Source organism: Polyergus mexicanus, unplaced genomic scaffold (assembly GCF_030449975.1).
Source record: "Polyergus mexicanus isolate NDT 795.1 unplaced genomic scaffold, iyPolMexi1.0 SCAF_16, whole genome shotgun sequence".
Classification (NCBI taxonomy): domain Eukaryota; kingdom Metazoa; phylum Arthropoda; class Insecta; order Hymenoptera; family Formicidae; genus Polyergus; species Polyergus mexicanus.
The window spans coordinates 4,074,655-4,218,833 of record NW_027223336.1 but is presented as its reverse complement, the minus strand read 5'-3'; the positions used below and the strand labels follow the sequence as shown (position 1 = coordinate 4,218,833).

Sequence of the window (144,179 nt, the reverse complement as noted above, 5' to 3'; positions counted from 1 at the left end):
TTGCCGAAAGAAATCATCAAAGTGACGGAAAGAAATATTTTTCTATTTATTCTATTCTTAAAAGTAAACAAAATATATTTTCGCTTCTATATCCGGAACTAATCGTAAAATATTTAACGCGTTTTTATATCGACAAGTCTTAGCTTATCGAGTCAATTATTTATCATGCATGAGATTATTCTGCTCAGCAGAAAGTAAAAGTTGTATTTGCATCTGCATTCCGATTTAGCTTGATGCGGCAATTCCTTCAAAAAAAAAAAAAAAAAAGAAAGCTTAAGAAATTGCAACTTTCCATTTCTATTTCTCATATATTGTAGTTTCCATATCCTGTTCCTTCTTCTTTAAACCGAATCTTTAAATTAGCGGAAAAAATCAATGATTATAGAAGTCGTCGATTCTCTCTTTCAAAATCGCGTGTGTAGCAAAACGGAAAATTTTGGATCTATTTACCTAAATACCGTATGTCAAAATATTATAAAGAAAATGCTATGTCAATCTCTCTATTTTGTGACATTGAACCTTTCGATGGGGTGTCGAGGCGTAAAAAGAAAAATGCAAACAAGCTTAAACCTGCTCGAAAGCGGCAAGCGTGTCGGACAAAGCTGACCCAAGCAAACAGGATTTAGCGATTAACTTCTACAAAATATACGAAATATCACGACACAGTTTCATTCTTACTTGCGCCGTGTTGAATCGCCTCTTCGATTTTCTAACATTTAAGTTTTATGATAGACAGATAGCAAAAAATTTTTCAACGAATGTTCAAAAAAGTATTCTTTTTTTCTTTACACACACAGTTCAATTTTGTTCGATTTTACACACTCGTATTATTTTGTTATTATTTATTAAGTATTTATTAAATTTTATTAGCACTAGTGATAAGAAAATTTTCCTTTATTGCCAAGTTATTCTCTCATAATTGTCAAGATTTTTTGACGACATGGAAGCCTCACATTAATAAAGTTGAAATGAAATATTTTATAAACAAGACCAGAAATTAACTGTATCCTTTTTAATTAATTATTAAGATTTGCTATACATTTTCATGTACATACCTATATAGGACAAAGATCGAGTATAACGAGAATCGAAACTACCGGTTTCTCGAGGCACAAAAAAATTTGTAGGGTTTGACATTATCGCTTTATGCCAGACGAAGCTCCGGATTTCCATTTTCGCCGGCACCATAAAAGCGTGTCGAATCCACTGGAAACGACACGCTCAAAAACACGCTCATGGAACATGCCCGTAAAGTGTTCTTGCTGTTAACGTGGAATGCGTTGGCGTGCTGCGTGCTTCTTATCAGGAAACGAATTAAAAAAAGAAATCGAAAAGAGCGGGAAAAACTGAGAGGGAAAAATCGGAAGGACAGAGCGAAAAGTCCTTGTAACGGAAAAAAAGAGAATGAAAGAAAAAGATTGTTGCACCATTATATACAGATATAGTGAGATAGATGTGCAGTCTAATTGAAATTGCGATGTCTTATAAACAAGCGTCGTTGCCGGCACAACGGAGAATCGGCGATAAAAAATCTGTAAAAAAATTAGGCCGATAAACTTTGAAGGGAAATAGAGGAGTCGAAAATAAATATTCTTTGTTAAATTTCTCCCCGCGAGAGAAAATAATGTCCTTCTTGTATATTCAAACTCACAATACGGCAGAAGTCTTTAATGTCTTGACAAGTTACATTTGTTTATCATTATGGAATATTAATTAATAATTAATAATAATAATTATTTTTGATTATTATTAATTATTATTATTATTATTATTATTATTAATTAATTATTATTAATTTTTTACCATAAAGAGTAAATCACTTTTATGTATTTGTTCCGTTCTTTTGTTCAAGATTAATACAATATAATTTGATTTTTCCATTTATATATTGGTTTATTGTTTAAGTGGCAAAGTTCGGTTTTATATCATGTGATATTAAAACTAAACGTCGCGTCGGGGAGAAAGATTATTAGTATTAACGAAAAATGTTTATTGCATAAAAGTCACCTCTTTCCCTTCAAAAAGTTTGTCGGTCTAATCTTTTTACACTCTGTATATATAATAGAATGTTTGGGCAAAAAAGTGTAAAGATGCAGAATATGGAAGTAGAAAGATATATTTTATTGTTTGCTCATATCCGTAATTGTGATCAGGCTCGGCTTGTATAATTCAAGTGAACGTCATAAATTACGCTCCGCATGGCATCCGTATCCGTATCGAGTTTTCATCCCGAATCGAAATCAGCTTCCTTTATTACATCGACGATCAAATATTTGAGAACGTTTGCCGCTCGATGGCGATTTGCATGTGAATGTGACAGCCAGCGCGTCGTCCAAATATTCTCAGCCTCCTGGGATGGCTTGCGGTTGTGAAAGGGTCGAAGAAGTCAACACGGGCATTCGCTCGAAATTCGTAATACGAATAAAAGAAATTGTTCGATACAAGAATCGCTCCGATTGGCGAGGAATGAAAAGGTATAAAAGATCGATCGCGATTCATAAATCAACGGTCATTTCGACGCTTGCAGTTAAAGTGTCAGCGCTCTTAATGCGCGGCATATTTTTTTTTAATAATTATCTCGCTCAGAAACAATCGATATATCAGATCAGAGGACTCGAGATGCGCGTTAATTAACGCGAAGAAAGCCTTTAATTAATGCACGTTAATTGACTTGACGTAATGCGCAAAGTAAAATCGGCGAAGGCCTCTCGATCTTGACATTTTAAGATCCCGTGGATCACACGGTGTGTACGCCCGAGAAAGATAAGAGATATCCGAAGAGAAGGACGATTAATTCTCGACGACGTCTGTTCAATTGACCGAGATCGATGGTCATTGACACAATTGTTCACGTCCGGTGCGCACATCGACGGTATATAATTGCCGGGAGGATGACATCTCTCCTCGATTTTTAATCAACCGGAGAAACTTTTTGTATCATTGTATGCTGTCGACGGTGCAACGTCATCCACGGTACGAGATGCACGGCGAATCGGCCGCTCGTTGAGATTTCACCCGTCATATCACGCTTTAACGTCGTTATTCCTAGGGTTGCACGAGACCCAAGACAAAGCAATATTCGCAAAAATATTGTATTGGTCTTGAAAATTTTAATCTTGTCTTGGTCTCGAGAGGATTTTTGTATCAAAGATCTTGCCTTGTCTTGTCTAGCCTTGATTTTTATTAACAGTTTTTATTTAACGCTAAATTATTTGTCAGCTTGATAAAAAACGGAAAATAGTAAGTATATCCGATTTCTTCTGTCATCCGAAGCGCCGAGCACGATTTTCGTTTGTTCTTTACTGCGCACGCTCACGTCTCGATTGTGCAGACGCAGTCTAAAAACTAAACCAAGTTCTTCCGCTGAACATGCAAACATTTCCGAAAGTGATAATGAAAGTTCGGAATTAAGTGCAGTTAAACAATGCACATAGAAAACTTATTTGAAGTATGAAACAAGAAACAATGAAAAAATCGGCGTGTGTTTATTATGTCAAAAAGAAAATGTGACTAAAGAAATAAAAATGTAAAATAGTAACACTACTGAATTGAAAAAAAACATTTGGAGAAAGATCATAAAAAAGCATATGAAGATTTATTTCGATGAAAAGCAATGAAAAATAAAATATTGTCAGAAAAAGCGATAGATATATTTTTAAATGTAAGTATTGAAATTAAACTTTATAAATTAAGTAATATAAAGTAATTAATTTGCGCTATTTTTATGTCACATTAAAGTGTGTAATGATAATGATGCGCAGACTCTTTAAATTTAAAGTTTTTAAAGTTTTTAAATTTATAAATGTTTTTATTTACTAACAATAAATAAAATTTTTTGTCTTTCTCGCCTATTTCCATATTAATTAAAATCTCCGTTCAGAGATCGGGAAGAATTAGATAACTTTTTTTTAAAAACCAAGACTTCTCGATAAGAACAAGAATCTTGATAATTTGTTTTGATATTGTCTTGATAATTAATTTAAAATTTTGTCTTGATCTTGTCTTGAAATTCAAGACAAGATCAAGACAAGACCAAAACTAGTCTTGGTATCTCGTGCAACCCTAGTTATTCCTCGGCTGCGTAGTTATAATTCGCAGGCATGCCATCCATATATACGTTGTAACGTGTCTCGTGTAACATAGAATTTTACGAGATACAATATATAAAATAATGTTTCGCCGTTTCGTAGCTATAAACGCATTTAGTTGAAAATTTTAACGCGCGTTTACACATATTTAACGTACGAACGACGATAGAAATTTGCTCGTACGTTAACCGACAATCGAGTCGATTAATATCAACGATCGCGATTCTGCGTTCTTGACAAAACGTCGCCGAACCATCGAGAAATAATTTCGTTCGATTTCTGCGGACGTTACCCAGTTTCGAATGCAGACGAGGGCTATCATTATCTATGCAACTTTGTAATTACGTCCGCGAGCGGTTTCGAGGAGGGAGGGGAAGGTCCGCGAAATTGCCGTGCCAAAAATCGACGCTGAATATATTCCTGCGCGGACGAAGTAGAACGAGAGCCGCACGTTGCGATTTCACCTGTCACGCCATCGAGATATCATTTTTTTTTTTTCTCGCAACAAGGACCGCGTATAAGGAGCATCCTACGTATAAAGTTACGTATCATCCGTGATACGATGACGCGAGAGCGATGTCACGCTCGGGGTTCTCGCGATTTTCCATGGATTCGCGCCATCGGATTAACCGAAAGATTTTTAGAATTTTTTAAACAATATTCTGCTTTATATTATACGAGCAATTTAATTGCTCTTTATATTATATTAGATTCACATTATATTTTAATGATGAAATATATATTATTTGATATATGTATAGATAACTTTATATTATCGGCTGTGTATCTCGTGTTGCAGTTTGTGGATGATGTCCAGTCATAGAACGTAACGACATAAAGAAATGTTTCCCTTCATTAAAACCGAAGAGAAATATCCGCCGCAATATAATAATTAAATCCCTTTAAATTAAATTAATTTTTAATAATGTAAAGGAAATTCTACTTTTAATATTGTCACAATGAATTTTACAAATCTATCAATGTAATCATTTTCTTTATTGAATTTATAAAAAGATAGAAATATAAAAATAGAAATAGTGACAGATAAAGGAATAATTTCAAATTCGTGTCACAATGAAAAAATCATAAATTCGAAGATCCTTTCTTAGGCCGCAATTCGAGACCAGGGATCCTCAAGTTGAGAGCCCCTCGTCGACGTGTGTGGTCCGTTCTGGCGGCGAGGTGCCGACACTCGAAGCTTCTCCCTCCTCTTTAGTCGTCGTCGTCGTCGTCTTCTTCTTCTTCTTCTTCTTCTTCTTCTTCTTCTTCTTCTTCCTCTTCTTCTTTCTTCCTCTCTCGTCGCGTTTTTTCTCGTTTTCTCTCCCTCATTGTTAGCCTCTTTCTCTTTCCGTTCCTTTCTAACCTCGTCGCGTTTCGCTTCACCCGGCGGTGCGAACAACGAGTGAGTCGGTCCTTTTTCCTCCTTTATATGCCTTGCCTTTCTTTTTTTTTTCCTCCTCGTCCCTTTGCCAGGCATCTTCGTCTCGCGTGCGCGTCATTATACACCGGCGTTCGGCACGAATCTACTTTAGGAGGCCTCGCCGTGTCCTCCTCCGACTCCTCGCGGAGGACATGATGCTCTCTCTGGCCCTCCCATTGGCTCGGCTTATTTACTGGCCCCGTCCTCTTTCCTCTCGTTAGCCTCGGTTTGTTTGTACGCTCAGGTGCTCTCGCCGTTGCCTCGTATCTGGCCGCTGCGCTCCGGACTTCTCTGGCTTCTGTGGATCGCTAATCCAACGGTGCAGGCTAGAGAGCGTTTTCTGGATACTGAAATGGTGCGGAAGAAAATAATTAACTGCCCGAGCGGAGCGATCGTAGCCGGCGGTGTCTTGTGTAGATACCTCTTGTTTCGCCTTCTCGGAACGTTCGTCGTAATCGCACGCTCCTCAACTAACATCGCTCCGATTTCTCGTCGACTCTGATTGTTATATAAATTGTATGATCCTGTTAAAAATGAGGATGTACGAGGGAAAAGTTAATATTAGAATATATTGCGATATTGCAGCAGTTTTAGAAGTATTAGAGAATATCGAAACACGAGCAAGAGTAAAACGTTAAGTTTATATATAACATATTATATTTAGTTTTTGAGAAAAAAAATCGAACATTAAAATAGCGATTGAAACGGCGATTTTTTTTTTTTAAAAAAGCTCGTTTTTCGAAATTATACATATTGCGAATAGGCTCCATTTTTTTTTTTTTTTTTTTTTTTTTTTATCGATTTGAGCTTCTGTATTTGAGTTATTACTACAAAACTTATTTAAAAATCCTTTTCGATCAGTCATCTACAGCGCCATATACAATGCATATTTCCAACTAAAAAAAATTTTTTTTTATAGTTTATGATCGTAATAAATATTTTATTAAAAGACAATTCTCGATTTTAATTCATTTTTTTTTTGTAATAAATTCCCCTAAAAAGACTTCATTTTCGTCAAATGTCTAGTCCCCTTAAACAGAATGCATTTTATTATACGTATCTAAAAATTAGAAAAATTATAATTCAAAATTATAATTCTTACACAAAATATATATCGTAAGGGGCGAAATTTTTCACGTTTCCTTCATGTTTTTCTCTTTCTTTTCCACATAAGATTGACACGGAGTACAATTTTGATACATCACAAAGAACAAAGTCAAATAAATCGAATGACCGGAATGGCGAAAAAGTAACAAATAATGTAAATTGGCAGGAACGTCGATACGGGGACGTGGAATCGTAGAGTCGGAGTATTCGCGATCACCAGCACGAGACGCGGAATCGAGTTAATATTTTCCCGGACAGTTGTGCAGCGCGAGGGGGACCGATCGCGTTGTGGAAAGGGAAAACAAATCACGGCGCGTGTCTGGCATACCAGACCCTTGGTAGGTCGCACCCTTATGTAAAGCGCCTAAGTGGCTCTCTCTCTCGTAGTGCGCCGACGACGAAAATATTTGTCATCGCATCACCCCAGGATCAAATTGAATTTGTGTCTCGGCTCTCAAATGTTCCCGTCGTGTTAAAGTCATAATTAAATGTTTTATCTCTCCCGAGATAAATAAAGATGCGAAATCTAAGCTGCGCATATATCTTAATCAGTACGACAATTCGCAAGATTTACTTGTTTCTTTTATCCGAGATAAGGATTATTAATATTTAATATTAATATTAAATGATTATTAATATGAGATTACTTAATATTTTTTCAATTTTATTAATTGGAATGTAATATTAAACAAAATTCAACACACGTAACAATTCCAGTATTATGGGTTGAGTAAAAAGTCATTGCGTATTTTTTGTATGTTTTTCAAAGTCATTTATTTATATAGAGAACAAAGATCAATCAATGATATATTTTCCGTTTTGTTCGATGACCTTTTGCCATCTTTCGGTGAGCTTCATAATTCCCCGTTCGTAGAAGAACCTGTCTTTATTGGCGAAAAACTGAACAAAGTGTTGATTTACCGCCTCATCTGAATTTAACGTTATTCCACGCAAGGAGTTTTGAAGAGAGCGAAACAAGTGGAAGTCTGACGGCGCAAGGTCAGGCGAGTATGTTGGGTGGGGCAACACATCCCATCCAAGCTCCGATAATTTTTGACGGGTCGCCAAAGATGTGTGTGGTCTCGCGTTGTCGTGATGGAACACAACTCCTTTACGATTGACGAGCTCCGGACGTTTCTGGATGACAGATTCGTTCAAACTGTCCAATTGCCGACAGTACACATCCGAATTGATTGTTCGGTTCCTTGGTAGGAGTTCAAAAAATACCACACCCTTCTAATCCCACCACACTGAGAGCATAACCTTCCTCTGATGAAGTTCTGCTTTTGAAGTCGTTTGAGGCGAATCATCACGTCGGGACCAAGACCGTTTGCGTTCCACATTGTTGTAAACAATCCACTTCTCATCACCAGTTATCATTCGTTTCAAAAAAGGATCGTTTTCTTCACGTTTCATGAGCATATCGCAGATGTTTATACGCGCCGTCAAATGAACTTCTTTGAGTTCATGAGGAATCCAAATATCGAGCTTGCTTACGTATCCCAGCTTCTTTAGGTGGACGTGAACACTTTTTTGACTGATCTTCAATGTTTCTACAATCTCTCGTGTAACGTGGGTTTGACTTGATCAATGCCTTTATTTTGTCGTCATCAACCTCGGTGGGCCTTTCTGACCGAGGAGCATCTTTGAGATCAAAATCATCAGCGCGGAATTTCTTGAACCAGTTTTGGCACTGACGTTCTTGTAGAGCATCGTCACCGTAAACTTTACGCAATTTTTCACAAGCTTGACGCGCGTTCTTCCCTTTACGGAAGTAAAACAGTAAAATATGGCGAAAATGCACAGTTTGGTCTTCCATCTTCAACTTGTTGTAAAATCTCCAAAACTCAACCAAATCGCTCAATTTTTTTTTAGAATGAAGCTTAAACCGTCAGCTGTTAAATATATGACAATGTGTGAATGATTCTAGTACTGCCAAAAGTGAACTAATGCCATTTGTTGCAAAAATACGCAATGACTTTTTACTTAACCCAATATTTTATAATTCTAACGAAATTCTATGGAAATATCTATGTTCGCTGATATAAATGTGCGTGTTAAGCTTTGCGAAATTTAACATAATGCTCGTTAATCGTCAGACTCATTCGCATCCATAAGTTCATCTCAAAATGAAAAATTCGGGGCCTAATCTGGAAGCGCGAAAAAATGATACCTGTCAAAAGTAGGTTTTTTTTCGAGACTTCAGGTGGTCCCGACTTACCCCCTCAAGGAACGAGCTCAGGTGCTTCGCGGCTCATCATATACGTAATAAACGCGCGGCAGGCGGCAGTGCCCGCAGCAACAGCAATTATCCGGATTGCCGTAATGTTAGTGATTAAAAGAACCTAATGAGATACCATTAGAATAGACGGTTGGTCTTAGCTCGCGTCTTCTTGCGCGCTTTGAAATTCCGGTAGCGACGCCGCGCCGCTTAAGACAGAATATGCGAACGAGTTTTCGCCCGCATAATTATAGCGGATCCGCGATGGGGCAGGGCCGTGCAGTTATATCCAACACTGAGACATCGCGGAATATTTTAGAACGCGAAAGCAACGGCATCCGGTATTCCTGAACGGAACGAGACGAGCACGCGACTTGAATTAACTCGAATTTTCAACTCCCTTTTCCTTTGCCGTCTTTAGGCGCTTTCGGCTCTGGTAAGGGGATATAATATTACACATTATATTTTCATACTTTACATATATGTGATACGCGATGAAAACTTTCTGACAAAAATGGATTTATCGGATAAATATTCCAACGATGATGATATATATTTCTGTTTTATTTTCAATACAAAGGTATTAAGCTTCCGCAAGATTTGCTGTACGGGATACACAAACAATTAGAAATATGTATAAACAGATCTCTTATTACGGTTCGAACAAGCAATTCTTATAGTTTCTTTGTGCCTCCAAATAATAATACGATCCCGATTCGCGGTAGTTGTCTATTTATGTAAGAGGGGTTGAAGGAAAATTTGTTAGGGTGTCGCGTGACATAAGCCAGGAGACAGCTTACCGAGATAAGCCATGTCGCCGGGCCGATTATGGTTTTCACAGGACGACCCCTTGTCGACGGTATCGCCTTAGATTGGTAGTTCCTTAAGTACGCCTGTCACATCGGGCATCTAACGTACGATACAGTTATATATGATTAATATACAAGTGAATATAGACAGACCCATTGATGCTTCGCAAACTGTATACGCGTCATATAAATAACCTGTCATTGAGTATATCTATTCTATCTATTTCAAAAATTTTTTAAAAATACGACTGCATAATTAATTTTAGAGAATATTTCTTCAATAATTCCATTTTTAGGATTTTTTTTTTTTTTTTTTTTTTTTTTAGAATCTTTCTTCTGTACAAACTTCAACGATAATTTTGAGATAATGCACAAAGTGTCTAATTTTGGCATTTTGATTATTGAAAACTACAATTTTATTTTTGATAACTAATATTTTAATTATTAATTTATTAAATTGTTTTATTAAATTAATTTATCAATCAGTTTGTTTATGCTTTGTTAAAATTTAAACTAATTTAATGACTAAGATTTTTAATACATTATTAATTATTATTTTATAAATTTTGCGTTCGCCTTTTTATATATTATAAAATTTAATATATTTATAATATTTTTCTGCTATCGAGGCTTATTTCATATTTATCAATCATCATATTTTTTTTTTGAATCTCTTTTAATACAAATCACAAACTAATCAGAATAGATACATTCGTTTCGGCTCATAAAACATTTTTATTCACGTACGGTTTTTCGATTCCTATGACGCACACACACACACACACACACACACACACATTGAAATATCTTTCTTGAAGCAAATAGAGGAAATGGCGGATTTATCGCAGTCGGAAATACCATGAAATTATACTGAAGGTTCTTATGCGAAACGTGACTGTGTTATCGCGGCTTTGATGACTCGTCGGACATGTATGTGTTTGTTGACAATGCGAATTTTACAAGCGTTGAAATAGGTTGTAACGGAAAGCATTGAAAATTTAATGGGGAGCCTTTAACGGGGCTTATTTTTTTTCAGAACAATCGCAAACAATTTCGCAGAATCGCAGATCCGTAATAAGTATCGAGAAATTTCGATGTACGCATATAACTGTACAGAGAGAGATAAGGGTCGTGATAAAAGATATTTGAGTTGTAGAATTTTTTTTCGATCCGTCCCTTCGTTCGTCTGGATTAACGATTTCGACCGTCGTGCGATGATGGGAAACTTGTCGCAAAGGGAAGTTTTCGCACAACCTACACGCATGCTCGCACCGTATACAAGGCCACGGGGGCGCCCCTAGAATTCAATTTTCAGCTTGATTTGTCAGGCCGTCACTGCCAAGAGGAACTCTCGGAGCCTATTTCGCCCCGCATCAGCAGCCTCTCGCCAACCAAGCAGATTCTTTCGTTTCGCTTTTTACGACTAATCTCCGTATAGAAGCCTGCAAGAAATATAAGGAAACAAGAAACCACACCGTGTCAAGCATAAGAAAAAATGATGGACTCGTGTCGACTATCGCGATACGATTGTACGATATATTGTAGAATTAAAGATTTATGAAACGTATATATTTTATCATAATATAAAGATTTTTCATTACAAACTATACACAATAACTAGCTATTAAAATCAACTTCAAAAGGCAGTATTCAATGTGCTACAATTTTTTTTTTTTTTCGAAAAATATTAAAAATAAATTGCTAATGTTTATTATATTATATTAAAAAGAAAATTGAAATTATTTATCCTAAAATTAAAATTGAAATTATTTATCCTAGATCTCACAAACTTTCTCATAATTAATCGAACATTCTTTCATTTCTTTTTGCAGATCATCTTTCCCAAATAACATCAGGTAAAATATCAGGTATATAAAATTATTTCCTTTTAAACGCTTTCCTTTCATTCGATAATTCGTTCAATGTTATACAATTTTTATTATTGACATATTGAATCGAAGTATATAGAGACATAACATAATTTGTTATGCATAAGCATAACAATAAATTAAAGTGAAAATATTGCGCGGAAGCGAAAGAGAAATATCATTATATTTTTCGCGATTATAAAATAAAGAGCGCTGTAAGAAAGTGTAATAGTGGTTTTTTTTACACACACACACAGATAAGAAATAATTTAGCATATAAAATATAGCTATTTAATACGTACGTTGATCGGTTTCTCATAATGTTCTTTTTATTACGACTATAATCGAAAGCGGCATTCCATATTTATATTTATGGATTTCCGTTATTTCTTTGGACACGGGTTAATTCGCAATTGCACGCGAAAGCACGCTATATAAATAATATCAATTATAAGTGTAATAGCGCGTATATCCGTTTGTGAACCTGCGTGATGATAATAGATTTAATCAGTTTGTTAGATCCGTGTAAATTCCTCATAATTGAACAATTCCTGTCAACACGTTATTTAAATGCCGCTTTCGTAACGATAGAAAAATATAAAAAATAAATCTTTTGCTTACATTTTGATAACTAATTGATTATATATACAGGATGTCTCGAAATTAAATGTCAAAACTTCGAGAACATGTGGGGGATCGATAAACTAAGAAAAAAAAGTCCTTTAGAAGATTGATCGTTTTTGCCTTGTTTTGAAAAAAAATCGCGAAAAAAGAAATAAAAAATTTATACCAAAAAACTTAGAACAACACTTATTAGGTTATTACCTTTGATAAGCCTACTCTCTAAATTTCTTAGAGCGAAAATGCACTCGAAAAATTGAGCGACCGGTCGAATCACTCGAGTTAGAGTGACTTTTCACTCATAGGAATGAATTCTCCCACTTTTTATCGTAGAATGAAAAGATCACTCTGCAAAATGGAGTAAATATCTATACTCTATTTTAGAGAGTGAATATTGTCACTCTATGTATTATAGAGTGAATATTTTTATTCGCGAAGAGTGAGCGAAGCGCACGTGAAGCATGTATGAGTCCGCCATTAGCGAAAAAAGAAGAAACGCTATCGTCTAGCTGTCTCTCGACGATATCATTTTCGTTGCGCGTGTACTTGGTACGAGACAAGCAAAAAGGAGACTCAGCCGGCTTTCACACTGAGATAATACGCTATGTGCGATATGCAGTTTCGATTATTTGAAGCGAGAAGCAATGACACTGCTTTTCATTTCAACTTATCGAAGCTCGCGTTGCGCGCAGCATGCTATCTCAGTGCGAAAGCCTGGTTTAGAATTAAGACTTATACTTCCAAAGAGTGAATCTGTTCACTCGTAACAATCGAATGAAAAGTTCTCTTGACAAAACAGTGATGACTCGATTCTCCGATCGAGTGAATTATTCACTTCGAAACGAGTAACACATTCACTTTACTTGAGAGTCAAACAGTTCACTTTTGTGAAAAGTGAATTTTCACTAATTACCAGTGGCAGTATTTCCACAATCGCTCGAAGCGAATATTCACTCGTTTGGAGGTAAATTTCACTCTAAGAAATTTAGAGAGTAAAATTATTAGGTTTAACAAAAAGTACCATGAGATAAAAGTTACAGAATATGGAATTAAGAATAGAAATGAATTAAAATCCTCCTGAAGTAAAATTAGAGGATTGTAAATAAATATGCGACAACACAAAATTATTGTATCCTGTTTATTTCAGTTTATGTTTATATTCCTGCTGTCGTTAAGAAAATGACGACATGGACAAATGAGTATAAATAAATAAATAAACTGAAACGAAAAGGTTCTCATTTTTCTCACTTATTTATTACTTATTTAAGTAAACAGAATATAATAATATGTCGCGTATTTATTTACAATTCTTTAATTCTATCTCAGAAGGATTTTAATTCACTCTTTTCTTAATTCCATGCTCTAAAACTTTTATCTTATTTTTGATAAACCTATAATATTGTTTTAACCTTTTCGGTGAAAAATTTGTCTCTTTTTTTTTGCAATTTTCTTCAAAATGAAGCAAAAACCAGCAAATCTCTAAAGAACTTTTTTTCTTAGTTTATCAATCGTCCTGCTTCTGAAGTTTTGATATTTAATTTTGGGATACCCCGCACATCAGAATAGTTTAACTGATTGATTCGTATAACTATCTTCATCGTACACTTTAATAATATTTTCAATAAAATAAATAAAATTATATTAATATATCCACAATCAAGAATAATGCAGCATATATCAAAATGTATACGTCGCGCTGTCTGATTTCCTAAATCCGTTCATTTCTCCCGATGAATCTTCAGGTAAGAACGCAACGTCTTCTCTGGCCGACGATGTAGCAGATAAGAGAGAGAGAGAGAGAGAGCGCGGAATTTTCCGTCATAAAGACGTGTATTCTCGTCGTTTAATACAGTTCGCCGGACGCGAGCGTCTAGATAGAGCGTTGGATTTATCGTAAGTGCAGGTTCGCGCAAAGGCCGGTCGTAATACGCAATTAATTCCGCCATGTTTCCTCGCCGGCGCATTTTCGTGACGCCGTTTCCACAGACACGGCTACGAAGATCGGACGCGTTTATACCGCACACTTGACTGCGGGGTTACGATCGGTTCGCGCCGGTCGTTCGCTCGTTATTTCGATCGGTGCGCGGTCGAACGACGGAGGCAGAGGGCAATAATGAACGTGGTGCGAGGGTCAGGCGGGGGAGAGGGGGAGACTGGGTGAGCGTGTGAGGAAGACGGAGGAGGGAGTCACGCGAGAGCGATCGCGCACGTGAGGGCGTGTAGGAAACACGCCGCGGAGACGATCATCTGTGAGAGGAAATCGTAAAGCGATCGCATCATCGCAACGCGACGATTTCCATTCGACTCGGCACGGCAAAATAAAATATCCCGCGAGATTTATTCGCGATAATCGTAACGTATACATATGAACGTTTTACCGCGATATTTATATATTTATATCCCGCCCCGAGAGACACGTTTCCCTAAAGCCGTCGATGATATTTCGCGAATCGGCGAACATAATTTCACGATTCCGGAGACGTATAAAATTCGAGATTAGTTTCGTATTACTTGTATACTGGGTGACCAATCCATCCAGTCGAATATCTCAAAAACCAAGCCCGGAAGAGAAAAATGTTTCAGACAAAAGTTGTTTGGTTTCGAGGGGGCCATAAGATGGTACCATTGGTTTGACCTTGAAGAGTCATTTGAAGGTCACGTGAAGGTCACCTCAATTTTTTTAAACGGCACCCCCTATTTTTTATTACATATTCTTGTAGCTGACCTCGAGAGCTTTCCAAAACACTACAATCAAATGTTTTTTCATTGAGTACTTTTCGAGTTATAAAGCTCCAAATTTGCAATTTGAAAAAATTCAAAAAATCTCGTAAAATATTCACTTTTCGATAGTCTTACCTTACATGATCCAGCCAGTCAAGGCGAGATCCGAGCATGATCCAGCCAGTCAAGATCTAGGCATGATGCACACACACACACACACACACACACACACACACAGTTAGTGAAGATAAGATTCGAGTATAATCCAGCCAGTGAAGGCAAGATTTGGACATGATCCAACCAGTGAAGGTAAGATCCGAGTATGTTCCAGCCAGTCAAGGCAAGATCTCTATGGAAGGAACTGTTCAAAATTATCTCCATTGGCTTGAATACATAATTCCAACCTATTTTCGAAGTGCCTGACCGTTTTGAATAAGACAGCTCGCGGTATATTTGCGCAAGCTACTCTTATCCTCTCTATCATGTCTTCTCTAGTTGTAGGCGCATGCTCATAAACCACATTTTTAATATACCCCCATAAATAAAAATCAAGTGAAGTCAGATCAGGTCGTGGAGGCCATGCGATGGCTCCTCGTCGCCCAATCCATCTGCCATTGAATTTTTTCAAATTGCAACTTTGGAGCTTTATAACTCGAAAAGTACTCAATGAAAAAACATTTGATTATAGTGTTTTGGAAAGCTCTCGAGATCGGCTACAAGAATATGTAATAAAAAATAGGGGGTGCCGTTTAAAAAAATTGAGGTGACCTTCACGTGACTTTCAAATGACTCTTCAAGGTCAAACCAATGGTATCATCTTATGGCCCCCTCGAAACCAAACAACTTTTGTCTGAAACATTTTTCTCTTCTGGGCTTGGTTTTTGAGATATTCGACTGGATGGATTAAAATGGGCCACCCAGTATATATCGTACTGTTGGCGGCATAAATCAAATCTTTAGATGGTTCGTTTTTAGATGTTGATATGTAGTCTTTCAACTCTCTTAAACTGAATCAGTAAAAATGTCATTAAGGTAGTGACATGGGAAAAATCAAAATATATTGCTATACAATATTTATTTCATATATGTATATGTAATGTTACAAGACGCATTTTTTTTAATTTAAAATATTACTGATTCAAAAACAATATCATTAATTGAACCTTTTAATGAGATTTTATTGATTTGCACATTTATCTATATTTATAGATATATATAATTAATCAATAATTATAAATCTATATTTATATAAGACGTATTTTTAAAAATTAAAATATTATTGATTGAAACCAAGTACCATTGATTGAATTTTTTAGTAAAATTTTATTGATTTGCACATTTATCTATATTTATAACTTAAGAGATTTTCAATGACTGTTCATTGCTTTTGAATGATAATACATGATAATTTCATTTAAGAATATTCTTATTGGATTTTCCTACTCGTCAAATATAATACACAATTGTTAAATTCAAGAAAATTATTCCTATATTTCACGCAATATTATTCGATAATGTCGTCGACAATACGAAATGACGAAGAATATTATCCGATAATGAAAAACGAAAATACTAACTTGCCCGTGCGACAAAAATCGCGGCGAGTGTGTAATGGCGTGCGCGAAATCGTGCATCTGGTAGAGAGATCTCGCCCGCGACGCGAGGATTAAGAGGCGCTTGATTCTAACCTGCAAATTTCCTCGAGATTTCGCACCGCGCGAATGTCACGCGTTTCCTTTTTTTTCCGCGCGTCTCACCTGGCGCCACGCCAATGCCATTTAATTAACTTATTCATTCTGCCGCGTTGCTCCTAATTAAACGCGAACCGTAACACCTCGGCGCGGCCGGAGCGTAAGCGCCTTCGTCGCGGCAAGAAAGATCCGATAAGCCCCGGATGGGGAAACGCGCCTTAATGAATGGAGAGCGCGACTCTGGGCCTGAAGGAATCGAACCGAACGAAAATACATTCCGCCGTATCGGTTCGTCCGATCGCTTCGCGTCGGTGAACGTACTTTTAGTTCGCTTTTTCGACGGGGCTTCCCCGCGCTTTCGCGAAGATTGAACGATCTTCTCGCAACGCGCGCTCGCCTCATTATGAGGGAGAGATAAACGATAATTCGCATCGCGTCCATCTCGCCGAGTTCCACCGGAACTTTACTTTTATTCGATGGAATCTCTGCGCTTTGCTTTTCTGCCAACTAAACTTTCATATGCTTCCGCAAATATTGTACATTCGAACGTTTAATGTTCTGATGCTGGTCTCCGGGGTCTTTTTCCTCCTATTTTCGACCTCGATGTTCAATCTAACATCTACTTTGATATTTTAACAAAACACCCTATTTTTTTTTAAATTATTTAATCTGCAGTTTTGCCGGAAGCTTCTCTTTTACTCTCTAAATTTCTTAAGGCGAAAAAGCACTCGAAAAATTGAGTGACTGGTCGAATCACTCGAGTTAGAGTGACTTTTCACTCATGGGAGTGAATTCTCCCACTTTTTATTGTAGAATGAAAAAATCACTCTGCAAAATGGAGTAAATATGTATACTCTATTTTATAGAGTGAATATTGTCACTCTATGTATTATAGAGTTAACATTTTTATTCGCGAAGAGTGAGCGAAGCGCACGTGAAGCATGCATGAGTCCGCCATTAGCGAAAAAAGAAGAAACGCTATCGTCTCGCTGTCTCTCGACGGTATCATTTTCGTTGCGCGTGTACTTGATACGAGACAAGAAAAAAGGAGACTCAGCCGGCTTTCACACTGAGATAATATGCTATGTGCGATATGCAGTTTCGATTATTTGAAGCGAGAAGCAATGACACTGCTTTTCATTTCAACTTATCGAAGCTTCGCGTTGCACGCAGCATGCTATCTCAGTGCGAAAGCCGGTTTAGAATTAAGACTTATACTTCCAAAGAGTGAATCTGTTCATTAGTAACAATTGAATGAAAAATTCTCTTGACAAAACAGTGATGACTCCATTCTGTGATCGAGTGAATTATTCACTTCAAAACGAGTAACACATTCACTTTACTTGAGAGTTAAACAGTTCACTTTTGTGAAAAGTGAATTTTCACTAATTACGAGTGGCAGTATTTCCACAATCGCTCGAAGCGAATATTCACTCGTTTGGAATTAAATTTCACTCTAAGAAATTTAGAGAGTAAGCCTTTAAATGGAAAACTGTTCGTTTACTGCTTATTTGAGATACAAAAACAAGAATTCCATGAAATATAATTTTTATACATATAAATAAAATCTTAAAAATCTCCTCTCGAATTCATAAATGCGAAAAAAATAAAGATTAAAAATAGAAATTTCGACTCGGGCTAGTTCGATAAAATTTAAATCATTGAGTAAAAAATATGTAAAATAAGTATCATATATCTCTTTCTCTGAATTACAAAAAATTTTATCACATAGCTTAAAAGTCGATAGAATCAAATTCAAAATGCTTTTGAAATATATTTTTACGTACATTAAGATTTTTAAGATAATTTAAAAAATCAAAAAATTCGATGAATTTCAAAAATTCGGTGGTACTTGATCGAATCGCGTATTTTGATAGCGGTGCGGAATTTCTCAGAAATCGTTTTCACGCAGATACACGTTCCCCTCCTGAAAAGTATCCGGAAAGCCGCCGTCAGCCATGAAAGTGTCGAAGGGTCGCGACGCGGACTCGTGAGAGGACGAGGAGGGACGGAAGGGCGAAGAAACTGATTCGATCGTGGAAGCGACGGAGTGGAAAAGGACGGCCACGAGGAAAGAGGAAACGACTTGGTTTGAAAAGGCGCGGAGAGGCGCAGAAAGATGGGACGCGGCCGGTGGAAGAGTACGGGGGAGACTAAGAGGGGTTAAGGGAGGGTCAAACGAGAAGAGAGAACCGCGAAGGGTCGGAGGGAGAATGCGAGAGGAGCATAGGCTTATTGATTCCGGAGGGCTAGCATGGCCATGCTTACAACACACAGGTTCTTCCGGTGATCCGCGCGCGCGCGCGCGCGCACGCGCCTACACAAACAAACATGAGTGCTGCGTCGACGAACGTGTCAGAGGTTACGTAAACAGAATGATTGATACATTAGCCCGGTGCCTGCCCTCTCGCCTTATCTTTTATTCCGAGCGTTGAATTGATTTCCTGAGAGCGCGAGGTGAGGGTGCCTTACATGGAAACGTAATGAATCGGCTTTTCCACCCCATTTTATAACGATGAAATTCAAGCGTCGCGATGGATGAACGCCATCGTTATCGAGAATCTGCTATTCGATTCGATGATCGCAAAATTAAGGAGTACACCCCGTAATTGGTCCGCTACGCGGCGCGAGCAACATCGTGCCTCTCGCTCTTCACTTTCCTCGATTTGAATACGCAATTGCAGGAGAGTAAACGATAAAGAGCGCAAACGTAAATACTGCTCGACGATTACCCAAAATACGTATCCTTTAATTCTATATAATTGATATATGAACGTGTATATTGATGAAAAAAAATTATAATATTAGGTGTACAACTTTGCTTCCGCCGTTTTTTTTCCGAAATTCGAGGCTTTATTGTAAAATATTGGTTATTGCTTGTTAAGTCACTCCCAATGATCGTGCCAATTCTTTTTGCCTTTGACTCGAGTCTTCATTAAGTAATGCCTCCAATTCCGCATCTTCGAAAACCTTCTCTCTTCCACCGCTATGTCGGTCTTCGACGTGAAAATCACCGTTCTTGAAGCGTTGAAACCACTCACGACACGTTCTTTCACTAATAGCGGCTTCACCGTAAGTATTTGAGAGCATTCGATGAGCCTCAGCCGCAGATTTCTTCATATTGAAGCAGAAAATTAAAACCTCCCGCAAATGACGAGAATTTGGCTCGTAAACTGACATTTTCAATCGAGAATAACTTTATGATGCAGACACAAATCGACTAACGTTTCTATGGGGTTATGTTGACAGATGCCCAAGTTTATTGCATGACGTCTATGATCTATTCATTTCGACCACTACTTATCGCTAAAGCCATCTATAGGAAAACGGCGGAAGCAAAGTTGTACACCTAATGATGTATATTTTACTTCACGATTCGCATAACTGTAGACGATTAATCAAATATTAAATGAACATTCGTCGATCGCGAATTACAAACAAATAGTAAGATCAAAGGCGATCGATTTCATGGTAGAAGTTTCTGCTCGAGAATCTGCTTTATCTCGGTTCGGGGGGGGGGAAAAAAAAAACGTTTAGTACGAGCACGTGTCAATGCGTAATTGGATCGGAGTGACGCTCAGCGGATTGGATTACTTGATATTGCTTTTTTAAAGAGAGATTGAAAAAAATGAAAAAAGCGCCATTTCCGCACCCGACATTTATCGGCGCCGTTTGCCTCTCTCTCTCTCTCTCTCTCTCTCTCTCTCTCTCTCTCGACAATCGATATCGGTTCCCATAGTGATGCCCCGCACATGTACTCGTTACCCACATTCATCTTAAATCACTTCCAACCACTTTATATCGTTCGACTTCTACTTACAATGCACGTTTAAGAATAAATGTGCGTTATTTATATATAGATCCAGATAAATTGATAATCTATCGTAAATTAAAATTAAAATGCAATGCATATTGGTAACTAAGGGGGAAAAAAATAAGTATGATACAGCGAAACAGTAAAAATTAAAAATATTGTATTAGAACCAGCTATATGAAATTATTATATATTAAAGTCAATTATTAATTTGTGCAAATATAATAAATATTTTGAAAGATTTAGATTCTCAAATCTGAATCCTAATAATACTTAATAATAATAATTAATGCAATAAAATTTACTTTTATTTCTAATTATATTTTCTAGAGCGATTGTCAAACTTTTGATATGAAATATTATTTAAGTCATGCTTACTCCAAGTATATTTTGACTGCAATTACTTTATGGATATAATTTATAATTATTATAATTAGAATACAAATGTATAATTATTATAAATCGCAAATGGAAATATTTCAAAATTATATTATAATAACAGTAGAATTGTAATACACATAATTTGTCATATTTGTAAAATATAAAAATGTCCAAATTATATATAAAACAGAAAGCCAAAAATAATTCTCATATTTTAATAATCAATGTGGGCGATGATTATTGTGTTTTCGCGAGTGAATATGTATAATGAGTGTCAGAGGGAAAGTAGCCAAGGACGAGTAAATAAGAGGAGAAGAAAGTCCGGCGAAGCATCTGCGGAACAATCGTAAAATAAGTGATTTGTAAGCTATAATATTTATAATATAATAATGTAATATTTTTATAATCTGTATTATTTGTTACTTAGTTTATATTATTAAGAAATGTAATGAAGATAATAAATTATATTATTGAAGATGTATATTATAAAAATTTTATAACAATAACCTTCATTATTTTTCACATTCTGAACAAAAATTGTATATAAGATTTTTTTCTATAATAAAAATATATATAAACACTTTTTGTTTAATATTTGCAATTATTTATGTAAATTTTAATTTTATTTGCATATATTTTACAAAAATTTATACATATAAAAAAATTTTTTTTCAAAGATTAATATACAGATTATAAAATATTTATATAATATTATATAATATTTATTTAAATATTTGCTTAAAAAATAAAAATTAAAACGAATAAAAATTTTTTTCCACGCGATAGATATTTTTTTAAATATTAATTACTTTCGACGTTTCCTACTTTATAATAACATATTTTCATGAATGTAATAAAATAATAAATGTAAAAATGCTCGATGTGCACATTGTATATAAGTGCGCTGTCTTTATGTAATAATAAGATCCTAGAAAGAGAGAAAAAGAGAGAGGGCTCCATTTTTTTAGAGAGGGCTCGATTTTTCTCATACATATGTACAATTGAAATGTTTTAGCAATTATCTCTGTGGCTTGCAAAATACAAGTGTTATTATAACATTTTTCAAGTGATTAGATACTCTTGATAAAAAAATTATTTATCAAAAAAATTAAAAATTTTATTTACGGTTCCCTTTTCGTGTAAATAAAGTATTTGATAATAAATATTATTTTACATTTATAAAAAGAACGAGACTGCAAACTTAATATTAGTAAATTTTAAATTTTCGCCTCGAGATTACTCTAAATTTTAATAAGATCGCATACTTCCCTTCCGAGATATACGATTACCGGACAGACGCGTAACGTTTTGTTATTCAAATCAGACCGAGACGATCCGCGCGTGATATCTTTTCCGATATCGGTTCGACCCATCTCACGCGACTATTTTTGCCATGACGCGATGTTATATCAGGTAGAAGCAAACCGCCGATCTAAATGGGCATTATACTTTGTGCTCGATCGATAGATCCTATCGATGTGAGATGGAAAGGAAGCCGTAAGGAAGGGACAACCGGTCATTTGTTGTACATTCACACTCGATATTCTATAATGATTACTCTGGAAATGGAGTAAACTATGTATTTCTTATATATCGTTTCTTTCACAGTTATGGGAAAAAAAAAAAAAAACATTATTATGATATCGTCATAATTGATAAAACTCGAAATATTATACAGGGTGTCCTAGACCCCTTTTCTTTCAAAAACTAAGAATTTTAAAGAAAAACGTTTTCAAGAAAAATTGTATGGTTTTGAGGGGAACATAAGACGGTGTCATTGGTTTGACCTTGGATGGCATCGTTAAGGTCAAGTCAAGGACGCCTTTAATTTCTTAAACGGAACTCCCTATTTTTTATTGCACATTCTTATAGCTTACCACGAGAGCTTTCCAAAACACTGTAATAAAGTATTTTTTCATTGAGTACTTTTTGAGTTATTTTAATCTGACATATTTTGATATAAAAAATTAAATAATTCGAAAAGTACTTAATGAAAAAAATACTTTATTATAGTGTTTTGGAAAGCTCTCGACATAAGCTATAAGAATATGCAATAAAAAAATAGGGGGTTCCGCTTAAGAAATTGAAGGTGTCCTTGACTTGACCTTAACGATCCCATCCAAGGTCAAACCAATGACACCGTCTTATGTTCCCCTCAAAACCATACAATTTTTGTTCAAAACGTTTTTCTCCAAAATGCTTAATTTTTGAAAGAAAAGAGGTGTACGGGTGGTCTAGGACACCCTGTATAATTCGAAATTAATCGAATTTATAGATTTTTTTAATTTATGCTCTTACTTTTTTTTTTTTTTTTTTTTTTTTAAGAAATTTGAATTATTTTGGCAAATGCTGTCGATCTTTTTTTAAATCGAGATAGCTTTTAAACTCATCTGATGTTGTAAAAAAAAAAAAAAAAAGAAAGAAAGTTTTCCTCATTGCATGAAATCTTTTAATCGTTGACATATTCATTCCATCGACTATTCCAACATTATTGTTTCGCACGAAAGTGCCAATTATATTGCGTCCGTCCAAGTTAAAACTCTTTCGCGAACCGCATGTCGCGATATTCGATTCATGTCGATGCGTACGTGTGCTCGCATTTACCTCTGTAAACATCAGGCGGAACAAGATCGCGGAATGCGAGGCACATATCTCGCCGGATCGCCGCCCTTCTCCTTCATTTCTTCCTCCCCGTCGCAGTTCCCCCTCACATCCTTTCCTTTCCTTTCCTTCCTTCGCGTCGGATTTTTCTCGTTGGTGCGGACCACGTGTTGTCGCCCCGGTCGTAGCCGACGACAGTGATGGACGCCCTTGCGGTTTGCTTCTCTATCACCGGAGAGACGATGCGATGGCGGCCAACGACGACGACGACGACGACGACAACGACGACGACGACGACGACAAGGGCGACGTACGACGGACGGGTAGGACGGGAACGAGGTACCACGGAAAGCAGATTGTGTCCGCGAGACGTATACATGTCCGACGTACTAACGACGGGCCCCTCGCGGCGAGAAGCGGGACGAGAAGATCGCGGAAGAAGAGGGGGAGGGATAAACCGAGCATCGCCGAGTGATGTTTTATTTAGTACTCGAATTCTCAAAAATGCCAACGCGTCTTTTTCCCTCCCCTATCGAGGAGGAGGAACTTCCTCGACGAGAGATTCGATCCCCTGGCTCGATTCCTTTCCTTTAACCGAGAGCTTCGTCGAACAACAACACGTTTGTCGAGCTTCTCCTGTGCGCTTCTTGCGCGGTACCGCTCGTAGTGACATGCCGTTTAATTAAGTTGAATGTTGACGAATGAAAGTTCCTTAGTCTGTGCCTGCGACGATCGCACGAAATTTATCGTTCCCGCGACGACGTGTTCTTCGTCGAAGAACGCGGCTTGCTTGTGCACTTGGCTATTTACAAGTCATTAAGTTGAATTAAACGATAATCAAGCTCCTCTTTGTGGCTCCTAGTATCATCTTAATATCATATAGTAAGATAACGCAAATTACTCTCTGAAGCTTAATCATACGGCCAGTTGATATAGTTACTCGTTGCAATCGCGTTAGATGAATGTAGGTGGCACGTGTCTCCCAGCTTGTGGGGCGAAACGCCTAACTTTCTGTAGCGGTCTTTAGCATTATTCGATAATAGAGCTCGGTTATCATCTCTGGAAATGCAAATTTTGCGGCAAAGTCGCCGGTCGAGTCGCACCGAGGTCGGTTGATCGAACGTGCCACGGCATTTGTTACCCTCGCTTAAAGGTGGGATAAAATCTCTCTACGCCAATCCTACCGCACGCCGCGGTGTCCCATAATCTCCCAAACTAAACGATTCTCCGCACCGTAACAGGCACCCTTCGCCCTCGCCCTCCGTCTACCCCCTTCGTCGTCTCGCGCCCGGCATAAAATTGTAATAAACGCGCGCGAGAAGGAGAAACCGCCGTTCCCCTCGCGCACACCATCACGACGCGGTAGACAAGGAGCCTTCAAAGAACCCCGCGGCGATAGCCGGGGGGGCGGGGGGGGGTGGGACCACCCACGGTAGTCCCATCGGCAAGAAAAAAATGTCACTGCCGATGAAAACGCCGATCGATGTCTATTTGTTAGGCGTGGAAAGTCGTATACGTGTCGCCGCGTAAAATCGCGCTTGCCCAAAAAGGATTCGAAGGATTATCTCGCGATTTTATACGCGAGCATGGCGTCATTCGGGGCCCAGCGCGAGAATAGATTTATAGATCACGGCGACGAGCGAGCCGGAAACGGGACACGTTGGCGATGCTCTCAAGAATTTTTTAAGAAGCTATCAGAACAATTTCGTGATACATTCTGTTGATTTAATTTTAACGGATATATTGGCAAGAAAACAATCTAATTAACGACGATATTAAATTACATCGATTAAGTGATTTATATTTTAGTCTTTATATGGTCGAATGAGAAGAATCGTTGAAACAGCATTGTCCACTTTATTAGAAAGAATAATAATATATTTCAAGTCTTCAATTATATTTTTTTATAATGGATACTTGTCTTAATTCCCGAGTAAAATAAGGAGTAATTAAACTAATAATACTACAGCTATTTAAATGCAATATATCTGAAAGTTTATATTCACACGGCATTAAAATCCGCAATAATTTAAATATCATTGCAAAGGAAATTTGACCAAAAATCCGTAATATTGAAAATTGAAAAAAAAAGAAAAGGGGCTACCAGTATATAAAACTTTAATTAATTTCAAGATAATTTGGCAATTTTACGCTTCAATTATTAAAAGGTGCACAATCCTGAAATATGTTTCTCAAGATCTTTATCGCAACAATGGTATCCGTGGCGAAAAGAACTTCCAATTAACAACTCGCGTTTTACAACTTTTCATCATGATTCTCATCTTCTGAAATGTAATATTTATGACTTCGCGCGAACAAGTTTTCGTTATCTCGCGCGTATCCATTTTATCTCCCTTTTTAGCACGATTATTTAATCGCGAATGATTTCGTTCGTCGTCACGCGCGCATAAATTATCTCGTTAAAATCAACTCAGCCTTCTTCCGATTGTCGTCAATTTTAATTAATTACATAATCGTTATTGTCGGTACCGTTACTGAAAAAGCATCTCTGTCGAGTCGATTTTTTTTTCCTCCCCCGTGCCGTTTTTTCGGCCGGCCGTTCTTTGACGTTAATGGAATTAAACTCAAGACGCGGCGAGAGAGATATACTATATATACCAGGGTTGGGAAGTAACTTGTTACTTGTAACGCCGTTACCGTTACAGTTACTTTTTTTCGGTAACTGTAACGGTAATGGCGTTACATATTTTATTTGTAACGGAAAAAGTAACTTCGTTACATTTTTCGGTAACGAGTAACGAATTTAACAGTTACTTTTATCGTTACTTTTTTCAAATTTTTTGATTTATTTAAGATATTATTCTTGCTATTGTGCGTGATAAAATTTTTATCTTAACCGTAAAGCCGTAAGCAAATCGACCAATTAGCATTCTTATTATGTTGTAAAAATGCTTGAATGTGATTGATCAACTTATGGCTCTTGTAGACCAGTGCGATGACCCGACGCGCGATATCCAATGAGAGCTTTATCTTTTCGGAAAAGCAGAGCTCTCATTTACTACCAGTTCTAAGTACCTTGCAACGAAAATTAGAAAATCTCAATAAATCTGACCTTATAGATTGCCATTCATTAGTTGAAGCTATTCAGCAAGGTTTAAATAAAAGATAACTTATTAATTTGATTAATACATATGTTATTTAATTTTAAATAAGGATTTAATTGAAAAATATTATTTTATTTTAAACTATTGATTCAAAAGTATTAATTTCAATAAAACAAACAATGTCGCTTAATTTACTATATTTGATTTTAGATTTCTTACAATATTTGAAACAAAAGAATTAATAATAGCAGCATGTTTACATCCAAAATTTAAGTTAAACTGGTTAACCGGAGAAAAAAGAAAACGTGCTGAAAATTATTTGGAGGATTTATTGGGAATCCGATCGACTGAAAATTCTTCAAAAGCTGGAAAATCTGACGATCACGATGATTTTTTCATTTTTGAGCAAAAAACGGTGCAAAATGAATCTGAACAAGAAGAATTGCAACGGTTTTTAAAATCAAATAATTGTAATATAGAAATGTTAAACGACTATCCAAAACTTAAAAAACTTTTTAATAAATATAATACAGCTCTACCAAGCAGTGCATCTGTAGAAAAAATGTTTAGCATCGGTGGCTCTGTATTAACACCACAAAGAGGGCATTTAAATGATGATACTATGGAGCAACAAATTTTATTAAAAATTAATAAAGAATTTCGATAAAATTTAATCATTTATTTTATAATAAACCTTGAATGAAATCTTGCTTACAATTTTTTAAAAGTTTTTCTTATGCAAAATAATTTATTAGTTTGTATTGTAAAAAAGTAACGGAAATCGTAACGACTCGTTACTTTTTAGTAACTGTAACGGTAACGAGTTACTTTTTAAAATTGGTAACGAGTAACGGTAACGAGTTACTTTTTAGAAAAAATAACGGTAGCGGTAACGAGTTACTTTTATAAAGTAACTTTCCCAACCCTGATATATACCAATAAGGATCTACATTATATGTACGTCCGCAATTCCCGAGCGTCGTCTCGCGGATCCTGAGAACCCGGTAGACAGATCCCGAAAAAAGTTAAGGGGTCAGCGATCCTGGATGACAGCGATCGACGACGATGTACACCTGCCACGTTAGATTTAATCGCGCCGCGCTTAATGAGATTTTTCTTCGCCAGTCTGTCAGATAAAGGAGTCTCGTTGGCTATAAATTAAAATTAAAAAAAAAAAAAATGACACGCGCAAAAATTACATTCTTATCTCTATGGAATAACGGCGTGTTGAAATATTTTTGTCACGTTTATTACGATGTTATGTGCTGCGTATTTCAAACGCGGACCGGATCGTTCCCCCGCAAAGAGGACCGGTCGTCGAGGAGTAACGTCGAGGCGAATGCTACCGGCAATGAAGTCGAATTAATTAATACGCTCGTATATTAATGTCCGAATGAATGATTACGACCGGATGAATCTCGCGTGCACATCGGACCGATCCTGTCGTAGATGAGATAGCAACTCGGACGGATAGCGCGACCCGGGCTTACGTCTTTATTAATAACTCACGACGACGTTGACCGATTCGAAGAGCTCGGGTAATTACCATATACACATTCGTATACTCGATGGATCAAATGCATCAAATGCGTGAGCGATTTCTTTCGACGTTATATTCTTCCTGATTCTTCGCCGAACAAGAATCTTAAATGGAGCGCGTTGGCATATTTTCCTTTCACCTCGTGATAAAAAATAAATATATAAGTATTATAAAAATTAAAATTGTTAAAATTAATAAATATACATTATAAAAGTTTAGGATTCGGATAGAAGAATGTCTTGACTTTTCGATATATTTTAAGATAATGAAAAATAATTTTGTAGATTTCGTTTTTCTTTTTTTTTAGAGATAATTTATTTGATCTATGAAAGAAGAAACTATTTATGTGGTAACATGATGATTATATACGCATAGGGTAGCGCCGCGAGGGGAAACGTCAATGTAATTCTCAACCGTTAGTAAATTATTATTTTCCAGGATGATTGTCATCGAGAACACGCCCACGCTACAACAAAGGGGGATGTTACATCTAGAAATTTCAGAGATACTGAAGAGAACGATAATTTACTCTCTAAATTTCTTAGAGCGAAAATGCACTCGAAAAATTGAGCGACCGGTCGAATCACTCGAGTTAGAGTGACTTTTCACTCATAGGAGTGAATTCTCCCACTTTTTATCGTAGAATGAAAAGATCACTCTGCAAAATGGAGTAAATATCTATACTCTATTTTAGAGAGTGAATATTATCACTCTATGTATTATAGAGTGAATATTTTTATTCGCGAAGAGTGAGCGAAGCGCACGTGAAGCATGCATGAGTCCGCCATTAGCGAAAAAAGAAGAAACGCTATCGTCTAGCTGTCTCTCGACGATATCATTTTCGTTGCGCGTGTACTTGGTACGAGACAAGCAAAAAGGAGACTCAGCCGGCTTTCACACTGAGATAATACGCTATGTGCGATATGCAGTTTCGATTATTTGAAGCGAGAAGCAATGACACTGCTTTTCATTTCAACTTATCGAAGCTTCGCGTTGCACGCAGCATGCTATCTCAGTGCGAAAGCCGGTTTAGAATTAAGACTTATACTTCCAAAGAGTGAATCTGTTCACTCGTAACAATCGAATGAAAAGTTCTCTTGACAAAACAGTGATGACTTCATTCTCCGATCGAGTGAATTATTCACTTCCAAACGAGTAACACATTCACTTTACTTGAGAGTTAAACAGTTCATTTTTGTGAAAAGTGAATTTTCACTAATTACGAGTGGCAGTATTTCCACTATCGCTCGAAGTGAATATTCACTCGTTTGGAATTAAATTCCACTCTAAGAAATTTAGAGAGTGCCATTGAATCATCTTGGATCATATTAAAAAGTACATAAATCAATAATATGATGATAAAATTAATATCTAAATAGTCACATATTGTTACACATCAATAGTGAAAAGATAATTAAAATATGAATAAAATGTTTGTATAAATGATCAATAAGTATATAAATAGTTTTTTACGTTAAATTTTCACGTGACGTAATGGGACGCGCGTGCGAAAATACACGCGGTAGGTAAAAGAGGATTCAATATTGAAAAATCCACGCGAGACAGCCGTGTAGAACAACGCGTGTCGATTATACGCCTCGTCGAGAATTCAAAATTCATAACCACGAGCCGTGACGGCCGACAATAATTATGCGGCCGATGGGGAGAGTTGCGTACGATTTGGGATGAGCTGCGCAAATACTGCGTGGGAGATAACAGGCGCGCCGGGATACTCGCTTAAATTAACCCTCTATTAATCCGACAAGAGCGGGGATCGCGCAGGACATCGTAAATTATCACCTACGACCCCTCGTTTCTGACGCGTACACTGGCGCGTGTGACTGGCCGACTTCCATTTTTACGCCGTTTAATTGAATCCTATTGTTTGTAGGCCTGGGTAATATAATTTCCCCGCGACGACGCGCGCTTTATTACTGTGAATCGTTTAACTAGCGCGAATAAATCTTAACTGTTCTTTTGGGGTGCAACAAGTGTGAATTAAAATATCTTACATTTTTTATGGGGAAAAAGAAGAATTTAGATTTTATGTCTATATCAATAATTTGAAGATATTATGACACATATTCAAGTTTTATTAATAAAATTTATTACTATCATGTAACATTTTCATAAATAATTGAACATGCCTTTTTCCATTTATTAGTATATTATTTTTATTAGGATATTTTTAGACTACTAAAATCGTAAATTTAATGCATGTAAGCTTTTGGCATATTTAATAAATTGAACTTTTGATACAAAAAAAAATGATAGTATTTCGTATGTAGTTGTTTGTAATACTAATAATTCTGTTTATAATCATAGCCATAAAGAATATGGTATTTAAAAAAAAATATATAATTGTCACCTGAATTTAAGATCGATCCAACTTAGGAACTAAAGAAAAATCATTATAATAGTGATAAAATTATGAATGAAAAACAGTGCAAGCGAATTTAAGATATCTTTAAAAATTAACAATATTGCACTTTTTGTTACAATTGCAAATAATATCGTACTTTTATAACAATAATACAATATAATATACAATAATACTTTTAAGCAGTGCAATATTACAAATGAAAGAAAAAATCCCCATAAACAATTATGAAAGACAATTTACGTTAAAGACATAAACAGTCATATTTTTCGGAGAAATGCACTTTTTATCATTCTCATCATTTTTGAACAGGCACGAAATAAATATCATTAATTATTATAATTTTGAAGCAAGGACGATACATTATTTAGTGAATTTTTCTTCATCTTAGATAATGTAATGTTAAAAGTAAAAAATTATTCCATTTATTACGTGGATAAGCTAAAATTAACAGTCGTAGTTATAATTATTCTCGCACGTAAACAGACTGAATATAATAAGTAAACTCGACGGATGATTATTATATGTAATTTTCATTAGTAAGAAACGCGCTTTATATCCCGCGAGGAGAATGCACAACGTACATTTAACTCATTCGTCATTCAAATTGGTAGTTATTAGCATTTGGCGTTTGTACTGCCACGGAACATCTCATGTAGGTTAATTGTACAATTTATTCGAAATTACTATCAACTTAAATTTTCGCCGATGCAAATATGGTTAGCGCGTCGACCTTCCTTATATCGTAAAATGTAAAACACATTTATCATAAACTTTGCACGAAATATCGAGTGCCAAGAGTATATACAAACGAACGATCCTTGGAAAATAGAACCAACGTAATAAATCTAATATTTTATTAAAATAAAGCATTGAAGAGCGTTTATACGTACTCTCTAAATTTCTTAGAGCGAAAATGCACTCGAAAAATTGAGCGACCGGTCGAATCATTCGAGTTAGAGTGACTTTTCACTCGTAGGAATGAATTTTCCCACTTTTTATCGTAGAATGAAACAATCACTCTGCAAAATGGAGTAAATATGTATACTCTATTTTATAGAGTGAATATTGTCACTCTATGTATTATAGAGTGAATATTTTTATTCGCGAAGAGTGAGCGAAGTGCACGTGAAGCATGCATGAGTCCGCCATTAGCGAAAATAGAAGAAACGCTATCGTCTAGCTGTCTCTCGACGATATCATTTTCGTTGCGCGTGTACTTGGTACGAGACAAGAAAAAAGGAGACTCAGCCGGCTTTCACACTGAGATAATATGCTATGTGCGATATGCAGTTTCGATTATTTGAAGCGAGAAGCAATGACACTGCTTTTCATTTCAACTTATCGAAGCTTCGCGTTGCGCGCAGCATGCTACCTCAGTGCGAAAGCCTGGTTTAGAATTAAGACTTATACTTCCAAAGAGTGAATCTGTTCACTCGTAACAATCGAATGAAAAGTTCTCTTGACAAAACAGTGATGACTCGATTCTCCAATCGAGTGAATTATTCACTTCGAAACGAGTAACACATTCACTTTACTTGAGAGTCAAACAGTTCACTTTTGTGAAAAGTGAATTTTCACTAATTACGAGTGGCAGTATTTCCACTATCGCTCGAAGCGAATATTCACTCGTTTGGAATTAAATTTCACTCTAAGAAATTTCGAGAGTATGATCACTAAATTTTAAGCGCGCTTAAATGTGATAAAAAAAAAGATATTAGTAAAAAAAGATACAAATATTCAAAATTATTAGTTTAAGTAAAAAAAGTTTTTTTCTTTTCTTTCGTCATTTACGTATACATCCTGGCATCGCGATGAAGAAACAATCATGCTCGACGGGATGATTTCTCTCGAGTCTCGTGTCAGAATAATCGACGCCGAAAAGTTTCGGAGTTCTCGACTCGCACATTCCTCCGTGACGGGGACCAGCCGGCGTCCTTCGTAGCTGGAAATAATAACACTCACGCGGTGATCGTATTAGGGGGTGGCTATCTAATTACAGACATACAAATGAGCACGGCGGGCCGTCTCGTCCCGTGCGTTCCATTCGCGGCTGGTAGCGGCTGCGATGTGGCATCAGGAAAATGGGCCTCTCTCTCTCTCTCTCTCTCTCCCTCTTTCTCTCTCGCTGCCGTCGTTATAGTGGGACAAGGGGCAAGGAAGGAGGGGCCCATCGTTCGCGTCGATGGCAGAGGGGTCCGAGGGGGAAACCCCCTTGTCCGACGAGATGGTTCGCGCGGGGCGGGGAAGGCGACAGGGCCCGCTGCCGATCCGGGACCACCCAAGACGAAATTCACTATAGTTTCTTCGCCGCGCTGACGATACTCATTTCAGACTCCCTCTCTCACTCCCGTCTCTCTCTCTCTCTCTCTCTCTCTCTCTCTCTCTCTCTCTCTCTCTCTCTCTCCGTCTCTATTTATCTCCTCTTCCTCTGCACGGTTCTTTCGTTCGAGACAGCTCCCGCTATCTCTGTTTCTCCCCTGTATTTCTCCGGTCCTACAGTCGCGAAATTGAACGCGTAACGTAATTTGGAAGTCGATCGATCAATTTAACCGCAGTGATTGTTTATATAAACGTATCTCTGCGGCATGCAAGGCATTTAAAATCTTAAAACGGTGTTTCTTTTGAAATCTTTTTTTCTCAATTATATCGTCATTATCCTTTATCGAAAATATGGATGATGATGATTCGGGAAAATTTACAATGATTTTTAACTAAACTACTGGAATACATATTTTAATGTGAAACATCGATTGGGGAATAAAATCTAAGCTCATTATGATGAATTTTGTGCGAAATCTAAGCCAGATCTCTCTTGAACAAAGACACACTGGAGCCTACTTCCTTTTCTATTTTATAAATGATCGTCTGAAGAAGCGATAAGACCAAAGATCTGTCTTGATTATACGACAAACGATGTTTGTCGCGGGAGTTAATTATCTCAAGCAATGCTACTCGCGCGATGGAAACCAGCCGTAAGTAAACAGGTAGCGAGGGGAATATACATTAGAATATACGACATATATATATATGGGAGACGACAATTTGGCAAAAATCCGCGCGCGGAAGTAATCGTTGAAAGAGAAATTCCTCGAAAGAAAAAAAAAAAAAAAAAAAAAGGAAAGAGGAAGAACCGGCAGGCGTGCACGAAACGCGACTAAAGTCGAGCCGGGCGAGCGAACGAGCTGAAATACGATTATGGACGAATCGCGTGATTAATACGTACGGCTGGCCGCGAACACAGCCGCGGACACGCGTGTGTCACGCATGCCGGCGCGCGCGCGCGCGTGTGTAACCCGATGAAAATGAGAATCTTCCTCTCCTACCGGTGGGCAGCGCGTTCGCAAGAGAGATATTTCATTCCGCGCGATGTCTCCCATTCCGCCACCCGTTAGCGAACCCGCTTATCCGGCCGTCGCCACCCGAGGGTTGTCAGCCATCGAACGGCGTTCGAGGGGAAAGAGGGAGAAAGAGGAGAGAGAAAGACTGACAGCGGAAAAGAATGAGCGCCGCGACGATCACGCCAACAGCTCTCGCGCCAACCGTATACGACCGGAGGCCCGGCACGATCTGCGAATCTATGATTAAAATTTACGGACCGAAGTTTCGTCGCAATTGGAGAATCGGTCAGTTACCTCTGTACCGGCGAAGAAGCCGGCAACTTGGATAAATTCGTTCGACCTTTATCTCGAATACCAGCATGTATACCGCAATGTATAAATGAATATTTTTATGGGATAAAAATTGAAGGAAATTCATTCAACAACACGAGTGACAAAATTGAATTTTCCGAGCTTCTGATAAAGATAGTTCGATGTAACGTATATGCAATACAATGATTTTCATAAAATCTTGCAACTATACAATTGGCAAATTTAGTTTAAATTTAACGTATGTATATCGCATTGTCTCAAACGGTTCACACAATTTGTCGTGTTAATTTAACACAATATAAATATGTTAAACGTTGACGCTCGTACTATGTTAAAATTTCGACACGAAATAAATGTAAACTTCATAGTAATTTGAAATTAATTTTCTGTAAAATCAATATATTTTTAACGATAAAATTAACTTGGAAAAATATTATTGACAGTCTGTAATCGTTCTCGCTCTTATTGTATTAGAGAATAAAATTCTTTTCTATAAATTTTGACAGATAAATCCTATATCGGACCTAATAATACGGAACATATCTATTGTGTAAAATTAAAAATATGTGCACGTTCTGTTATCTTCAGACTTTTTTTCAGTTGTTTTAATAATTTAACATACGAATTCAATAACACAATGCAATATATACAGGGTGTCCCATTTTAAAGGACCCACTCAAATATCTCAGAAACACTGCGTTAAATCGAAAAATATTTCAAACAAAAGTTGTGTGGCTTCAAGGGGGCCATAAGATGGTACCATTGGTTTGACCTTGGAAAATCATTTGAAGATCATGTGAAGGTCAACTTTAAAATCTTAAATGGAAATCCCCATTTTTTATTTAGTATTCTTATAGCTGACATCGAGAGCTTTCCAAAACACTATAATAAAGTATCTTTTTATTAAGTTTTTGAGTTATATTATATTTTAATCTGACATATTTTGATATAAAAAATAAAATATTTCGTAAAATATTCAGTTTTCGATCATTTTACCGTAATACTTCTATGTGCAGAATAATAAGACAAATTAATTAGTGCCAAAAAAAAACAAATAATTGTTTAAAAAAATACATTGTAAATAATTTTCTTAAAAACAATTTTTTTTTTATACTAATTGATTTGTCTCATTATTCTGTACATAGAAGTATTACGGTAAAATTATCAAAAACTAAATATTTTACAAGATATTTATTTTTTTATATCAAAATATGTCAGATTAAAATATAAAATAACTCACAAAGTACTTAATGAAAAAATACTTTATTATAGTGTTTTGGAAAGCTCTCGATGTCAGCTACAAGAATACTAAATAAAAAATGGGGATTTCCTTTTAAGATTTTAAAGTTGACCTTCACATGATCTTCAAATGATTTTCCAAGGTCAAATCATTGTCACCATCTTATGGCCCCCTTGGAGCCACGCAACTTTTGTTTGAAACATTTTTCGATTTAACGCAGTGTTTCTGAGATATTTGAGTGGGTCCTTTAAAATGGGACACCCTGTATAAATTAACGCGTGAATGTGTTGAATATTTAACGCAAAAATTTTAACCGGCATATCTTTTAACAAGAAAACATAAATTTTCCAATAACTGTGTATAATTGAAAAGTATATCGATTATGGGTTAAGTCTAATCACCGTGCGCAAAATGATCAGAGATATTGAGATTGATTCTCTTTCGTCCGTCTCTTACTTTTGAACGCCATCTCTCTCCGATCGAGCCTCATTACCAGTAATCGCAATATCGGGACGCGCATCTCCCGCCGAAGGATCGATACTCCGATTCGATTCAGCCTCCGGCTCGATCCTCTCAGCTTAACAAGGACAAACGGGCGCGAGCGAGGCCCATAACTTTATCCGACGACCGTTGAAGACGATGTCGACAACAACGCCAACAACAACAACAACAACAACAACAACAACAACAGCTTGCCTTTGTCCGGATCCGTATAGCAGAATCTCTTGACATTCCCGTCGTGAGTCGCCGCGCAGGCTGCCGATGGTCGGGCCGTTTTCATCCACTTGCCCCTTGTCGGCCTTACCATCTCCCCCTCCCCTGCCCTCTTTTTAGCCGGCGCGATGGACGGCGAGGGGTTGGGATGCGCGAAGGGAAGAAGGGGGTGGGGGAGAAGGGGGGGGGGGGGGGAAGTGGTCTCGAACGAACGGGAGGGAGAAGAAGGGGACCGACGTCCGGATCTAAGGTCCGGCCTCGCTCGCCTCGTCTCGGGCTTAGATCGGGTCCCCGGAACATCCAAGAGGCGCCCCGCCCATTTTTTTATTCCACCCATCAAAGGAGACCCGGAGTTCCAGTTTGCTGCGTCGAACAGGGTCGATCGCGGAATTCGCGGGATCTCAGATGCGAGGACGACGTCTTCTGTCCCGTCGAGATTCTGTCTCGTCGATGCTAACTCGCGCAGGAATTGTCAAGGAAGGTACCTCCTCGCGACACGAAATTCTTCATCTCGTGCTTGAAATCCTAGAATCTAAACGAGATGTCCGGTGGCCGAACGCGTATAAAGAAATCGATCGTCGCGAATCTTTTTTTTTTTTTTTTTTTTCTATACATGTTCCTCTCTCCTCCCCCTCTTCTTCCATGATAATGCAATAGTCATTGTTGAAACTAAGATTGGCGAAAGAAATTAAGAGTTACTCATGCGTTGCTCGATTAATATAGGAAATTTTAGTTTGATCATGTTTTTTTTTTTTTTGCGAATTATTAATTTTGACATTTCTCGAATCTTCTTTAATATAGATTAGATACTAACCATTTGTCGAACATAAATATTGTATATGTAATAGTAATGATGCAACGATATTGGATTTATGATTTGGTGATTGTCTAGATTTATTATTATTAAAATATCGTTTCTTTTTTATTGACAAAAGATTGATAGATAGTATTAAAATGCACGATTGTATTTCTCAAACGTTTAATCATTAATATAGATTAATATGACAAAATTCGCTTATATTTATAATCAAATTATGATAAATACAATGTATTATTTGAATCTTCGTTAAATTATACAATATATATTTTGCATATATTTAATATATATCTATTATAATATATTTATAATGCATTTATTTTTTTTTTATTTCTATGAAATCTAATAAAATTATTAAAATTAATTTGAAAAAAAAAATCAATTTTATTAGATTTCATAGAAGTAAAAGAAATGAATGTAAACAAATAAATCGTAACGTAATCGTCTATATTAAAAAGTTCAAAACGACTGAGATCTGAGGGGGATGACGGTTGAACCCTATAAGATTGTTTCATCAAGCTGGACAATGGATCGATTAGCATTCTTTTTATATACCTGGACGTACCGGATGCGCCTGCTGGCTAGTAATAATCTTTACCTACGAAAACGCGTCTATGAATGTACACCCGCCTATCTGTTCGCATCGGCGAAAGATAATTATTTTCCTTTGTGCCTGCTTTACGATGGGAGGATACCTACGTAAGATGGTGCGGAGAGGGGCCGAAACCAGTGTATCCTGAATTAAATTGATCGAAATAATATCCGACGCCGATGGAAATTTTTTCTAAATTTTAATCGAGTCTCTTATATATATTCGAAGAAAAAAATATTTAATTAAAATATTAAATCAAATAATAATTAGCTTATCTATATTTTTAGATACGGGCAAAGAAGTCGCGCGCGATCTGACGCTTTGTGTTACTAGAATAACATGTTTCGAATTGAAAATATATTTACTTTCCAAGCCCATTATACAAATAGGCTTCATAAAGATTGATTTGTATCTTATATTCTCGTGTCACGCTGTATTAATTATCAATGCTCGTTTCTGCCAATGCTGGGAGGGATGTCGCATATTTCCTGTCGATTCTTCCGTCTTTGTTTAATAAATCGGCGTGGCTGAGTATTCAAGAATGATTTATGCGATTTTACACGCTCCTTTATTATTGGCGACCGCTTCGCGTATTTATCGTCGGTAAAGTTTTCGAATAATAATATTGGTGATTGCATAAGTTCGTGCCCGATTTAAATATAAACTTCAATAGATTATATTCTAGAGATAACACTTTTATTAATCAATTATATAGTCTCCATTCTTTTCTACAATGGTTTTCCAACGATCTATAAGCTTGTCGATTCCATTTTTGAAGAAAGAACTTGGTTTTTCTTGAAAAAAGTTTGTAAGGTGGTTTTCGACAGCTTCCTCGGAATTGAGATTCTTGCCATTTAAACTATTCTGCAAAGACCGGAACGGATAAAAATCTGAAGGCGCAATATCTGGAGAATATGGCGGGTGCTGCAGAATTTCCCATTGCAACTCCTGCAGTTTTCCTGCAGCTTATTCCTTTCAGTCGGGAGATGCGGCACCCACGTATCAAGCTTGGAAATGTATCCAAGCTTTTTTAAATGACGAAAAGCGGTTGAATTATCGATGTTCAGCCTCTCAGCAATATCCTCAGTTGTAATCCTTGGATTTTTTTCCACTAAGGCATGCACAATGTCATCATCGATGCCGGAAGGCCGTCCAGAGCGGGGTTGATCCTCCATGTTGAAATCACCATTTCGAAATCTGCCAAACCACTTTTTGACTGTTCGGAGAGCAGGAGCGCGGTCCAAATAAACGCTTTGAATATTTTTTTTGTGCAATCCCAACACTCACGCCTTTCCGAAATTCATATAGCATTACATGCCGCAAATGCACCTTTTCGTTCTCCATTTTTAATGATTTCTCTTATGCACAAATGAACTTATCTGAACAATATCTGACGCTAAATTGACATAAGACAACGTCATCTATTCGGTGTAAGCAACAATTACCACACGAAAACAATAGAACTCCGCCATGCAATAACTTAATGCCATCTATGAAAATCGGGCACGAACTTATGCAATCATCCATAGCATTAGAAAGCCGTGGCGCGCGTATACCTAAACGTCGCTTAGGTATTCGTCAATACTTGCCTTATGGCAAATATACGAGGCTCGAGATCTCGGCGACGATGAGTCCATAAAGTAGAAAAGAGAGAGAGAGAGAGAGAGAGAGAGAGAGAGAGAGAGAGAGAGAGTATGCACTGAACATAGAAAAGGGGCAACGAGAGGAGGGTGAGAGGGGAAGGACAGAAAAGGGAGGAGATAGGGAGCCCGGGTGCACATCTGCCGCTTGCTATAAGGTGATACCAGAAAACCGCTCTTGGCTCTCCTCCTCGTCTACTCAATGGTGGCCCGTAGATCGATCCTGCCCTATACAAAACGAGAACGCCTTCCACGGCATGCGGTGCGCCGCAATTCGTGCCAAGGAACGACCCATTGACGCGGAAAGGATTTTGTCCCCGCGAAAAATAATATAATACCTCTTTCCTCTAATTTATTTTCTACGCATTATTACAGATGTATTTGACAAGTTTGTATCGGACGCGTGCCATAAAAATTCATTTCTTTTCTCTACCTTTGATATGCGTTAACAAATTATTAAAAAAAAAAAAAAAAAAAAAAAAAATACAAAGTAACGAGAAAATATATTCCAATCGGAATGATAATCCTGGATATTTCAGTGCGATAACGCCAGTCGAGATACTCCAACATATTTTGCACGTTCTCTTCGACGATCTCTCTCTCTCTCTCTCTCTCTCTCTCTCGAAGGATTCAACGCGTCGTTAAGTCTCGATGTATAGTCGTGAGCGTGTCCATCGACCGATAAAAAGGATACCGGTCCGCGAACGATCGTTTTTAAGCGCATCGGCGCCGTTGCACTTTGTAAACGTGTTCCTTCGATGATAATCGGTGAAGTTCGAAAATTCCATGCCGCTCGCCTCTCATCTCGTAAACAAACGGTTAAACGACTAACCAGGCAATTAGGAAAACTACCTGTCGGCAGTACGTGCGCGGAAACTCGAACTCGTCTCGATTACGCAGGTGAATAAATTACCTGTCAACGTTTCAAGCTTGACACATCCCGCTTTCGCTGTCGCAGATCGCGCCGAGAAGTCGCGAGCTCTACTCGTATATATTGTACATCCGCGATCTCCCAGAAATCAACATTTTTCTAAGCCGCAAATATTAGTCAAGCATAAGGAAAATGCTAATCTTTTTCCCTCTTCGACGAATTATAAGATTAAAAAGTAAATGAATTTGACGAATGAGCTTTAAAAAAAAAAAAAAGGCTGAATAAATAAATATACATATAAGTATTATTCTCAATTAATTACATAGAAATGAAGTTTACCCTGGCAAAATTTTAATCGGAGAAGATGAATTATCAGAAATGTAACATTAAAAACTAAGAAAAACATTCTGCTAAATATAAAATAAAATAAAAATGAAAGGCATTCTGCTAAATGAAATAAAAATATTTATCGAGGAAAAATCGATCTTGAAAAAAAAAAAATTTGTTCCGTACTTTATAGGAGAAAATTGACGATTCCTCGGGACACGCTGTACTTGCACGCGTGCGCATAGGCGCCCATCCGTCGTCAAGATTGCGCAAGCCGAAGAGTGTCAGCGGGGTTCGTCGAGGTTCGTTAACTCTCAATTTTGCGGCAGGCCGCACGAGTCGATACGATCGTTTCGTTCGACTTCTCTCGTCGTTATACGTGCGTACGAGCGACGATATTCGCAAACGTCTTTCAGACCTCGGACAAAAATTTACTCCGCAGACGCGCACTTAATGTCCCGGCGATAAATTATAGCCGCGGTTTACCCCAGCGATATTCACCGAATGAAAATTAATATTAGCTCTATTGTTGGACTTGCTATATATATATATATATATATATATATATATATATATATATATATATATATATAACAAAAGTGAAAGATTGATATGGATTCAGAGATAAAATTATTTACAATCTTAATTTTCAAAAAATTTGAAACTTAAAAATTTTTTAGATATAATACAGGTATAGATTTATGATTTGTAATTGTTAGTGGAAATATGTTTTCCATGCTTTCTGAAACTTATACCGTAAATTACGTTAGAAAAAAATTATACTGAATATTTATAAAGGGTGTAAAAAGTATAGATATATATATTTGTATATATTGTAGCATGATAGAGCATGATTATATAATAATTTACATATTTTATACATCTGTCTTTTATAAATCTAATCTTATCCGTGTAATTGTAATTCATGGAAATCTAATACAGAAAATTAATTTTCTGTATTAGATTTCCATGAATTACAATTACAGATAATTTGCATTCCTTCAGTTATATTGCAGTGATTACCGATATTATGATCTTTCCAAAAGTGAAACTATTGTTTTTATAATTATTTATAAATATTTTATTTATAAATATTTTTTATTATTCTATAAATATTTTCTATTTGTGTGCGAAACGATATTCTTTCAAGCATCAAAAATGTGCAATAAATATCCTACAATTTTATTAACAGTCTGATTTAAAATTTATGAGATTGTGTGAAAGCTTCTAACTAGTTTATACATATATAAGGGGATACGCACGATATTAATTGATAGGATGTACGATTTTAAAACAGAACAATAAATGCAATTTCTTTTTGTCTAGTATAAATTATTTTTGGACATTTCGCTTTTATTTATTTTTAAAAATTCAAAAACGACCTCTTCCTCACATTTTTCTCTCTCACAAATTTTCTCGCAGAAGGGATCTTTTAGAAATTATCAAAATTAATTCCATTATATATCATCTGCTTATTATTGTATGCATACAATTCGGTGCGTATAATAATAATTTTTTTAAATATTAATTGCTTTGGACGGTGTTATATAATTTGAATCTTTTATTTATATGTTATAGATATAGATCAACGTAGCTTCAATGCCGTCAACTCCGCTGTTGCGTGTCGGACGATGAGTGACAAACTTATTTTATTTAGAGATAATGCATTTGTGTAGAAATTCCAGATGTGGACGATAGATAGTTCCGTTATCTCAAAATGGATGGGTTAAAACAGATTAAGCTAAATATTTCATTCTCGATATAAATACGATCATTTATCGATTTATCGCGCGAATAATGCACTCTACAATTGTACAATATATTGTAATACGAACGTATAGAGTTCATGAAAGAGAGAGAGAGAGAGAGCTGGTTATTTCAATATCATTTACATATATCGCATTATTTATTGGTTCCAGTGTTTTGTCTTATACATTAGTTATAAAATATACCAATTGCCCAAAATTTATCAAGCAATTTCGTAAATATTAAAGATTAATAAAAAATAAAATGTGTCACAAAAGAAGAGAGAGATAGAGAAAGAGGGAGGGGGGTTGAAAACAAGCTCGGCAACCAGTTATAAGACACACACATATATATACAATATATAAATATATATGTAAGGGGTATTGTATTTAAAATTGGATAAAGATATTATAATTTCTTATTCTTTTGGCTAACAATAAATATAGAGGCAATTTAATAAAATTTAATAAAATTGAAAAGAAACATATTATATGACACATTAACAATGTCTTTATTTAAGCAATATTAACGGCAAATACAAATTATACTTGTAATTGAATTTTCGAATTTGAATAAATTAAAATTTATATGATAAAATAATATTGTGTGCAAAATAAAGAAAAGTATAGAGATGTAAAAAAAATCATCACAAATTTCACAAACGTTGGCTTTTTTTTAAAAGCATATATCTCAATCTTTATATACAATATATATATATATATATATATATATATATATATATATATGCATACATGCAATATAAATTAAATAAATAAAACCAATATCTAATTAATAAAACAGTTTGATTTCTTCCTCTTTATATCCGTTTAGGATTAAACCTGAAGTAAGATTATGTATAGCAATGGCTACGAGCAATAAAAGATACGGGCTTTAGGGATAAAAATATATTAATTAACAATATTAATATGAATTTTCGATTTCTCTAATAAAGTTTATTCGTTTCTTAAATGAAGTTTATGTTTAGCTTCATATTCATATCATATATTTTAATTCCGGACATTCGCGAGACATATAATCAAAGTTATTTTTATTAAAATACTTAATTGTCAGAGAACAAAATTTAATTATTTATAAATTTTTGCATACAACTTTGAATCAAAAAATTACGCAAATGTATAAATTAAAAAAAAAAAAACATTTTTTAATTAATAATTTAATAAATATTATTGTTGGATCAACAGCACGTCTCTAAATCAGTCATCCCAATCAATCATCAATTGTATGCGAATATAAAAATATATCAATAAAATACGCAGATAGATAGAATAATAAATATTTATATTGGTATAAAAACATGCCAATAAAATTATATTGATATCTAAAAATAGTGATTAATTAATGACGATATCAGCAATTTTAATTAAAATCCCGGATTTATAGAAATAATATCACAGAAAACACACACACACACACGTATTCCCAAGCTATTAGAATTTCTCGTAAAATATATTATAAATGGGAGCTGAAAAAAATTTGTTGATACACAAAATACATTATCTTCCATTACCGTAGATGTTTTTTCTCGACGTGACATAAAAAAATCTGTCGCTTTGCAATACATATTTCGCGCGATATGTATATGTTGTCCATGAATACTATAAATTCAACAGATAATGATGTTGCGTATCGCTCTGTGATAATTATACGTCGCAAACGAATTCAACAGTGTAACGTTTGTACTTTGTAGAGTGTCAACGAACATAAAAAGCGTTTGCATTTTAATCGAACGACAGAAATAAAAACGCAGTGGCAAAACTGAAAAATCTCGATCGTACGTCGGGCAAACGCGACAAAATAAATCGCCGCGTATTCGCGACGAGCAAAAGAGAGAGAGAGAGAGAGAGAAAGAGAGGGAAAGAAACGAGAGGCAAACGATTAAGAGTAAAGGCAAAAAAAACCAAAAAAAAACACGACTCGCGTGCCGGAATCGACCATATTTCGACGAACGTCCGCTACTGATAAAATTAACCGTGCGCGTTCATTCGCGAGGATAAAAACTAATGACTTTCACGCTAACCACTTAGAATTAATTAATGAAATAACCGAAAATGGCGCGCTACGGCGTGCGCAATTATTTAGAACGAAATTCTGCGCGTTCTTTCTCCTGACCGTATTAGCATAAAATTTGAATGAGAAATAAGGAGCGTGTGTCTTAAACATAAAATATAATTACATGAATATATAAGTAATTATATTGGGTTGAGTAAAAAGTCATTGCGTATTTTTGCAACAGATGGCATTAGTTCAGTTTTGGTAGTACTAGAGTTATTAGCACATATGTTTGTCATATATCGTTTAACAGCTGACGGTTTAAGCTTCATTCCAAAAAAAAAATTGAGCAATTTGGTTGAGTTTTGGAGATTTTACAACAAGTTGAAGATGAAAGACCAAACTGTGCATTTTCGCCATATCTTACTGTTTTACTTCCGTAAAGGGAAGAACGCGCGTCAAGCTTGTGAAAAATTGCGTAAAGTTTACGGTGACGATGCTCTACAAGAATGTCAGTGCCAAAACTGGTTCAAGAAATTCCGCGCTGGTGATTTTGATCTCAAAGACGCTCCTCGATCAGAAAGGCCCACCGAGGTTGATGACGACAAAATAAAGACATTGATCAAGTCAAACCCACGTTACACGACACGAGAGATTGCAGAAACATTGAAGATCAGTCAAAAAAGTGTTCACGTCCACCTAAAGAAGCTGGGATACGTAAGCAAGCTCGATATTTGGATTCCTCATGAACTCAAAGAAGTTCATTTGACGGCGCGTATAAACATCTGCGATATGCTCATGAAACGTGAAGAAAACGATCCTTTTTTGAAACGAATGATAACTGGTGATGAGAAGTGGATTGTTTACAACAATGTGGAACGCAAACGGTCTTGGTCCCGACGTGATGATTCGCCTCAAACGACTTCAAAAGCAGAACTTCATCAGAGGAAGGTTATGCTCTCAGTGTGGTGGGATTAGAAGGGTGTGGTGTTTTCTGAGCTCCTACCAAGGAACCGAACAATCAATTCGGATGTGTACTGTCGGCAATTGGACAGTTTGAACGAATCTGTCATCCAGAAACGTCCGGAGCTCGTCAATCGTAAAGAAGTTGTGTTCCATCGCGACAACGCGAGACCACACACATCTTTGGCGACCCGTCAAAAATTATCGGAGCTTGGATGGGATGTATTGCTCCACCCAGCATACTCGCCTGACCTTGCGCCCTCAGACTTCCACTTGTTTCGCTCTCTTCAAAACTCCTTGCGTGGAATAACGTTAAATTCAGATGAGGCGATAAATCAGCACCTTGTTCAGTTTTTCGCCAATAAAGACAGGTCCTTCTACGAACGGGGAATTATGAAGCTCACCGAAAGATGGCAAAAGATCATCGAACAAAACGGAAAATATATCATTGATTGATCTTTGTTCTTTATATAAATGATTTTGAAAAACATACAAAAAATACGCAATGGCTTCTTACTCAACCCAATATGATACAAACAGCCGAGTAAAAATAGCAGAAATATTATCAAAATAGCTTCATTTTGTATGGTGCGATTATTATTTAACACTTTTATCTCGTGCATTTTTTACACGAAAAGTACAAGGATGAAAAGATATCCAAAGCCTTGAAATTCGATTTTGTAGTAAAGGGAAAAGGTGCGAACATGAGAGTATTGCAGAATTTAAGGATGTAATATCAAATAAAGATCGAAAATTATTTGACATCACGATTCCTCAATTCTGAAACAATCAATATGAAATGGCTTTATACCCAAGTTATTATTGTGCTCGAGAAGCAGCTGTTCGGGACGTCCCGAAGTATCTTATCGTACGCGCGGATGATCCAGACAAGTCGGATTTCGAAGGAAGACGTAGGCGAGTCACGCGACAGCTTGACAGACAGACATTAACGATCCACGATTGATCCGCGTGATTGCCATCGCCCGATCACGCATACTGTCGTCGTATCGGCTTCTCGGACTCGCGCGGGAAGATCGAAATTCGAGACAATCTCTCATCATCATTATCGTTTTGCGCCTTCGTATTTATATATAAGAGAGAGAGAGAGACAGAGAAAAAGAGAGATATTAATTATACCTTATAAAAAATATAAATTTATTCTAAGACTGTTTTAATCAAAATATACATAAAAAAAAAAAAAAAAGAATACAGCATTTTCAAAATCGATTTTTCTTTAGCGAGAATATCGATCAAAATTTTTTTAATAAAATTTAATAAAAAAATAAATGGGAGAAAGGTAGAAATATTTAAGCGATACTTTTGCCAATAATTCGAATCGTTACAGGCATTATAATACGCGTATAGTTATAATGAACCAGCTTTAAATGCCGATTACCGGAATAACGCTAATACGTTGCGATTACGCAATGTATAATTATACATGCCGCCGACAAAGAGGATATCATCTCACGTAATTGCTATCGCAATAAATTACACATATTACAATTTCAGGCACCATTATGTCTCCCCCATTACGCGCAGCAATTTTAGTCGGTTATAATTGTGCTGCCTTGGCGTAGTTAAGTATTCAAACCCATTATATTCTTATCCCGATGAACGCTCGAAATCATTCGACCGATTCCCTTTACGTCGATCTTTATAGTAAATCTATACGTATCCGATTTTTTCCACCAGATCCATCCGGAATCGCATTTGTTTCTAAAATTGATACATTTATTCGCGAGAATTATTAATAATCCCGATTGATCTCTTCCCCATCTCGACATGATTTGAATCTTAATCAACATTATAAAAATACGTAATGTATTTAATAATCCTACGGGGTAACGTACGAAAATCGTGTCGACGCGCGCGATAAGGTGCGGCTGTCAAATTATCGAAGCGCCGAGTATCCCCGAAGAGATTCATCTCCATCATCGTCCCTCTTGGGCGAGGTGATCCCGCGGGATAAGACGGAGTCCCCCTCGCGCGAATCCTCCCCCTGCGAACGGGCCCCTTTAGCCCGCTGTATGTACACGCGTCGGCACGCACGCACGCGCATACATACGCGCGCGTATACGAGTGTCTCGAATGGCGCGCACCTCGCATGCTGGTTTCCACACGCGTAATCACCTGTCTCGTCCATCATAGGGCCCGCGTACCCGGTTAGATGTAATATGCCGCGGCCCACGCGAAACCCGTCCGACATCGCAACGTTTCAACACACGCCCACGAACGGGTCGGCTCGCTTTCAAAATGTCGTAAGTCAAATTACCCTGGAGCGCGCCGTTTCATCATTCGGACGCGGGTGCGCGTTACATTGCGCTGCGTGCCTGCGCACGCATCATCGCATCGGGGCCTGATTCGCGCGTGGGCGTATGTACGCACGTGACCGACGGACAGGCATATATCCGCGATCAAATGATACGGGATCGCTGATTAGCGGTGAAACTCGCCAAGTAGATATTTCCTAGCATCGAGTAGGAGAATCGCTCGGGTTTCACACCGCAGTTGTATATGTGTCGTGTGTCAAAACATTGACGAAGGCGTGAAAATTTCACGCTGCTCTAATATTTCTTCTGAGTTATCTATGCAAAACCTGAGCACAATTTTCTTATAATGGTTTGAAAATTATTTAACTTTAAAATTAGCATCGATTCTTATGGAAAATCGCTTTTTCTAGCATTTATTGACAAATTTGACGAGGAAAAAATATTAATAATAATAATAATAATAATAATGAAAAATTGATCAAGATAATATCAGTCTTCATTAAATATCTAGAATATTTTCAGAAAATAAATAAATCGTCTCTCGTGCTTAAGAATGTTTTGGCTATAATAGTAGCAAAAAACTGTCAAAGTTAAAAAAAAAAAAAACATTTTTCTTATATTTATACTGTTTGACAGATCCAATAAATAAATCCGGATTATATAAAAAGAATTAAAGTATCAAAAAATATGGTTTTTAATGTCTTCGTAAAGGAAAATAGTTGTAAAATTTTTGCATGTATTGTATTAAAGAAACTCTAATAAATATTTGTGCAAAACTTGATTTAAATTCACTTACTCGTTTAAAAGTTATTTACTAAAAATTGTAGAAAAATATTCTCTCTCTCTCTCTCTCTCTCGCTGCAAATAATTCGTTTTTTTTTTTTTGCTTCTTGCAGTTGATTTCAGGGAGTATTCATCAAAGTTTTTGTCATAAATTAATGAAAAAAATATTAATTGCAACTATCTTCTTTTACGAAGACATTAAAAACCATATATTTTATGATACTTTATTTCTTTTTCATATAATCCGGATTTATCTATCGGATTTTTTAAACAGTATAAATATAAGAAAGATGTTTTTTTTTTTTTAATTTTGACAATTTTTTGCTACCATTGTAGCCAAAAATATTCTTAAGCGATGCACGAGAGACGATTTATTTATTTTCTCAAGATATTCTAAATATTTAATGAAGACTGATATTATTCTGATCAATTTTTCATTATATATATATATATCTATACATTATATTATATTATTATTATATATATTTCTTATTAAAAATATATTTATTTAATTAAAATTCTTTATTTCTTCCAAAAAAATTTTATTGTATTTATAATGTAAACAATTGAGAGTTAATACTGTTAACTTAAAGCTAGTTTGACAGAATCGACCTTTATTTAATTTGTCAAGAATGTATATTTTATATTATACCATTAAGAATTCGTATCGAAATGAATGCGATTAATCAACCAGCGCGCAGGCAGTACGTTTAATCTGACATTCAACCTCGGAAATGTAACTTGCCCAATTAACATAGATCAGACCATATCAGAGAAGCGTGTGGAATTGTAGGGGAGACCTGAGATCTGGCTTCGCCAGAAATATGATACGTATCGTATATCTAAAGAGACACCGACGTGACGCTTCATTAAGCATATTCAAGAGTGCTATCTCGGTTAAAAAAATCCAACGACTAACATTAGCTAATCATCTATACAATCCGACATTGCGTAATCGCATCGAATGCAATATTTTACAGAAGAAGAGATGTAAAAATGCACGATAACAGAGCGATAATTATGTAAAATTCATAACGATAAGCATATAAATAATATATATGAAAATGTATATAAATATGAAACTGGAATTTGCCCATAGATGGCCCTAGCTGTCAATGTAGTTACCGTCAAACCGCGTCATTGGCGCCATTTTCTTCTTTTGACATCCGATAAAGATTTTCAACTCACAACAATACAAGTTTCATACAACAGCATAGTTTTTAATAGCGTTGAACATGTCGAATTTTGTGCCTGGAAACTACGATTTGCGGACAGCATTGATTTTCCGTTACCATTTGAAGAAAACTGCTGCGGAATCGCATCGAATGCTTGTCGTAGCTTACGGTGAGCATGCTCTTGGTAAATCACAGTGCTTTGAGTGGTTTAAAAAATTCAAAAGTGGCGATTTTGACGCGAGAAACGAAGAACGTGGAAGACCACCGAAAAAGTTTGAAGACAGCGAATTGCAAACATTGTTGGATGAGGATGACGCTACCGACAACGAATGATCGATTTGAATCAAGCTTTGCGTGAAAAACGACCAGAATATCAAAAAAAGCAACACAAAGTGATTTTGCTTCATGATAATGCATCATCGCACACAGCAAAACCGATCAAGGAAACGATCGAGGCGTTTAGTTGGGAAATACTTTCGCATGCGGCTTACTCACCAGACTTGGCTCCATCCGATTACTACTTATTTGCATCGATGGGACACGCACTTGCCGAGCAGCGCTTCACTTCTTACAAAAATGTACGAAAATGGCTCGATGACTGGTTTGCCTCGAAGAAGCGACAGTTTTTTTGGCGTGGCATCCACAAATTGTCAGAGAGATGGGAAAAATGTATAGCTAGCAATGGGCAATACTTGGAATAAAATATTTTTTATCATTTTCATACAATAAACGTATAAATTTTCTATACAAAAATTCCGGTTTCATATTTATATACCTGGTACTTATCGTCCGCGCTACCCTTCTAATGCAGAATACGTTGCGTTACATTCGCGTCGCGTTCTTTTCCCGGTTGGACCTTTGGTATTCCGACAATTGAAACGATGTATCTAGCGGATTCGGAGAGAGAAAGAGAGGGAGAACGGCGCCCACGGGATATGCAAAACGCGTTGAATCGAGACGCGCGCGTCTTTGCGCCGCCCAAAACTCCAAGTGCCGCAATAAATTGTCGCCGAGGTATCAATAACTTCGATATCGCGCCACTTAAACGCCCGCATCCGCTTCTCGGACTCGTTGCCGCCGTCCAGAACAACTTTGAATAACGATCCGCGACGAATTCGACGGACAGCCCCACCTGAAAGCCGTCTCTCATACCAGCTGGTATTTATCCGACAGCGGTGCTCCATTTACATGAGACGATCGTAGATACAACTGAGGGTGGGGCGGAGGGAGGGGGGGGGGGGAGGATGTGTGGGAGGGAAGGGCGGCGTACATTGACGGGGAGAAGATGTAACCGGTCGGTGGAAGAGCGTGAAAATTTCGAAACTCCGGTGTAAACATCACGGGTGGCCCCCTTCTTCCCCTTCTTCATATCCGCTCCTCGTCTCTGTCTCGTTTTTTTTTTCGCCTCCCTCCGCCTCTCTCCCCCTTTATCTAAGAATACACCTTCATTGTTTCATGGCGAGTTATATGCCTTTTTCCGACATCCGTCGAGCGCGTTCCGGTGAACCGTGTTGCGCAAATTCATCAAAGCCGAAAGCCGTTGGGGGGAGGAGGGGGGGGGGGGTGGTAGAACGTTTCGAGTATCGATACCGTAAACTAAGGATTATGCCGATAACGATCGCCGCCACGATACGCGCTACGAGCGGTACGTAATTAATTGCTTCCGATGTCTTTATAGCGATACGCGCGTTATTCTTCGATCGTTTTGCCGTCGGACCTTCGTGCCATGATAGACGTTATTCCTATCCCCTTTGAATATACGCGCTATATATAATGTGATAATTATTGACATTATTCCGTGCTTCTTATCAGTTTTATATGGAAATAGATAATTTTTGAAAGATAACAAGCAATTGTACGGAAAAAAAAAAAATGCATGAATTTAATGGAAAATAAAAAAATGAAATTGTTGAAAAAAATTTTCAACGTCTCTTATATTAAGTTCTTATATTTATTTGGGCATTTATTTTTCTACCATTATAACATTTCTTACAATTCACGCCCTTTTTTTACTATACAAATATCGAAATTTGTTGTCACAAAGATTTTAATTTTTCTAGAGAAAAAGCTATTAACTCTTACTTTACGTAATAATTATTGACAATGAGAAGCGTAGCTAATATATGTCTTTTGCAACAATTGAAATAATTTCAGTCTCCCTGAAAATGAAACATTTATAGCCATTTCGAAAGAAAATCCATCATAATATATCGATAAAATACAATCGCGCATTGAATTCCTTTTTTCTCGTCGTTTATTTATAAAATACATAAACAGAAAATAAAATTCTCGTTTAGAAAATATCTTTAGATTTAGTTTGAATGTGAAAATCTTAAAATGAGATTATATTGCGTTAAACGAAGAAAATTTGCTTGAACGAAACCATTTTACATAGTTCAATGAAGAAAAATATATTCTTATTATTTAAGAATAATTTTCTTGAATAGAAAGGAAAATTATGTTGGATAGAAAATAACATATATTCAAATCGAAGATTATAATAATAATTATCAAGATAATTACATTTAATTTTTTATAAGTGACAATTATAATATCGAAATAAAACTGTAATATTATTGAAATATAAGATTATTACTCTCTAAATTTCTTAGAGTGAAATTTAACTCCAAACGAGTGAATATTCGCTTCGAGCGATTGTGGAAATACTGCCACTCGTAATTAGTGAAAATTCACTTTTCACAAAAGTGAACTGTTTGACTCTCAAGTAAAGTGAATGCGTTACTCGTTTCGAAGTGAATAATTCACTCGATCGGAGAATCGAGTCATCACTGTTTTGTCAAGAGAACTTTTCATTCGATTGTTACGAGTGAACAGATTCACTCTTTGGAAGTATAAATCTTAATTCTAAACCGGCTTTCGCACTGAGATAGCATGCTGCGTGCAACGCGAAGCTTCGATAAGTTGAAATGAAAAGCAGTGTCATTGCTTCTCGCTTCAAATAATCGAGACTGCATATCGCACATAGCATATTATCTCAGTGTGAAAGCCGGCTAAGTCTCCTTTTTTCTTGTCTCGTACCAAGTACACGCGCAACGAAAATGATATCGTCGAGAGACAGCGAGACGATAGCGTTTCTTCTTTTTTCGCTAATGGCGGACTCATGCATGCTTCACGTGCGCTTCGCTCACTCTTCGCGAATAAAAATGTTCACTCTATAATACATAGAGTGACAATATTCACTCTATAAAATAGAGTATACATATTTACTCCATTTTGCAGAGTGATCTTTTCATTCTACGATAAAAAGTGGGAGAATTCACTGCTATGAGAGTGAAAAGTCACTCTAACTCGAATGATTCGACCGATCGCTCAATTTTTCGAGTGCATTTTCGCTCTAAGAAATTTAGAGAGTAAATTCTTTTAGTTTTGGTTTGATACCTCTTTTTTTTCCGTGTATACCGATGCGAGATCTAAGGTAATTATCACCGATCTTGAAAACAATTCGTGTAAACTGGAATGCGGACGGTATTCGCCCTCGTCGAGGAAGCAGTCGCGACGAGCTCTGGCTTGGGATCGATGTAAAAACCATTTCCGCAAATAAAAACGTATATAATTCCACGTTGCACGCGTCACTTTTAAAACTACGCCGCGCGTTACGCCCATATCCGGCCTCCCGTTTCCGCTCGCGAGAGAAGCACCGGATTTCGCAGAGATGAGTCGGGGCGGAGAGAGAAAGGGCGAGTGCGTGGTGCGATGGGGAGTAAATAAAAACAAAAAAAAAATAGCGCCCAAATTCAAACATACATACAATATATGCAGCCGGCCGGCCGGGCGGATCCGCACGGGTAAATATCGCGCCGAGTACGCCCGTCGCAATTACACGAGTGCCTGCGAGTATAATGAGGCGTGCGTTTCATTGTGATTTATGCAACGGCTGGCCCCCGCGTTTCGTGTATATACGCGTGTCGTTGGAAAGAACCATCTCTCCCAGCTCTGGCCCAGCAGTAAATTCACGGGGAATAAGCGCGCGCGCGCGCGAAATTGAAGTGCGGCCGAAAACAAACATTGTTACGCACGAGTCGGCCTTCGATAAACGACCACGTTGACGTTTTCCTTCGCACTTTCTCCGGCTTGTTCAGATTGAAACAAATCACCGGATAAGATCAATTCATTCGACTTTTTTTTTTTTTTTTTACGAGGTCACATTGCATATACATCTCGTGTCAATGAGAATTTATAAATTTAGAAGAGCGAAGAGCGACTTTTTTTTTGCACTGAAATTGTTTTCAACCTGATACCCTGATGTTTAATATTAATCTTTATTGGTTGTAATAAAATATAGATCGCTACGATTATATTATAGAGCAACAATACTTGGTCATTTCGCAAGAGATCAAAGAAATGTAGTGATTGCATAAGTTCGTGCCCGATTTAAATATAAACTTCAATAGATTATATTTTAGAGATAACACTTTTATTAATCAATTATATAGTCTCCATTCTTTTCTACAATGGTTTTCCAACGATCTATAAGCTTGTCGATTCCATTTTTGAAGAAAGAACTTGGTTTTTCTTGAAAAAAGTTTGTAAGGTGGTTTTCGACAGCTTTCTCGGAATTGAGATTCTTGCCATTTAAACTATTCTGCAAAGACCGGAACGGATAAAAATCTGAAGGCGCAATATCTAGAGAATATGGCGGGTGCTGCAGAATTTCCCATTGCAACTCCTGCAGTTTTCCTGCAGCTTATTCCTTTCAGTCGGGAGATGCGGCACCCACGTATCAAGCTTGGAAATGTATCCAAGCTTTTTTAAATGACGAAAAGCAGTTGAATTATCGATGTTCAGCCTCTCAGCAATATCCTCAGTTGTAATCCTTGGGTTTCTTTCCACTAAGGCATGCACAATGTCATCATCGATGCCAGAAGGCCGTCCAGAGCGGGGTTGATCCTCCATGTTGAAATCACCATTTCGAAATCTGCCAAACCACTTTTTGACTGTTCGGAGAGCAGGAGCGCGGTCCAAATAAACGCTTTGAATATTTTTTTGTGCAATCCCAACACTCACGCCTTTCCGAAATTCATATAGCATTACATGCCGCAAATACACCTTTTCGTTCTCCATTTTTAATGATTTCTCTTATGCACAAATGGACTTATCTGAACAATATCTGACGTTAAATTGACATAAGACAACGTCATCTATTCGGTGTAAGCAACAATTACCACACGAAAACAATAGAACTCCGCCATGCGGCAACTTAATGCCATCTATGAAAATCGGGCACGAACTTATGCAATCATCCAATACATATTATGTATACCCCTTGAATATATATTCATGTGTACCATAATTAAATGTAAATTTGCCGCCCCCTTGTCTCGATTGATTCGCAAATGTCTTATAATGGGACGGCTAGGAAGGTCAATTGCGCTGGTCGCGCGTTAAATATGCAATCTCGAGGATCATGATGTTTGGCTCTCTCGAACGAGGAGGTTTCGCATTACCGGTGATTTCGTTGGTAAGGCAATCGTCGCGACGCGAAGAGAGATATTAACCCTAAAGGATTGTAAATATCAATGCGTAATAAATTACGCTCGATATAGGCGGGATTATATGGTAGATGGCCGACCGATGAGTTTAGCAGTAATTTTTTTATACATTCGACCCCTTCGTAATACTCTGTTATTAATACTTATTCCAGCGTCCTTTCGTTCATGCGCGTCGAAATAATAATATTTTTAGTAGAGTCCGTAAAATTGCATCCGCGGCAAACGACGCGGGATCTCCTCCGAAGGATGCATTCGCGCGCCTATTAGCAATTGTTGCTCATCTCGTACTGAAACGCAAGCGTAATGGAAATTATATATTATTCAGTACTTTGACGTAATTTCTCTGGCATGTAATAGACGCCGGCAATAGTTGGAGCTGTGAATTCAATAACTAAGATTCATCCTCTGCAAAAATATTATAATGATTAGCGTCGCAAATGCATCGCTTATCTACCTTTTAAACAAACGAATAATGGAAGAAGGGTGGAAAATTACGAAACGAAACTTTTTAACACTTATTCAATGCATATTAAATCTTTGTCACATTAAGCGACTAGCAGCTGACATTTTACGAGTGATAATGTAAATAATAGTTACGAACAGCTGATATAGACACGTAATAGGTATGAAATGATGAATCGATAGTAGACAGCTTTCGTAAATCCGCAATCTTATCTTACATCGCGTCGTTAATCGTCCTGAATCGACACACAGATACAGCCGCAACATACCATTCTATGCGTGTATTTTAAGCGATAAATTGATCGACCTAAACAACTCGTCAAAATGCTGACGCATGACCTGCCCGACATGACAGGCGTCATGGACTTCGCGTGTCCCGCTCAGCCGGTTTAATACTATTCGGTTACATGTATTATTCAATCAGCCAATAAGATGGAAGATACGCCATTTATGCAATCTACACGGGTGAAAGCTGAGGGATCTTTAGCGTGGGTGGACACATCGCGCGTGAATCATCTTCGTTCTTAAATTATGAGTAAAGATATTTGAGTATCTATAACGGAGAAATGTCGACGAAATAAATTTCTTAAGAGGAATAAATTGGGAAAAATTAAATAAATTAAATTAAACATATACTTAAAAATTAATCGAGATAAATAAAAATTTATTGAAATAAATTTAATCGAAGGAAATTAAAAATACTCGATATAGAGATGGAAAATTTACACTTACAGGAAATGATGATTAAGTCATATCTTTTTTACAGGAATTAATTTAATTACGCTGTAATATGTTGTAATATGTGCATTTCTGAATTAATTTTTAAAATTATATTGTTATAAAATTTATCCCATTTTTAATCGCCATATTTTCAACATTCGATAAAAATTTATGACAAAACAGCATTAAGGTGTTTATAACGAATACGATATGAAATCGCAAACTATGCGTTTTCCTGGGAAGACTGAATTAAGATTGTTTATCACACACAATTATCCAAGCGGTTATTCACAAAGCCCACAAAAAATATCTTAATCAAATTTAACTATATAGTTTCGTTGTCAGTTTGGGTGTCTTTGTTTGTTAATAGCGCCGTAATAAAGAGCCCCTTACATCTAGATATTCTAGATTATATGCGCGGCTTGGAAGGAAGCCGGCTTACAAGCGTTATAAAGCAAAAAAAGTCGATTTACCTTCTGTATACGCAACGATACATCTATTTAGTGCCCACACTTGGACTACATAAGACGTAGACGCTAAATAATCAATCATCAAATAGCGATTATTTAGGTAAAATTAACACCTTATTTTAATTTATATATATATATATATATATTTTTTTTTTTTTTAACTCTTGTCTCTTCACTTTCAATTTATATATTTTTAATCGAGACAAGATTTATATATAATTTAAATAACAGAATATTTTGAATGTTATTTGTTAATGTTTGAAATTTGTGATAAATAAAATTGATGAAAACAGATTCTAACTTAACGATAAATAACAATCTTAAATATATATAGATCATGAAAAGCTTAAAGTTCTCGAGCTTTTTCGCTCGCACTAGATATTGTTGAGGTGTCGCTAATGCTAGGATCGGTCATTCTTAGATCGTACGAATGACTTGACTCACCGAAAACCATGCTCTCTTTTTTACAAGCTCTCGTACTACATTCCATTAAAGTACTATCGCATTTTTTCAAGTCGCATTTAAATCCTAAAACTCGTTTCGTCTTGAGACTTTTATACAAAGACTTCATCTTTGCCAAGGTATGTTTCGTCGTCCTCCCAAGAAGCGGCAATACGCTCTGTCAAAAGATACACTTATTGAGATCCTTCAGTTCGCGCAAAAATATTTCGGCGATGTGAAGAGGAGTAGAATAAAACCTGTAATTTTTCTGAAGTTTCTTTTATCGTTGCTTTTACTTGGTCGGACAGTTCTTCTGCGGACTTTGTATTGAATTTCGTTTGACGAGATGATGATTCACGCGATATTTGCGGTTTGCAATCCGATGTTTGAGCTCTGAAATATATATGTATATAAAATGCAAGACAGTGCGATCGGACCATCTTCGAACTCATTGTGTAAAGATAATTTCTGTATCCGTTAATATATGTATATTTCCCTCTTCTACATTTTTATGATATATTTTCATGATTTATTAAAACAATCGTATAGTATATATATATATATATGAAAATTGTTAAAGTAATAATAAATAAATTATATTATTAATTCCTTAAAAAATGTCGATTTATCTGAATCTTAGTTTAATTAATTATTTGTGTATTGTTACAATTATAGAATCTTAGAAAGAGACAACAATATCATTTAAACAAGGATAGAAATTAATAAGTAAAATCAATCATCAATCAAACTATATACAGGGTGTCCCATTTTAAAGGACCCACTCAAATACCTCAGAAACACTGCGTTAAATCGAAAAATGTTGCAAACAAAAGTTGTGTGGCTCCAAGGGAGCCATAAGATGGTGACAATGATTTGACCTTGAAAAATCATTTGAAGGTCATGTGAAGATCAACTTTAAAATCTTAAAAAGAAAATCCCCATTTTTTATTTAATATTCTTGTAGCTTGCCTCGAGAGCTTTTCAAAACACTATAATAAAGTATCTTTTTATTAAGTACTTTTTGAGTTATTTTATATTTTAATCTGACATATTTTGATATAAAAAATTAAATATCTCGTAAAATATTTAGTTTTTGATAATCTTACCGTAATACTTCTATGTACAGAATAATGAGACAAATCAATTAGTATAAAAAAAAATTGTTTTTAAGAAAATTATTTACAATGTATTTTTTTAAACAATTATTTGTTTTTCTTTTTTTCTGGCACTAATTAATTTGTCTTATTATTCCGTACATAAAAGTATTACGGTAAAATTATCGAAAACTGAATATTTTACGAAATATTTTATTTTTTATATCAAAATATGTCAGATTAAAATATAAAATAACTCAAAAAGTACTTAATGAAAAAATATTTTATTCTAGTGTTTTGGAAAGCTCTCGATGTCAGCTACAAGAATACTAAATAAAAAATGACGATTTCCATTTAAGATTTTAAAGTTGACCTTCACATGACCTTCAAATGATTTTCCAAGGTCGAATCATTGTCACCATCTTATGGCCCCCTTGAAGCCACACAACTTTTGTTTGAAACATTTTTCGATTTAACGCAGTGTTTCTGAGATATTTGAGTGGGTCCTTTAAAATGGGACACCCTGTATACCTCTCTTTGTCCTCTCTATAATGCGTGCATGATTTCGAACATTCGCTTCTAGAAGAGAATGACTTAATCCTCCCTACAGGCTCGCACGATCCTGAACATTGTTTGTTCTCAATTATTGGTATACTTTTCTTTCTCTTCAGATACGTTTCGGATGATTTAAAATTCAAGATACAAACTGATTCATTGAAAACTGTCGATTTTTTCTTTTTCCTTTCCATTCTATAAACTTCACGATGTTTCTATAAATTATTCTTATTATTCCGGCTTATTCCGACAATTTTGTGTTCGATCGTTCGAATGTCTTGCTTCATCGGTGTTGCAAGTACGTGTCATTTTTTTGAAGCTTTCGATTATTCCGATCTGTCGATTTGTTTTATAATGTTATCTTCGTTGTCCTTTATAATCGGGAAATTGCTCGTAAAGTTATTTACGTCTAGCTCATTCTTTTAAACGAGGTGCTCGGAGTTGAAAGCGAAGATCTCAGTATCGCTCGTTCGCGAAGAATCACAAAAGTTTTCGAGCCCATTTTTAATCCGTGGTAACTAGCAGGGGCCGGACTCCTCGCTATTATAAGAATTTTCTCCATTTTACGTGTCTAAGTTTAAAACAAATCGATACTTTTCTTACATTTATATACGTTTACAACATATATAATGTTTAATAACAAATAGAAATATGAACGAAATGATAACCTAATTGTCAATTGTTATTTACCTTATCATTATTCGATGAACGTGTACATACATTCCAAATCTTTTTTCTGAAATTTCTGCAGAACTTAACAACACTGCGATACGCGGTCGAAATTATGGAATATTTTACTTATGGTAAAGTCGCTTTGTAAACGCAGACATGAAATCAACAAGCTGAATTTGAAAGTTATAAATATTGCAAATCTCGATAAATACAATCGATATATCTACAATTCTGATAACGTCAAGAAGTCACATAAAATGCAGAAATATAATTATTATATATTTTATATAAATATCTTGATACAATATCAGTAAAGTATCCTTAAAACTTTAAATACAATGTTAAATCCTTTATTTAATCCCTGCTTTTAGCCTTTGAAATTTTTGTTGGAAATTTTTGAATATGATTAAAGCCTTTTTCGATGATTGTCTTCGTTCTGGATTTATGATCTGCTATATTTCTGGACGAAACCTCCTAAAAACAGCAAGAAGGTAATAATCGATAAATATCAGAAAATAAGATTTACAAATAAGATATAAGATTTTATTTACCCTGCTTAAATTCACATTTGATTCAAAATCGGCAGTGACGGCCTTCCCTTTTCCAGTATTCTCGCTGCTAAATGTTTCTCGGGGCTTTAATCTGTCATCGAACATTGTTTGTGTGTTCTGACCGTACCATATTTCTCTCGGTGGCACAACTGAAAATCATACAAGTACCGGTTTCATGTAAATTATTAGTTCGCGTTACATTATTATTAAAAATCTCTAATATTAATAGTATGTATATTTTCAATTTTAATTATATCCTTTTTCTTTCTCTCAATATTCGCGTTTTACTATTTGATCTATCGGTATCCTTTTTTCTATCTTGAAATTGCATTTTGTCATGCGTTTCTTTGAATCTAGGTGATCTGTCTGGTATTTTTTCTCCGTTGCTTCTACTTTCTCGCGTTTCCGTCCAAAATTCGGAATCAACAATATTCTGTTTACTTGTAACAGCTCTTTTAGCGTATCGTTGAGTCGGTTCATGTCCATCAGTACTAAAAAAAAATTATTCTTTTCAAAATATCTTTTCCAGAGCATTTACATGTGTCAAAATCTAATGGATTCTATAATTGTATGATTCTATATTATCGATATGATTTTGGAATATTGTTCGAAGTATGACAAGAGAAATTAATGGCTATACAAGGTACATTAATTTAATATAATTAAGAAAAATCGCACGAATAATCTTGAAAGAATAAAATTTACCTTGCAACTTTAATCAACGTTGATCTTATATCGAGATTGTAATGCGGAACTGTGTAAGTATCTGAGTACCCTACCGTATGTTCCTTCCAAGGATCTATAGGTCTTTCCAATTCTCTCGAAGAAGTTCTGAAATTTGAACCGGTGACATCACTTCTTTTTTGCGATTTTACCATCACAAAATGACGTGGGAGCTATGGAAAATTATAAATGTTACAAGCACATATTTTATCCTTCGTTAAATCATTGCAAAATTATTTATTAAATACGACAATTTGAAGAAACTGTACACTCTACTTGATTTTCAATTCATAAAATTCTCTCGGTGAAAGTAAGAGATTGAAAGAAATTTTTATACCTGCTCAGTCCCTTCTTCGAGCAATATTAACGTAACCGATGACCCATCTAAAACCCCATGGAGATGCGGCAATTTTTGTTGGCAACAATCAGTCGGACGCGCCTTTAGAAGTTTCCACCAAGAGTTTTCATTTTCCAAAAATCTCTTTATCTTACCCATTTCCCATAAACAGTTGTCTATTGTGTCGCGTATGTTCTTTAAATCAATTATCCCGGCGTCCGCCAACGGTTCCGGCCCATCTTCCTGCGGAATCTTTCTCTAAATTTTAATATTACAACGGATATATAATATTCCAAATTATCCATTGTTATTTTTCATATTTATTCAAGGCGTCCGAGTTATTAATAAATTCACTCACTTTCTCACGCTTTGGGCAATCGAGATTCTCAGCATTTCTCCACGATTCCTGAATTTTGTTTACAACAGGATCTAGATTGTAGGAACGTGAATCGAATTCGGATCTCAAATCCGTACCGACCTTCGCATTAGATCTACTTGTCTCGCAGCACTCCCTTCGTCTCCTGACAGGCAAATTATAAAGGTTTTTTAGAGTGCGCGAATTGATAGCATACGGCGAAGTAAGACGAGAACAAATCTTGCACGGAGGTTCCTGGGAAAAATAAAATATTACATTTGGCGGGATACATACCATACATCGTCAGAGATATCCTTGTAATATAATCACGTATTTCCAGCAATTAAAAATTTTTTATTTACGCACGTTCAACTATGTAAAAATGTGCGATAGATTACGTACCATCCAGGTTAGAAATTTTTTTATATTTTCTTTATATATATTTTTTTTTTCAATTTTAATGCGTTTCATAAGACATCGCCATTTTATATTCAGACATATCTTTAAGTTGTATCTGAGCTTGCATGTTCTATTTATTATTTTTTTACTAGAAATTTATTAATGTTACTTTAAAATTTGAAGTATGTATATTAAAAAAGTCTGGATGTGTGTGTGTGTGTGTGTGTGTGTGTGTGAGAGAGATGACATAACATTGTTTTTTTAAGAGAGAGAAACTTCAAGTAGTTATTGCAAAATAATAAATTATTTATAAAATTCGGAATAAATATGTCATTTTGTTAAAATAGATATTATACACACATATTACTGATATTAATCTCTACAAAATTTTAATAGGCATTTGCATTTTTATATACACGCGTGCACGCACGCTTAAATTACGAAACATTAATTTAATTTTACCCGTGCGATAGATAATTATAGATTCTTATCGATTAAATTCACTTTTCATAAAGGATAACATTTTGCCTTCTGTCTCACGTAAAAAAAAGTCTACGATCTTTAACGGCATACACGGTCACTCTAATCCGGATAATCTCTTTGAAAAATAAATCAGCTGACTTCTCGTACTGAAAAATGAATCAACATTTGTACTACTAACGACGCAAAGTTTGTCTTGTGAAAATTGCCTTTTGTATCCATCTCAATGTCAAGAATCTTAAGAGCGTTTCTTTTCGCAACACAATGTAGATACCCACCGTGCATAATAACTCTTAAACCTGCTTATTCGTTTTTTATAGACCTAACATAATACAATATCATGCTCAACAAATTACGCAGTATTTTCCTAACAAAGTTCTCCAAATTCTCTAGCTCTTCTACAGGGTGTTTAAAAAAAAAAGAAGATAATATATTTTAAGGGGATTTAGTAAAATATTAAAATATTAAAATATTTTATCCTTTTTTTTTTAAAAAAAAAACCCTGTTTAGGACATAACATCTAAATTTTGCATGCAATAAATTATATTTGTAAAGGCTACGATCCGGAAAAAAAAAAAAATTTGAAGCGTCGTAATACGATCTATCTTTACGGGGGATGCATCGCAATTCGATGTTCGGCGACGTGAAAATGCGGATTTAAATTGTAAGTCAAAAAGTCGGTCATTGAAGGGGCGAGCTTGTAAACGCTTCGTTTACGCGACAGCCCGAAATCGGGCGCGTTCCCCCTTAAAATCTTGCCGCGATCGAACAACCCGCATAATTGCGTTGCGGATTCACGATGGATAAAATGGTGAAAATAAAAAAATGTCAACGAGAGATCGTCAGCGGGATAAAATCAGGACTTTCGAGAAAGAGAAAGCGTCGCCTTTCCCATTCATTTGCAAAGGAGCGTGGCGCGCGGCGCTATTGTGGATCGTAAATAGGATCACTTTTCTACAAGCGCAGGTAAGACGCGGCTTGCAATAGCGCCGAAATTGGGTCATTCAGGTGCAAAGTAGGGTGTAAACCCACAATTCTTTTCTAATCTTAATATTCCACTCGATTCTTCTTCATTCTATCCCCGGTGTCGATCTCCTTTAAGAACGAAGATTTCGTTGCACTGCCCGTGAAATTCATTTCACGATCTCGTTTCCCTGGCAGCCGTTGCCCTGACCCTAAACTCGACCGTGCGTGTAATTAAGTGGTAAAAGAAAATTTTTCACGGTACACACGTACATCTCGTATCTCTCTATATGCGTCAGGTTAAAGATCGCGCAATTATCTTGCGTTATTATTTCGAAACTGTAATAATCTATATATATATATATATAAAAAGTCACATGCTGCGACGCTCATAAGACGTTAATAACATCGATCTCCGTATTATCGTATCCGCAAGGAGCGTATCCATGACGAACGCCGTACCTTTCAAGAATTTATATCTTATATCCCCGTGCATTTAAACCCCACTTTCATCCACGATTTTCTTTCTTTTAAGAATCTTCCGGGCGAAATAAAAAAAAGCACGACCGCGTTAAAGAAGTTTCACGGCAGGCACGTATGTATGTAACGGGCGAAGAATGTGAGGCGCGCGCGATAAAATTCAGCTCGTAAATCTTCGTCGAGTGGATTGTTTGCGGACGTAGACGGTGGATGCCTCGAAGAGGTATGCTCCATCCCGAAATTGGGTTATTCAAGTGCAAAGCAGAGCGTCGATGGCGGACGAGAACGATTCTTCAACGTCCCCTCCACTCCGAAGGCTCCGAGAGAGGTTTTTTTTTTTTTGTAAAAAAAAAATACGGATTTCTTGTTCATGGCAACCGTGAAAATTGGAGGGTTAGACGAGTTCATGAATTTCCATGTCAAAACGTTTCTCTTTTCAAAGCTGATATATCTTACGTTAATATCGTATATTGTAAAACGCGTAAAAACGAGACGTGACCATCGTATTCTTCTAGATTTTTTTACGAGCATGTTCTATCGCAGTGCAAGAAATCGCCCGAATAATTTTAAAAAAATCTTTGAGCATATCACTCTATATACGAATCGTCTTAAAATTACGAAGGCACTTGTATAACATCTTGTATATACATATATTTAAGAGGCGATTTTTTTTTTTTTTTTTTTATAATTTGCATATCATGAACGAAAAAAAACTGGTAAAAATATGACTTTTCTGAATTAAATGATTCTCATCTCTGATGAGATAAAATGTATAATCGCTATTGCAATATACATTACATTCTATAAAAAATAGATAGAAATTATTACATGAATCCGTTTGGTATCGTCGTCTCATCGTTTTTTGTAATTTTGTAGAAAAAAAAAATCCAACTTTCCGTCGTAAATTTTAATCGGATTGGATTGTCGGTAAGCATACATTGTGTTAGCGATCGCATTTGCATGTTTGCGGGAAAAAACTGACCGGACATTCAAGATCAGAGCGTAAAGGAAGACCACCTAGCAATACTACTATAGAATGCGGTGACTATAAAAAGGCTTCCCCACAACCATTTGTCGCGATATGAAAGATTTCGTCGATTTTCTAACCGAGTTAACAGGTAACCAAGAACCAGGTAAATGCACTGCGGGATTTTTATATACTGGCCTATATTGAATACATGTCGGACAAAGCAAAACCGATCGTCTCTTATATACCAGAAAGCGAAAAGTCGGTGAAAAAGTCAAAATGGACTAATTGTTGCCTTTGTTGAAGTCTTTTTACGCCTCATCTTTCAGAAACTTTTCTCCTTAACTAGAATAATATTTAGAAGAAATATGAATCTTTCTCTATCATTTTTTCTCGATAGCTTTTCAATGTGAAAGTTTCATATATCCTTTAACAATTTTATAACATTCGGCAAAATTAATTCGAGCAACGTAAGATCATCAAAAATAAATTATTCTCGTTAGCTAAAATAAGTATAATATAAAACACATTTGTCATAATTTTTTTGTATATTTTAAAACAACATGTGATGAGAAACATTCAAAAAACTTCATAATAGATACTAAATATTATATGTATATATGATGTCTCAATACGTAAATCTGATCTCGAAATAACCGTGGCTGTAGACTTGAATGCGTTCTGGAAGAAGGCAAATTTTTTTCAGGGTAGCAGTAAAAAGATATTTGTATTTTTCTCTTTTTCATATGAAATAAAACAAATTTATGAGTAGATGACTTCCTTCCGTGTATCTCGTGAGTTTCAATAGAGACGATGTCGCGGATTTTCAAATTGCCTTTTTAATATAACCGCTTTTACAATGCTGCGATTTCCTTTTTCCATTTTTACCCAGGACACCCGAATTATGCGTCACGGTCGTTGGGTTTGAATACGTGCTTGCTTGACACCCTTTTTCGGCTTTTCCATGAGATCCTCACGCGCGTCAAAATGGAGGACCTCCTACGGATTTATTCGAGACAAAGTTGGTATATCGATTGCAGGCGAGAGATTCGCGAGATATACGCGTGAAAAATGAAAGACTTGCCACGACACGGGCATCGCCGTTTCTTGCAAAGGCTAGTACGACTTGGGTGGTCGCGTGAAATATGTCGCCGCTATTGAAACATGATTTTAGCATGAGTGGATGGAAGCACGGCATTATTCGTATCATTTGTATTCGCGCGTTTTACAGAGAAAAATATATGTGTCTGAAATAGATTTCGCAGCTGTTCAATTATCTGTATCTTTCGTTAAACTAGTCGCTATGTATTGTATAATTTCTATTTATAAATTTAACTACGAAATTTTTTTAATAATAAATTTCATGTACAAGACGTTATATAATCTACTTTTAATATTAATTTTTAAAATTATTTAATGATCAACAATTTTCATTTATAATCTATTTCTAATATTAATTGAAAAAATTATTTAATGATCAATATATATATATATTGATCATTAAATAATTTTTATATATAATAAATTTATATATAATAAATTTTATATATAATAAATTTTTATATATAATAAATTTTTATATATAATAAATTTTATATAATAATTTATATATATATATACGGAGTGTCTCTAATTTAAATGGCAAAACTTCAAGAGCGTGTAGGGGACCGAAGAACTAAGACGAGAAGTCCTTTAGAAGTTTGCTCGTTTTTGCTCCATTTTAGAGAAAATTGCAAAAATTCAATCTCTCACTGTCAGTTGCTCTCTTGAGTCGATCGGCACCGAATAAACTTTCCTCTTCAAGGTTCCTTACATATGTAAACACTTGATGTTATCCTTTACGGTGCCAATCAATTCAAGAGAGCAATTAAGAGACCGAAACATAGATGCAGTGTACCAAATATCACTAGAACAATATCTAACTGCAATTAATAAGATCAGTGCTAGATGTAATGCTTGCATTGCCGCAAGAGGGCAACATTTTGAACAATATCCGCATTAAATGGATGATAACATAAATAAAATGTAAATAAATAAGTAAAAAAGGGAAAACTTGTTTTGTTTCTTTTTTCGTGATTTTCAAAATAGAGCAAACACGAACAAACCTCTAAAGGACTTTCTTTCTTAGCTTTTCGGTCCCCTACACGCTCCTGAAATTTTGCCATTTAAATTGGGAACACTCTGTATAATCAACTTCAATGTTAATTGAAAAAATTTTTTGTCGGACAATAATTATATCCGCGGATATAAAATAAGGGGAGAGCGTACATGTGTTAGAAAGCCATCAAAACTATTACATCTTTCACAGAGTTGGGAAACGTTACTCTATAAAAGTAACGCGTTACCGTTACCGTTACTTGGAATGTAACGATTCGTTACTTTTTCGTTGTGTTTTTGTTTTTTGTAATGCTAAAATAAGCTATTAGATTATAAAATTATTTAATAATCAATATTAAATGTAATAATCTATGTTACAATTAAAAACTTTAAATTAGTCTCTATATAGCAAGCGTTTTTTATATTAAACTTATTTAATGATTCTAATCTTTTTGTGTTAATATCTTTACTTCTTAATACGCTTATCTTTATAGGAATTTAAATTGTAATTTACAAATTTCAATTTTGTCGAAAATTTTTATCAAACATTCTTTTAAATATTCATAAGAGAAATATTGATATTATTAAGAGTGTATTCCAATATTCACTGTCAATATTGTAAAATCTATAATTTACGTTACTATAGATTTTCAGTAATGGCAATGACTATCAGAATGCAGCTTATGATAGAAGGCTAGAAAATATTTTTCAAAAAATACATCGCGTAACAAACAGAAAAAAGTAACGATCGTTAACGAAAAAAAGGTAACTGTAACGGTAACGACGTTACAAGTGACGCGTTACTTTCCAACCCTGATCTTTCAACAAGATCGCTTTGTGCCGTGTAAAATCTGATCACCCTATTCGTAGGTCACGACGCGAATGATTTTGTGCGATGTTGTGTGAAATCATCGAGTGTCATCGCACCGTATGAAATCGTCCAAGCGTTAGGAACGCCCGAAGTCAATCGGCTCGCACCCGGCAGACGAAAAAGCTTGTAAAGCGCGCGCGTTCTGGGTGGCCCCGCTTTGCCGCGCGCGTTACGTTTCTTAATATTATGCGGACCACGCAGCTGTATACGAGCCTGTTGTTCCCCAATTGGGCTAGCACGAAAAAAAACGTCGGCGAGAAAAATCGCCGCGTCCGCCGAAAAAGGACGAACGACACACACCATAAATGTCTTCCCAAAGCTTAAGCCGTACCCGTATTGGGTAAAACTCTCGTAAAAAGACGAGTTTGCTTTAATCGGGACTACAGTAATATTCGGGAAACAATTAATTTTACAAAATCAAAGCAGTCGTTTTATTACAGTCGTTACGTGTAATAAGCGCGACTGATAATATTACACGTATAAAATAATTATAATTTTATTTATGCAAAGAGAAAACACGTAATACGTTGCAATCTTGACAATTATATTTATTCTACATTTATTGTAGACGATCGTTAAATAAAATAATGATTTGATTGAGATCAATTGCGCTAAATGTAGAAGAATCTGGGATAAATTTTAAAATACATATCTTATAAATGGAAGAGAACGAGATTCAATTTTGCTCTATCCAAGAGATCTGTGTTTCTTCGCCTTTCTCTCGACACGAGCACATTTAAACGATGGGATATCGCTAGATCAGGGCCACCCTGAACGCCAAAAAGTCTTTGACTTCTGCGGTCCGTTTCATCCCAACACGACGAATGCATAGATCATCGGGTGTCGCTCTGTTTATACCACAAACGTCCAAATAACGTCGCCGGCTATTCGGGATCTGTTAAGTGCGGGTCTTCTCAAAAGATCTATATGGACGGATGGGAAAAAAGGGGGCGCGCGCTGAATATACCTGAATCCAGCGCGTTCTAAACCGCCGGCCATTGATGTCACCGCGCTATATAGCCGGTGTCTCGTCTCTTGTTGTCTAAATATTTGAACCATTTACAGGATACAATTTCGTGGATCATATGGCCGCGTATAAGATCTGTTACGGATCGAGGTGCGATATAACACGCGCTTTTATTGTCAGCTTCCGCAAGCAGATGTCAAACTTGGAGGCATTAAATATTTATGATTGATGTATTACGAGGGTTCTTGCTTATCACAACTCGTTACATGAGATGCATATATAATAAAATGCTGTTACATATTAAGATTACACGCGATGCATTTGAAGGATAATATATAAAATGAATGTATATACGAAAGTATATAAGAAAAGGCATACATATTTATTCTCCATTAACATTATAGGTGATCTTTATTAGAGTTTTATTTTATATAAATTTCCTTTGAACTAAACATATGGATAAGATCTTTTTACGCGAAGTACGATTTACATTTAGCGATAGAACAAATGCTAATTTCCAAATACTATATGAAATATTCGACCTAACCAGCCATTTTAGAGACATTTGAACGAAAACGATTGTCAGAGGCAAAGAGAGAAAGGGCCAAGCTATACCTGGTTCCGAAACCTAAATCGAGCCTGTCAACCATTAATGTCACCGCAGAGAGTTCCGACAATGTGTTTGCACTCCGCACCATCCGGGGTGTGCCTACAACGTGGCGCATAGTTACACGCTGCCCTCCTGCCCTCGAGAGAGCCCCTATTGATATCTATCTGGCGACACCGCAACATCCTTCTCTTGATCCGCCGACACCGGCCTCGCCGAAATCCTCTATTCGTTCGGCACCCTCGAAGAGGTCGGGTCGTCTTTTTCCACCAACCGGTCCGACTCGGCGAACGCTCGCTCCTCATCACCAAGAACCGCCATCGGAACGTCTCATTTTCGGATTGTCTCGTTTCAATCTCTATCTCTCGGCGACGTTACTATCAGCGTATCAGTTACGTGAGGAGAGAGGGATATTTTACCTTTAATAGATTAAGATTCCCAAACGCGGTTTCTCTAATCTAATAGTTAGCGTGTTAGCGTCGCAGATTTTTAGCTCGCGTTGCCTTTCGCAACGTGATAATTTCAATACTCAGCTAAACGAGGCATCGAAGAAGCGAAGTGCCAATATCGCTTGTACCTATCGCTCTCGAGATCGAAACGTCCTCGTCTGTGAGATGATCTATCCGCTCGCAACATGCGTTACGCACACGCACAATCCCTCGCACGCTCATTCTCCAGCGCGACGGCCCATGAATCCCCCTCCTCGGACGCTATGTATTCATTATCGCTCCCATGCAAGGGCGTACACTTCTAACGATTAGCGGTTGTTTGGTTACGCCCTGGCAACGGCAATTGCGAGTTGGCAGAAGCAGCTCGAAGCGCACTGACTTGTTTATCGAGTTGGCATTAGTAGCGCGTTAGAGTGCTGTTGGATTTATTCGTCACGAGAGATTTAAAAGATAACTTTAAATATGTGAAAATAATTCAATACGTCCGCGGATATTGTACAATACGATCTGCGCGTAGTGACAAAGAAAGTTCTAATAAATTAAGATTAATAAAAATTAAAGATAAGATCAAATTAAGATTAGAGATATTAGTTTTATCTCCTGACAATTTTTAGAAGATTATGATTTTTTTTTTAACGAAAAATTAAAAGACGGCGTATATCTTTTATCAAGTATAATTTAAAACAATTTTTACCCACCGTTGAAATCGCAACACATTCGTATCGTGACAGATCAGCTTTCATTCATTAATGAGCGTGTTCACTCTAGATATTGGAATATAGGAATGATTAAAACGCGACGTTTAAGAGCGAGTAAGCCTTTGTAATTACAGGATAGCGATTGTGCGACATGCTTACGATTGAAGAGTTGCTAGACAAAATTGGAGAACAATTACCCCTGTTTCTCTCTCTTTCTCTCTCGTTTGCCAACAGTTAGAGACATTGTTCACAAGCGTTTAACGTGCGCGACTTCAATGCTATTTGTGCACGCGCGAATAGACGCTTCGTATTCTAATCATACGGGTTTATTGATCCCCTGCCCCCTCCCTTATTGATCCATCCTCCTTCCTCTTACCTCCCCCCCCCCCATTCATCACAAACGGTCGTTAATCACGCGCAATGTTGTTGATCTTTCGAGAGATACGCTCATTAACTCATTGACGTATTAATAATTTTTTTCGAATAAGAAATGCGAGCGTGTTACGGATCGATTCCGCAATTGCTTACCAATCACTTAATTTGCTTAGAATTAGTCTTGTAACGAGAGCTTGCGAAAGTTTACTGATAATCAGAAACTCGTCGAAATGAATGATCCATTATTTCGCAATAATGAATATAAATCATTAAAATCATTAGACATACATTCAACTGCGTTGTCGAAAAAAATTTTTATTAATAATTACATAAAATTTCGTAATTATTATCAATAATTACTGGCTTTTCGCCTATTATCCCGCTTTTATTTCCGAACAAATACAAACGAGTTCAGATATGATTCAAGCTTGGAGGATGCCAACGTCGACCACGAGAGTGCAGCAGCGACAGGAGTCGAGTCTTCCAGTCTCGAACGAGGTATGGAGACGCGATTGGGAAAGCGACAGATGTGTTTTCTTTCTGTCGCCGAAGGGAGGGAAGAGAAAAGACCCCCGTCGCCGGGTAAGGGGGGGAGGACCATACATCAGCGGTCCCGTGTACTTGCGTTCCCACGCGACGCGCATTATGCGAACGAGAATTCTCCGTCCCGTTTATCGACTGTTCGGATTCCTAATGTCATGTCATCTCTTTTCCCTCGTCGTCGAAATCGAAGGGTGGGAGCGTTTCGCCAAAGGCGGCGATATGGTGGTGATGTGTCGCTACCCGAAACATCTCCACCCTGTCGATGCGACAAAAGCTTTTCTGCTCCCTCCTGATCATGCGACGAGCTTTCCGCGAGAAAAGAATCGCGGACAATCGAATTTGTAAGAAATTAATTGAATCGTAATTTTTTTTTTTTTTTTTTTTTTTTGGACGCAACCGTCTGACGTACTGTAGATTTAAAAATGTAATTTTATTAATCGATCTATTATTAGATAACTTTTGCGTCATTTTATTCTTGCAACGCGCACATCGCTTTTACAATATATAAAATCGAGAGAGTTGAATTTTTCATAAAACTCGATTCGAAAGTTTCACGACATAGTTTGTGATTTATGAGCGTCGTTATATTATATGTGGTTAATATAGTTAAATATAGTTCTCTGTCAAAGGAACGCGAGAAACGAAACTGTCGCCGCAAGCTCTGTGCAATCCGTCGTTGGAGATTGCACTTCATTAGTTTAAGGAGTTCTCCGCCTCTCTTAAATAATCAGTATATATTGTCACTGATAAGCATATGATTTCAGTTATATGTATAGCGTTTCGAACAGTCAAATCTCATTGAAAATGATTGGTTTCAGTAAAATCTTACCGCAAAATAAATAAAAATATAATAAATAAATAATAATAAATGAAATATAAAACGGGAAAGAGAAATTATGAGTGTTTTCACCGAAGATCATTGAAATCCTCACTGATCTCGGGTGGAAGTCTTATCATTGTTTCGATGATATTTTCATGATTTTAATTTAAAAGAGCCTCGGAATCATTATCCAGCGATAGAAATCGGAGCCTTCCGTGAAGGGTGTGTTTCGCGGGATCACGTCCGACTTTTCTCCCTCGAGAAGCGGCCGCGTATGTCGCTTCTAAAGATTCAGAAAGATCGCCGCCGCTAATACTTAAAGCGTCTTTGGGTTTCGTTACGGGTATAATGGCGCCCGCGTTTGTCAAAACACGTCAAAACATAATCCCGGCCACGAAATCATCCCGCCGGGATCCAGTCACGCCCCGCGATACATCCACGTCCCCGTGGATCGTTTAGGCGGGCTTCAGGTATATATCGAGAAAGAGAGAGAGAGAGAGAGAGAGAGAGAGAGAGAGAGAGAGAGAGAGAGAATAGCGCCTTGTTCGCGCGCGCGTACGACCCTTGTTGCCTAGTCATTCGGGCAACATTATTCTCCTACGAATTCGGAAAGTAAAAATCCTCGCTGCTCGCTCCGTAATGATTCAGCTCGATGTCGACGAAGCTCACGTTGCTGTCCGCCTTCTATACGATTAGATTCGTGACAACAACGAGCGCGAGTTGTATGGCCACGAATGATCGAGAGATCAATCTTGTATACAATCTGTGTATATAATGACGTCGCGACATTCGTTCAGATATTGTCAACAAGATATGAATAATATATACCACAAATGTCTTTTCATTAAAAAAAACTATTTTTAAAAGCATTGAAACTCTTTGAAAAGAAAATATATTTATATAGAGAGAATACGAGTTCGATATATGAACGTTGATTTTTTTTTTTTTTTTTTTATAAAAAGTGTTTTAATTAAATAGTTTTCTAATTAAATTACATTAAATTACATGCAGCGAAATAATTTAAATTGTATTAATGAAAAAGAAAAAAATCCTTTATGTGTGTAAAGAAAAATGTAAAAAAAGTCATCCCTTCGCAAAATTTATCGATATAAAAAAATATAGCTTCGGAGAAAGTTAAATTTAACCGATAAATTCCTTTTTATCACTTATTACTAGATAATTGATCCCTCACTGAGTCCATTATTAACACGCGTATAATTATAGGTATGGATTGATATAGCGAGCTATAATTCAGTAAAGTAACCTAGAGCGTGCTTAAGACAGAGTAAAGAAATTTCAAACGAACGCGGTCAATTAATTGTCAATAATTAATTTACTCTGAGATAATGCTGGGCAAAGCCGTATCAGCTTGTCCAGATCGGCATCGTCGGGCGCATTAATATTAACAAGATTCATGAAACCGCAACTTCACGCGTCGATCGAAAGGGGAGAGAAAGTTGAAGAGCGAACGCGAATTTACAACGGACCGGTTGCGTGCTTAATTACGGGCGAACGCGTTAATGATAATCGTGCGAATGATCAGCCTGTAACTTATAAGTTTATAACGCGACTCGCGCGCAATTTGACGTAATCCCTCTCGCGTGCTTCCACGAACCACGTGGCCCCGCGCGTTCCCGCTCGAGCCGCGCGCACACGCTCGTGTGTGCGGGATCTTGACTTTATTTATGCAACGACACTGGCGCGCGTGTCGTCTTATCGGCCGATTAGGACGAGCGTTATTAGGTGACAGAGATCGCGTGGTTAAGCGGCATGGTAGCCGGGACCGGGACAGTAATGTCCAGCGGTCACGTTACCTTGTCGAGGAGACCGGGGGAAAAATTCACGACGAATCAAGCGCTCGTTATTCGCAGAAGGGTCTCGACCCGCCGCGGCTTGCGGCGAAAAATCACGCTGCCTGTTGTGATAAGGATGAAGGACGTTTCGACGTAAAGGATGTGTCGTTTGGATTCCGAACTAAATACAGATCTCGGCCGTCGCGAGCTTTTCTTTCGACGAGAACCGAATATATCGCTCGGTCGCGCCGCCGCTCCTACTTAATTGCGCGTTTAATTACTCGGCTACCGTTGCACGCAGCTACCGGTCGAGACCGGTAAAACCCTCCCTCGCGATATAACTTACGCCGCGATCGCGAACGCGATATGGATCCTTCGCCGCTCGAGTGTAAACGGCGAGAGAGAGAGAGAGAGGAAGTCCGTTCCCGCGTTCCCTGATGTCATAAGCGCCGGTGTTTCCAGAAGATTCAGCTCTATAAACGTACATACGTATTAAGCTCGATATCTACAAAAGGCCTTAGGAAAAAGATGATTAATTAGAGCGTTCGAGAAGCACGTGAGCCGGAATGACAAACAAGACGTTTGCCGATCGAGAAATTTCACATTCGATTACAAAGATCTCGATCAATCATTGATCAAACACATCAAACAGGGAGATCAGAGAATAATAAGTGTATATTAAAATTAAAATTCTTACAGAAACAGATCGAGCATTTATAACGAATGATGAGAAAGACATTGTTGAATTTACATATTTGTGTAAGAGAGAATGTCATGTGTGTGACACGTGTTACGCATAAAAAAAAAATTAAAAAAAAATCTCAGAATCACCATGCTCATTCTCGCCTAATTTCGAATATTCTCCATATGTGAATTACAATTATGCGAAAAGAGTTTATTTCATAAAGAGACATCATAAACACGCGATAATAGAAAATACGATAAACTTTTTTTATATACAGTCATTTTATTTACGATCAACTTACGATGAATTAAAGCTTCGAAAAACGGATTCATTCAAAAATTTATAGAAATAATTCACGACGGACGTAGAAGTTTTTTTTTTTTTTTTTTTTTTTTTTTTTTTTTTTTTTTTTCCTTTCCGGTAGAACCATTAATATAAATTCTATTCGGCACCGAATGGATTACAATACGAGACTTGTCCATACGGTGTCCATCATGAAAAACACGTCAACGCGACGAAGAAGATGCGAAAGATTCAACGGTTTAAAAGTGACGCGGAGGAAAGAGCGACGACGTGATCAATACGCTAACGAGCCGAGCTGGCGCATCGTTGCATTGTGTACGATACGCATACACACACACGCACGTACATATACATTGCTATAGCGTGTTAACATTTCCGCGAGCAATCTCAGCGGCGAGAAAAATGACCGCGTTTTATCGCCGCTTTTTTTTCTCTCTCTCTCTCTCTCTCTCTTTCGACATAATAACGTGGCTCAGGCGCGCCTTGATTAGAAGAGGCGAAAGTCCGCGAAATAGCCCTGCCGATGGTTTCTATGACGCGAATCTTACCCGTGATTACATTAGCGCAGGGTTAGGAACGTTACTCTATAAAAGTAACGCGTTACTTGGAAAGTAACGATTCGTTACTTTTTTCGTTATGTTTTTGTTTTTTGTAATACTAAAATAAGCTATTAGATTATAAAATTATTTAATAATCAATATTAACATTATCAACATTTTGAACAATATCTGCATTAAATGGATGATAACATAAATAAAATGTAAATAAATAAGTAAAAAAGGGAAAACTTGTTTTGTTTCTTTTTTCGTGATTTTCAAAATAGAGCAAACACGAACAAACCTCTAAAGGACTTTCTTTCTTAGCTTTTCGGTCCCCTACACGCTCCTGAAATTTTGCCATTTAAATTGGGAACACTCTGTATAATCAACTTCAATGTTAATTGAAAAAATTTTTTGTCGGACAATAATTATCCGCGGATATAAAATAAGGGGAGAGCGTACATGTGTTAGAAAGCCATCAAAACTATTACATCTTTCACAGAGTTGGGAACGTTACTCTATAAAAGTAACGCGTTACCGTTACCGTTACTTGGAAAGTAACGATTCGTTACTTTTTTCGTTATGTTTTTGTTTTTTGTAATACTAAAATAAGCTATTAGATTATAAAATTATTTAATAATCAATATTAAATGTAATAATCTATGTTACAATTAAAAACTCTAAATTAGTCTCTATATAGTAAGCGTTTTTTATATTAAACTTATTTAATGATTCTAATTTTTTTGTGTTAATATCTTTACTTCTTAATACGCTTATCTTTATAGGAATTTAAATTGTAATTTACAAATTTCGATTTTGTCGAAAATTTTTATCGAACATTCTTGTAAATATTGATAAGAGAAATATTGATATTGTTAAGAGTGTATTCCAATATTCACTGTCAATATTGTAAAATCTATAATTTACGTTGCTATAGATTTTCAGTAATGGCAGTGATTATCAGAATGCAGCCTATGATAGAAGGCTAGAAAATATTTTTCCAAAAATACATCTATCGAATAGATGTAAGATAATAAAGAACCAAAAAAAATAAAGATAAAAGTGACGGCTAATTCGTTACTGTAAAAATGTAACGACGTTACCGTTACCGCTTTACAAACAGAAAAAAGTAACGATCGTTACCGAAAAAGAAAAGTAACTGTAACGCTAAGGACGTTACAAGTAACGCGTTACTTCCCAACCTTGTATTAGTGGAATATAGCGCGACTAATTGCTTTTGATTCGACACTCGTTGAAAAGATTTGTATTATAAAACGCGGTCCGACGGGGCTTCGCAGAAGCCATATAAGGCTTTTTATGCCTCCAGTGCTTTATTCCTATTAGCAAGCGGATGCGTTTTCTTGCGCGATCGTTCTGATATTTTTATATATTATATATATATTTTTTTTACTATTTTAATAATTTTTTATGTTTTGCTGTAGCTTTTTTTTTTTTTTTACAAGAATGTTTGTCCATTCTATATATATTTTGTAGAAGCTTTTTTATTTAATTGCTATTTAAAAGTAATTTCAAAAGCTACAAGTAACAGATGACAACATTTATCGCAATTTGTTATCGTTATAATTGAATTGTACTGGCTTATTGAAATTTTCTCATAATTAATGATTGCAATACAGACGATAAGATCGGGAGGAAAAAAATGCATTTCTCGCAGGATAATTATATCAGATACGGTCAACGTGTTCGTATAATTGAGCAACGTAATTCATACGACTACAGCTCGCCTCTTTGCAATTTGCAGCTGGCAATTTCACCAGTTTCTCTTAAGTGCCGCAATATCTTACAATATACAATGTACTCTCCGACGCATACCGGCGATCGGAATCTGCACACTTCTGTTCTGTGCCGGACTGAAGACAGTCAGAATTCTCCGCGAGGCACCAATAAAGGGACATCTGTCTCACCAAGTCCATTCGTCGCGCTAAACGTCGCAAATGGCACGCGTTCCATCTGCCAACAATGAAATGATGGATGCGACCCTGTAGAATAGCGCTTTAAGTCCATAAAAATCTTACATGGATATGTATCAGTAGCATTTCTAATGTTGCTTCCTGAAAGGATTTACTCGTCATGTTTATAATATACGATATATTTTTATTTGTTTCGTAAAGTATATAAAAAAAAGACATATATTATTATACGAGATATACGATAGCTTTGTTGCTTCGTGTAAGCAAAATTATGACATTTTCAATTATTTATTTACATTAAATAATTACAGATAATTAGCGCTATGTGGAAATTATTATATTGGTTGATTGCATAAGATCGTGCCCGACGTAAATATAAACTTCAATAGATTATATTTTAGAGATAACACTTTTATTAAACAATTATATAGTCTCCATTTTTTTCTACAATGGTTTTCCAACGATCTAGAAGCTTGTCGATTCCATTTTTGAAGAAAGAACTTGGTTTTTCTTGAAAAAAGTTTCTAAGGTGGTTTTCGACAGCTTCCTCGGAATTGAGATTCTTGCCATTTAAACTATTCTGCAAAGACCGGAACGGATAAAAATCTGAAGGCGCAATATCTGGAGAATATGGCGGGTGCTGCAGAATTTCCCATTGCAACTCCTGCAGTTTTCCTGCAGCTTATTCCTTTCAGTCAGGAGATGCGGCACCCACGTATCAAGCTTGGAAATGTATCCAAGCTTTTTTAAATGACGAGAAGTGGTTGAATTATCGATGTTGAGCCTCTCAGCAATATCCTCAGTTGTAATCCTTGGGTTTCTTTCCACTAAGGCATGCACAATGTCATCATCGATGCCAGAAGGCCGTCCAGAGCGGGGTTGATCCTCCATGTTGAAATCACCATTTCGAAATCTGCCAAACCACTTTTTGACTGTTCGGAGAGCAGGAGCGCGGTCCAAATAAACGCTTTGAATATTTTTTTGTGCAATCCCAACACTCACGCCTTTCCGAAATTCATATAGCATTACATGCCGCAAATGCACCTTTTCGTTCTCCATTTTCAATGATTTCTCTCATGCACAAATGGACTTATCTGAACAATATCTGACGCTAAATTGACATAAGACAACGTCATCTATTCTGTGTAAGCAACAATTACCACACGAAAACAATAGAACTCCGCCATGCGGTAACTTAATGCCATCTATGAAAATCAGGCGCGAACTTATGCAATCTTTCAATATAAAGTAAAATTACAATGGAAAAATGTATAATGGAATAAAAAATTGGAAAAAAATATATCGCAAGAAAGTTACACGAAAAGATAGGCGTGAGATATTTATATATCTAATAGTTCTTACAAATTTCTAAATACACAGGGCATTAAGCTGCCCGCGCGTGTCTCTGAGAAATCGCGCTGTCATTACGACATGGAAATTTTTCGTTGTCAGGTGACTCGCACGAATTGTGAGAAAATTGCGCGTGAATCGACGAGTATGGCGAGGAAATTCACGCGTCGCCACGTACGAAGAGGGGCGTGACCGTGTGTACATACGGGGGAAATTTGATTTTGTTGTCGGCTTACAATACTCAATTATCCCCTAGATGGACCGGGACGCCAACATCTGCCGCGGAGAATCCGTCCTATCCTTCCCCAGACTCGTCCGCCACCGCTAACTGCTTGTTTCTCCCTTAAGGGATGGGAGGCGAGGCGAATTCATGGACACGTTTGGGCTTAGGGTACAAAATGACGGTGTATTCATTATCGGGGGACGAGCCTGTTGTACCGCCATTACTGTGTACTTGCGGTGAAATTTCTCGGCTCGTGTATTACAATTTCGTTACTCGTCACGCGCGAACCCGTTTCTTAATCAAGTGTCTATATATATACTCGATGGAAATTCAGAGATGCACGATGGTTAATGGTATACCCCGCTGGTTTTGCGACGGCAAAAGAAGAGATAATAACGCGACGTCAATCTCGTCATTCGAGATCTCATTATCCCACGTTCTCTCTCTTTTTTTTTTTTTTTTTTTTTTTTTACGTTTAAATCGCCACTAACGTAACATCGAATTGTAACATATAAAATTTTATTATTAGAAATTTTTTATCAATTTTCTTCCCTTTATTTATATCTTACACATTTTTATGACGTTAATTTTCACTTATTTATTTATTTATTGACTTTGCTTCTTGATGAACACATAAGAAGTGATGAACACGTAGATACGATGTCGACCATCTCTCTCTCCCCCTCCCCCTCCCTATCCTCGCCAAATTCCCCCTGTGTTAGTCAACGATCGGTATACGAGGAACAAAAAGAAAGCGGACGAGAAGCCGGCACGGAGGAAGCATCTCGGCGATTTAGCCGTCGAAGTGATACGTCTATGTTTGAGAAACGATTATGCGTGAGCAAGGAGAGGGAATGGGGCGGGGGGGGGGCGGGGGGGGAGGGGAGAAGAGAGAGGCTGCTAAGGCCGAGAGCGTATGCCTAACGCAGTAAGGCGCCGTGGAAGTGTTGATCCCATAACAAACTCAATCCCCCCCAGCCGCCGTACGTAAAAGCTTCATTTAACCGGCGCCGGGCTCTCGTTGCATCGCCGCGGCCGGTGTCGGTGTCGGTGTCGGCTCGTCCAAGGTGGTGCTGGTGGAATCATTCCCCGTCCCGGGTGATCGGATTTGATGGACCGATCGTTACGGGGATATAATTACTCGACGAGAGCCTAAGGCTCTCCTCTCCCTCGCACACACATGCGCTCCGGTGAATATAAACACACACCTGGCACCCCTATATATATATATATATATGTACATGTATGTGTACAACAGTATTTCCAAATACACGCGCATTATTTTGTGCAGATATGGTACATATTTTTTTTTTTTTTTTTTTTTTTTTTTTTTTTTTTAATAGCGCAGATACATGCATGTTTGTCTTACAAAATTAGACATTAATTCGATTAGGTTTAATTCCGTTAATTAATTAAATTTGATACATAATTTATACATAATAAATTTCTTTTGAGAATTGAATGATCCTAATATATTTAATTTTGCGTCTATATAAAGAAAATTTCTCCGATATATCATCATATATACTGTAGCTGTAATCTGATATATAAATATATTAAAATAGACTATTTCCTACAAATTACAATACGAAAATCTAATCGAGATAGTGACGTGATGGTGTAATTTAAAAATCGAAATTGTACAATGTATTTAACGTCAAATAAATTACGAGAAATGATTATTTTCTCTCTCTCTCTTTCTCTCTCTCTCTCTTCTGTATTGAAAAAAAATTATTCTTTAATTATGTTATTCATACATAGAAACGTAATGCTCATAATTACATAAGGTGTGCAAACGTATACGATCACAAGCACACGTGTTAACACGCATATGCGTGCCACGTAGGACTCGACGGTCTCTCGGGCCCCACAACCGGCTCTTCGCCCTTCCAGAAGCCCGCCCCCCCCTCCCCCCGCCACGCTCCCTCCTTCCATCGTTCTCGCCGACCTTACGCGTACACCTCCCGCTCCCCTTCTGCCGTCCTCTTTTTATCCAGTCTCCCAGTACACGGGAGGAAACATGGCCGCATACCTCCTGACATGGGCCAAACAATGGCGGATACACCACGGGCCCCAGTCCGTTATTTGCCCGCTCGATGAAGTAGAGCTTCGGCTACACAATGCCGTAAGTTCTTTTTTTCTCTCTCTCTCTCTCTCTCTCTCTATACCCGCCTTCTTCTTTCCTTCTCGTTTTCACATTTTCTCTCTTCATCGGCTCCCTTTTCGCTGGCCCGTTTGTCTTATACACCATCTGTTTCGGAATTTCAATGCTTGGCCATGAGTTTTTAAATATTTCACAATCGTTGATCGAACGAAATCAATTATATCCGATTATTTATCATTAATTCATCAAAATAAAGTAATTGATTATTTGACAAGAAGGGATGATATAAATATTTAATAATATACTTTATTTGGTCCATGTAAGGAGACATGCGAATTTATAAATGTACTTTAACTGTCATAAACATATCTGCCTTTTATTTATTTTACTCTCATCTCTGACGCGAATCTCGTTTATGACATTAATTTTTAATTTTTATCGTAACTAATTAATATTATTTTAGATAAAGTGCTTCGAGAAATACGTGAAATAAATAACGTTTTTACACAAATTGCGCAATTGGTTTTCTTAAATAAAAGAATTTGAGTAAACTGTTTTGCATGGCGATTTTTCAAGACGATCGGTAACTTGCCCGCGATTTGGATCAGATAATGGCTGACGGCACAGGATCCAGTCTCTGTCTACAAACTCGTGTTTCGATGAAGTAAAACTCGAGTCGCATAATGCGGCGAACCGTTCGTCTCCTCTTCTTTCCTCTCTCGCTCAATCTCTCGTCCTTTTCTTTTTATTTCTGATCTTCTGTATTCGCGGGGTGCCGACTATCACGGAGAACTCAGGCTCGCACAGTTAAGTGAGACATGGGTAACTTATAAGAAACGAGAAGACGTAGCAGAGTCCAAAGAGAGAGAAAGAGAAATTATCTTATGCGTTCTCTATCATTGAGAGAAGTATATGAATTCATGGCATGCGTGTAAAATTCTTAGTACGTATTTCTGAGTTCTTTCCAGCTTACTCTCTTTCGCGCACACGTGACATGGCGATACATATATATATATATATATATATATATATATATATATATATTTTATTCTGGTTGGGAACGTTACTCTATAAAAGTAACGCGTTACCGTTACCGTTACTTGGAAAGTAACGATTCGTTACTTTTTTCGTTATATTTTTGTTTTTTGTAATACTAAAATAAGCTATTAGATTATAAAATTATTTAATAATCAATATTAAATGTAATAATCTATGTTACAATTAAAAACTCTAAATTAGTCTCTATATAACAAGCGTTTTTTATATTAAACTTATTTAATGATTCTAATTTTTTATGTTAATATCTTTACTTTTTAATACGCTTATCTTTATAGGAATTTAAATTGTAATTTACGAATTTCAATTTTGTCGAAAATTTTTATCAAACATTCTTTTAAATATTGATAAGAGAAATATTGATATTATTAAGAGTGTATTCCAATATTCACTGTCAATATTGTAAAATCTATAATTTACGTTACTATAGATTTTCAGTAATGGCAGTGATTATCAGAATGCAACCTATGATAGAAGGTTAGAAAATATGCATTTATTGAATAGATATAAGATAATAAAGAACCAAAAAATAAGGATAAAAGTTAATTCGTTACCGTTGCTGTAAAAATGTAACGACGTTACCGTTACCGTTACAAACAGAAAAAAGTAACGATCGTTACCGAAAAAAAGTAATTGTAACGCGTTACTTCCCAACCCTATTTTACGATATATAACATAATATTTATAATACTATATCTTTTGTGTTACCGTAATTTAAGATTTTATTTAATATCACTATTAATTGCTTGCTATTTTGCCAATATATATTAGCATTAAATATAATATATTAAGATATATTCTATACAAACGTGTATAAAATATTTATATTTATAAAATATGTATAAAATATTCCATATTTTCACACCAATAAACCGTAGGAATTTTAACGCCACTGAGAGAAAAATATTTGTATATCTTGTTAACTTTTGTCGTAAAAAAGCAACAACAAGTCTCATCGAAGAAAATTTAATTCCCTATTTATTCGTTCACGTACCTGCGTGACACTAATTACGATAATTGTTTTAAATAATTTCCAACAGCTCGTTTAATTTAATCTATTACTACTGGCCTCATCGAATTGATGAGAATAACAGTGCGAAATATGTCACGTAACGCGCGATCGTTACGCAGTGACACGATGACAGGTGCGTCACACACGTGTTTTATGGCATTCGGATAAGATCAGTGGTCGACTCTCGTCGCATAATTTACGAGCAATAAGTCGTTACAATTTAGATGACGATCTCACAGCCCATGGCGAACTGAGGTACGTTCGTCGCGGTGTGTTGGTCGCGATCGCGCACTTTCACACCTTCAATTATATTTATATCGCGGATCGCTCGTACACCCCTCGTTTCAGGGTGTTTAACGCAGGGTATCTAACAATTAGTTGGATTATCGTTGCATCGGTTAGAATGATTACCTGCGTTTAATCTATTTCTCGAGTCCTCAATTTTAACTGAGCGAAGAATTATTCCCCGTGAGAAATATGGAAAATATAATACGATATATTGTACATTACGAGACGCAAACGCATCGCGTGAAACGTTCCCTTTATGTATCTTATCTGATGAATGCGCAATTTTTACGCGGCGATTCTTTCTTGTACAACGAGGATAGATAATAATTTTAGAAATAAAGTTGTGTGGAAGCATCAATTATTAAATTAGAAAAGAAGCTCCCATCGTTTTGGCTTTATAAATATATTGGGTGATTGCATAAGTTCGTGCCCGATTTAAATATAAACTTCAATAGATTATATCTTAGAGATAACACTTTTATTAATCAATTATATAGTCTCCATTCTTGGAACTTGGTTTTTCTTGAAAAAAGTTTGTAAGGTGGTTTTCGACAGCTTCCTCGGAATTGAGATTCTTGTTATTTAAACTTTTCTGCAAAGACCGGAACTGATAAAAATCTGAAGGCGCAATATCTGGAGAATATGGCGGGTGCTGCAGAATTTTCCACTGCAACTCCTGCAGTTTTCCTGCAGCTTATTCCTTTCAGTCAGGAGATGCGGCACCCACGTATCAAGCTTGGAAATGTATCCAAGCTTTTTTAAATGACGAAAAGCGGTTGAATTATCGATGTTGAGCCTCTCAGCAATATCCTCAGTTGTAATCCTTGGGTTTCTTTCCACTAAGGCATGCACAATGTCATCATCGATGCCAGAAGGCCGTCCAGAGCGGGGTTGATCCTCCATGTTGAAATCACCATTTCGAAATCTGCCAAACCACTTTTTGACTGTTCGGAGAGCAGGAGCGCGGTCCAAATAAACGCTTTGAATATTTTTTTGTGCAATCCCAACACTCACGCCTTTCCGAAATTCATTACATGCCGCAAATGCACCTTTTCGTTCTCCATTTTTAATGATTTCTCTTATGCACAAATGGACTTATCTGAACAATGTCTGACGCTAAATTGACATAAGACAACGTCATCTATTCGGTGTAAGCAACAATTACCACACGAAAACAATAGAACTCCGCCATGCGGTAACTTAATGCCATCTATGAAAATCGGGCACGAACTTATGCAATCATCCATTATATACATGTATTATATATAGATTTGAATTATTCTTTTATCATATTATCAGATTAAATTCAGTTTTCATGGCGCTTATTCTCTTCCGGCACAGACGGCAACAGACAAAAATTACGAAGTATGATTTATCGGAATATCGTGCCTCTTGTACGCGATTAAACGAAAGATACAGGCTGTCGTGCGAAATATTCACGAAGGCATATTCGGAGAGATGATACTTATTCCAGTATCCGATATAAATCTTGACGCCCGCGGTATTAATATATTCCACGGTTGTATGGCTATTTTATAGGTGGCTTCAAGAAGGGGAACGTGAATTTTTATCCTCCGCAGAGCCGATGGACCGTACGGCCCCCTCGTGAGAGCCCTCATCATGGTTTAGTTCCTACTTAACTCGGATTATATATGTAAACGCGACCAAATCGTTAACTATCTTACCTGTATTCTCTACAGCCTACGGTTTAAAAGAAATTTAAATCCACGGAATGTGGCCGGATCGCCGTTAATAGCCTGCGAAGAATCATAATTCTTCGAGACTATATTATTTGTATTAGCTATTTCTTGAAAGCAACTCGCTGAAATTGACTAGATAGAAGATAGACAAATCATCATCATCATCGAATTTCTTGTCCAGAAATCAGGTATCTTTATAAAAATCATCTCTAAGAAAAGCTGCAACGATATCATTGTAAGAATCATATTGTAGCTGATATTTTTTAAATAATTTATAAAAAAGAGTAAACTTAAAAAGAAGGATCTGAAAATGTAAAAATTAAATTTTTCATACACGTGAAAGAGCATTAGATAAATTTAATGAAAAAGGCATGCACAGAAAATTTCATTCGGTTTAACACTAAATCTGTATATACAATATTATTAAATGATATTATCATTTTATTTCTCGCCAATGACACATGTGGATATTACCTTGTGTTCTATAAATAATCCCTTCAATCGTAAGCTGACGCTTTACACGTTCTCCCTCAATGAAGATGGAAGGGAGGAAGCATCGACTCTCGCGCCCGACAATGTTTGAATATCTGTCAATTTAAAATTGGACGGGGATACATGAGAGAGGAGGGGAAAAAAAAACCAAAAAAAATGTCCCCTCATCCCGCGCGCGGGGTACGAAAAGGATGAAAATGGTGGGAGTGAGAAAGCTGCTTCGTCCGCGCGCCGCGTACGAGAGAATTGGACCAATCGGGACCCGGTGGGTTCCAGGACGCGGAGCACTATTAATCCCCGGAGGATTTGCCACGGAGTTTTTGCGTTCGTGATCTGAAGCCGGGGTAGCGTTGCGGTTGAAGCTGCGGTTTGATTTATCTCCAACCGTTTCTCACGCAACCGCGATAACTCACCGGCCCTTAATTTCTATTTTTCGCTCCGCTCGCCCTTCCCGACCATCGTCACCACCCTGCTCCCTCTGCTTCTTCATCGCGATCGCCGATACTCGAGTGGTTGCGTTATTCGATGTTCCTTGCGTACAAGCGACCTCGATCCAATCGACCGACATGAATTAATCGTACCGCAGATTCTCTGCCCCCTCGCCCGCCCCTCTAATCACTGAATGCAACGATGTCCGGACCTCGCGGTAATGATATAGATTAACCCTCTCATTAATTTCCCCGTAAAGTTCAGCAATCGCGATACGCGTTAGATAATTTCTGAACAATTGCATTCACAACAATCGCGAACAAAAAAAATTTTAACTTTAAGAATTGCTGTTACTCTTTGAGAGATTGCTTTATATTTATAAAATAAAAGATACCTTGCCATATACGCGAGCCAGTTGGAAAGATATGAGACGGCGCATCCTTCTAATTATCTCTCAGATTCGGCGAATAAAGAAGGGAATCCTGTAATCTTCTCTTCTATTGGACCCGCTATGGGAAAACGACCAGAAATTCCGATCACAGAAAGTGGCAGCAAATGGAAAATCACCGGACGCGTTGCGTTATAGATTCTATATAACCGGAAGTTTGCACCATTTATTTTCTCCGGAAAATGAGAAATTGACGGATCGTGGATGGGGCGGCGATGGCGTCGCTGGAAGAATGAGAGAAAATGCGATGGAAGGTGAAACGGTAGAAGGAGAGGAAGAAGAAAAAAATGGGTGCGGGGATATAAGTGAGAACTCGCAAATGACGATACGATGACGATGCGCGCGAGCTGTCGGTCATAAGGGAAATGAATAACGGGATGCCAGCAGCCATTTCCACGCCGCTCGCGTTGCCGGCAGGATGCCATCGATTATGATTATACGCTCATGGCGATCGATCAGGAAGCACGCTGAAATTCGATGTTCTGCTTACGTGCACTTGTCGATTGTATTGCCAACGATTGCCAGTTAATCGATTACATAAATAGTAATTAACCATAGTTATTAAATAATGCCGAATAATACGTTTTTAAAATAATTATACATTTGAGACGATATTATTTTTAAAACAACCAATCAAGTTTTTCTGTAACAAAGTAAAGCATCTTGTTAGATTAGCGATTATGTATAGAGATCGATATCTTTCGTACATTAAGTTTCATTTAATACATTCATCGCAACCATCTGCTTGAAATCTTGCCACCATCAATCTTATTACCAATGATTGCATATTTCGCTAACTTAATTCAAGAACCGGGCATTGTCGATGGTAGCGTTAAACCGTCTGTGTTTGACATATTACGCTCTCAAACTCTCTCGCATTCATGTGTTGAATTATGTCTGTTCGACAAAGAAACATAATTCGTAGATGAGACTGGCTGTTCGTCGAAACTCGAGGGACCTCGCCTAACTAGGTCTGGTTTCAGGACCTTCAGGCAATTCGATCCTACGTAATTGCCTTCTCGGCTTCTCCTTGACCGGGACTTGGACACCGACAACGTGTCCAACGATTTTATCACGTCATTTTCTACGCTTAAATGACTCGATTCTTTACTTTTCTTTATGCGAAACCCGCGCCATCCTTCCTCTCATCCAACCTGGTCAGAATACCAAGAATCGAATCGGCAATCATAATCAAGGGGATTTAAAATTTAAAAAGACTATATTAAGATTAGTTAATTCTTGGTCGCAAAATGCTGATATTCAACAAAAGTGATTCGCGTCAGAAGAGATTGTCAGTACAAGAATCTTTCACGTATATAATACTGTTTTCAGAATATTAATGCGCGTTATTTTTAATATTTTGAAGTTAATTAAACGGCTTGCGATAGCCGGGACGAAACTTTGTTTAAGGTCGATTCAATCTTGACGTTCGTATAATATTATATTTATTCGACACACCTCACGTGATTATGCGATACAATTCGCACTTGTGTTCGCCGAGCTTTATCTCTTTCAATTTGTCACTCTCGACATGAGAGAGCCCACAATTAATTATCTCTGTCAATTAAAAAGATCGTGACGTAAAACAAAATTTCATTGCTAATTGCTTGAAAGATACAAAAACCACGCTATCAATCTTTACAGCTGTCATCTAGCGAGGTACTTCTTCGATCAAATGCCACCTGAATCCACATCTCTTGTCACAGTCGCCCCTTTTCTTTTACATCGATCGCGCCACATCGATCATTCGTTCCATTAAACTAATCTCTTGCTGGAGCAACATACGTTGCAAAATTCTTATTATGCGTCGAATTATAATTTTTTACACAACCCTAATTATGTTTAAATCTGCATACAACGCGATAAAAAGTTGATTATATTTACGTATAATGATTTTTATATTTTACATTTTACATAGAATAATTTTTCTACAACATTGGTAATTTTATATTATATTAATTTTTCTTATACAATTATATATAATAATATTTGTAACTTTTATACGGTTTACATCGAAAAATCAAAATCGTAAATAACGTTTATGTGTCATGCCTTGTAAGACTTCTCTTTTAATTCGAGTATAATCAGCTTATAAGAGAGAACGGTGAGATCCGTAAAAACATTTTATTTGAAAAATCACGGAGGTGTGTCGACGGATATTGCCGCGCTATTAGAACAAACAGTTATCGATTAGAAAATGTAATCGCGGCGGAAGATCTTGGCGAGCGAGAAAGCGGTTTCGGGAGGAGGTGGAGCCTGACTGGCCAGGGTGTGGCCCTCGAAATATCCCCGAGGGTAGTTAGCACATGTAGGAAACACGGTAGAGGGGGCTGAAAATGATTTAGGTTCCTCGGATGTTGCGGGAGGGCCGGGGAGAGAGGGGCAGGTGGCGGTGGTTCGACGAGGGGGTTGGTTTCAATATGAGCCAGCTGACGCCTCGCACGCGGATCATCGCTGATACCTATGTTCCATCTCGATGGTAAGCGAGTTTGTCCTGCACGTTTTGCTATCGCCGGAAAAAAAAAAAACAACGATCTCTCGCACTTGATACCAGATTCGGCCGCAATAAAGCGGCGGCCAAGAGGCCCGGAATGAAAAATTGGTTCCTGAGAGAAACACGAGGGGAATTTTGCGTATGATGATCCGATATAATTCTAGAAATTCAATTGTCCAACTCGTAAATGGATTGTTCAGGATGTTCTCAATCTCGCGAAATTTCTTAATCAATTTGTAGCTGATTTTTCCTCACTAAAAAATAACTATACTTTTTATATATCGCAAGTTTTAATTTAAAGATTTCTGTTAACCCCTCGACGATTCTGTTACGAGAACATCGAATGGATGAAAGAAGCAATTGATAAAAAATACATATTTGCAATTTGGAAAATAAAATTTCAATATCGAATATTAGAAATTATTTATTTCTATTCCATACGTGATAACTTTTATTTTTGTTTAACGTGAATCTCGTTCTTCGTGTAAGTTCTGCAAGTGATTTTTAATATAATTTATGTATTATTGTTTTTTATGCTTCGATGCATGTCTCATCGTATAAAAAAAAAAAATTAGGAACTTCATTTATTCTTCGAAGAGAGAAATACGTTAGAAAGAGCAACAGTGACATATAAAGCAAGACAAGTACAAGGATATACGAAATCACCGCAATTTTTCAAACTCATCTCTGCCCTTGCGAAATTGTCGGAATCGTGTCTCTCGCTCGAGCTGTCCAAATATTTCTGGTATAAGGACGAGCGGGACTGAATGGGACGCGCGTGTCATGCCAGCGGGACGCGGAGTCTGTCGGGATCGAGAGAGGCACCCATAGAGCGCCCTTCGGGGCGACAATAAAAGGATCCGCTGGACAAGCGGCCGAGAAACACGGCTACCGCCTACTCGATCGTTTGTAACGCCGGCATTGTCCTTGCCGCGATCGCTGTCGACCGCGTCACCGCAATGGTAACAAAGCACGCCAGCCGGGCTCGACAATGCGCGAGATTTGTCCGAAGTCCGAACGGCCATCACGATGGCGAATGCGTTGTAGAGAGCGATCCACGTGCGTTTGCACAGCTTCGAGTCCCGTGATCGCGGAGCGTTTCTTCCGGACTCTTCTGCATGCATTATTTGTCGCTACATGTGTACACAGACATACTTTATGATATTGTATTATATCGTGTATTACTTATGATAGATTTATCTTTTATTTTTTTAACATTCACACATTTGCATTTTTAGTTTTACTTCTTCAAAGATTTATATTAAATCGCCTCTTAAGCTACCTTATGCGCGTTTCCATTGACTTTGTAAAATCGCTGATCGCAATGTGATGCGTTCCCATCGGAAAAAATTGCTCTGTCTTTATTTTTTATATAATATCTTCCGACACACACATTTTCAATTTAAATCTTTATGATCCTTGCGTATATATGTATTGTCTTCATTTTCCGTCGACGATCGCAATAACGCAACGTTCACGTCTCCGCATCCGCTTCTCTCTTTTCCAAACTTTCTGACTTCTCTTCTTTGGCTGTTCTTGACTTTGTCGTGCGAAAACACGCAAGAGATTGAAACTCCGACTCAAAAGCTACACCGACACACAATGAGACAGGCCGCGCGAGTCGGCCAACAAGGCCCGTTTCCAACACCTGGCAGCCCTGGAGCGATTCGCCTTAGAAATCGGAAATACAAATTGTCCGAGGGTGGAGTGAAAGAAGTGTGCGTCGTGTAGACGAGGAAAAACCACAAATCACCTACCCTCCTGCCGTCTGTCCTATACGTTCTCCCATTGCCGTAGTCGCGAGAGCGAATCCAAAATGGCGATAACGAGCTCCTTCTTGCCTTCGACAAGCTGCTGTTACATGGTGAAAGTCAAAGATCCAATGCTGTCCCACCGTCTTCCATTGTCAGTTAACACGCTATAATGAAGTCCGCGTGAGCTTAAACGTCCATTTATTCCACAATTGCGTTGCTCTTGCGAATTTCGAACGTCAGAACGATGGCAAGTTTGTTTCCCTCTACTTTAAAATTGAAGCAAGAGATTTGTATAGAAGTCTTCTTTACAATATTTACAATTTCAGATACCTTTCGGATCTTTTGCTTAGGAACTTTTGGATATTGTATATCAATCTTTATTCATATTTTTTCACATATAAATTCTCCAGCTTTACGTTACATCCAAGATGTTTGTACAGATGAATAGGCGACGTTACTCGTAGCACCAAAATTAATTATAAACTATAACGATAAGGCTTCCTCCGCGTCGGCTTGCATCCCCTCGGATGCTAGCGACGATTACTCCGTTTCGCTCGACTGACTTAATTACGACGCTCGTCATATTTCTCACCGCAACTTGTTCGCCAAACGGACGAGGCCAATTATTAGATAGTACGTTAATGGGACGGACATACACACGCGCGTTTACGAGGTAATATATTAATAGGATGAACGCGCGGGGTAATTATTTTCGCGTTATTCCTTGCGTGTCTCCTCGCGCGCTCGCCTACATAGTAATTCGATTCCCTTCGCTTTAACGCGCCAAATTAAACGTCGTCTCGTTACTTCGCGAGCCAAGTCAAATCCGCTCCGCGGAATAATAATCGTACATCCCTCGCTTTATGCCCGCATTGCCTGCCATTCAAACCTCTCACAAGCGAGATCTCGAAGCGTTACATCCTTGGCACGTCAATTAGCACTATGGGCACAGCGGATATTTATTTCAATTTATTTCAATCTTCGTCAAGTATCGCCGTATTTGCGATATACCTTTCCCAGAAATTGCCGGATTTGTCTTCAGCAGCTTCCCTGATGATGTCGAAATTTCTTGCGATCATGAAAATCGCCTTTTATAAATCTCGATCCGCAAAATTGATATGTATTTAATTTAAAATTTATTTATTTATTTATTTTTTTTTTTTAACTAACCGGAATGAGACTCTACGTTTAAAGTTTGAAATTATAATTATAATAATAGATAACAGAGTAAAATTTAATCCTATTTTATTTGTAATTTTATTTTTCTTATTTATGTTCTGAATGAAGTTTAGATTTAGATTTATCTATTCAGATTCCATTAAGTATACATATGTTCCTTTATTTATGTGTCATTTATATTAATTGAAATAATATAGATACTACAAAACATACTAACAGAAAATAAATTAAAAATGTAAAACTGAGAACTCCAAAGCCGTAAGGCATGGATTAAGAATTAATAAATATAAGATAACAATAAAATTATAAAGGTATATATATATATAAATATATATATGTTTATGAGAAAAAAATGTAGTTGAAAAAATATCGTACTTCCTAAAATTATTTTAAATTATTAGAAGAAATAAAAGCGCAGTATATTGGATCTTTGCTTGATCGTGATACTTTCTTTTTTTATTTTTTTTTTTATTTTACTTGTACATATATACTTATGAAGATGAAAACAAATTTTATGAATTAGCGAATTTCTCTGTTCACCTCGACCCAGATCCACCGAAACGTTTCGTTAAAGACGTCGATCGCGTCCCGAATCGATCCCGATCGTTAAATTGATATCGCTATCGAGAAGAAATTAAGCTTGTCGCTTCGGCTGGCATTGCTTCGAGTAACGATCGAAGAGCACGTACAGAGAGAGCCGATTAGCACTAAAGCCGTGTTATATTCCCGCGGGCAAGGAAGCACGAAACGGACGATCGTACCCGAGGACATAATTTACGCCGAGAAAGGGCGGGTAGCGACAGCATTAGTAGCTAAGTAGGGCCCTACGTTATCCTATATCCCTGCGAGGATTGCGCCTTTGCGTATATACAGGAGAGAGTGAATGAGAGAGAGAGAGAGAGAGAGAGAGAGAGAGAGAAAAGACAGAGACTCGGACGATCCTCTTCAAGGAGATTCCTATCTACCGCTGGCACCCGCCAAGCTGGAGAACACCGAGAACCATTCAGATTACAATCTTCCTTCCTATAACCAACCGAGTCGGGTCTTTAACGTGAAAAGGAGTCGCCCCGGCGAGATGCTGCGCTCGTTGTTGCTGTTGTATCCTTGTGTGTCGTGGTACCGCCGTTGGCTTACGCACCAGCGACACCTCCTAGTCTATCGTCGCTATTATGAGCAGATGAACAGACTATTTACCATTTTGTCGGCTTCGAAACCGGGTCCTTTTCTGAATTTGCGAGAATTCTGTATGCAGGGTATCCCAGAAATATATTTTGCAAAACGCGGAAATTGTGCGATATATTGAAAAGACTGACTGGCCGATGTTTAATTAAAGATAAATTTTTTCATTCTCAATTCAATTGACTTTACTTTTAATAAATACTTTTATCTACCTTTGTCTTAACAAAAATTTAATTCGCGATTTAAGATTGTCAAAGTGTCATAAATCGTGTAATATTGAATAGAAGGAAAACGGATGCGCGAGAAAGATCGTAGATAAGTTTTACGGGACACCCCGTATATACGAACATACGTAAATATGTATGAAACACCCGATCCCGCGAAGCGCGTGCTCGATATATATAAGGAGAGCTTCTGAAAAATCATCTCTCGGTCCAGTATTGTCGGCAATCATAACAGTGGAGAACACCGGGAACCATATCCAGATTGCGATCTGGCCCCTTAACAACCGCGCTCAAGGCGCGACTTTAACGAGAGGGGAAATCGAATCGGATTGCGTTGCCGTTGTTCTAACGCGCTCGCGTATCCGTAAACGAGATGCGGAGATTGCGGAGATTATTATCATGTCAGTGACCCCCCTCTTGTAGCATCCGGTTCCGCATTGGTATGTGCGCCTGTACGTAAAGTTAACTCTTTCGAGGCGAGTATTAAGTTGCATTATTTACGATTATTGATTGACAGATGTTAGGAATTCTTAAAAATTGTAATACACGTAATTTGGCATTTTTTTATTATTTTAGTGTAATAACTTTCGTCGAAGAAAAAAGAGGATGGGCGCAAAAACACAAAGATCACTGTGTTTAATAATTTATTATTATTATTGATTATTCGTTAATTTTAATTATAATAATATAATTCCGTTCAGTCAAAATGAAAATTTGGAGACGTAAACGATGCCTTCGCGCTCTCGAAGCTGTAAGCACGCGAGACTTACTAAGAAGATAGTCAACGTTAAGTATATCCAGGATTGGGAACGTTACTCTATAAAAGTAACACGTTACCGTTACCGTTACTTGGAAAGTAACGATTCGTTACTTTTTTCGTTATATTTTTGTTTTTTGTAATACTAAAATAAGCTATTAGATTATAAAATTATTTAATAAACAATATTAAATGTAATAATCTATGTTACAATTAAAAACTCTAAATTAGTCTCTATATAGCAAGCGTTTTTTATATTAAACTTATTTAATGATTCTAATTTTTTATGTTAATATCTTTACTTCTTAATACGCTTATCCTTATAGGAATTTAAATTGTAATTTACAAATTTCGATTTTGTCGAAAATTTTTATCAAACATTCTTTTAAATATTCATAAGAGAAATATTGATATTATTAAGAGTGTATTTCAATATTCACTGTCAATATTGTAAAATCTATAATTTACGTTACTATAGATTTTCAGTAATGACAGTGATTATCAGAATGCATCCTATGATAGAAGGCTAGAAAATATTTTTCCAAAAATACATCTATCGAATAGATATAAGATAATAAAAACTAAAAAATAACGATAAAAGTAACGGCTAATTCGTTACCGTTACTGTAAAAATGTAACGACGTTACCGTTATCGTTACAAACAGAAAAAAGTAACGATCGTTAACGAAAAAAAGTAACTGTAACGGTAACGACGTTACGAGTAACGCGTTACTTCCCAACCCTGGAAAGAAGTTAGCGCAGTTTTGATTTTCTTCACCTATTTACGTTTTCTAAATAAATTCGACGTCATATTATTATATAAAAATACTGTCATTTATTAATTACTTTTAATTACTTCTAAAGCAAAAATAAATAAACAGTAACTTCTCCAGTTACTATAATATTATGTCCTGAGAAGTGCGATCCAACGATTGGCGTTGCATGCGTCGCGTGAGACAAGAGAAAAGTCTCTCGGTACGTCATACGATCCGGCCACAAGCGAGAAAGCTTCCCTCTCGTATATACGATTTTATCAAACATTATTTTTAAATATTGATAAGAGAAATATTGATATTATTAAGAGTGTATTCCAATATTCACTGTCAATATTGTAAAATCTATAATTTACGTTACTATAGATTTTCAGTAATGACAGTGATTATCAGAATGCATCCTATGATAGAAGGCTAGAAAATATTTTTCCAAAAATACATCTATCGAATAGATATAAGATAATAGAGAACCAAAAAATAAGGATCAAAGTAACGGCTAATTCGTTACCGTTGCTGTAAAAATGTAACGACGTTACCCGTTACCGTTACAAAAAAACAGAAAAAAGTAACGATCGTTACCGAAAAAAAAAGTAACGGTAACGACGTTACTTCCCAACCCTGAGTATATCCATCGGTCAACGGCGAACGTTACAACCTCATCGATGTAAGCTTTAAACGCGAATGGGGTTGAGAGAACACGCGGCCGCAGCGTAAGCAGGTATCCGAATATATTGAAATTAAACAGAGGAACCGCGTGTGTCGGGGACATTAGGTGGCCGGGCGTGTAGTCGAGAGATGCAACCGTCCCACCAATTAATTAAACCCAAAATGGCCACCGGCGGAACGATGGACCACCATTTTATCTCAGGTATACCACCAGCCGGATTCGACGTTAAGCGTCGAATGTAGTCGGTCGTAAAGTAGAGATAAGTCGCCGCCTACCAGAAAGGATCGCCGAAACGGCAGCAGCTGCGCCGGCAGATATTATGGCGCCGAAAGGGGGCCGGTGAGGATAAATCCCGGCGCAGATTAGATCACCGGTCTCAAGTTTCCAACATTCGGCAACCGAGACCGGGCTTTAACGTTTAAACTTTCCTCCGATATCGCCGCCTGATGCCGCCAATCTTTTACATTACGACAATATTGTCCATTCGTGCGCATCCTCCATTCCTCGAACCCTATTTCCGGTGAGTCGCTAAGCAAATCGATAAATATTATAATTTTAATTATCTTTCTCCATCTGTGTTTTTTCATACAACACACATATCTTCTTTAATTAGTAAATTCCGAAGAATATTTTGGATTTTATATACGGATGCTTCATCAGCCTTAAAATAATCGATCAAAATGGCTTATCTATTAAAAAAAAAAAAAAAAAAAAAAAAAAGTACCTATTGACCTTTCCTAGACGAGTTCTCAACCTTATGGCTAACGCTAATATATTCTTAAGAATTTTAGAGCGTTTTGTAGAAACTTCACCGATGCAAATTTAGAATCGATCGATCGCGATGCCGATATTAATCGTAAAAATTTTATATCACGAATGAAAACGTCGTTAGGAAGTGATACAAAATATCGAGACACAATTATATATGTAAATAATTGTAGCTTAATCGCAACCCGACGAAATGATGATTCAGCGCAGATGCAGCGACTTCGCATCCTGTATTTCCAGTCCGTCCTCTTTACTCTTTTCCTCACGAGTTCGATAACGTTCATTTTATCTCGTGCAGCGTTAATCTAAGCTTAATTATTATACGCGTCACAGAAATAAAGCGATCTTAAATTTCTCGGAACTAGCATGTATTGTACAAACGAGCAGAATCGTATCCGTAATTATAATATTTCTTAGAAACAATCAATATCCTTCTCAATTCTTGTTCACAAACCTTATTAGAGGCAAACTAATCCTCGTTTCTCGTTTGCCTGAAAAATGCAAGTTATTTTTCAATTATCTTTTTTTCATTACTTATCGATACTAATCAATAATATACGTGAGATACAGTATATGATATGACTCCGATCGTGAGGCCGGAAAGGGTTAAATCGACGCGATCCCTCGCCAGGGCACGTAGAACAAATTATTCCCGACTGATTTCGATGACGCGGCGGCGCATTAACGCTCCTCCGCTCCGTTAAAGGGAGGCATTACCGGGCACTTTATGTACCCACCTCGACCTGGTGCACGCATTCCTGGAGCCCAGAAACGGCACGCACGTTGCCGAGGCGCGGGCCGGGCAAAGTTTTATGACGAGCAACGAAAGGGGCCTGTGTATACGTGTGTATACGCGTTAATCACCGCCGGCGTTCACCGTATTCGGCCAACTCGAACCCTTATCCAATCGCGACGCGAGAGAGGCGCGAATTCTCGGTCCCCGCGCGCTCGTAATTATCGCCAATTACGGACGCGGCGGACGATTAAAAGCGATTTTCGCGTGCATGCGCGGCATACATGCGATACGGCCGGAATCTCGCGATGCGGAAAAACGCATCGCGCCATGCGTCGTAATCCATAAAGCTGGAGCGAGGATTCCTTGTACTGGCTCCTCTCCTCGCGCAGTTCAACAGAATCAAGAGAGGGGAGAAGAATGTTGGAGTCAAATGGTAATAATAAATTAATTTATAATTGATCGAAGAGTAACGAAGCGTCGTAAAATTGATTGACTACTACGGCGAAGCTGTGTATGATCATTTTACTTTTCCGACTTCTAAAGACGTCAAACACATTTGTGATAATTTGAATAATTAATAAATAATCATATAATTTTCTATAAATAATATTATGTGTCATATATGGACAGGGTGTTCCATTTTAAAGGATCCACTCAAATATCTCAGAAACACTGCGAAAAATGTTTCAAACAAAAGTTGTGGGGGGCCATAAGATGGTGACAATGATTTGACCTTGGAAAATTATTTGAAGGTCATGTGAAGGTCAACTTTAAAATCTTAAATGGAAACCCCCATTTTTTATTTAGTATTCTTGTAGCTTGCCTCGAGAGCTTTCCAAAACACTATAATAAACTTTTTTTTTTTAAATAGTTTATTATAGTATTTTATTCAGTACTTTTTGAGTTATTTTATATTTTAATCTGACATCTTTTGATATAAAAAATTAAATATCTCATAAAATAGTTAGTTTTTGATAATCTTACCGCAATACTTTTATGTACAGAATAATGATACAAATCAATTAGTATAAAAAAATAATAGTTTTTAAAAAAATTATTTACGATGTGTTTTTTTAAACAATTATTTGTTTTTCTTTTTTTTGCACTAATTGATTTGTCTCATTATTCTATACATAAAAGTATTACGCTAAGATTATCGAAAACTGAATATTTTATGAGATATTTAATTTTTTATATCGAAAGATGTCAGATTAAAATATAAAATAACTCAAAAAGTACTGAATAAAAAAATAGTTTATTATAGTGTTTTGAAAAGCCCTCGAGGCAAGCTACAAGAATATTAAATAAAAAATGGGGGTTTCCTTTTAAGATTTTAAAGTTGATCTTCACATGACCTTCAAATGATTTTTCAAGGTCAAATCATTGTCACCATCTTATGGCCCCCTTGAAGCCACGCAACTTTTGTTTGAAACATTTTTCGATTTAACGCAGTGTTTCTGAGATATTTGAGTGGGTCCTTTAAAATGGGACACCCTGTATATAAGTACGATGAATAAACATAATTTTCACCGGAGATTTGCGTAGACGGAATCGAGATAGAGACGAAAGTTCGCTGAACGAGAAATATGTAGATTCTCTTGGTTTTGTCCTTCAACGGCTTACAAGACCATTAGTGTCCATAACCGGAAAATTGCTGCGCGAACAAGAATCTCCTCTCAACTTATATTGATAATTATCGCTAATTACAATACGTTGAAAATTAAAATAATGTTGTACGCGCAATTAAAAACTGTCGTGAGAGATCTATAAAGTAAATAAAATATTAAATTTGTCTTATCGATTAAAGTACAGTTCGGACAATGCGTGTAAGAAAAAAATGCGAGCGCATAATGCGAAACGTAATGGAATAATAGCGGAAGACATGAATCGAGAAGATCTAGATATCTAGACACTCTCTATTATAGGTTTACGCGCCGCAGAGAGATTCAATTTAAGATACAGGCAATTATTCTAGCTACCATTAAGGAGCTACCATTACTAGTTCATTAATTGCAATGTATATGTAATATGATAAACTCTATGTGTGTGTGACTTTTCAATATCATATGATACTTTGCATGTATTTGAGATTAGAGACATTAATTATATATACATATTGATTAGATGAAATATTAATTAAATTATGAATATTGATTAGATAAAATATTAAAAGATATTAATAAAGTATTTATCGTTGTATATAAAAATATCGATGTATATAAAAATATTAATTCATCATGTATATGTATAAGAAGAAATATTATTTGATATATTAAATGAACGTTCTCAATAATTATTATTACACATTTTCGCCTTAATATATATCAATTATATCGTACGTTTATTGTCCATTTATTAATTAAACGGCACAAGAAAGCATACTGATTCAGAGCGTGTCATAATTACTCTTACAGTACTAATTGCTATTGGAAATATAAAATTGATAGAAAATTATGTTCACGAAATGCACACAAATAATTGCATAAATATAATATATAAACGCTTTTTTTTTTTTTAAATATATGAGATAAATTCTAAATTTTTTTTATTCTTTTATATAATTAGATGCAATAATTATTTTCATTTAATGTAATGCGCTTCCTCATTTCAGACAAAATTTGATGAATTATTCAGAATCTTACAGATCGATTTAAATGATTGAAATTAATAATTATTATAAAGCAATTTATATCTGTATTCTTAAATTAACGAGTTATTGTTAACCAGCATTCTTTCGGTTAAGGATCTATCTAAAACTACTTTCATTCCAGCTGTCATCACTAAAGTTTACCGATATCTTACGTAAATGCATATTGAGTAATGCAGAAAATGACAAACCGCCGGTTGTAAAAGGCCGCGTGACATTTAGTGGAACATTATGGTCTGATTGGTCAGTAAATACATCATGAAAGCGAAGGACACATATATGTACGCGTTAACGTACAATAAATTTGCCCTACACAGTCATATTTTTCGCATAATTTTCTTACGCGTTGATGGAAGCGCTGATGCTTCACGAAACTGAATATCCACGATTTTACGTAATTGAAGCATATTAACTTTCAACGGGAGGAACGAAATCAAAAGTAGATCGCGTGCTTCTATATAGGCTGAATTTAATAGCTTCTGGAAACAGAAAAAAGGGAAAGTACGTATTCGCGCGAGCGCGAAGAGAAGAGAGGAGAAAAGAGTATTATCTCGGGCGAAAGAGGTAATAATGCTGCTTTTTAAAGTGTCGCCCCAGGATGCTAATTTCTCGCGCTAATTGTAAAGGGACCGACGATAGTATAACAATATTTGCATATATATATATATATATATGTACGTATGAGACGCAAGACTCGAGACAAGATAATATATTCGTAAAAATATTGTATTGATATTGAAAATTTTCGAAAATTTAAATCTCGTCTCGATCTTGAGTGAATCTTGGTAGCAAAAATCTCGTCTTGTATTGTCTCGTCTCGATTTTATTAACGAGATTTTGTTTTCTAATATTGAACAATCGTGTAATATTTAACAATATATAATCTTTATAATATAAAATAATTTAAGATAACTATTACTATTTATGTCATTCATTTACTTCCCAAAACACGACTTTTAAGTGTGTGTGCATTTAAAAAGATAACAAATATATACACATTATATGCATAGATACATGTACTGTACACAGTTTTATGTAGATAAATATTTATATAAAATTTTATCCTATTTATTTTGTTTATTGTATTGATTGTTTCTAAATTTGCTAATATAAATATTTTTATTTATTAAATAAAATTTTTCAAGTCTGTATAATACAATATAATGATTTAAACATATATATTTCAGCTTTCTTTAAAACCAATAACCTTGACAAAACCAATAATCTTGACGATCTTAGTCTTGAAAATTAATTAAAAATTTTGTATTGATCTTGTCTCGAGACAAAAGAAGACAATATCGAGATTAATCTTGATATCTCGTGCAACCCTACGCAAGATCGAGCCTCGCGGAGAAGGGAACGATGAGAATGGTAATTTCTCCGTTAAAAGGGATAGGGTAATAATGCAATTATGCGCGAGCATGCGCCCGCCGCCATTCCTATTAGCGGGCAATATTTTAATCCCAAATTGAAGCTAATGATCCCGGCAATTCGGCCGGCTTTATTAATCCTTCAAGGCCGCGACGAGATGAAGTAGCGCGGACAGCGCAGATTGAAGTAACGATACTGCTCGTTCGCGAAATGTTACTTGCCCTCGAGAGAGGGAGGGACACAGATAGAGATCGCTCGCGATACCAAGTGTTGAAGAAAAAAAATTGGCCCCGCGTATAATATACAATATACGCACGTCGCTTATTAAGAATACACGCGAATATTTGGCGCTTGTGGCCCTGCGCTACACCGACGTTGGAAACTTGAGTTTTGACTTCAATCAATTCGCTAAGAGAGAAATAAGCAGGGTTGGGAACGTTACTCTAATAAAAGTAACGCGTTACCGTTACCGTTATTTTTTGTAAAAAGTAACTCGTTACCGTTACCGTTACTTAAAAAGTAACGATTCGTTACTTTTCCGTTATGTTTTTGTTTTTTGTAATGCTAAAATAAGCTATTAGATAATAAAATTATTTAGTAATCAATATTAAATGTAATAATCTATGTTACAATTAAAAACTCTAAATTAGTCACTATATAGTAAGCGCTTTTTATATTAAACTTATTTAATGATTCTAATTTTTTATATTAATATCTTTACTTTTTAATATACTTATCTTTATAGGAATTTAAATTGTAATTTACAAATTTCAATTTTGTCGAAAATTTTTTTATCAAACATTATTTTTAAATATTGATAAGAGAAATATTATTAAGAGCGTATCCCAATATTCATTGTCAGTATTGTAAAATCTATAATTTACGTTACTATAGATTTTCAGTACTGGCAGTGACTATCAGAATGCAGCCTATGATAGAAGGCTAGAAAATATTTTTCCAAAAATACATCTATCGAATAGATATAAGATAATAAAAACCAAAAAATAACGATAAAAGTAACGGCTAATTCGTTACCGTTACTGTAAAAATGTAACGACGTTACCGTTATCGTTACAAACAGAAAAAAGTAACGATCGTTAACGAAAAAAAAGTAACTGTAACGGTAACGACGTTACGAGTAACGCGTTACTTCCCAACCCTGGAAAGAAGTTAGCGCAGTTTTGATTTTCTTCACCTATTTACGTTTTCTAAATAAATTCGACGTCATATTATTATATAAAAATACTGTCATTTATTAATTACTCTTAATTACTTCTAAAGCAAAAATAAGTAAACAGTAACTTCTCCAGTTACTATAATATTATGTCCTGAGACGTGCGATCCAACGATTGGCGTTGCATGCGTCGCGTGAGACAAGAGAAAAGTCTCTCGGTACGTCATACGATCCGGCCACAAGCGAGAAAGCTTCCCTCTCGTATATACTCATTTCGGTGAGATCTCGAGGGCGTGACGAGACGCGAGGTGAGGCCGCCTCGAAAAGAAACGAAAAAAGAAGAGGAACTGATTGCGGATTGACCTACGAGCAGCACTCAATTCAGATAATGGAATGACTTGATCGTACACCACCGCCTTCATCTTCGCGCGCGTACATTCGTCCACTACCAGCCGCCAAGACCGTTTACCTTGACGGAATAAATTGGCGCCCAGGGTGCATCATCTCTGATTTTAATAATAAAGCAGCGGCAAAACGGACATTCTCGATTCTCGAATCTGCCCTCCGCGTCTCTTTCTCTCTCACTCTCAAGCGCATCGACTTAATCGGACGGTTTAATAAGACAATGATTAATTATGCTTATTAAAATTACACTAATACGCTTATATTTATCTAAAACTTATATTTGAAGAAATATATTGTATATACAGGGTGGGGCATTTATATTGAGACATCTAAATATCTAAAGAATAAAGCAAGATAGAAAGAAATGTTTCGGACAAAAGTTGTTCAGTTCCAAGGGAGTCATAAGATGGTGCCGTTAGTTTGACATTGGGTGGAGGCGCTTCGGAGATTTCAATGTCAATCTTGTTCTTTTAAGTAGAAACACCCCAATTTTTTTACACAAATCGATTCCTCGCAATATTCTGCATAAAAGGTTATAGGGGTACAATGGCGAAAAGTTTAATAAATAGTTTACGAGATATTTTATCCTTTATTTTATTACTTTACTTCGACATAATTTTACATAAACTGATGAAATATCTCATAAAATTATTTATTTTGCAATAATGTTACCTTAATATTTTCAGCTTAAAAAATGAGAGATGTCAATTGGTGTAAAGAAAATAAAACAAGATTGACATTGAAATCTACGAAGCGCCTCCATCCAAGATCAAACTAATGGCTATATATATAGCGTTTGAAAAATGCGTGCTTTAGCTGACATTGTATGATTGCTTCTCGTTCTACCGATCTAATTTTCCACGGGGCATAGATACCCCTGATAAAGGCGTACAACAATACGATGATAATGGTATTATTAATCGCACCGTATATTTATTTCTTCTTGCATTGATGATGGAAGATTGCTAAACAATAAGTCAATTTTTAATGGAAGAGAATAGCGAATAAAATAAGGATCAAAAATTAAACTATACTTTTAAAAAGTCGGATAAAATAACTGTGATAAAGAGAGAGAGAGAGAGAGAGAGAGAGAGAGAGAGAGAGAGAGGTTTATAGTTATTTAATAAATAAGCATAAAAAAGCAATATAAAATTAAAACAAAATTAAAACAATGAAACACGCTTCGTTTACTAATAAAAATATAATATTATATTCGATCTCTATGTAAATAATAATAACGCAAAGTAAACGATAAGGGATAATATGTTTATCAGCATTAACGTCAAGATCTGTCAGTGCAGGATACATCAATCTAGAATATCAAGATTATAACGGTTGTATAAAATTGTGGAACCCTAATTAGGTACGCGAAGCGGCGAGTTGGCGCCAAATTGCGTGCACCTTTCACGCGAACGAGCGAACCCGTCTCGTTCAATCATTCCGAGATGAATCACCCTGGCGAACTCTCCTGGACAAGACAAGACATTCTCCTCTCTAACAGGCCGCTCTTCCTTACCTTCTCGTCTCTCGTTCCTCGATTACACGGCAAAAGGAACGGTAAAAAACAAGACGGCGTCGTCATAACAAACAGGACGGATTACATACCCAGTAAGAACCGAGTCCGTTTATCTCCACCTATAATTTCGAGACGCGAGCGATCATGCATGGCAATCGACATTAAACGAACACCCGCGTATTTGCATCTAGAGAAATTAATGGCTGCATAATTTTTTCGTAACAGACAGAAAAAAGAAATTAATCGGGCTTTAATATTAAATTGAAAATATAAAATTAAATTAAAAATATAAAATATACGAGGAAGATGTAATAGAAATAAAACTGTGACACTGTTTGTCGAAATATTCGATTTTCCTATATACAGGGTGTCCCATTTTAAAGGACCCACTCAAATATCTCAGAAACACTGCGTTAAATCGAAAAATGTTTCAAACAAAAGTTGTGTGGCTTCAAGGGGGCCATAAGATGGTGACAATGATTTGACCTTGGAAAATCATTTGAAGGTCATGTGAAGGTCAACTTTAAAATCTTAAATAGAAACCCCCATTTTTTATTTAGTATTCTTGTAGCTTGCCTCGATAGCTTTCCAAAATACTATAATAAACTATTTTTTTATTCAGTACTTTTTGAGTTATTTTATATTTTAATCTGAAATCTTTGGATATAAAAAATTTAATATCTCATAAAATAGTTAGTTTTTGATAATCTTACCGTAATACTTTTATGTACAGAATAATGATACAAATCAATTAGTATAAAAAAATAATAGTTTTTAAAAAAATTATTTACGATGTGTTTTTTTAAACAATTATTTGTTTTTCTTTTTTTTTTTTTTTTTTTTTTGCACTAATTGATTTGTCTCATTATTCTGTACATAAAAGTTTCTGTACATTACGGTAAGATTATCGAAAACTGAATATTTTATGAGATATTTAATTTTTTATATCGAAAGATGTCAGATTAAAATATAAAATAACTCAAAAAGTACTTAATAAAAAAATAGTTTATTATAGTGTTTTGGAAAGCTCTCGATGTCAGCTACAAGAATACTAAATGAAAAATGGGGATTTCCATTTAAGATTTTAAAGTTGACCTTCACATGACCTTCAAATAATTTTCCAAAGTCAAATCATTGTCACCATCTTAAGGCCCCCTTGAAGCCACGCAACTTTTGTTTGAAACATTTTTCGATTTAACGCAGTGTTTCTGAGATATTTGAGTGGGTCCTTTAAAATGGGACATCTTGTATATAACAGTTGTATTAACGATATTAATATCATCTTCCCGTCTGTTACTGTCTGTTGACATTCATTCGACGCAGATATATAAATATAAAAGAAAACGATTTCTTGTACTTGCGGATAAAACGTGTACGCAAACGCGGTGGATATGTATAGCCAAAGAGAACGCGGCTAAGCCGCAATATGGCGAGCGAGAAACGATCTAACCCGCACTAACTCAACTGCATAACCACTGCATCTTTCTTTTACGTTTCTCGCGAGCACGGCCTGCGGCCTTCTACCTCCTGTGCCCTTCACGGCCCTTAAGTGCTTCCCTTACCCACCACCTATCCGTCTCTGCCTTCGTCTATCCTCCTGTACCTTCGCCTCGCGCCTAAGCTCCATTCGTTCTCGCCCTTTCTCAAAGCGCCTTAACACAGGAGACGCTCTTCCTCTCAAATTACGCGGGGCGTCTTTCTCTTAATTTATTCGATCCTTTATTCTTTACATATATCACTTCAGCCCTCTCTCAACCTCTACATTCCTCGTATCTCCTTGCTCACTACCATATCATCTACCAATCGTTATCCGATAATACTCTTATTTTCTCTTCTAACAGAAACTATCACAAAATAAGAGTTGATAGCGTCAAGTTAAAATTTTTTGGATTTATTAATAAATTGTCACAACATTTATAAGAATATAGTTGAATATAATCGTTATATTTTAAATATAATTTTTGCCGAATCTTTATATACGATTATATAAATAAATATCATAATAATATTAATACATATATATATATATATATATATATATATATAATAAATATATAAATATATATAATAAATATTTATAATAAATAATATATAAATATATATAATATATATAATATTATATATAAATAAATAACATGTTTTATTAGATTGTATATAATGTCAGATTTTTACTGCCCGAAAATTAATTACAAATAAATAAATTAGGAAAGAAATAACATGTTACAACAGAAATATTCAAAAATATTAAGATATATAATAAAATTACTCTTTGTTCAATTTGTTATACATATATTTCGTTACATTCATCTATTTTCTCTTTTTATATACAGTAACGCAGATTTCTCTGTGATTTCACTATACCAATCTAAACATAATCTCTTTACTATCTGTTAAAGTGCCTAATTTCTCCGCAGCTCGTCCTATATATACCACGCATGCGTTTGCAAATGGAACTACTCGAAAGTCATCGTCGATTAAGATTATCCATCTAATTCTGTTATTTCATTCCAGCTCGGGCCGACTCCCCCCCCCCCCCCACCTTATCTCGCCGAATACCTCACTTGCCCTTCACCGCGCATAAGAGTATTCCCTTTGTCCCTATCTCCCCGTCCGTTTATCTCTTGCGCGTCGCGCATTCCCTTCTATACTTCCCTCCGTTTTTATCTATTCGCTCTTGCCACGCTTGCCCTTCGTAACCCCAAGCGCGATTCTCCTTTCCCGACTATCTGTCTCCGTCTCCCATATTTCCACGATACGTTCCGAGCTCAGGTCTCATACTTGACCTACGTATATGTATATCGCTGTTATCGTTATCCCCTAATCTATTAGATTCAATCGATTACATAATCAATGCTTTCACTATTCACGTATACTACGTTCCAGTATCTCGATATCTCTCTCGTTGCAGCGATATATCTTTTTGTTACTTCTCGATGTTTAAAATATGCCCGTCTCGACACTCTTCCTTTATTCTTTACACTCCATTCTCATGTATCGTCGCTCACTTGTCCTCAGGCTATTCACTGTTAGATTCGCACCCGAACACCTCTATTTCACCCTTGTCCTCTTTTCTCACTCCTTCAAGCATCCTCAGATTCCTCTCTCCCTCACGCCTTCCCATACAATCTATCCCTCTATCCATTCTTTATATCCCTCCTTACGCGATCGTCCCTTAACCGCGCCTCATTTTCTAAATCTATACCTATCGGACTTCTATTTAAGATCCCTAGTACATGATCGGGGGGTCCTTCCCTCTCCCCCCCCCCAGCATCCTTCTATCTTCTCTCTTCCCGAATCTTCGTCTCAGTTTCAACTCGTTTCTTCTCTTCTCCTCTGCTTTCTTTCGGCCCTCCCCCCCTCTCCCTTTCTTTCTGTCCCTTTCTCGCCGTCCTGTTTTTACACACACACACACACACGCCGGTGTCTTCGACTCTCTCCTTCGCGCGCACCGCCTTTCTCCGTTGCGATACGAACCGGCAGAGCCGCGCCGCTGGCGGCACGGAAAAAAGGCGGCCCTAAAAGAACTTCATATTTTTTATGCTCTGACAGCGACTTGGGTGGTCCAAAATGGCCGCCAATGATGTAATATAGTGCTCTCGCGGCGAGAAGCTCACCTTCTCCCACCCTTTCTCGTCTCTCGCAACGTGCCAGCATATATAGAGGTAAATCCACCGCATTCCCCTCCCCTCCCCTCCCCCCCACCCCTCCCTCCTTCTGAAGCCCGACGAACGTTTGAGCGGATTCCCTCCGAAACCTCCGTTTCTCCTTCTCCCATATGCACACCTAAACTCTTAAACCATCTACTCTTCTCCTAACTGCGCGTGTTTGTCGGATCCTATTGCCAGACTCTCCCGGGGCATGTAATTACTCCCGAGGCATGATGTGCCCTTCGCCTCTCTTTCGCTCCTCCACCTGTATTTCTTACCACTCCCCGTTTCTCCCCGCGTATGTGGGAAAGCTGCGCAGCGGCGACGTATAAATTTGTTGCCGTGTATGGCGGTTGACAACGGCGTCGGGACTTGGAACCCCATGAGATGTGCTCGTGCTCTCTCTCTCTCTCTCTCTCTCTCTCTCTCTCTCTCTCTCTCTCTCTCTCTCTCTCTCTCTCTCGTACGTATGTAATTTACAAAGCTCAGAGCTACCTGCCCGAATCGCGATGCTCGGCCGAGTGAGGATAACGAAGTCTCGAACCTCTCTCTTATCGCTGTTGTAAGTCGTGGAAATCCGTAAGGTAATTTAATCCTTCGCACGGACGCAAATTAGAATATTCACGTCAGAATACTTTCTTCATTTTACGCGCGTGCCAAGTCGCAAAATATAATTGCCCTTGAAATTTTTTAATCGTTTTTTGAAATTCTCAAAGTAATATTTATATAAATAGCAATTGCATGTATATATATATGCAATTGCTATTTATATAAATATTACTTTGAGAATTTCAAAAAACGATTTAAAAATTTCAAGGGTGATTATATTTTGCGACTTGGTATATATATATATATACACAATTGCGTCATAAATATTACTATTTAAATACGTAATTAAATAATTAAATAAATGAGTGTATCAAGCATTATCACGAATCTTGCTTTAATAATTCGTAGTAACAGGCCAAAATCCGTCAATCTCTGATATATCATCTTCGAACGATCGTACATCGTGCATCTCTACCCTATCCTGACCTATTACCGTTCGCATCATTAATTTTTCATTCGTACACGAGTTGGACCGTGTCGTACACGACGACGACTCAATAGAGTCGTTCGACGGACGCGATAGACTGCGGAGACACAATGCCACCGTAAATAGCCCCACCGTAAAGTGCCGAATTTTCCTTCGGGGCTTATCGCTATTATTACGATCACGAATTTGCCCCGGAGCGACAGACTGTAATTGTCGGACGTACGAGAAGACCTAATGGCGCCGAGGCCTACAAATTGGATATCGATAACGTAACACAGATATATGTTAATCTATCGCAGATGTCACACTTTCCGTTGTATCTAAATTGACAGTTCATCAATTCTAGTTGCCCGCGTATATCGCCGTAATTTGGTTTGGGATATAATATATAATTTATTTCCAGAGACTGTATTAAAATATGAAAAAAAAAAAATGAGATCTTATCTCAGCTAATTAAATTAAATACAATTGATTTAAGACATAATAGCTATGCTATGTATTATTACTAATTTAAATAGAGTGCTGAATAATTAGACATAGAAATACATGCAGTAAATTAACAAACATAATGTAGCGATCAATTTTAGAGCTGTATTGAGATTTGACATTTTTAAATCTTAACTATTAACCTTATACGCTATTTTGCAGAAAAAAAAATGTTTCTATAGAGATCTTCTTCTGCGAACAGTTTCGAAAGGTAGAAAAGAAAAGTTTGACCTAGTCTTCCTATAGTCTAAAAGAAAGATAGTTATTCTTTGGTGTTTTTTTTTTTTTTTTTTTTTTTTTGGTATATGGATAAATATAATAGATCAAAGACGCCGCCTGTTTTGAACGGCTAATATTGTAAAAGGTCAGTGAGATAATTATCTCATTTTTCGCAAGAAACGGCGGGACTTAAATATTGTGATGCTCGTTATATTAGACATTTCCTAGAGGGCGGACGTTCACACAAACAATTCGAAGGATAAAAGGTATCACCGACAAGGTCCACACGGTACATTACACAGAAATTTGTAAAATATATGTTATATAATGTCTGAAATAATATGCATACAAACGTTTTCTTATTCAAGATAATATTACCTTGAATGCGAAAAATACTGCCATCTATTTACAATGCATGATGCAATCTTGTATTAGCAAAATTGTGGTTTTTTTTTAGAGGAGAGATTTTTTTTTTTTTTTTAATTTACAATGTACGTATATGCCTTGTAATATAATGTTGTAAACTACTGTGTAGTATTTTATTTTTGCCTTACAATAGCACAAAGTTTTAAAATCAAGGTAACACGTGCGTGTCAATCAATGCAATCGTACATACACATATTTCAAAAATTTACTTCTGTCAAAGAAGCAGGTGTGTTTATATGCGGTGGAAAATTCCGAGGAAAAACGCGGAATGGAAATCGATATTGCGATGATGGTCGCAAAATTACATGCTAAAATATGAGAAGATTTTTTTAAAGAGATGGACAATTCGTACAATAATGTTTTTTCCAAGAGAGAAATCCGTCGAGTTTATCTTTCGGTGAACAATGAAGAACTCTTATCCGATGTGTTAAATTAAGCGAATCTTTGTTTGTAGTTAAGATAATAATTATATTATTGCAATGATTAATATCCGACAAAGTTCTAGATAATTGATACTAAGTATTGATTCAATGAGATGTTTATAATTATTGTACGCGTTTTATCTCGATCATATCATTATATTCCACAGCAAAATTTCTCCGCAGTGCTGATCATAGAAAAGATAGATGCTATAACAAAGTCTTCAAACATGACACATATATGTGCTAAAAGCAGTTATGGAATTATTATCTAAATATCAGGATTGGCAAAAAAACTCGTTCTTTTCATTTTAAACAAAAAAACGTAGTTTTTTTTTTCTTTAAGACGATGTTTTTCGTTTTATTTGTGTTTTTGAGTAAAGTAAAAAAGAAAAAAACATATTTTAAATCAAAAAAGCATGTTTTAAACGAGCAAAAAAAAAACACTTGATAGCTTTGATCTGTGTAAATATTAAAATTTTTCGCTAGCGTTAAACTGTAAATAACATTGCCAAAATTGACACAACGCTATTTATGGCCTAAACATACACTTTCCGTAATCGTATTCGTGAGTTATTAAATTTAAAAGTAGATATTAAAAAAAAAAGAAGTACGTAATAATGTAATGACTGCAATGCAATATGTTATCGTTATCGTTCATTTTTTTGTACCTAAATGTTCCCTTTATTTTTTTAGCTAAAGGATTGATGTTATTTTATTTATCATTTGCAATGGATGTTAAAATGCAATGTGTTATGGTTTCTTTTTTTATAATTCGTAATTTTTAGATGAAAAAGAAGAATTGAGATTTTTTTATTTTTCTTTTATTTATAATTTATGTTGAGAGTTAAGTATAAGGTTACATAATAAGAACGGGAAAGGAACGAAAGTATTGTATATTCAATATTATCAACTAGAACTGACCTGCTATGATTTATGTGCTATTAATTTAAAATGCTAAAATGTAAAGTCAGTCAATATTTACTAAGTAATCCTTATTGCGTTGATTGTTATTTAATATACAAAAATAAATATTCTGCTAAAATAATACCCATCTTATCATTTTTATTTTACTATTTATATTTTTATATCTATATGTTACATAAATATTGATAAAAAATTAAAAAAACTGAAACAACAACTTTTTTGCAACATACATATCTATTACTTTCTGTTTTTTTCTTCTTTTTCAATTTCTTTTTCAAATAATCATATATTTTAATTGCAATATTTTGAACAGTTTTAAACTGCCGTTTAAAAATGTTTAAAACAAAAATATTTAAAACAGTGTCCACTGTTTTAAACAAGTTTTAATCGAGCAGTTTTAAACACATTGTTTAAAAGATGCCAACCCTGCTAAATATTATCTAAAAATTTGCAATTGAATAAAAATGGCCTCTAGAGGATTCTATCCATTACATAACGCGATCTCTACGTAACATCTCTACACGTTAATACCGTTGTCTATCGGCGTAATAACGCATAATAATAAGCGTTACGCGTTCGCGTGCGCATATCGCGCGCGTTGCACAATTGGCGGGCACCCCCTTCCGGAACGCTGAGGCGCGTAAAAATGTAATAACGGAATAGTATAGTTTATTGCCTGTGTCAAGATCGTATCTTGTTCGTTATTGTTCGTGAAGTTCTTTGTAGAATGGCAGCCGAGCAAGGAGCGGAAGAATGAAGTGCCGCGCCGCCGCGACTCCTCTAACATGGCCGATGACGTCTCTAAGGGTGAAATTATTCTCGCTCCGTAAAGCGAGAATTTTACCTCCTTTGTTCCTCTCGCGTAATTTTTTTCTCCCTCTCCACGAGATATCGCGACTTGATATAGTTCGCGATATACCCTGAGACATTTTGCAAAATTTCAGCGTACTATATATCTGACAGGGTGTCTATTCCCTGGAAAAATATGGGAAACTAATTCTCAGGGATTTTTTTTTGTACCTTGAGAAATTAGGGAATTCTCATATGGAAATTTATGAGGACTCGGGAAATTTTTTTAAAAATTCTCTCTTTCATAATTTTGCTTTTATGTTGTAAGTAGTAGACAATCCGCCGATAAGTTAAATTGTGATTTATAAATTTAAAATATATTTTAAATATATATCTATCTCTCTCTGATTATATGTATATATATTCAATGTTTTAACAAAATATTGAACATGAAATACATATTCTTTATTTTAATTTTTACTTATAAAAAAATGAAAAATGTTATGCAAATTAAAAATTTTTATTTCAACAGAAACTCAACTTCAATTTTTTTTTTTTTTTTTTTTTTTTAGTACATTTGTAAATCTAGCATATGAAACTTAAGTGGCTTTGTGCTTTTCCTTCATGTAAATATAAAGCATTAGAAAATGTGTTCAATAAAAAAACTTATTTTATAGAAAATTGCACTAGAAAAAAATCTTTAAATATTCTCGTTATCTGGAACTTTTCGACAAAAATATCTGGAAGATCGGGAAATTTTTTTACAAGATTTGAATAGACACACCCTGGCTAATCGTAAGCAGAAAAATCACAGCTAAATTATGGTCGACTGGAATTATAAGTCAACTCGTAGTCGCACGCCAGACACGTAGTTTACCGGTCCAATTACTACGTCATTAAATTGATACGCGCACCACAGGATTATAATGGTCGTTATCGCTTCTTCTCGCTTCTTCTCCCCATTCGGGCCATAAAACAGAGATTCCGTCATCAAAAACGCATCACTTACCGGAGAGAATCGCATCTCTAGTATAATTTTCTCGTTATAATCCAATGATTAAAACCGGCGTCCTATCTCGTCAAATTTGCCTCGTTGTCGTTTCCGACAGACATTCATTCTCAATGTCGAGAAACGGAAAAGGAAGGAAGGCCAGCCACGCGATACACATTCCCGAATAATAATGCGGACAATGATATTATTACGTTCAGACTTGCTCCTATAATGCATCACAGACTTTCGTCGAACGACGCATCCTTGACTCGATCGAGGGACAAATTTTGACACGCGAAATCACGGCTAACGAGTCTTTGCCGATGTGTTATATATCACTACCTCTTGCTCTTTCCCTCGTGATTCCCGTGCACGGGAATCGATCTGATCGGATGCAGAAAAATATCATTTCGCAAAAAAAAAAAAAAAACCGCGTTCTCAAACTATCAATTTAATATTTTGTCTCTCTCCAATCTCGAAAGAAACCCCATCGATTTTACGATGAGCAAATCGAGACGCGGGTAATGGATCGCGCGGTCGCCCTATACTTTTGTATCTGATGATGCAGTGGATAATTCTTGCACTTGATACACAGGATCTCTCAAATAATCTTGTCTAATTGTTGTTAGAAATACAGATTCTTTCACAAAGTTGGAAGAGAAACTGATCAAAAACGCCTTCTTCTTCTCGCGATATATATCTTTCAATATGGAATATCTCGATGATGAAGCCGTAAATTAAAATTCTTCCTGTAAAGCGCACTTGAAATCAGATGAAGGATATAAAGTTTGATCACCCTGTACATGCTATAATAATATATCAGCTGCCTTTCACTGATCATTCGCGATTATATCCTGTGCGCATCAGACTAAAGCGCAAGCGAGTAGTTTTAATCGTGCATATCGTGCGTAGAATTTATCGTACGTCTTATGTTTTCTTTCTTTTTTAACGAGTCGAAGATCTGGATCTCAATCTCTTCTGATCTGTGCCCCGATCTTTCTAATCGAGCCCCCGTCTTCATTATCATAATATATAAAAAGATAACAGCGCGCTATTAATCGTGAGAAATTGAATCGATTTCCCTAATAACAAGGTGCTAAATAACGGCCGACTTGCACTGCTAATCGATCGTATATAGACAGCATAAGACAGGACTTATCACCTCGTAATAATGAGATTAAACAAATTTCCACATTACACAAGTTTCATATACCCTTGAGGTGCGAGTATGCAAAAAATAACTTATTCTTTGTAGATAAAAAAATTTCTATTTAATTTTATTTATGTTACATAAATGTAACATGCTTAAAAATTTGTAAGTTTTTACTTCTTTTTTTTTTCTTTTTTTCCCTCAAACAAACGAACGGAATAATAATATACGAATGTGGAAAGAAAGAGAGTAGAGAAAATTCGGATAGTAAAATTTTAACAACGCGGAATGCACGTGTTACGTGTATCGCGCGCGTAATCGGCTCGCGTTTATCACCCTCCGAATTATAATCGCTCGTTATCACGCCAACACTCGACAAGCACTTTTTCTCGCACGCGCGACCGCCCGATGCAATTTACGATTAATGCAACATTTTTTCAGCAGCAACGCAATCGCCGTGCATGCGCCTCTTTCCTCCTCCTCCTCCTCCTCCCCAAAGATAAGGGAGGCTGCGTAAAGTATTATATCTTTTTCACGGACATCGGAGTTGCACTTCCGGTATAATTTTGTCATTAACTCTCTTCCCTTTTTCGTTCTTTGCATATCCTTTTTGCCTTCCATCCACGTCACTTTTGCTGAAAAGTTGACGGTAGGCAAAGATAACGCAGGAAAGGGTGGCATATAAAAATCTTTCAGCATTCGAAACTACTTTTTAAGAAATCTGAATATATATAGGTATAAATGTGACGAAATACAAAGAGACATGAGAAATGTAGTATACATACAGTATGCATAAATATATATATAAAACAATTACTCTGCTTTTAATTTTTCGATTAGACATGTATCTAATCAGATATATTATTTAATTTCATGGATGTCCTTAATGTTTGTATGTTTTGAATGATTTTTATATATATATACTTTAATGATTTTATACGAAAATTGCACAGAGACCACCGTGCGCAATAAACGAAAATTTTTCGAATTTTCGCGAACAAAAAAATCTTGGTATTTTAAATACCTCTTACCATCTACTGTCTAATGCCCAAAGAGATTGACAAATAATTTCAAACAGGATTATCCCGCGACACAGCTTGAGAATCCGAAACTTAAATCTTCTCATTAATACTTTGTACAAGTCCGTCCCTGACAAGGCAGAGACAAGAAAGACGGGAAGCCGGCCAAGCGACGAGGGAGAAGAACGAGGATCGCGGGTCCAGCGATGATAATGATTCCGACGATGATAGACGGCTCGTTATTACTATACGCGTTCGCGTCGAGGAGTAGAGGGGGACAGGACGGCCGGTGCTGTTCGTGTTTTAGAGCTGGGAGCGATCGGTCGACGCCATTACTCACACCGTTTGCGCCTGCCACATGGTCCGATAGGTCTCCTCTCATCCTTATCTTCTCTCCTTTCCTTCCTCTCCCTCCGTTCCTCTCTTCTGGCGCTCGCTTCTGTGTCCACCTCTCTTTTCAACCCTTCCGTCCTCTCTCTTTCCTACCATTTCACCGTTCCCTTCTCTCTTCGATTCTTTTTCTCTCACACGATATTCCTGTTTACCTCTTCTTCTTCTATCCTTTATGCCCTCCGGTTCTGACTTTCAAGCGCGAGATCTGACGGCTGTATCGTACCTTTCTCTCTCTCTCTCTCTCTCTTATCTCTTCTCCTTAGGGTGCGTATTTTATTTGGCGCGCCCTTCAATTACCTCGTACGCAATTCGAATGAAGAAGAACAATTGCTATATTAGATGCACGCCGGGTGGGTGTGTTAATACATTTTACTCGTGAAGCTCGCATCCGCTTGATGCAGCGATTTATTATCTTCTCCAACGCGTATATACAAGCAGAGATACAAGCTTGTTGCGCCGATAGGCGAGTCTTTCATTTCTCCATGCATGCTCAAGAAACATCAGTTTATTAAAATCAGATTTGTACTCAATTATATGTACCTACGAATGCGTATAAAAAAATTGTATCGAGGATAAAAATATTAATTTAAAAATACGTAACATAAAATTGCGATATGCTTAAATTATTATTACACACACTGATAAAATAAATCGTCGAATCTTCCTAGAAATTAAGAAAATGAAAATTTGTAATTTTTATATGAATCTATTAAAATTGTATCAAATTTCCTTCTTTAATAAAAAAAGTGACATGTTCAGAAAAAAAATTTGGCTATTAATTTACACAGATCGAAGAGTTATATTAAGAATGTATATGTATCATATGTCAAAACATTGACAAAAGCATGAAAATTTCGTAGACTATATTCTACTGTTTCTTCTGAGTATCTGAGCGCAAAATCTTGAGCACAATTCTCTTATCGATTTGAAAATTATTTAAGTTCAAAGGTAGTATTGATTCTTATGGGAAATCGCGTATTGTGTAGGACAAATTTGACAAGGGAAAAACATTGCCAACGAAATAAAAATTTTCACATATTGAAAAATCTTTAATAAATATTTATGCAAAACTTGATTTAGATCCACTTATTCGTTTAAAAGTTATTTACTAAAAATTGTAGGAAAATATTATCTTTCTCTGTCTCTCTTTCTGTAAATTACTTTTTTCTTTTTCTTTTTGTTTCTTGCAATTGATTTCAGAAGGTATTCACGATCAAAAGTTTTTGTCATAAATCAGGAAAAATATAATTACAATTATTTTCTTTTACGAAGATGTTAAAAACCATATTATTTTGTGATACTTCAATTCTTTTTTATAATCGAGATTTATTTATTTGACTTTCAAACAATATAAATGTAAGAAATGTTTTTTTCTTATTTTGAAAGTTTTTTGCTACTATTGTACAACCGAAACATCCTTAACGCCTTATGAAGAACGCTCCAGCTTAACACGAACAGCCTCAAATAAGGATCGATATTGATTCGTACGAGATTGGGAGTTTCTCTCGTCGCGTTGACCGGCTTTATTACGTCGTCGGCGTTTGTTTGAGGCATGATACGACATGACGGTCGGTTTGTACGCGACATTATGAAGATGTCCCCGACGTACGGCGAAACGGCGGCGTGCGAGGCATTTACCAATACATTTCTACGCTTGCCCGTGTACGTGCACGCGGCGGTGCAAGATGCATACGCGCGTGCACGGGCGTGCCGACGCGAAATCGCACGTGTATGCGTGCACACCGACGTTACACGCATTATTTGATGGCATTGACATACGTCTTCGCTGTCAGCCGATCGTTAAGGGAACAATCAGAGATCCGCTCGAACGAATCTCAGCCAAGTTGGCCCTCTTCCTATCTTCCTCTCTTTCTTATGCCGTTTATGTATAGGTGTGCTCGAATAATCGATATCCATTGTCAATATCTTGATAAGAACGATGCGATCCGAACTATAAGCGATATATTCATCGGTATATGTTATTTATGAAAAAATATCTCGTGAAATGATAGCGGTGAAGAGTGAATGCGATGTTCATTCTCGTTTGTCAAAGATATAAAATCGAATTCTACTCACTCCTTTGTGGTCACTCGAATTTTCGAAGCGCGTGTGTGAAGAAAATCGAAGGGAATTCTGATGAAATCCGGAAAGAGGCGGGCGACGATTACTTTCGAAAAACGCAAATCCTGCAAATCGACAAAACTTTCGGTTACATCTCGATACATCTCAATGATTTGGTGATTTGAAGATTCCCAGTGATTTTCCAATACGACCCGGTGTATCCCATCGTACACGCGGGACGAGATACGACCGTTTACATATACATATACGATCCAGGTGCTCTCCCCCGGAACCGCTCCTTTATTACGTGACAATATTGCGAACGTTTCTCTCGCGGGCAATAATGCGCCGTAAGATCCATGCCAGATGTCACCAGATAGCGGATAGCGGGTCATATAAGAGACCGAGACCTCAAATATTAACGGAGAATCCCGGACATATGGGAGCGTGTCTCTCCTACGCGGTAATACCGCGCTATCCGACATCGTTCTCCTCGCCCTCGCCCTCTTCCATCTCGTGGATATTCGGCGACGACACGTGCGCGAAACGGCTTATAAAACTTTTCACCAACATCGTCGTGCCGCGGCGTGAGATCACCCTAACAGCGTTTATTTTTTTCACGATCACATTACAGTACCGTAGAGTATGCGATATCAGCAAGATACCCGTTATATAATCAAAATGTCGCAAAAGATATTTATAGAACACCGAAAGAAATATATATATCGTGTCGAATAACAAAAAATTTCATATAGATCTTTCTATGTACAAAAATACATACATAAAGAGAGAGAGAGAGAGAGAGAGAGAGAGAGAGAGAGAGAGAGAGATATCATCCTCTTTGTTTCAAAAATATAATTATGATACCTTGTTATTAGAATGTATTGTAAAATTATATATATAATGGAGCTTATTATAATGTATCTCACTCTCTTTCTCTCTTAAGCCAACTCTAAAATAAAAAAAATATAAATCTCTAATAATATGCTATTATATGATATTGCATAAAATATTAATATTACGACACACACGCACAATAAAATAATTATAATATATTAAGTTATAATATATTATATTAATTAAGATAAATCATAATAAACCATAAAATAAAATGTCAATACTTTTCAATACGCGATAAGAAAGAAAGAGTGAGACAATAAGTTTTTTTTTATCACATTCTTAATGTATACAAATTTTTGACATTGCATTTGCTCTTAATCTATCTATTTTTAAATGTACAAAAATTTACCTCTCACGAGAATACAGAATCAAATCCAAATCTGCGAACTACAGATTAATTCCTTCTACATGAAACCACTCGCACGCATCACTTTGACGACAACGGAGCTTGAAAATGCTGTTCGTGCTGCTATCTCATGGCAACTATGTATATCAATCCGCTCAAAGTGTACATGTCTGAAATAATGATAAAATTTCTTTTAGGTATATTTTATATCACCTATATTAACTTAATTCCGCAATTAAAGTTATCGCAAGAATCATCATTTTTGTCGTATTATTCGTCTAATCTTATTGAATGATATATATGTCAGTTACCGACTCGATTAATGCTAAATTTCATAATCAACTATATTATCAACAGATGATTTCTTTCATCGAATAAATATATTTGTTGTATTTTTTCTGTAGCAAACGCATACGTAATTTCTAATATTTTAATATTCAAGAAATATTTTATTTTATCACACCTATATTTTTCTTATTTAAAGTATTAGAAATATTAAATTATGAATTGGATACTTGTTAAATCAATTATAAGTAAAATATACTATAATAATAACATTAACAACAAATTATATATATATTATATATAATACCTATTTGATTATACACATATATGTGCAAGTGTTGGTCGCATATTGCTCGATATCTTCTTAAAAAGCCTATAAAATGGCGATCCGTTGTGACTGGACCATGGCTCAGACATATAGTGATCTTAATGTATTTATTTTTCTTTTCTTTTACACGAATTTTGTATATACATGTGAATTGAATTTCTCGAGACAATTACAGGTGTATCCAGTTTCCCCGATATCATGATCACTTTTCCAATCGAATAAAAGGAAGAATGGCATTTTCTGTGATGATGTGCGTGATAAAATTATGATCTCGGAACGTCAATTACTCGCAGTACAACCTACTTCTAAGCAATTTCATCACATCGTCAATTCCTGAAATAAGAGAAAAAAAAAATGATTCTCGTTTCTCTGTATGTTTATCAAACATAATTTAGCAATAAAAAATGTCAGTCTGCCAAGATATTCAACATAATTTTTATTCTGATGATAAAACATGTAAGCGAAACCTTTGAAGCATAATCATCATACCATATAATTATGCAGAAATATTAAAGCAAATATTAAAGTGTGAATGAATTTTTTTAAACTCACCATAATAGCATTGACAATGTCATTTTGATTATTTTTAAGAGCTTTAATAGCTTTCCCTCGCGACACATTAGCTTGACACATAACCAAATCAACGTCCTTCTCCTCTACACCTGTTTCATCCACTTCTTCTTCTGATTCTTCTTGTATAGGGGCAACAACCTTGTGTAACAAAATGAAGAAATAACATTATATATAATATTACATACTCTCTCTCTCTCTCTCTCTCTGATTACTTTTTTCCAAATAAATATATCATAATTATAATTAAATATATCTTACCGTAGTACTGCCACCAGCTTCAGTCGCTGGTATAACTGGTGGTTCCTTGAATTTCTCAGCTGCTGCAACTTGAGCTTGCTGGCTAAGATCTTCAATCTATGGAAAAAATTGGTTGCAATGTAAAACTTATATTACTTGAGATTAATATAAATACAAATAATCATTAAATATCAGTCTGCCAAGGTATTTGTCAACATTTGTTTTCTGTTAACAATATGCGAAACCATTAAATCATCATAAAATAAATATATAATGTTTATTATTAAATACAGCCAGTAGATTAAATTTTTTACCTTGGCTTCACCAAATACTATATATGTGTCCGAAGCTGGATTCTTCAAAACATCTGGTTTGTTTATGACAAATAAAATGTTCTTTGATTTGCGAATAGTCACTCTATTGACTCCTTGTACCTATATACATAAAAAAAATAAAAATTATTGTACGTGAAAAAAAGGTATGTTAGAATATTGAATATTTCAATAATTGACATACCGGTTTCAATCCTAATTTGCTCATAAGCTTCCTGGCCTTTTTTTCACCACGACTTTGCTTAGCCTTGGATACCATATCAATGGGAAGCCCAGTGACAGTTGTGCCAGGAAACCCAACAGTGCCAGGAGTGCCCGCATCTTCTAATTCTGGTATAGTATCGTCTGAATCTGAATCAGTCGCAGAGCCGTTACCTACCAACTCTACCTTGGTAGGCTCTGAACTAGCCGCCTTGTCAAGTTCTGTTAATTCTGGCATATTTACTGGCCTATAAATTGAAAAATAAATGTATCATTATATAATTTCTATTAGATAGAAGAATTAGATCTTAGTATAGAATACACGGAGCCCTTAAAATATATCCACGTGCCGATTTAATCATGTCCTATCTGAGGCATGTTTAAGCGATTTTCGAATAAAGTCGTAAAGATATATTTATCCAAGATAAAAAATTACACATTCAACTTTTCATGGCAAAAAATCGATTCCATATAGACAGACGGTCTACATGATGATCAGCGTGAATTTTTCGTACGAGTATTATTGTAGAAATGAATGTAGTAATTATGGCGTCCAACAAAGCTACCCAAAAAATAGTTCGCTAAGCACGATAGGAATTCTAATAACTTTTACACAACTATCACGATACGTTACAGCGTATTGATATCGATTTTGGATGTCACGCTGTCGCTTAAAATCGTAACCGAAACGATTCCGCCGGAGGATTCTACATCGTTGTGTATAGAAAGTAAAAATTCGTAAATATGGAGTTTGTCATCAAAACTTTGATGCAACTCACGTCGATATCAGTGACAATAAGGTGTATCACGCGATACTATTAGTGCAGATACCAAGATCAACGCCTGATCTCGCGATATATAAGCGTTTTTCGTAAGAATATACAGTGATGGCGAAAAAATCGTTAGATTTACCTCAAGCTATAGTCCGCCGATAAACGAGTACTATTTTTATCGCATAAACTGAGGTCGATTTACACATCCGCTTATGCGAATACAGCCTTACATTTTTGAGAACGCCGTCGAAAGATCATTCTTATGGCTCTTACACATTGCTGCGACACGGATTGGTTTTTCGCGCATGCGTGCGGCACATGTTGAAATAAGCCAATTAGTCAAAATATTATTTATCTATTTTATTATTTCAAGTATGGAACACAAGAGTATATGATTCTTATATAATTCTTAGAAACGCGATAAGAAACCAAATAATAAATAAAAAATAAAACTAAACTTTTTTAAGTCCAAATAAAAAATAAACTTTTTTAGTCCAACTAAGCACTCTTCAAATCGAGTATGACGCACAAAAGCGAAAAATCTAATCCAAATATCCGCGTTATTGACTAGTTAAAGCAACATGCCCGGCGTAAAAAAAAAAAATAAATAAATAAATAAACGAAACGTTAACCAATCATTTTCTATTGTATTATACAGTTAAGAAAAGCGGGAAAATTAAACGGATTATAGGTAATAAATACACACATAGAGATTTCATAAAAATATTTTTATGTATGATAAATTCAATTACAAAAATTGAGTATTGCGTCACGTCTCTACTTTATCAGATTCATTCTCATTTAATAATTCCTTAGGTTCTGATTCTGGAGTATCAGACGTTTCGCCTGGTCTTTCAACTACTTCAATATCCGAATCTATAAAACAAAAAAATACAAATACTATATTTATTATATATTAATTTATATTGTGTTTATACTGATATCTACACACAGTATTCTTTTTGTTTATATTTTACTGGAAATAGAGTGAAATAAAATCATTCAAATACATACAATATGTATAGAAATATCATTAGTAAAATCATACGAAGCTTAAACATAAATTTTAAATTTCTCAGAGTAATAAGAGCTAGACGCAGAATGGTAGTGCATTTGGCTCTTATTAAATTGCAAAATAGAAATATCATACCTGTATCTGATTGTGTGCACGTTTCTAATTCAGCAAGTTTTATTGGCTCTTTATCTGCAATGTTAGAAGTGGCTTCGGATGTATTCCAAGTTACAGCACAGCTATCAAATTCTAATTTTGGGGCAAAAGGTTTTTGTTTTCTTGCAGGATTCCAAAAACCACAGTAGCAACATCTGAATGCTGCAAAAATGTATGTAATTTTTTGATAATATATTATTTATCAAAATATATTTTAGGGGGGGAGGGGGAATCTTTATTCTTTTAAAAAAAAAACATATTACTAACCAATATATTCAAATTCTTCTTTCAAAGCCATTCCATTATGTGAATTGCATTGCCGACAAATTAAAGCATAACGATTTGAAGGACCATCACCTACTAAGTAATCTACCAAACGATCAATCATATTCCTTTCTTGTGGCAGCACAGGTCGTGGTAACGGTAATCCTAAGTTATAAATGCATTCGTTTATTATTTCTATATAATTAATGAATTTATACCCTAAAGCATATGAGTAAAATATAAGTTTTATAAATATAATTACATATTACATTTACTTACGAAAACCTATGGAGGCAGGATTAATTATTCTAGCATTAGACGGAAAAGGAGAATTTAGAGACTGATTAATTGGTCTAACGTTAAGAGTCACTACACCAGGACTAGTTACACCAATTCGAGCATTATGAGTCGATATGGGTCTTCTTCTCAATTCTGAAGATCCAGACAAAGGAGATACAGCCTGTATTGTAGGACGCCGAGGTGTTTCTGTCGGTGTTGACACTTTTGAAGTAAGCTAAAAACAAAATTATTAATTTCATATCTTTTATGTATCACATATTATTATATATAATCATACATAAATAGTATATATTTTTTTAGGGTGAAACTGTGTCTTTTGCAATTGCCATCTTATTTTACTCTTACTTTTAGACATCTTATGCTTATATATGCTCATGTATATAATAAGTTCTGACAAATACAAACCATTGGACTTAACTGTAAAGAAAGAAAATATAAAAGATAACGATATAAAATTATACTTATTTGCAAGAAAAGAATAATACAAAACAATATAAATTATATAGCTTATATATTTTTTAACTTATTTTAAAAACTTTATTTATTATTTAGTATTATCACACTTGATTGAATTGATTATGATTGATTTCAAACATGATTTAGCTCATATTTCAAAAAATTATAACAATAACACGTAAGTCTACTCACAGGCGTCATGTTTAATTCATCTGGTGCAAACTTTAATAATATTTCTTTAGCTTTCTTATAAGTTTCTGTTTCAGTAACTTCATTTAATATTTTCTTTTTCTCTGACACAATCTCTGATAGTTTTTCCTGATTGTTAGTAATTTTACAATTATAGTACCATGAAACAATTTTCTTTATTATAAATATTCTAAAAAAAGGAAAATGTATATTTGATTGTGATTTTCTCTACGTAATCTATATTATATAAAAATATCTCATAATTAGATTTTACAACATAACTTACAAAATTGGGAAAGATAGTAATAGTGTTACAAAAAAGAGCTGATTATATAATGTAGCTGGAAAAAAGCAGAAATAAGAGACGAATGCTATCATAATACAAAGAACAACTCCATAAAGGATGATAGTTCCCACTATCTTCTTATGCCTCCGTTCCATAGTCTGTGCATACTGTTGGGTCTCTTTAATTTGCTATAAAAAAAAAAGAGAGAGAACATTACAAGATGCTATTTTGTAATATTATATGCATATACAGCAACAATAAGATAATACTTACTGCATCAAGATCTTCTAAAATTTCAATCGTTGTCTTCTTTTTCTGAAAATCATAAATATTATCTCAATGTATATTACAGTTTATCATATATACTTATTGTATAAAAATATATACTTATCACTAAAAATATATTTTCACATAGGATGTTCAACAAAAATTATGATACGATTACCAAAGACATTTGTTTTTTGTAAAAGAAAATACATAAATATACAGAATAAATTTTTTTACAGTGCATTTTCAATAACACATTAAACTGAACATATAATGTGTACAAATTAGAATTGATGATATCAAGATTGATAACTTATGCGATTAGAGATATGAGTGGTAACTTATTTTAATAATCAATCTTACAATAATGTTATTATCTATAAAATTACAATTTCTATATTTAAATATCTCTGATCTAGATCTTTAGTTAATAGCAATTAATATTTATAATTAAATTTAAATAATAAGAAATAAGAATAACAATCCAATATATTTAGCAAATATATTGCATAAATTTAAATCATCCATTTTTTCAACTTATACATCATGCCATTCGTACATCCATAATTTCTTTTGTGACACGTATAAATCAGAGCAAAGTTCATCATTGAATGTTAATGTCTAGTTTTCACAATCTCATTATAGAATACATTATAGAATACAGAGTCAATTTTTGTTTACTCATGAAAAATGGCGGTAACCAAATTACACCGTATGATGAAACATCGAGGATTAAAGATTTATAGAATTTTTGAACGAACAAAATATATTTTTTTATTTATATATAAATAAGCGAGTCACGTTTAAATAAATTCTTACTTCGCGCCATGTCTAACGCAATCTTTACAACACTTCGAGCCTGTCGTCATCCGGCATAAACGGATGCTATAAATAGCCACGAATGACATTTAAAAATATTACTCAGCGATCGTCTATCACGATCGTTTTTCATTTCGTAAAAAAATTAAGCCTCGCGGGAAGTAAATAAGATGCCCTTGGGTGCCGTGTACATTTAACGAATTTATGATACTAACCTCAAAGGACACGAAATGTCAAGCGAGAACAACAATCCTTAGGACTCTCGGCGACGTACTCACCCGAAATTTCGGCAGGATTATCCCCATATTAAATGATATGTTACGGCGAAGACGGGCGAAGGTATCCTCGAAGATCGTCGATCGCACACGCGTCGCCTCGTACCGAATCCGTCATAAAAAGGATCCCTCCAATATCGTTTTAAAATAGCCCTCGTTCTATATGCCTCGTCGAGCCGGCTGTTCCGTTCGATTACGCTCCAAATTTAAATCCCGCCGCGCGTTTTATCCCGATATTTATAGCTCGGATCGCGTCTATGAAATCGAGCGTAGTCGCCCGATTAACAATCGCTATAATATTCGGCGCGAAAAAGCAAGGTACGAGAGGCACGATACTCCGACCTATCTGTCACCTGCCTCTTCACGTTTGGATGTTTGAAAGTCCTCGGCGAACTATATATATACAGACTCACAGACTATAGACGCATTCGATCGCGCTCCGCTCCGATTCGCGGATTCGTATGTTCGTACACACATATGCACTATATTACCGCATACAGAGGCGAATGTTTTTAATTACGATAGTAGGTGTTAAAACGGGATAGACATTCCTAAACGCTAGTATTATTCTTTAAAATGTGAAGCTAATAAAAAATGTACTTTAATAATTTCGTAAATTTCGTATTTCTGATTTACTTAATTTATAGATACAGCACCAAGTGGCGATTTAACCGACATTATCGAAAAATAAATGTAATGGCGCTATCGTATTGGGTAAACGTCAACGTTCCATGAGAAAACGACCGCATGGCCTGTCACATGTAGGTCATTGTCTCTCTCAGACTTCTCATTTTGACAGTAATTTAAAAATATTCATTTATTATCGAACGCAACGTTATTTTGAGAGTGAAGATTTTTTACAAACATTCCAGTTATGAGTTTTTCTGTATATGACTCGTGCGTAGCCTTGTGCAATAACGAAAGCGTAATAATACATAATATTGATAATGGCACCGAAAATGTGATAGTCTTGCCCGATCTGGAAGCAAATAAGAAAATAGACGTGCACAACAATGTGGATATAGAGACTTATCACATGATAACGTCTGTTAAATTCTCGAAGGATGGAAGATACTTTGCGGTGTGCACAAATCGCAAGCAATTGTGCTTGTACGAGACAAAAAACTCAAGGCTTCTGTCTAATCGGACGCTTGCCAGAGCTGCGAGCAAAGTGAAATTCTCTCTTTACAATGATATTGTAGTTGCTGATAAAGCTGGAGATGCTTACCTGTTTTCCACCAGCTCGCCAACAGAAAGTGGAGTTTTGATCTTGGGCCATTTGTCAATGCTACTCGATGTACTGGTTACAGAGGATATGAAATATATTTTGACAACTGACAGAGACGAAAAGATCAGAGTCTCCATGTTCCCGAATAGCTACAACATTATGTCTTACTGTTTAGGCCATACAAAATTTGTAACAAATATCTCAGAATTACCTCACAAGAAGAGTATCTTAATATCGTGTGGAGGTGATGGAGTTCTTAAATTGTGGGATTATAAACATGGAACTGAACTGATATCTGTAAGCTTTTGCAATAAAATAGCGAAATGTGACATTGAGAAATTTAATCAAGATCTTCGAGATTATCATTATGACGAATCTGTAGATATATTGCCCGTTAAGCATTTGAGAGTATCTTATCTTAGTAAGATGAAATCTTTAGTTATAATAAGCTTTTATAGTAGTAAAGTAATACTAATTTATAACATTACTAATAACAACGAAACACAATTTGAAGTAAATTACTTGGAATCCTTAATTATTGAAGCTGAACCAATGGAATGTCTTTTAAACAAACAGGATTTATGGATATTAATAGATAGAGGATTACAAGTATACAAATTTGAAAATAATAGATTTGTAAGTCATAATGCTCTAAATGACACAATTAAACATCTTAATAAATCCTGGAAAACTCTAAAAAATACTATCGTTAAACAAAATTTGTTCCCAATTTTATATAAAAGAAAATATGACAATATACAAGAATATTTAGAAAGGAAAAAAATTCGGCTTGCCAGCAATATAGAATAGATTATAATATCATTATTACAAATATTATAAATACAATGTGTGTGTTTGATATTTCATAGAATGTACAAACATTGAAATGATTGAAACCAGAAATAAAGGTATATATTTGATATTAATAATTTTGTGTACTTGTGTTACTATTTGTATCATACAAAATTCACCAATATTAATATTAAGTAAACTTTTGCAGAATAAAATTTTATCAGGAAAGGGAGAAATAATATAGCAAAGTAATAATGAATAATCCAACTCATGGATTGATATTGAAATTAATAAACATCTAATGTCACTTTTGAGACATAAAATAGTAAATCAATTTGTATTGAATTACACGGGCTTATAATCTAGTTTAGATTCGAGTTTCTTATTGTCAGAAACCTTTCTGACTGCTTTCATAAAATCTTCTTGTATTACATACTCTCTTTCTAATCGTATCGCAAACAGCCCAGCCTCTGTACATACGTTTCTCAAGTCAGCGCCATTGAATCCATCTGACAGTTTGACCACTGCCTCATAATCTATATATTTATAAATAACAGATATTTATATTTTGAATATTGCAAAATATGTAGCTGACAAATTTCTTACCGATTTCGCCGTGTTTAGCAATTGGCAAGGCATGTATCTTTAAAATCTCTAGACGAGCTTGTTCGTTAGGTAATGGTATCTCAATTTTTCTATCCAATCTTCCTGGCCGTAATAACGCGGGATCTAAAGTATCAGGCCTATTTGTCGCCATTATCATTTTAACTTGACCTAAAGAATCAAACCCATCCATTTGATTCAACAATTCCATCAAAGTTCTCTGAATTTCTCGATCAGCACTTGTTCCTTCCGAAAATCTACGGCCACCTATATATATGTAGAAACAAATATTAATATCTATCCATAAAATTCTCTCTCAACTTAAATATCTCTTCGTTAATTGCAAGTTTTATATGTACCCACCAATAGCGTCAATTTCGTCCATAAATATAATACAAGGTTGATGATCACGAGCATAATTAAACATTTCTCTAATTAATCTAGCAGATTCTCCAATATATTTATCAACAATAGCACTTGAAACAACTTTCAAGAAATTTGCATCCAACTGGCTGGCAACGGCTCTTGCTAATAATGTTTTTCCAGTACCAGGAGGACCATATAACAAGCATCCTTTGGGAGGAGTGATGCCGACTCTTTGGAAAAGCTCAGGATTTAATAACGGCAATTCAATAACCTCGCGCAATTCGCGTATTTGTTCACTCAAGCCACCAATTGCAGAATATGTCACATCACCAGGATCTTCGTGAGACATATTGTAAACTAACGGATCAACCTAGAGAAAACAGCAATACAGCAAAAGAATAAATTTTCAAGTGTAGAAAAAGATTAATTTTTTTATTTAAGGATTAATTAGAAAATTTCTCTTTACCTCACGTGGTAAGTAGCGCATGATTGTAAGAGTTGTCATATCTAAAGCAACTCTAGTTCCAGATTTTAATTTATTTTTATCCAACTGACGCCGACATCCAACAACATAACGTGGACCATTTGTGGCTTTTACAATGACTAAAAATAATTTTTCATTATCTTTCACTTCATATATTATAATTTTATAATTTATTTATTTTATAATTTTATCTGTACATTTAGTATAAAATATATCTATTCATAACATTAAATACAATTTTTTTTTTTGCTATCAAATATGAAGATGTTATTGCGACAAAGTTTAAAATATTTATCATTAGCATTAAATGTATAATCAAAATACAGATTCTTACTGATTTTTGCTTATAAATAAATTGATTACTTACATTTTTCTTCTGTAAGCTGTTTTAATACTTCCCCAACAATCTACAAAATTAAAAACTCGTAAAATAGAATAAAGGTAATGATGGATTATTAAATGTTGTATCTTGATAAAACAAAGGAAAGAATGACAATACCTGTCCAACACTTTGCAATGCCTTTAAATCATTTTCAGACTTGTCATATTGCTTTGTTAGATCTTTAAGGTGTTCTCTCACTAGAAAAATATAAAGTATAACATATTTTTATAATCATATTTCTTTATAAACTTTTTGTAAAATATACAATGTGATAAAGAAGTATATTGATATATTGGGATCACAATAAAAAATATATCTATAAGATCAAATATATAAAAAAAGTTCAATGACAGAAAAGAAAATGAGGTTATAAGTTTCGAATACTTTGCAATAAATATATAAAAATAATTATATAAAATTCATGATATCAACGTGAGTACTCACTTTCTTTGAGACGTGACTCGACTTCCTTATGTTCTAGGAGCTTTTTTCTATAATCTTGAAGAGCTTTTTCTCTCACAGAATCCATGGCGACCGACATCTTTACTTATTTTGCTGTCTAACTGTCATCGAAAGAAATGTCAAAGATGGTACACAGAATAGAGAGAGATTTTACTGGGTCTTCCAAGGGGGCGTAAGTGCGCCGAATAAATTCACATGTATCATGTTCAAGATAATGCAGTGGAGCTGACGATCTTCGGTGGTGTATCGTCGATGGTGGACAGCGGAAATTTTTTCAGTCGCCGCGGTCAGCGGACGATCCGTCTATCGTTGCAACGTGTTGGATGACAGTTCGAACTGTCAGATCATTGTAGACATTGTAGAGCATTGTCGAGTCGTTGCCACGCGTAACAGAAAGACACCATCGCGCAACAATGGCGATGGGCAAGGGTTTTCGCATCTACGAGAAGTTAGACTCCCCTAAGCCGCACTCGATCATACTCGAACAACGAAATCGCAAGGAGACGCTGCTCTTCGAATCGCAAGCGGTCGCAGTCCTTTGTAAGTAAAGATGCTTAAATGATTCTTTCGGATGCCCCGCTCCGTTTGTGCCATTCTGTATGCTTAGATTATCCTGCAGCAACATTTTTTAACAAAATACATTAATTAAAAATTAAAAATTCAATAATCACGTTGATATACAATTTGTAGCTGTTGAAGAACACGAATCCCTCAAGTCGAAGTACACAAAATTGTTGGATGCGTATGGATGCCTGGGTGTTCTGCAGCTAAACGCAGGAGAGAATACACTGTTGTATCTTGTTCTGGTTACCGGATGCTTCTCTGTGGGAAAAATAGGAGAGTCGGAGGTCTTTCGAATAACACAATCGGGTTTTATACCACTGTTCTACAGTCAGGGGACGGAAGATCGTGTGTCCGAAGTCAGAAAGGTTCTGAATTCGGGAACATTTTACTTCTCCTGGTCTGCCGGACAGCAGGATTCACTTGATATCACCCTAAGTGCTCAAAGAAGATGCAAATCGACAACCACGGATAATAGGTTCTTCTGGTTAGTACACATCATTTTTTTTTTTAATTATTCTGTCAATTTTTTGATATAAAAATTTTTCATAATTCAGATGTGATTTTTATATTATTACTCAAAATTTTATATTATTATATAAAATAGAGACAAAAAAATAAAATTTAATCTATTAAATTATTTACAGGAATCGAATGTTACATATTCATCTATTAAGATATGGTGTAGATACAAGTCAGTGGTTATTGAAAGCAATGTGTGGCAGTGTGGAGATTAGAACTGTATATGTTGGACACAGACAAGCTCGAGCAGTGCTTATGTCGAGATTAAGTTGCGAACGCGCTGGCACCAGGTAAGTTTGTTTTCCTTCATTTAATATAGGATGATATATTTATCTTCTTATTTGTTAATATTAAGAAATATATAATACCTATGATAAGCTATATCTATATATTTTGATAAGCTCGCGAAATAACATATGGCTAATACATAATCGCGCGCACATATAGCAAGTAATATAAAACAAGATTGTTAGAACATATGGCCTGATTAATACGACACTAAATACATTTCGTGTTACTGGACTATTCGTTTGTTTCTACTAAAATTGTATAAAAATTATCATTTGACTAGATTCAATGTTAGAGGAACCAATGACGATGGACATGTGGCGAATTTTGTGGAGACAGAGCAAGTAATCTATATAGACAACGAAGTAACATCTTACGTCCAGACAAGGGGTTCGGTACCGCTGTTTTGGGAACAACCCGGTATACAAGTCGGTTCCCACAAAGTAAAAATTTCACGCGGTTTCGAAACCTCCGCGCCCGCTTTCGATAGGCATTTAAAGATGATCAAGCAACGATACGGCCAGCAAATAATCGTCAATCTCCTTGGCTCTAGTTTAATCGGCAGCAAGGAAGGGGAAGCAATGTTGAGTCAGTTGTTTCAAACTCATCACAATATGTCTGAGCACAAGGATGTGCCACACATTTTATTCGATTATCACCAAGAATGCCGCGGTGGAAACATGAAAAATCTTTCGAAGCTGAAGGCGAAGGTGGAAAAATATTTGGAATCGTTCTCCATGTTCTATGCGGCCGGTAATACTGTGATTCTCGAGCAAACCGGCACTATCAGGACCAATTGTCTGGATTGCTTGGATAGAACCAATTGCGTGCAAACATTCTTCGCGCTCGAGATGCTGGGTAAGCAGATGAGCCTGTTGAAACTGATGGAGAAACAGCAGATGGTGTCAAGATTCGAAGAGGTATTTCGCCAAATGTGGATTAACAACGGCAATGAGGTCAGCAAAATATACGCGGGCACTGGTGCCATCCAAGGCAGTTCTAAATTGATGGACGGCGCGAGATCGGCAGCTAGAACGATACAAAATAATTTACTAGATTCCAATAAGCAGGAAGCGATCGATATCTTATTATTAGGTTCAACATTAAACACAGAACTGGCTGATAGGGCACGTTTGTTATTACCTTCCAACATGTTACACGCTGCGCCAAATCTTTTACGAGAGATATGCAAGCGCTATAACGAATACGTGGTTACAATGAATCTCAGAGTGAGCATCGGTACTTATAACGTTAATGGAGGGAAACACTTTAGAAGTGTAGTTTACAAGGATGTATCTCTGTCTGATTGGTTATTCCTAGGATCGCGCAAATCATGTAAGTATTATCTTGTTGTGAATCATTGTAAAGTGCATAAGAAAGAACATGATATTGCAAAGATTCTTTTTTTATAATTAAATTTTTAATAACTTCTTTGTCCAGCCTTAGTATCTTTAGAGCAAGATAATGTAGACAATGATGTCCCTGTGGATATATTCGCGATTGGTTTCGAGGAGATTGTCGATCTGAACGCCAGCAATATCATGGCCGCCAGTTCGGACAACGCGAAAGCTTGGGCAGATGAATTGCAAAAGGTTCTATCCAAGAACACGGAGTATGTTCTCGTGACGTATCAGCAATTAGTCGGCGTCTGCCTATATCTCTTTATACGACCTGTGCATGCGCCATATCTGCGAGACGTGGCGGTGGATTGCGTGAAAACGGGATTGGGTGGCGCAACCGGTAATAAGGGCGCCGCGGCGATCAGATGCGTACTTTACTCCACATCCTTTTGCTTTGTGTGCGCGCACTTCGCTGCTGGCCAGTCGCAGGTGAACGAACGTAATGCCGATTATGCCGAGATCACAAGAAAGATAGCGTTTCCCATGGGCAGAACCCTGAATACACACGATTATGTGTTTTGGTGCGGTGATTTCAATTACAGAGTTGACATGGACAAAGACGAGATGAAAGAACTGATTAAGCAGAAAGAACTGGATCAGATATTGCAATACGACCAATTAATGGTACTGTATCATATTAGGTTAATTTAAAAAGTTTACTCTCTTATTTACCGATGTTAGATTTATATAGGAACAAAGAAACAAGTTTTTTAATCAATTTTATATTTAAAGATGTGTAATTTCTAATAATATATACTTTACGAGATTTCCAATTTTAAGGTTCAACAAGAGCAGGGTAACGTTTTCAAGAATTTCTTGGAAGGACCTATCAATTTCGATCCTACATATAAATACGATCTATTCTCGGATGATTATGATACCAGTGAGAAATGTCGTCAACCCGCATGGACGGATAGAGTTCTCTGGAAACGTAGGAAGCAAGTACCTGATATTGGTTAGTTATTTTCTGTATTACATTCTATTTATATTTAATGTATCAAATATATAATTGTATTTATCAATCACGCTATATTTTAGATTCGCCTACAGATTGGAATCCTGGAAAGCTTGTTTATTACGGCAGAGCAGAATTGAAACAGAGCGATCATCGTCCGGTAATCGCAACGATCGACATAGATGTACATTGTGTCGATCCCGAGAAACGCGAACGCGTATTCAAGGAGGTGATACAGGATTTGGGTCCGCCCGATGGCACAATAATAGTCAAGGCGGTGGAGGATATCGAAGACATGGATAGCGTGTTCGACAACAATCTTATGTTCGCTTTGATACAGGATCTATCTCATATCGGCGAGGCGATCCTGGTCCGTTACGTCGGTGAGACTATCTGGGTGACATTTAGGGACGGTCAATGCGCCCTGTCCGCGGCGAAAAAGGGTATGACGCAGGTATGCGGCCAGACACTGAAGCTGTCGCTGAAATCGCCCGACTGGGTGAAATTGATTGAGAAAGAGATCGAGATCTGTAGCAACACCACGGTGGCGCAGTTTACGGCGAATTCGCCGTTGAGAAGCCCCATGCAACGATTGGAACAATTGGAGATGGCCGAACGACCGTCTCCCAGCAGAGGTAGTCCTAATGGCATGATTCCACCTCCGCGACCGGCGCCACCGGGACGACCATCTCAACCACCGAAGAGTCCTGCTCATGAGCGAAAGCAGGGACCGCGTGCGGGTGTCTTCAGCGTGGTTCCCAATCAGTTCCCACTTTCCATGACGCAACCGGCCGCAGATAAGACGCTCGAGGATCAACATGACGAGAGATTGTCGCCTGACTCGGTCATCTACGAAGAAATACTGGACGGATCGCCCAGCTATCCTGTACCAAACCGGCCACCACCGCCGTTACCGCGTATGGACGGGCCTCAGGAACCGTCGAGCAGACCTTCGCCTAGCTCGATACCTCCCCCCTTGCCGCACAGGCAAGCCCCGCCTCCTCCACAGCATCCACCGCCAAGTTTACCTCCGCCGAATGTTCCGCCACCCGTTCCAGCGAGAACCACCGGCGGGCCGCCCATTCCGGCCAGAAATCCTCAGTAAAAAATGGACGTAAGATAAATATTCTCGGCACCAAGTATCCGATACATTTATTTAGCATTAATCTAATGCACGTGATTATTTATGAAATTAATAACGAGTCAACATAATTGACGATGAGCCCTTGCTTCCAAACTGAGTTTCAGATTCGCGATAAATAGGATAGTTAGAAATTTATTCTGTGATTATTTTAAGAATAGAATCATCAAATCGGAAATAATTATTTTCGATCTCCGATATTGCGAGCGTAATTAATTGTAGATTTGTATTCATAGGGACCGTTCTTGAGCTTGCCAAATCAATATTCCGTATTTTTCTTGTTGGTAGTAATATACGTATTAATCCTGTTGAGCCTCATTTCATATTGGTGATGCAGAAAGCTGTTGTTTTTTCACTCCGAATGTTTAAATAGAGCAGATAACTATTGTTTCAAAGATCCAATTGATATCTGGTTGTTGATATGACACAGAGATTTAATATGTATGTTCGTAATTCGCGTTTTGAAAGCTTTATCAAATTGAATATATCAAGAAATTAGTGATCCATCAAGTTTAAATGGCAAGATACTTGCGGTAATAATGTTATAGTTGTCGCTGCTTGCATCATATATTGATATAATTTAAAATGTAATTCTTGATGTTAGTACTGCTTCTACTATATAAAGTTTTAGGAGTTTCTTCGCAGTATCTTAATAGTCTAAGAGAAGAAATTCCAAGGAGCTTTTAATTTTACATATAATTATATGTAGTACGACAGAAGGAACAGAAAACTCAAACATAGCAGTATTTTCATAAGTGTAAAATATGTATACAGAGTATCCGGTAATAACCGTATTATCTCTCGTGTGCAGGTAGAACGGTAAATAACATGGTCCCGTAGGCGTGACAAAGTTTTGGGAGAAGCGCTCTACAAATGACAACGATTACGTACCAGCAGTAAATAAAGATGGATTCTCGCATTCTAACGACTACATATGAGTTATCTCTTCTCACTGCGCGCTTATACTCGCGCGAATTGACCGATCTTTTTTAATTAATTTCTCAATTATTGCAAAAATCATAAAATGGTAAAGATTTTCTCCTCAGTTTAACTCATTTTATATACACACGAGACATGATACGGTTATTACCGGACACCCTATATATATTTCTTATAATCATTCACCTGTATGAATTGCGCTTTTTTTTTTTGTACAGGGAAGCTAGAACGATTATCTTAAAGGCGGCTAATTTAGATATAATCTAAGATCCTCTTATGCATAATTTTATTTATTTCTCTCCTGATTTTAAAGTTCCTACATTTTATATTCCATGAACGTTTCTAAAGCGTCCGTCCCGATGGGTCCAACATACCCACCTACATTTATTTTCTTAAATCCTCTCGATTGTTTTTCAGGAGACATATCATATTTCTTACTATGCACGATACATAAATGTCCTATCATTTTGACTGTTGTGTTACACATAATGAACAACGAATGCGAATGCAAATTAAACAGAAGAGCAAAAGTTGATACTCATAATATCATAACTCATAGAAAAATACGTACGACGTGACAGTCAAAATGTTAATTATTATAAATTGTATATATTAATTATTTATATTATTTTCTCTCTTAATTTCCATTATTTTCAGCTTACTTACATAAAGGTGGCTCTAATAGCGGGAAAATGGACATATACACATGTGTAAAAAAAATGTGTTTTGTTAGTATAACAAAAATAATATAATGATATATGTAGAGAAAATTGTTTCTTACATACACTCATCTATAATATAAATTTAATCCTACAGCACCTCAACAATACACATTCCTTTCACACTTGTATGTATAATTGATGCGTTTTATTAATTAGATCAATCCTCATCTAATACACAAGATGTAAAACATTGAACATGTATATATGTATTGAATGATCTACGAATAATAAAGAGATCAGATGGGAAGAAAGAAAACCTATAATCTTAAAAAAATTTATTTATTGATCTAAACTGTATAAAGAGATTTGATTTGAACTTGCACTAATACTAATAATATTGTCATTTCATCGGTTCAACAAATCGAGGAATAAGAATGATCTCGGTTTTATTATTTATAATACATGTATAAAAAACGAAGCTTGTACAAAAAAAGTTGTTTCTCAAATCGATAAATATATACTGTAGAAAAAGAAACACAGAGAACTGTGTCCGTCGTTAAGATATTGAATTTCTACTTGTCATAATACAAATGGATATGAGCAGAAATATGGAAACGCATTCCCATTTAGCATATAGTCGTTTTTAGTGTATGTAATAAATTATATACAAGAAGTATTACTAAATTAATAGAGCTATCTAGAGTTCTCGGTTAGTATAGTTAAATACATTTAGCAAAAATAAAGTAACACTTTATTTGCTCTTTTTAATCAGGAGTAAAAGTGCGGTATGCATATTTATATATTTAACATTATTGCCTCAATTTTTCTTTTGCGCATTGTCTTAAATAATTATATTTATAGGAAAATCGTGCATTAATAAAATTAATTTATATAATATAATTATTTTCATCTTCAATATATATACATATCTTCAAAGCAAACTTTATTGCTTTCGCGTTTCTCAACAAATTAAGATTGTTAAGATTTGTTATACTGAAAAGATATACGTTTACACAATGACTTGTCGCAAAAATAAAAATTTTTTGAAGATATGATTAAATAATCACATCTCTCTCTCTCTCTCTCTCTCAATGCATTGTTTAATTTCCTAAAAATATAATTACTGCAATGTTTTAAACAGTGCATTAAAAAAATGTTTTTGGCGATAACGTAAAATGCTTTATCTTGACATCTGATTCTCGAGAGTATTATGAATAATTTCTTTGCAATTTGAGAATACTTTGTTTATACCTAATCGCCGAAAGTAGAACCAATAAATTAAGGAATAGCATATACGTATTATAGAAATCTCGACAAAATTACGAATTTTGTACAAAGGACAGTTCATTAAAAACTAGAAATCGAGTAGAATCGAGTAAAAAAGTTACGTCATACTGCAATAGAATATTTTAAGAGCCTAATGTCTGAATAAAATAATCGAATAATGATCGAATATGGATATTCCTATTTAAACGTTATTAACGATACGCGATACACTTTTCAGAATTTTCGATCAGTCTCTTCGTCATTCCCCTGTGTTTTTGTAAAGATCTACGAATCGTCAACATGTGTTGAGATATACGCTTTCTGTTTTTTTCAACAGTTTGCTCTGATCGAGTATTTGAATACTTAGCTTAATAAACCGCAATTACTCAGGTTGTTCTTGATTATCACGTCTGTTACAGCATCAAACACGAATTGTATGTTGGACGTATCTGTGGCGCACGTAAAGTGCGTGTAAATCTGCTTCTGATCCTTTCTCTTGTTCAGATTCTCGAATTTCATCTGAATGTAGGAAGCGCACTCCTCGTATGTGTTAGCACCCTTATATTCCGGGAAGCAGATGGTTAGCGGACTTTTGGTAATTTTCTCCTCGAACAGATCTTTCTTGTTCAGAAACAGTATGATTGACGTTTCGACGAACCATTTGCTATTGCAAATCGAATCGAACAACTTCATCGATTCTATCATACGATTCATTTCCTCATCCTCTGCCAGCACTAAGTCATAACCACTCAGAGCGACACAGAAAATAATCGCGGTGACCCCTTCGAAACAATGTATCCACTTTTTTCTCTCGGATCGTTGGCCACCGACATCGAACATTCTGTGAAAAAGAAGAAATACATTATAATGTGTAACTGTATTACAATACATTATAATTATTAAATTTTTTAAATTCTAATAAAAAATATTATATAATTGTAATGAATATTTTTCATCGCCTAAAAAGGTGTATCTATCAAGAAGCAGTAACTCTCTATATGTATACATATATTAAAAAATAATGTCTTTTGTAAAAACTTTTTGACGCGCACGTGTTTAGAAATAATTCAATGAATGACTCAATCAATATCATCAATTAACATAATACTAGATTAAGACAAATTATGTAAATATCTTTGATACTTTTATATACATATTGTCGAAGGAATAAATCAAAATGTGATAATACAAACGATAGATTCTGAAACATCGCAAGCCAATACATACAATGAATGTACTTTTATATACAAATTGTCGAAGGAATAAATCAAAATGTGATAATACAAACGATAGATTCTGAAACATCGCAAGTCAATGTAAATATCTTTGAGTAATAGATAAAGTACACGTCGAACATACTTGAAGTGTAGACCCTTGAAGGAAAAATGCGTCTCCACGATTCCCGTAGTCTTTACACGCGTTCGCAGAACATCCTGTTGCGTCGGGATGTAATTGTGTTGCGATATGCGGTCAAGTGCGTTAAGATAGTACGCTGCCGAATCGTTGAGCAGGTATTCTCTGTTACGCGTGAAACAGAGCTGCACTCCCGCGTCCTGCCATAATCGTTTCATTAATAGCGCTAGATCCCCTGTTAGTTCACCTTCCTCTGCTGCCGATGCGAGGGTGAAAAATTGTCGCGCCATATCCTATAACGCAAACACAAGGCCGATATTACCTAATGTCAGTGGGGCACGAATAAAATGCCATTGATAATGAGCAATGTTGTCGAGTGTTGATGCAAAAAGATTTATCGTCTCTCTCTCTCAAATTCTGTTTCAAATAAAACTATTGATAAGTTTTTCGGAAAAAAAAAAAATATATAAATTTACTTTCTAGATGTGAAAAAAATAAAATTGGATATGATATATGATATATTGATTTCAAAGTTTTACTCTTTTGATATATATGTATACAATAAATCTTTTGCACTAATTTAATAGAAAGACATACAAACTTTACCGCTTTATTGGGATCAGCAAAATCAATCCTAAGCTCCCCCATAGCTCTTATTATTGTCATTAGACTCTGTATTGTATTGCTGTATACTACTTTTGTATATTGTTCACATTCTTCTCTACTGTAGCCCGTCTCGTGAATGATTTTCATTTGTTTCACTATCGTGGACTTGCCAGATTCGCCAGCACCTTGAATTTTAAAAATATATATATATATATTACATATTAAATCAATGATCAAGTATATTATATATATATATATACGTAGTCAAAATAATTGTTGGATTATGTAAATGAGATTATCGCTCGAGTAAGAGTGTGATATGATCGAGAAAGTGCCAAGCCTTCCTTGACATAATAATTAAAATTGTTATCACATCTTACAATGTTAATATTTATTTGACGTATGACTGACAGCTATTTTTTAATCAATACGAATCTATGCAAATACGCTCGCACTTGAGATATTTTGCTAGGTCGTACAAACGAATTCAATTAACCGATTAATCATCGGCCTTTCCATTATAAAGTTTCGTTCGATTGATTTAGCCAGTCATCCTGTCGGAGACTACTCGTTCTCGTTCGAGGAAGAATAATATTTTTTTCCTTAAGTAAGACGAAGACATATGTATTATGTCTCTTGGAGAGACGTAATCTCGTGATTCACACGCGGCCGATGATTCAAGTTTCCCGTAACATTGCACGCGTTCCATTCATCCGCGTTTTTGCTCAACTTGTCAAAAACTTGTCAAACTTGTCAAAAATTTTGAAATTCTTCGATTGACAATATTAAGCAATATTAAATCACTCATTATTGTCAAAATATATAATATCGAATGATCAATATTAAATATCTAATATTTAGTGATTAATAAGTATTGAGGTAATTTTAAATAATATTTGAAATATGTTAAAAAATATAGAGAAATATTTAGAGAAAAATATAGAGAAATATTAAAAATTTTTAATTCAAATCCAGAAATATGTCATATTGAAAATATTTACATATTTCATATAGTTTAAATAATTCGCATTTTTTCGAATTCATGACACCAAATAAATTTTTAATCATGGATTTAAAAAATATATTCCAATTTTTCAATATTTTAAAAACATAATATATAGATATATACATAATTTTATGACTCTCTATAATTAATAGGATAAGTTAATAGGTTCGGGATGCTGCGTAACTTTTTTTTTTTTTTCCTAAGAAAATCCATATTTTCTCTCTCTCTCTCTTTCTCGTGAAGAAACAATTAAATCGCAAACGGACAAAATAACGAAAGCAATTTCGCATTCACAAGCGTGTCTATATTTTATAATATAGAAGACGTGAAATATGACACACATATACACATAAATAGAAAATTAGACAACTATATTGTATTAAATTCTTTTGATTAAAATATTTTTATGAGCGTTTATTTTTTTCAATTGGCGCTATTTTTGATATTATTTTTATTGTAGGATATATTTTACGTAATTAAAATAATTTATAGAACATATATATTTTACAGAATTAAAATAATGTATACAATAGATTTTTATGGTTTAAAATAACACTATTTTGTGCAAATTAAAATATCTAATTTTTAGATTTTCAAATATAATGTAGAAAACGTGAAATATGACACACATATCTACATAAATAAAAAATTAGACAACTATTTTGTATTAAATTCTTTTGATTAAAATATTTTTATAAGCATTTATTTTTTCCAGTTGGCGCTATTTTTGTTATTACATTATTTTTATTGTAGGACATATTTTACGTAATTAAAGTAATTTATAGAATATATATATTTTACAGAATTGAATTAATGTATACAACAGATTTTTATGGTTTAAAATAACACTATTTTGTGCAAATTAAAATATCTAATTTTTAGATTTTCAAATATAATGTAGAAAACGTGAAATATGACACACATATCTACATAAATAAAAAATTAGACAACTATTTTGTATTAAATTCTTTTGATTAAAATATTTTTATAAGCATTTATTTTTTCCAGTTGGCGCTATTTTTGTTATTACATTATTTTTATTGTAGGATATATTTTACGTAATTAAAATAATTTATAGAACATATATATTTTACAGAATTAAATTAATGTATACAACAGATTTTTATGGTTTAAAATAACACTATTTTGTGCAAATTAAAATATCTAATTTTTAGATTTTCAAATATAATATAGAAAACGTGAAATATGATACACATAAATAGAAAATTAGACAACTATATTGTATTAAATTCTTTTGATTAAAATATTTTTATGAACGTTTATTTTTTTCAATTGGCGCTATTTTTGATATTATTTTTATTGTAGGATATATTTTACGTAATTAAAATAATTTATAGAACATATATATTTTACAGAATTAAATTAATGTATACAACAGATTTTTATGGTTTAAAATAACACTATTTTGTGCAAATTAAAATATCTAATTTTTAGATTTTCAAATATAATGTAGAAAACGTGAAACATGACACATATATATACACACATACATTTCGAGAAGCGGTCGCGAAAAAGGATACCGCAGAATTCATGCAATCGCGAAAGCGTATTATCCGAAAGACACTGTCATGACGAAACGTTAGGAAAGCGCTCTTCGCTTGAATTAGGGCCACCTGCTCTTATAAACCACACGCGTTTATAGCTCCTTTTTCCTGTACAAATATGAGTTTATGACTGAGAAAAAAAGTTAAAGGTCTTTCTTGAAAAAAATAAAATTCCTACACGCATTGAAATATATTCAGCGATTCTTGAAAGAAGAAAAAGAGAAGAGTAGAAAATATATATAAAAGATATTACTAAATTGAGTAGGATCTACAGTCGCGGAAGAGAGATACACATCGTTCCTTGCAACAGATTCGCATCGAGAAGGGAGAACGAATTTAAAAGAACGTTATATTTCATAAGAAAAATATTAAACCACCACAAGAATTTTTTTAATATATAATAATGTCAAGGAATATTTATATGTATATTTATATGAAACGAATATTAAATAATAGAGTCTAAAATAATTAATCTGTTACACTACGTTACTCTCTACTTTAAAACGAAAGATGGATATATTCGCGATTGTCTTTTGGAAGAGTAGGAGAATATGGAAAAAGCTACCCGAGAATGTAAGCGGAGAACGTAGCTAACGATAAGAGGAACGGACTAATTCTATGGATCATGGTTTACGCGGCGCCTTCGGGAGCGTATGTCCAATACACGATACAAGGCGAGGTACGAGTAGAAAGAGAGACAGAGAGAGAGAGAGGAGATCACCATCATCGAGTAGGGGATGCAAATTTCCCATCGTCTTGCGAGAAAGCGGGATCGCGGGTTACATCCGTTCTCCTCTCGTCATGTAAGAGCGAGACAGTATCGGAAACACTGGGGTTCGAAGGGAAAGGGCATTTACCGAGCAGCAGGAGCTTGACCTCGCTTGCGGTTCGCTCGCCATCAGCGCGGAGGTCCTTGTCGATCTTTTTGGACCGCTCGGCGGCCTCCTTCTCGCCGGTGGTGCTCACGGCGCAGCCCATCCCGCGCCCACGCCGGTGACGAATCCTCTCAGCACGTCGCGATGACGATAACGATGATGACGATGGTGATGGTCGCGAGCCGTCAACCGATCCGTCACGCGCACCGATCCACCAGCACCATGCACCGAGTATTCCACGCCACCGCACAGTGCGAAGCAACCACCGTTGCCGATGCCTCCTACTCCTCTTGACACTTGTTGCACGAACGAGACGTCGTGTGGGAACCGCCCGCACGCGGTCGCGCTCGCACACACGTACGCGAGAACGCCCGACGATCCGCGCTCATACAATACACTTGCGCATGACTGGCGCGCGTGCGTGCTCTCGATCGCGCACGCAGCTGCGCGGATGCGGCGTCGAATTCCCGGCGCGTCGACGTTCACGAGAAGAAATCGGCGTTCCCTCGAATCTCGAATGTCGAAAACGTTTAGGATGACGCGAACGAGAGAATCCGGTGTTCACGATAAACCTGGATAAACCGACCGGTCTCGCGTCTCCGGTAACCGGATAGCGGCGTACGAGCGATGGAATCGTATCTATCACGCGACGCTAGCGCGTAGTACTTAAAGTCGCAACTAGATCGCGCAAGTCGCCGTTGTTCAATCGGATCGCGCCCGCGATTCGTCAACGCGTCACGCGCGCGGCCAATCGAAACGCTCGACGCTAGCTACCGCGCATGCGCGCGCTTCCGCGTGTCGCTCGCGTCTGTCATACGCGGAATGTAGATTGGTATTCGAAACGCGCGATCTACGTCTCGTTTCGATCGATGGCGATGTTCGAATACGAATGTATTTGATTAGAATGCAGGAGAAGTCTGAAGGAGAATCTGTCGTGTTTTATATGCGGATTAGTTCTTTTTCTTTCCTTCTCCTAGATGTTTGTCGAGTATCCATTTTTAGGAAAACTTTTATTTCAAGAATTAATATTATATAGTTTATTTACATTGAAATTGTTCAGAGCCCAAATTAGAAGATTTCTCCTCAAAGAACTATATATATATATATATAATATGGAAGAGGATCACGGTAAGGGGAAGATCCTATTTTAGTAATTTGAATATATCTTCTATACTTATGAAGAAAATCGAAATTTAATATACTAATAAATTTTGTAAAAAATAAATTGTTTCCTATATTTGTATTTAATAAGTTATGTCACACACACACACACACACACACACACACACACACACACACACACACACACACATATTTATACATGATTGCATTTGTGTATTTACAATTCTTTTCACATATAATATTTCAGAAGACTATTTAGTAACAGTAGTATAATTTTTTATAACTTCGAAAAATATACCAAGTAC

At 36.0% G+C, this 144,179-nt stretch overlaps 7 protein-coding genes across 13 annotated transcripts; 2 read left to right on the top strand and 5 right to left on the bottom strand.

The window, feature by feature from the left end:
* Positions 1 to 59,409: 59,409 nt before the first annotated feature.
* LOC138940332 (uncharacterized) lies at positions 59,410 to 117,782 on the bottom strand. The gene is made up of 8 exons (XM_070309149.1): positions 117,605 to 117,782; positions 117,313 to 117,422; positions 61,025 to 61,276; positions 60,667 to 60,924; positions 60,312 to 60,502; positions 59,895 to 60,097; positions 59,607 to 59,755; positions 59,410 to 59,529 (listed from the first exon to the last, which is right to left on the bottom strand). The coding sequence occupies exons 1-8, from the start codon at positions 117,780 to 117,782 to the stop codon at positions 59,410 to 59,412; spliced, it is 1,461 nt and encodes a 486-aa protein (XP_070165250.1).
* A 1,467-nt stretch (positions 117,783 to 119,249) lies between these two features.
* On the bottom strand, positions 119,250 to 121,528 carry Nacalpha (nascent polypeptide associated complex protein alpha subunit). 3 transcript variants are annotated; one of them, XM_070308870.1, is made up of 6 exons: positions 121,412 to 121,528; positions 120,483 to 120,747; positions 120,281 to 120,400; positions 119,988 to 120,083; positions 119,709 to 119,867; positions 119,250 to 119,489 (listed from the first exon to the last, which is right to left on the bottom strand). In XM_070308870.1, the coding sequence occupies exons 2-6, from the start codon at positions 120,735 to 120,737 to the stop codon at positions 119,475 to 119,477; spliced, it is 645 nt and encodes a 214-aa protein (XP_070164971.1). In that variant the 5' UTR covers positions 120,738 to 120,747; positions 121,412 to 121,528; the 3' UTR covers positions 119,250 to 119,474. The 3 variants fall into 3 exon arrangements, with proteins under 3 accessions (XP_070164971.1, XP_070164973.1, XP_070164972.1); XM_070308872.1 differs by lacking the exon at positions 121,412 to 121,528 and adding an exon at positions 121,279 to 121,382; XM_070308871.1 differs by lacking the exon at positions 121,412 to 121,528 and adding an exon at positions 121,134 to 121,214.
* Positions 121,529 to 121,987: 459 nt separating this feature from the next.
* Lnpk (zinc-ribbon metal-binding protein lunapark) lies at positions 121,988 to 125,702 on the bottom strand. Of its 2 annotated transcripts, XM_070308713.1 has the most exons (9): positions 125,300 to 125,702; positions 124,209 to 124,250; positions 123,936 to 124,123; positions 123,653 to 123,839; positions 123,410 to 123,421; positions 122,984 to 123,218; positions 122,708 to 122,869; positions 122,423 to 122,602; positions 121,988 to 122,148 (listed from the first exon to the last, which is right to left on the bottom strand). In XM_070308713.1, exons 1-9 carry the CDS (start codon positions 125,324 to 125,326, stop codon positions 122,042 to 122,044), a joined length of 1,140 nt encoding a protein of 379 aa, XP_070164814.1. In that variant the 5' UTR covers positions 125,327 to 125,702; the 3' UTR covers positions 121,988 to 122,041. The 2 variants fall into 2 exon arrangements, with proteins under 2 accessions (XP_070164814.1, XP_070164815.1); XM_070308714.1 differs by lacking the exon at positions 123,410 to 123,421.
* On the top strand, positions 125,423 to 127,426 carry Wuho (tRNA (guanine-N(7)-)-methyltransferase non-catalytic subunit wuho). 4 transcript variants are annotated; one of them, XM_070308709.1, is made up of 2 exons: positions 125,423 to 125,820; positions 125,944 to 127,426. In XM_070308709.1, the coding sequence occupies exon 2, from the start codon at positions 126,171 to 126,173 to the stop codon at positions 127,332 to 127,334; it is 1,164 nt and encodes a 387-aa protein (XP_070164810.1). In that variant the 5' UTR covers positions 125,423 to 125,820; positions 125,944 to 126,170; the 3' UTR covers positions 127,335 to 127,426. The 4 variants fall into 4 exon arrangements, with proteins under 4 accessions (XP_070164810.1, XP_070164809.1, XP_070164813.1 ...); XM_070308708.1 differs by having other exon boundaries at positions 125,805 to 125,874; XM_070308712.1 differs by lacking the exon at positions 125,423 to 125,820 and having other exon boundaries at positions 125,833 to 126,057; positions 126,169 to 127,426.
* Rpt4 (Regulatory particle triple-A ATPase 4) lies at positions 127,376 to 129,727 on the bottom strand. Its single transcript, XM_070308707.1, has 7 exons — positions 129,596 to 129,727; positions 129,269 to 129,348; positions 129,137 to 129,176; positions 128,752 to 128,888; positions 128,283 to 128,655; positions 127,923 to 128,186; positions 127,376 to 127,852 (listed from the first exon to the last, which is right to left on the bottom strand). The coding sequence occupies exons 1-7, from the start codon at positions 129,690 to 129,692 to the stop codon at positions 127,662 to 127,664; spliced, it is 1,182 nt and encodes a 393-aa protein (XP_070164808.1). The 5' UTR covers positions 129,693 to 129,727; the 3' UTR covers positions 127,376 to 127,661.
* Positions 129,728 to 129,862: 135 nt separating this feature from the next.
* Synj (synaptojanin) lies at positions 129,863 to 136,383 on the top strand. Its single transcript, XM_070308751.1, has 7 exons — positions 129,863 to 130,153; positions 130,304 to 130,661; positions 130,822 to 130,986; positions 131,268 to 132,319; positions 132,425 to 133,008; positions 133,165 to 133,339; positions 133,423 to 136,383. The coding sequence occupies exons 1-7, from the start codon at positions 130,027 to 130,029 to the stop codon at positions 134,442 to 134,444; spliced, it is 3,483 nt and encodes a 1,160-aa protein (XP_070164852.1). The 5' UTR covers positions 129,863 to 130,026; the 3' UTR covers positions 134,445 to 136,383.
* A 100-nt stretch (positions 136,384 to 136,483) lies between these two features.
* On the bottom strand, positions 136,484 to 143,407 carry Galphai (G protein alpha i subunit). Its single transcript, XM_070308576.1, has 4 exons — positions 142,735 to 143,407; positions 139,307 to 139,491; positions 138,707 to 138,993; positions 136,484 to 138,188 (listed from the first exon to the last, which is right to left on the bottom strand). The coding sequence occupies exons 1-4, from the start codon at positions 142,853 to 142,855 to the stop codon at positions 137,711 to 137,713; spliced, it is 1,071 nt and encodes a 356-aa protein (XP_070164677.1). The 5' UTR covers positions 142,856 to 143,407; the 3' UTR covers positions 136,484 to 137,710.
* Positions 143,408 to 144,179: the final 772 nt, after the last annotated feature.

What these genes read in the sequence shown, in the direction of transcription:
- LOC138940332 (XM_070309149.1), bottom strand. Translation starts at nt 117,782, where the DNA reads ATGTCGGATAGCGCGGTATTACCGCGTAGGAGAGACACGCTCCCATAT. An exon ending in AACGTTCGCAATATTGTCAC is followed by an intron (nt 117,423 to 117,604) that starts GTAATAAAGGAG and finishes GTCGATTTGCAG; the next exon opens with GATTTGCGTTTTTCGAAAGT. An exon ending in ATTCGAGTGACCACAAAGGA is followed by an intron (nt 61,277 to 117,312) that starts GTGAGTAGAATT and finishes TATTTTTCCCAG; the next exon opens with GAACCTCCGTGCAAGATTTG.
- Nacalpha (XM_070308870.1), bottom strand. Translation starts at nt 120,737, where the DNA reads ATGCCAGAATTAACAGAACTTGACAAGGCGGCTAGTTCAGAGCCTACC. An exon ending in TAGTATTTGGTGAAGCCAAG is followed by an intron (nt 120,084 to 120,280) that starts GTAAAAAATTTA and finishes TTTTTTCCATAG; the next exon opens with ATTGAAGATCTTAGCCAGCA. An exon ending in AAGCTGGTGGCAGTACTACG is followed by an intron (nt 119,868 to 119,987) that starts GTAAGATATATT and finishes TTGTTACACAAG; the next exon opens with GTTGTTGCCCCTATACAAGA.
- Lnpk (XM_070308713.1), bottom strand. Translation starts at nt 125,326, where the DNA reads ATGGGGATAATCCTGCCGAAATTTCGG. An exon ending in TCCTGCCTCCATAGGTTTTC is followed by an intron (nt 122,870 to 122,983) that starts GTAAGTAAATGT and finishes TTTATAACTTAG; the next exon opens with GATTACCGTTACCACGACCT. An exon ending in AGAAGAATTTGAATATATTG is followed by an intron (nt 122,603 to 122,707) that starts GTTAGTAATATG and finishes ACATTTTTGCAG; the next exon opens with CATTCAGATGTTGCTACTGT.
- Wuho (XM_070308709.1), top strand. Translation starts at nt 126,171, where the DNA reads ATGAGTTTTTCTGTATATGACTCGTGCGTAGCCTTGTGCAATAACGAA.
- Rpt4 (XM_070308707.1), bottom strand. Translation starts at nt 129,692, where the DNA reads ATGTCGGTCGCCATGGATTCTGTGAGAGAAAAAGCTCTTCAAGATTAT. An exon ending in CGAGTCACGTCTCAAAGAAA is followed by an intron (nt 129,349 to 129,595) that starts GTGAGTACTCAC and finishes ATATTTTTCTAG; the next exon opens with TGAGAGAACACCTTAAAGAT. An exon ending in TGCGCTACTTACCACGTGAG is followed by an intron (nt 128,656 to 128,751) that starts GTAAAGAGAAAT and finishes TGTTTTCTCTAG; the next exon opens with GTTGATCCGTTAGTTTACAA.
- Synj (XM_070308751.1), top strand. Translation starts at nt 130,027, where the DNA reads ATGGCGATGGGCAAGGGTTTTCGCATCTACGAGAAGTTAGACTCCCCT. An exon ending in ACGGATAATAGGTTCTTCTG is followed by an intron (nt 130,662 to 130,821) that starts GTTAGTACACAT and finishes AATTATTTACAG; the next exon opens with GAATCGAATGTTACATATTC. An exon ending in CCTAGGATCGCGCAAATCAT is followed by an intron (nt 132,320 to 132,424) that starts GTAAGTATTATC and finishes TTCTTTGTCCAG; the next exon opens with CCTTAGTATCTTTAGAGCAA.
- Galphai (XM_070308576.1), bottom strand. Translation starts at nt 142,855, where the DNA reads ATGGGCTGCGCCGTGAGCACCACCGGCGAGAAGGAGGCCGCCGAGCGG. An exon ending in GGTCAAGCTCCTGCTGCTCG is followed by an intron (nt 139,492 to 142,734) that starts GTAAATGCCCTT and finishes TTAAAATTCAAG; the next exon opens with GTGCTGGCGAATCTGGCAAG. An exon ending in TTCAAGGGTCTACACTTCAA is followed by an intron (nt 138,189 to 138,706) that starts GTATGTTCGACG and finishes TCTTTTTCACAG; the next exon opens with AATGTTCGATGTCGGTGGCC.